Here is a 144,179-nt window from a genome sequence, read left to right as displayed (position 1 = left end):
GACAAGGTGCTAGAACGGTGACCTCGTACCGGAAATATTACCATACCCCGTACAGCACCGCGGTATCGGCGCATCGCACCGACACCACGCCTCGCCAGCTCGCAGGACGGTCCTGAACTGCGCGGTGGGATGTCAGATGTGACAAGGTGCTAGAACGGTGACCTCGTACCGGAAATATTACCATACCCCGTACAGCACCGCGGTATCGGCGCATCGCACCGACACCACGCCTCGCCAGCTCGCAGGACGGTCCTGAACTGCGCGGTGGGATGTCAGATGTGACAAGGTGCTAGAACGGTGACCTCGTACCGGAAATATTACCATACCCCGTACAGCACCGCGGTATCGGCGCATCGCACCGACACCACGCCTCGCCAGCTCGCAGGACGGTCCTGAACTGCGCGGTGGGATGTCAGATGTGACAAGGTGCTAGAACGGTGACCTCGTACCGGAAATATTACCATACCCCGTACAGCACCGCGGTATCGGCGCATCGCACCGACACCACGCCTCGCCAGCTCGCAGGACGGTCCTGAACTGCGCGGTGGGATGTCAGATGTGACAAGGTGCTAGAACGGTGACCTCGTACCGGAAAGAACAGCATTGTAGGACCTCCCACTAAATAGACGATGTTGCCGTCCAAGTTCCGCCCATGCAAGTTCGAGTCCATTCGTTTACATCTTTATTCATGCTGGGCCAAAAAAATCGTGCAGTGATCAATCTTCTTGTTCCTCTAACGCCTGGATGACTGAGCTCGTGCATTGCTTTATATGCTAGTTTACGAAACTCCTTGGTCAGGTATGGGCGTGCGCTTCCCGTGGACATCTCACAGATGATAGTTATTGGAGTGTCGGGTAGGGTTACAGATTGGAATTTCAAGTTGCTGCGGTCTTGTAGATTGACGAGCTCGACGTCGTGTTTCTGACTCTGGGCCAACTGTTCGTAGTCGATCGGAGAAGGGCAGAATAAGGTTTCGACTCTTGATAAGGCGTCTGCAACTTCATTCTCTTTGCCGGAGATATATTTAATTTCAGACGCGAACTGGCCAATGTAATCCAGGTAACGTGCTCTGCGTGGAGATTCTGTCTTGCTTTGCGCAGTCAGTGCATATGTTAATGGCTTGTGGTCGGTATATACCGTTAGTTCCTGGCCCTCGAAGATATGCCGGAAATGACGAATGGCCATGTAGATCGACAATAGTTCTCGGTCGTATGTGCTGTATTTCCTTTGTGCTTCATTAAACTTCTTGGAGTAAAAACCAATAGGTACCCATGATCCTTTTCTTTTTTGCTGTAGGACAGCGCCGGCGCATGAATCTGAGGCGTCGGTCATAAGAGAGTATGGCGTTACTGAGGATGGGTGGTATAGCAAAGCTGCGGACTTGATATCTTCTTTACATAACTCGAAAGCCTTTTTAGCCGCGTCTGTCCAATGTACTCTTGTTGTGTCGTTCTTCTTAGTGTTATGAAGGTATCTATGGAGGTCTTTTTGGTGCTCTGCTGCTTGTGGTATATTTTCCCGGTAGAAATTTAACATTCCCAAAAATCTTCGGAGTTGTTGTATTGTTTCAGGTAATGGATATGTAGATATGGCTTTGACTTTCTCTTCTGTAGGTCTGATGCCCTCTTTAGACACGGTGTAGCCCAAAAAATCTAGCTGTGGTACACCGAAGATACATTTTGAAACGTTCAGTGTCAACCCATTTTCTTCCAAGCGTTTAAAGACTTCTTCTAGATGTTCTCTGTGTTTCTCTTCGGTCTCCGAAGCTATTAATATGTCGTCGATGAAAGGAAATACTGGTAGGCCCCTTAGTACGTTATCGATGTGTCTCTGGAAGGTTTGACCTGCATTTCTCAGTCCAAAACACATCTTGGTGAATTCAAAAAGTCCGAATGGAGTGATGATCGCAGTCTTTTGAATGTCGCTTTCTCGGACTTTGATTTGGAAGTAAGCTTTCTCTAGGTCAAGTTTTGAGAAAATGTTCTTGTTTTCCAAACAATGAGTGAAGTCGTGAAGGCGCGGCACGGGATACCGATCAGGAACTGTCATCGCATTTAGTCTTCTGTAGTCACCGCAGGGGCGATATTGGCCATTTTTCTTTTCCACCATATGTAATGGACTAGCCCAAGAGCTGCTGGAGGGTCGACAGATCCCTTGGTCCATCATGTGTTGGAATTCTTCCTTGGCAATTTTGCTTTTCTGTGGTGATAGTGGTCGTGCCTTAGCGAATACTGGTGGGCCGGTGGTCTCAATGTGGTGTTCTACGTTACTTCGAGAAGATTTCATTGAATTGGGTCTTGTGATGTCGGGATACTTCGCCAATAAATCGTGATAAGGTTGCCTATCGTCGATGGTACGTATGCTTGGTTCTACAGACGAAGATACACATCCTCTTGCTATCGAAGTACCTCTTGAGTCGATTAATCTTCGGCCTCGAATGTCGACCATCAGGTTGTAATGCTGGAGGAAATCTGCGCCTATGATGGGTCGGCTCACTGAAGCTATGACGAACGTCCATTTGTATGATTGTCGTAGACCTAGGTCGAGCTCTATTGTTTGGCTGCCGTATGTAGGTATGGAAGTCCCGTTAGCTGCATACAGGTAATTTTGAGGGTCACGCCTTTTTCTTTTGCAGTTTTGCAGTGGTAGGACTGATATGTTGGCTCCAGTATCGACTAGGTAACGTAATCCGCTTGATTTGTCCTTGATGAATAGACGGTTCACTTGTACTTCTTCGACCCGGGCTCCCGTCGCAGCTTGAGTCGTCGTTAGTTTCCCGTACTTTGGTTGTTAACTTGCTTCTTGTAATCACAAGGTGATAGGCAGCGATAAGCTTGGTCTCCAAATCGACGATGGTAGAAACAAACTCTTGAGCGATTAAACTTCTGTTCTTGCGATACAGGCGAGCGATACAAATTGGCTCGGTGGGGCCGACGAGAGAAGTGTGATTGGTTCAATTTAATAGCGGCGATTTCCTTTGATAATTCTTCGATTTTGTTCAAAACTACATCACTGTTGCCCTGTGTTGATGTTGATGGTTGGCAGACGGAGTTCACTTCTGAATTCTGTTGTTCAATCATCTTGTCAGCCGTCGTGGCGAGTTTATCTAGGCTCGTTTCTGTGCTCATAGTAAGCGGGGTGCGAACTCCTTGAGGGAGATGACTAATCCATAGTAGCTTCAATGTGTCTTCTGGAAATAATTTCTGTGCCACATCTCGCATTCGCCTTAACAGTTGTGATGGCTTCTGACTCCCAAGCTCCATTTCATGTATTACCTTGTGTAATCTTTTCGTATTTGTTTCTTCGTAAAGGTCTATTAACCTCGATTTAAGAGTTTCGTACTTTGCGGTCGCGGGGGGGTCCAACACGATGTCGCCGATTTGCTCGATGTCGCATAATTCAAGCTGTCCGACGGCGAATTGAAATTTAGCTTCATCGCCGAGTTTCTGGCTTGCTACTATACATTCAAACTGGGCGAACCATAATCGTGGTTTATGCCGCCAAAATACCGGAATGCGGGACTTGAGTGATATTGCTGCGAGTTCTGTGAGATCTTCTTTTTTTACGTCGGAGTTACCAGTGTTGCCGTCCATAGTTGTTGTTAGGCAATTCAAATAAAATTGGCTTTTGGGATCATGAAAATCGTTTATTTGGGAGTTTGTTATATACAATTTTGGGACTTACGAAACTGACTACATACACGAGTAGATTATTTGCAATTGACCTATCATAAACCGCAATATCGGCGCAGGCGCAACGGACGGCTTTGTGCAACAAGTGTCGTTTATATAAGGCGAGAAACCGTGTCTTCGGAACTCAGTCTACAGCGGGCAGCGGTGCGGCGTGGAGCATCCATCCATCGGCGAACACATCTCTCCGGGCAGCCTCTATATATGGAATGTACGGCTACATGAAGCTCAGTCCGTCGCCGAACGGCGCAGCGTGCACACGCGCCAATAAGGATGTTCATAGCCGCTACAACGATATGAAACGAGTATTGTATGGTGGTGGTTCCAAGACTATGGCGTGTGGAAGAAAAGATACCTATGCAATGAAACTGTTAGCGTGTTATTAAAGTTTGAATCCACACATTATAATCTTTTTAGCGACGATAGTGACCCTCACGTCTCTTCCGATGATCAGGATTCGCATTCGATAGTCGGAAAATATGTGGTTAGATCGTCCTTGATATTACGACCATGTACTGGAAATGTATGAATGAACGGGCGGGGAATAAAATAAAATAGAAATATTTTTTATTCAAGTAAACTTTTACAAGTGCTTACCATTACTACCGAGAATAACAAGCAAGAAACTTGGCGGTTGCTCTTTCGCGGAATAGGAAGTGAACATCAGAATTAAAGATTCTTGCTTCAAAACCTACTTTTTGTTTGAGTTATGAAAAGGTACCATAGTATTTGAAATGTCCCACAAAACAATATAATAATATGGTAGCCCTACATACGATGGGCTAAATCGCGCAGGTCACGCATGAAAATGATATCCGTTGAGTTTTAAAATTAAAAAGGTTTTATCTGTTATCATCGCAAGTTTGTAGTTGTATGCTATGATGTACTTATATCTAAGTACATAGACGCTAGGTACTCAGTTGACTTCGTTGACTTATTCAAGAGACTCGCAATTTAGTGTGTTAAGAGCAGAATATTAATGAAATAAAATATGTATTGCGATAATATGAGTATCGCATTAAATCCCTGGTTAAACAAAACACGCGACGATAGCGTCGCGTGACTCCTACGTTACAAATATAATGCGACATCATATCCTAACGATTTTTGTAAAACAAAGAATATATTATAATAACTTGTGTCACGCACGTCACCCGATAGTAGCCAGTGATAGTAGCGCGAGTTTGGAGTGAGAACACCTTTTACACTTTTGCAATCTGCCTGGCACACCGATCTCTCACCATGGCTCAGGCTTGGCCGCAGAAGATGTAGGTAGTCACACAAAACTAGATTCAAAGACACGAAACTGACTATTATTGGATATAGTGGTGTCCAAAAGAGTAACATATTAAAAGGTTGTTAATATGTTGGAACGAGAAATGTATCTGGTCTTGTATGGTGAGAGGTTTTGGTTTTATCTAGTGAAACCACCACGGTTTTTGCCGTGACGGATGGTGACTAGCCACGGCCTAAACCTCCCACCAGGACATAGACACCACCAGGACAGAGACAGTTTAATTATCCAACCAAAGTGGGTGACGGGTGACCTCTTGCATATAGGAGCACAACTCTCGCCACTGTGCTAGAGAGGTTGTCACAAGGCAAGGTAGCGTCCGACACGCGTCGTGTGCGCCCAGGGCTGCGTGCTCCGGCGCAGGGTGCGTGGTTGTCGGACAATGAGCAATTAAGCGCGGCATCTACATAATGTGCTGCATCCGCCCAGCGCTGGACCATGCCACCGCAAAAACCCACATCCGCCATTCATATTCAGAGCGCGAGTTTGCATCGAATCTCGACGATGTATGCTGTACGTATGTATGTATGTAACGAGGATGGAAAAATGTTAAGTGGGTACCCCTGCCCTGCTACGAGGCAAAACCTTTCAAGTAGAATCTAGATGAAATATTTATGTAGGTTCAACTTAAACCTGAGTAGGTACTAGGCAGATAAAATAATTATTTACTCAGGCTGTAATAAGTCTAGGTAGTTTTGGGTTTTATGATTAGAACATCATTTAGTCAAAAAGGGACACGACTCAGTTTTCTTGTTATAGATAGGAGTTACATTATGTACTAACTTTTCAATTTTAATAAATCATTTGGTGTCAGAAGAACTGGCTCATTTTTTGCGCAACGGATCAACCTGGCTGGCCAGCGTAAAAATGTAGCCAGTATTCCTGGCACCATTCCACGCGGGCATGTTTTGTACAGCATTTAGTTAAGGCTAGCTTTAGGTTTTATTTAAAAGAAAAAAGGTTTATAAATCGTTAGATCTTATTTATTTGCCTAGCATATCTACCTAGGAATACACACTTCGTATACTCCAAGTTCCTTATTATGATCATGCATCTTAATCAATAGGTATCGGAGTAGGTATTTGCAAGGACAATGCGCAATCACTGCTGGATAGGCATGGCGAGTTGCTTGTGATGCCGCGCGCGCGTCGCGACACCTGCGCGCGGCGTGACGCGCATGCGCCGGAGCCATACTCACCAACTGCCATTGTATGATATGTTTCCTCCTTCATCCGAATGCGCAACAGATAAACTAAATAATATCTACAACTTACTTTTAATCAAAATAAAATCATATTATAATATTCTATGACTTTCATTTTTTATCTCATCCCATGTCGGAAGTCTTCCCTCAGTTCTTCCCTTCTCCGTGACTGAATAACTACGACAAAGAGCTTTTTCATTTCCTTACAGCTCTACTGCATGTCAAGAGAGTAGAATGGGGGTTGGAAGATTGTATGAAAGCCCCATATCTTCTAGTGACATAATTTACAGCATTCGGCAATAATACAGCTACAGGTTATCAGTGAACGAATTTACAGAATCGGATCAATTAGTTCCGGAGATTATTCCCTACAATATACAAACTAACATGGCTTCTTATAATATTAGTATAGACTACAAAAATAAAAAGTAGCGTTTGTGAATACGCGGCCACACCAACATCCCGACACCTGCGAGGTGGCTGGAGCACAGTCGCGCGTGTGACGCGACCCTAACGCCCAGCCTTCCGCCCGCCCTTGACCTCCGCACCAAACATGGCCTCGTCCACTGACCTCGTCCGCACATACGCCATTATTCTTATTGTTACACTTCTAAGAACACTCTTCCAGTCATTTGGAAATAGACAAAGTTTGATTAGGTTTTATTTGGAGACTACTATTTTCAAGAAATCTATACTAGGTAGTTAGTTAGATTTCAATTGAAATAAAGTTTCAAAAGAGCTTTAGTTCATAAATTAGGAGAAACAGAAAAAGATTTTTTTATTCAAGTAAGCTTTACAAGTGCTTTTGGATTGTCAATGGTTCGTAATGCTCGTCCTATCGAGAAGACCAGCTAAATAGAAAAAATGAAGTGTGCAAATAACAGACCTACGCATTGCTGGAGCGAGTCAAATCCCTGCTTTTATCATTTAAATAGTATTCGCTTGTATAATATGCTTTTTCAGGAACCCATTTCTTTAAACTCATGTTACAAAGGCTAATCTAAAACTATTCTGGAATTTCATAACATTAATTAGTAAACTTTTTCTCGATGATAAAAATCATGCAAAGGAATTCACTTCAAAATGTGGATGGGCAGACAGACATACATAATTATCTCTTTTAAAGTAAAGTAAGTACGCTACTAAAAAGATGATAGAAATGATATTTAGAGAGATAGTTGGTTTTAGAGCAAGATCCCACTGCCGCCAGACCTTCCTTATTTTTTGAGGAACAAAATGCGTGAGATAGAGTAGTGTTCGTGTGTACCGCGTATCTGCCAGCTTGTACCGCGGGCCAATTTAAAGGTATCAGCTACTGAAAGTTCCTATTTGAAAAATTTACTCATTTTTCTTAAAGTCTGACTGCTGATTTTCACGTATGTTTTAGAAAATATTGTTAACTAGCTGATACCCGCGACTTCGTTCGCGTGGATGTAGGTTTTTTAAAATTCCCGTGGGAACTCTTTGATTTTCCGGGATAAAAAGTAGCCTATGTGCTAATCCAGGGTATAATCTATCTCCATTCTAAATTTCAGCCCAATCCGTCCAGTAGTTTTTGCGTGAAGGAGTAACAAACATACACACACACACACACACACACACACACACATACTAACTTTCTCCTTTATAATATTAGTGTGATAGTGTGATAATAATTAATATTCAATACTACCAGACACTTCCTGTCGGCAGTATAATTTCCGACAGACGTTTTATAGCTCGCAAAAAATGACAAAAGTACATACATAGCTTATTTTACTTGTAATCTGAATTTTAGTAGATATAGAAAGCTTTTAAGCAAAGTGTGTTCGAATCGTCAAGAGAATCTGCCATTGATATTATAAATCTGGGCAAAATGATTGTTCCGAGCTTTTTGCATCTATCAATACACAGTCGCACGGCTGTCAGCGTGTCGGTCGCGGCATGTACATCCGACGATGGATCCGACGACGGCCGCCGGAGCATTCATCTCGCGATGATTGCTCGCCGCGCGCCGCGCGCCGCGACCTGCACAATAAATCATAACCTCCGCTAATACAGTTATTATTTTATTATTCAATGTATACGTTATTGATTGAACTCAAATCGTTACAGTTTACTTTGCTGGACGGGTATTGTAATAGCTATGACTGATCGCTCCGTTCGGGCTATCGCCAGAAACTGTTGCCTATATCCATGCTACCATAATGCGAAATTATATGTTTTCTGTCTGTCGGTATGTTTGTCTGTTTGCTAAGTTTTGACGGCCCATCCGTTTAGTAAGTAATGAAAGGCATAGAGTCAGCTTGTATCCCGGGGACGGACATATTTGCCTATGCTACTTTTTATTTCGGAAAATCAAAGAGTTCCCACAACTTTCAGCAATCCACCTGTGATATAGTTTAAACTAAGAACTTTCCTTTCCTTTCGATAAGTTAACTTTGTTATTTCTACGATGGACTTACGAGGGCCAAGAGTTTCTGAAATGCAATGAAGGAGTAGGTATGTTAGCCTACATTGCATTTTTAAATGATATTTTTGTAAGTTTTGCTTTGCAACCAATTATAAAGAAACTCGTAAGTGACGCGATTTAATCGGCGCTTTGTACCATCTGGAATTATGTTTTTCACTCGTATCATGACTTCATTGTCAGTTCGCGGTAACAATGTCGCACGGGCCGCGCATGGGTGCCTTATCCTAAGTAAACTAAGGAAACTTAGCGTTATTATTATACTACTTTAACACAATCTAATGCCAAGCCAATAACCATTTGCTTTTCTTGTAGTTTTGGCAATTTAGTATTTTTCAAACCCGCATTGTATAGCGTGCAAAACTCGGGTCAATGCCCCATCTACGACGCGGCATTGTCTTCGAGTTACCTATTTACGAAACGTTCGTTGACCTGTAGCGGAAGTCAGATGATATACATATGTGTAATATATTGTAAACTTTTAAAAATACAGGATTTTTTTTTCATAGTTTTTTTATGGTATCTTATCCGTAATCATCACCTGTTTTGTTATTTGCTTAGCGTTCTGGTACACCCTGTACAGTATCTACGACGGGTAGGTAGTTCCCAAGTACCTACCTGCCTAATGAATGAGTTAATATTTCATTACGGTTCATTATGTCACATTAGCGCGCGGATCGATTAATTTGAACAATGCGGCGTCATCCCGCCCTTTGATGCGCCGCGCGCGCATTTGTTTACTCCGACTTCAATCGACGGCCGACCGACACAAAAACTACTTAATTGTTGTAGTTCATACTTATGGTACTTAGCTATGCATTCCAACTGAAGGGAATCGTATGAATTGCCCTATTGTCAGGTATGTATTATTAATAAATGTAGAAATATTCAAATTAATTTAATTAGTGTAAATAGTTAGCGCGTTCGAGTTTAGATTTATATGACGTGTTGTGTCACCATATAAACTGCTTGTAATTTTTTATTTTCTCCCGTTGAACATTTGTGTAACAGCAATTTATAGGAATACATTGTATTGTATATCTAAGTACCTAAATCCATATCTATATTAAAAATGCGGAAGTGTATTTATCTGGCTGTGCGCTAGCTTTTCACGGCCTATCCTTTTACTGATTATAATGCAACTTGGATCTTGGTACAGGGTTATAGCTCATATATATCCTATCAGAGCATATATCTTATTCCAGAACGTCAAAGAGTTTGCACGCGATCTAAGGATCTAACGTTAAATAATTATAATATTATGGAGAACTCTCAGGCACGCATTCAATAGGAGGTCGACGTCTTAACCACGAAACTTAGGTATACCTACCGCTTATGTCAGTAGATTAACGAATCATAAATATGAAACGAACCAAACTGAGTAGTTCAATTCACTGTAATATATCACTAGTGCGTTACCGGAGCGATTAGGTATGAAAATGATCGGCTATTACCCGCGGCGAGGGCGAGGGCGAGGGCTGGCCGCGCATCGCAATGCGCGCGCGCAGGTGTCGCGCAGTTCCGAGAGCCGCTTCCTTCCCCGAACACCCGCCTCATTGTAACAGGGAATGAATATGTATTCAATCTGTTATGACTGCCATTGATTTATAGATCGATTCTTCGTTCCGGTGACTAATGCGACTAATTTCCATTGTTAACAACTTTGATTTTCGGTTCAGGAATTGATAAGTACGTATTAGGTACCCACATCGTTTTACCATCCGCACGTTAGTATTTAACTGTGACTTCATCTGAAGTCCCTTGGTAAGAAAATAGCCTAAAATTGTTACGTTATTGCTTATGACAACTTGGCCAACTATTGCTTCGTATGTGATAGGTAGTATAGTAGTAGTACCTCGTACCATTATGCATTTAATGGAAAAGGATACTCCAACGATGCGGAAAACGACACAGCGACAGTTTTCTACAAGGCGTAGGTACCTACCTACCTAAACTAACGCTAAAACCTTTTGCAAATATGGTTTTAAAGTTCAACGTCCCCTACCATACCATACTTGATCAAAATTAGTTTTTTTACAAATTAACCGAACCTAGAATCGAACGTCGAACATGCACACGCCACAGCAGCAAACATCCTGTGCATGGGACAATTTGAATTCATTATTATCCAAACTGGTATGTTCAGATCAACGTTTTTTCCCTTCCCATAACCTAATACAATAAATGCGTCATCGATCACTAAATAACTAAATACTACCTGTTCGGTGACCATTCCCGGAGCCTTGCGTGACGCCCATCCAAACTGCTCATTATCACATTCCGTGACAGCTTAGAAATTTCCCATTTAATAATTTTGGACGAAGAAAAATGATGCTTAGGATTTTTCGTAACCCTCGTGGGTTACGAAATCATGGGATTCATCATGTGATGTACTCGTGTACATCACATGATGAATCATAAACTGCATATTATATAGAAATCGGTACTTGATTTAAAGTAGTCGTTCATGTTTTTCATTATGTGGATATCATCACTAAAGGATTTTTAGGATTAATACCCGTCCCGTCTGTATAATTAATGAAATTTGTAATAATGCACTTGACTCCTAATTCTATTTGACATTAATTTAAATTTATTTTGTTATCTTAAATATTTGCACACTAATAATTTAGTAGAAAGTTAAGGACTCTAATCATAAATTTCCATCTTATTGTACCAACTTTCTCGCAAATAAATAAATTATCTTATATTATCTTATCCAGTCATGGTATTTAAGTTTAAAAAAACTATGTGTAGGCAGCAACCACACCGCGCCGCCGCGCCGCTGCGATCGGTCTAGTCCTTCAATGACTTACACACCTGAAGAAAAACAAGGCCTAGGCCCGGTGGCTCCGCTATTCTGGCTCTAGCACTAAAACTTAAATAAAAAAAAAAAAACAAATAGAGCCGAAACGTAGGAGAAAAATCACTGAAAATTTTGTTACTGGAAATTTCTAAATAACCAAAGTTTACACCCGATTGCCAGAATCAACCAAACTCATCGGTATGCACAAACCGATTTGTTATTAAATAATTCGGTGGCAATGTGCACTACATTGCAACGCGCTAGATTAATATTAATATTGGTGAAACAAAAAGATGTAGACACTCAAATAAAATTAAAAATCAAACGAACTTACCAAGTGAAGTTCGATTGTAATTATGCGAGCAGCTTCTTTCGACGCGATTTGGTTTACATATTGTAGAACGCGTCCCACGCATCAGCCTAGCACGGATTTTTAGATCTTTTTTGACTTTGAAATTGGCAACACTGCCTACCCGCATCCAATCCCCCACTAGCGCCCTCCCACCACAGCTCGGACCACTTCACGACCGGCTTGTCATTTTAGTTGATAGTTATAGATAGATACATTTTATATTTGTTTATATATGTATGTATATATATAAATTAGGGTAGGGTGTACTTTTGTGTACTTTATGAAAATAATAAAATTAGGGAGGGTGTGTATAAATCGCGTCGAAAGAAGCTGCTCGCATAATTACAATCGAACTTCACTTGGTAAGTTCGTTTGATTTTTAATTATGCTTCGCAGCTTCTTTCTTTGCGATTTGGTTTACATATTGTAGATGTTCAGAGCTAACAAATATAAAATGAGTAACCTATTTGGAAAATAAATAGATTACGTAAGTATTTGTGAATATTACAAATAAAAATTTACATTAAAAACATAATAGATTATGGCATATTATAGCTTGTTGAATCAACTTTTTTAATTGAGTAGGTATATACTTATACAATACATTTGTGATCTTATATATATACCTACTATCTACATAATAAATCGGCATGTTAAATATAATAAATAATAATAAATTTAATAAGTCAACAAAAGTTATCGTTAACTAAGTATCTTTATCTCTCTTTTATAAAATTTAGCGAAAGTAGCCGATAACTGGCTGTAATCAGCAGTGTTATCATTGTTGACACCTGCTCTGCTGGCTCCAGATGTGGATGCATGGCGTGTTATGTGAGCACTAAATTTTGTCACATCAATAACACTTTTATGAATTGTTATCCAATGACTCAATCATTGGGATGATAACTTTTTGTTAGGCCCTTTGTAACTAATATAAACAAATAATCATTATTAGTTTCACGAATAGAATTTGTTTTATTAATATACTACTTTAAACATGTATCTGAATATATACTACTTTAAATATGCATCTGAATATATATAAAATTTTCACTAAAGAAAGGTAATTTCAAAAAAGGGTTGAGAATTGAGATGAATTAGGTCAAGAAGTCGTTATCAAATCTGAAATTTTAATAGTAATCTAGTTCAGCCTATTGACGTTGCTTATTTTTATCAGTGAAAAAGTAAGCACTCTATGAGTAAACAGTCATTAAAGCCAACAAAGTAAGGGTCTTTTTTTGAAAGATTTCCCAAGTTGAAGTTCTCATTTGGCCATTGTTCAGATAAGTAACTAGGAACAGTGTCAGTATCCCATGTTATATTATACTTTGGTTGAGTTGGGCTTGACCTGCAACTCCCTTCATAAACTTCCTAATTTGATAGTCATCTAACATATTAGGAAAACCCAATAACAAGGCAGATAAGTACAAATTTACAGTTCCATTTTTTTTTTTTTTTTGTACTCTTATCAAATATTTTTGTAAGAAAATCTAAAATCACAATAACATTTTTATGACTATAATGATAATCATTTTGTTTACGATATTCTATCTAGGACCTAATACATGTATCGTATTGTCTGTACGTAATGGTCAGAATGTGCATTAATCACAAGATCAACAATTATTGCTGGTACCGACATTTTCAGATATTTTTGTCGCATAATTTCACGGTGACTAAGTGGATTGTTATGTGAAGATTATGAGGTTTTCTGAAAGGTTAAAAGATTAACGTTAGGATGAAAGTATACATAGGTACATGGTGAGCAGACCGATCTTGTAAACAAAGGAAACTAGGCTTGCGATGGCTAGTTATTATTTTTATCGGTTTTAAGTTATTATTTTTCTTATCATTTTTAAAATCAAAATCAATGGTGGAAACGCATAATAGTACAAATGTTTTTAGGAAACCGTAGAGGAATCAACAGTACATGCATCAGGATTGATTTTCTATGTGATGTAAGTCTCACATTTTGCATTGCAACGACTAGCGAACAAATCTATTTCAAAACTGTCAAGCACTTGAGTCAACGTTTTAAAAGCATAGTCAGTTAATTCCTGGTTAATTCCCATTCGGTGTCCTGGAAAGATTTTCTCGACAAAATATTAGCTTAGGTATTATCTTTAATTAATAATAAAGATGTAAATACATAAGAATTACGGGTACTGCGCGCTTCCCCCGTACAATTTACGTAGAAAATAACTGCTGTACTATCAATCCTTAAAAGGATTGTCTACGTTACAAAGATCATTTGCAAATACCTTCAAAGCTAGGAAAACTGCCTTTAATTCTAACTCGTTTATATGTAAACAGGAGTCTTTCTTGTTACGACCGGACGCTACACTGTAGCTACACTATACATTATTATAATAAAAAGTACTCCAGTTAAGCATGCGTCTGAATGTTTAATCATCAATTAATTAATGTACTGTTGATACTATTTAACTTTCTCAAATCCTCAAACTCAAATTTAACTATTTCAAATTGCTAAGGCGGTGAATGTTTTTGTTCGTAACTCGGGTTATTTAGTAAGCAATGATACTTGTGACGTTTGAACATTTTCGTATAATAACCCACGAATATTGGACTCCAGGATAAGCTGAAATTAACGGTTCAAACAATCTAGCAAAATCACGAAGTTTGCGTTTCGATTGTGTGAATATCTTTTCAAAAAATAATAATAATAATTAATTTTAATTTTCTTATCATCAAGAAGTTTTAAGTATCATGTCAGAATGCTCACGACATTTAAAACGTAAATATTTTCGCTGTGATATAGTTATATTAAAAAACATGCATCTTTTAGGCTGATTTAAGCCAAGTGACAATTTGTTGTAATTAATTTTGATGCAGTGCGATAATCCTCTATTTTAAAATTACTACTTTTAATAAACCTAAATAGGTTTATAAGGTTTAAATACTAAAATATACTATAATAGTTCTTATCTAGAACTGAGAGTTGTGATTCGTCATCTACGAATCGCTCCTATTTCGAGTAATTTGTTTAATGGTTTTTGAAAACCTAAAGACTTGTGAGGTGATTTTGGGCAACAATCACTGGGATTGCTATTTTGGATAGGCGTGCTTATAAAAGGAATAATGTAGCCTTCGATCCATTATAAAACAATTAGATCACTTGTAATAAATACATGATCATTCATGTGAGAAAGGACGTAAACGTCATGCGTACGATACCTCGTGTAGCACTAGCGGCGGCTGTGAGCGCATGCGGCGCGGCGGCGACGGCGGCGGCGAGCGCTCGGGTGCCGCGGCGCGGAGGGGCCGGCTGCTCTGCTGCTGGCGCGGAACTAGCCGACTCTTCCCTATATCTTGTTTGATTTTTCCGACACATTATCGCCGAATATATATTTGTTAGTATTTAAGTTTTCAAGGGTGTCTATAGAAGACACCACGAATTTTTTCCTGCTTCGTTGTGGTGCATATCACATAAGATTCGGCAGGCGTCGTTCGCTATTGCTCTTGGTTTAAACCTTCGTATATTATGATTTCTAGTGCTGGAGTTAAGGCAGTTAAGGTGTTACCGAGTTGTTTGTGCAATTACATAATTACATTTTACAAAGGGTTCCGTTAGGACTGCTTTTAACCTCTCAATTCAAAATTGGAGGTAAAATTTTATCAATTTTCGAGTGACATAATTTCAGTAACCGGGTTTGACTTCTACTTCACGTGCAACCAGCACGTGAAGTAGAGAAGCATCGTCGCTATATTCATCATGAATATTTGAATGAATGAAAACAAAATTGAAATAGCCCTCAATTTAGCTATTCGCTATTTTATTTTTGTTTTGACGGTAAGAGCCCAGAATTTGGCAATTACGCATCAATGTGGTAAGCTTGATGGTTAAAAACCAGGTATTCATCATGAATATTTGAAAGAATGAATATTCAAATTTAAATCAAATTCAAAACATTTTTATTCAATTAGACTTTTACAAGTTCTTTTGAATCGTCGAAAGCATCTACCACTGGTTAAAATAAAATTGAAATAGCCCACAATTTAGCTATTCGCTATTTATTTTTGTTTTGATGGTAAGAGCCCAGAATTTGGCAAATACGCATCACTGTGGTAAGCTTGATGGATAAAATCCCTGTATTCATCATGAATATTTGAAAGAATGAAAATAAAATTGAAATAGCCCACAATTTAGCTATTCGCTATTTATTTTTGTTTTGATGGTAAGAGCCCAGAATTTGGCAAATACGCATCACTGTGGTAAGCTTGATGGATAAAATCCCTGTATTCATCATGAATATTTGAAAGAATGAAAATAAAATTGAAATAGCCCACAATTTAGCTATTCGCTATTTATTTTTGTTTTGATGGTAAGAGCCCAGAATTTGGCAAATACGCATCACTGTGGTAAGCTTGATGGATAAAATCCCTGTATTCATCATGAATATTTGAAAGAATGAAAATAAAATTGAAATAGCCCACAATTTAGCTATTCGCTATTTATTTTTGTTTTGATGGTAAGAGCCCAGAATTTGGCAAATACGCATCACTGTGGTAAACTTGATGGATAAGATCCCTGTATTCATCATGAATATTTGAAAGAATAAAATTGAAATAGCCCACAATTTAGCTATTTGCTATTTATTTTTGTTTTGACGGTAAAAGCCTAGAATTTGGCAATTACGCATCAATGTGATAATTATCCATCAAATAAACTGCAGCTATATATCATGAATATTTGAAAGAATAAAAATTCTTTAAATTAAATCTCAAAATATTTCTAGTCAATTAGACTTTTAAAAGTTCTTTTAAATCGCCAAAAGCATCTACCACTGGTTAAAATAAAATTGAATAGCCCACAATTTAGCTATTCGCTATTTATTTTTGTTTTGACGGTAAGAGCCCAGAATTTGGCAATTACGCATCAATGTGGTAAGCTTGATGAATAAACTCCAGCTATTCATCATGAATATTTGAAAGAATGAAAATTCAAATTTAAATTAAAACTCAAATATTTCTATTCAATTAGACTTTAAAAAGATTCTTTTGAATCGTCAAAAGCATCTACCACTGGTTAAAATAAAATTGAAATAGCCCACAATATAGCTATTCGCTATTTATTTTTGTTTGACGGTAAGAGCCCAGAATTTGGCAAATACGCATCATTGTGGTAAGCTTGATGTATACAATCTAGGTATTTATTATGAATATTTGAAAGAACGAAGTCTTCTTTAAAGTTATATTTTTGTATTGGTTTAATTTTAATAAAATGGATTCTACTTACGATTTGTGTTCTCGTTTTCTCTGGCGTTTTTCATTTAGCCTCCTTATTTTTCTCCTAATTCTTTCCTCTGGGTCCTCATTTTTCCTCTTCTTCCCCATGTTCAGAACGATGATTTTAATAATATTTCGCGCGGGTTTCTGTGACGTGCGTAGGCTTCGGCACGGAAACACGTAATGACAAGCCGGTCGTGAAGTGGTCCGAGCTGTGGTGGGAGGGCGCTAGTGGGGGATTGGATGCGGGTAGGCAGTGTTGCCAATTTCAAAGTCAAAAAAGATCTAAAAATCCGTGCTAGGCTGATGCGTGGGACGCGTTCTACAATATGTAAACCAAATCGCAAAGAAAGAAGCTGCGAAGCATAATAATTATTCTTCGCATGAACTTATGAAGCGCGACCGTGAGACGAACTAGGTATAATATTTACCTATAGCATCATCATTCTTCACATCTTTTTTTTTTAAATTATATACCTAGACTAGCGCTTGGCAGCAATCAGACCTGAGCAAGTGATGATGCAGCGTAAGATGGAGCACGCTTGCCTAGAAGATGCCTATTCACTCTTTGACTTGAAGGTACCTACCCATATCATAGGTGGAAGGGAAAACTGATGCCGGAAGGGTGTTCCATATCCTAGTGGTTCGGATAAGAAACGTGGAAGCAAATCGCTTCGTACGTGTTCGAGGAATTTCGACTACGTATGGATGCAGACCTTGACGATGCCTGGCGATACGATGGTAGAACGGTGGAGGAGGAACCGATGCAGGAAGGCGATGGGCTAAACACCGTCATGCTCAACCCATCGTTGGCTCATCACTGAGCACGGGCCTCCCTCAGCATGAGAACGGCGTAGGCCACAGTCCGCCACGCTGGCCAAATGTGTATCGGCAGACTTCACACACCTTTGAGAATACTATGGAGAACTCTCACACATGCAGGTTGCCTCATAATGTTTTCCTTCACCGTAAACAAGTGATATGTAATTGCCGACCGAACTTCCAACCTCTCAATACGAGGCCGACGTCTTGACCACCACAGGCTGACACCTTGGAGCGCAGTCATCAAGAATTATTTGACAGAAAACCATTAGCAGTAATTTAAGTATTGCATAACAAAAAGCTTATGTAAATGAAAATAATGCACTCCCCACATGATATGAAAATGATATCAGTCAATTATTCATGCGCCGCTGACTCGGACGTCCAAAGTTAATGTTACAATATCATCCCAGATAATATGAAGTGCATGGTCACTTGACGGAACTCGGGCCCTGGGCAGACAAAGCGCGAGGCGTCCGCGTCGCGTTGGATACGGTGCGATTTGTAATTCGAAGTGTCTACAGTACCTACATATCATCTCAATATTAACTAGTCGTAATTAAAGAAAAAAATACACGACTAATACGATGAAATAAAAACTTGACCTACAATTAACTAAATAATAAAAAAATAGGTACATTTGAAATCAGAAGCCGCGTTAGCTAAGTTACCGTCGCTCGCGCGTATTGTTTGGCTCAGGCTCAAGTCTGAATCACGGAGTCACCTCCGAAACTGGCCGTAAACCACGGTCGTTAATCTCGTCTGGTCGAGCTTTAATTTCCTTTTCATTTCAGTTTTAGTGTTTGGATGCAAATTATTCTGTAAAGTACTACTAATTGTTATATTTTATTGACCAATCTTGGCAAAAGATATGTATATCTTTCGACGCATTGTATGTCCTACCTAAGTGTCGATATTTTGACAGTAGGTACCTAGTTACACAGATTAGGCCGCAAGCATACCTACGTGTACTTTATGGCTAAAACACACTAAAATACTAAAAACTGAAACACTACGTCACGTTATGAGTGTATTTTTGATCGAAGGTCAAGAAAGATCAGGTTTAGGTTCAAGCCTATAAGGTTTTATAGAGAAGGAAGGTAACTGCTATTGTTTCGCTCATTGTTGTTTCCAAAATATATCGTTATTTTACTAGATAACGACTGGATAGTAACAACTCGGCGGAGGCTTCGCATAGTGTAAGCTCAATAAGTTAGGAACCTAATTTCTTGCTAAAGCTTGCATTTTCTATATGTACGTATACACACCTGGTAACAGGCTGTTAATGTCAGTGTATCAGCTTCCACCCCACTGTCTATTCATTATTATTGCACTTTTACAACTGAACTACGTGATCCACTCCACACTACTTTCACTGGCGAGGATCTTAAAAAACTGAATTAACGGGAAGGTTAACCCGGCGCCAAAACTGACCTGTGTACTACAACGCTCTGGAAATTAGCTTTGTGCCTCCTCCGCAGACATCAGGCGAGACAGTCGCCGCCGCATCGGCTATAAAAATATCTGTATTATTCAAATTCAAAATATTTTTATTCAATTAGACTTTTACAAGTACTTTCGAACCGTCAAGAGCATCTACCACTGGCTCGGAATGCCTTTCCTACCGAGAAGAACCAGCAAGAAACTCGGCGGTTAATCTTTTATTTTGTTTTATAATGTAAATTAAACCCATTAAAGAGAGCATGCACAAGGTATAGTTTACATACAACTGTTTCTGTTTTCAAATAACTAAATCGCAAACTAACACCTTTTGGTATTGGATAAAACTGTTAACTTTTTACAGATATATAATTTTATTATGAAATTGTACCTATATTTATTTACGGTTATTTTATTTTTTCTAATAATAAATAATTAATCATTCCTTGTCGTCTTAATCGACGCACGTGATTGTAATCGTGTGAGACGACGACGATTTCAATGTGTTAGATATACATTGAAATCGTTCTCTTTCACTTCGTCGAGATATATGTATATCTCGACGAAGTGAAAAAGGAGGGCTATGATTTTAGACAGCTGTCTATTCCGAGTTTGAAAGCAAGGAAATGAAAACAAAACGAAACATGCGACTGTCTTTATTTGTATCACGTCTGTCTCCCGTGTGCGCCGCCGAGGGTGGATGTGAACGCTCCCTGCAAGGCCGGAGCGCCGTTATGTGCCCTTTGCGCTGCCCTTCACCTTTCCCTGCCTTTCCTTCCAGCCTTGCTCCGACAGCGCTGTTGCAGTGTTGGTGACTAATCATACATCAAACTAATCTACAATTTTATAGTTTTTATACTACAATTAAATTAACCCACGAAACACGTCGTTAATATAAAAATGATGATCATGTTTTTCGCAATAACTTTAATGTTTTATTCGATTTATTAGCCTTCATGTGGGTATGTACTTAATTTATTTTCTATTGCTCATAATTCTTAAAGGTGCGTACTGACTAGCCGCTTATTTTACGTGTAATATAACAATTTGGAAATTAAATTGATAAAATATTTATTTATTTGTTGTAGGACAGCATGTGCCACTTATTATAATAATAGTAATATATCAGCACCACAGTTCACGACACTTAGGAAACTTATAACAAAACGTCGAGGCTTCATCTACACTGGCAGGTGTCAAATGTACCTGGGTAGGCTAGGAAACGACTAGGTCTTTGATTTACCGTCACACCTAGCCCAATATTTGACAGATGTCAAATTCAGGATACATACCGATACATACATACCGAGAGTTTCCTGAATCTAGTTCACTCTGTCAAAACTCTACCACCGCACCGGAAAGTAGATTCTACTGATAGCGCCCGGCTCGGCGTGCTCACCGACATATTCCGTGTAATCCAAGCCGTTACTTTACAAGCCAATGCAATGCCTCTAGTCAGCACGCACCCTTATGTGTATTCCATCATTTTTAAACAAATAAACTTTCATGTGGACTTCGTCTGTGTTGGTGTTAGCTGGCGGGCGTGCTCTGCCTTTTTGGAGTGTTTTTTTTTGTTAAAACTGACTGAAAAGCGCTCTAAAGGGGTACCGTGCGTATGTCGGCGAGTGCTGGCACAGACGGGGTCCATACTTGAATAGTTTAACAGCTAACTTGTTACAAATAACTACATACGTGACATTGGCTAATCTTTGTAAAGCCAGACGAGAGAAAAAAAAAAACTTTCATGTGAATATTTTTTTAGCGTACTAATATTATCGCGTTTGTTTTCATAGATAAAGTGAAGAAAAAATTCTAAAAACAGCGCATTTATGTATTACTGTCAGATGAATAAATAATAAAAAGCTGAGTGACTGATTGACTAGCTGGCTGATCTATCGACGCAATCTCAAACAACTGAACGGATAGGGCTGAGCACGCAGATAGCTGCCACTGTGCGCTCATTTGTTAAGAAAAGATTTTTGAAAATGAATTAAAAATTAGGTAGGAAGGTTTGAAAAGGGGGTAAAATAGGGGTTTGAAATTTGTTTAGTCCACGTGGATGAAGTCGCGGACAGACCTCAGGCAGTTTCTTAATAATATTAATTACAATAAATACACTTATTAAGATAAATTATCTTTAGCATTTTGCAAACAATAAGATTAGGTATAATTATGGGTAAAGTGAAAACTTTGTGGAAAATTGGTTCCCACTTCATCATACGCGTTCAGTTGCGTCATGGAAATTTCTACCTGAAGGAGGATTTTACAATGCTTCACTTAGTTTCACGACTGCCCAAAAACTGTAATGTTTTCAGGATTCAGGAGTGTATGCATGTACCTACGTGGGTTTCTTTATTCCATGTAATTTTTTGAAGTCAGGTGGATTAAGGAAACATAATATTATTATGATACAGGTGTATCTGAACAGATTGGGAATTGGGATGTATGGCTTATCGTTAGACTCCTTACATCATTCCGAATGACACTAGCTATTTTGTAGCGGCTGTATAGCATTTTTCCAATGTGGATTTTTTTTCATTTTAGTTTATTTCGTGAGAAGGCATTCGTGTTTTTTTAATACTTTTAATTACGATTTGTTTAGAGATCTTTTTGTTTTTTTCGGAAGTGCAGTTCTTTTACAGCAAGAACGAGTCTTCACTACAGTATTGTGTTTGGGCGGGGAAATGCTTTGGGAAAAGTTATCATTTTGGCAGGTTTATACAATAACAGGTCGAATGAGTAGGTACAGGTTATATTATCACGCTGTCACGTTTTTGTCTTCTATAGGTAACTGTCCAGTTGTTCACAGCTTGGACGCATTCAGCGACGGCACGGCCTGTAGTGTGGTGTGTGCAGCGAAATATCAATAGTGGAGCGAGCGGAAGAGCCTCCGCCCCCCGCGCCCCGCGAATTTACAATGTAGCCGCCCCCCGCGCCTCACCCCCGCCGCTTTCCCCCGCCCGGCGAGGCCTCACCACTCAACTGTAGCCACTTTTCCTGGACTGATAAGGCGCACATTGGCTCGTGGGCAGCGTCGCTTTGCGTCGGTGTGCGTGAAATTTTCTCGCCTGGAAATTCTAATGCGCCGCGCGACTGCGATAAAAAATGAGTAGCGCGGGAAACGTGCATACATTACCGACAGAGACGGCGAACGGCGCCGCCTCCCGCTCTATGTATTTTACACTCCACATTTACATTTCCACTGAAAAAGGGAGGCTCCGAATGCGATGTGGACTATTTAATAAGTGTCTGCCTCGCGCCCCCCGCGCCCCGCGCCCCGCCCGCCGGAAATAGCGTATTCAATGTGAACTTTATACAGAATTAGGCGCCACCCCGAGGCCTGAACGTATATTTCAGGATACGTTTGTAAGGATAGGAAGGAGATACATATCTATAAAAAATGATTGTATGATGACTATAAAGTTAAGTTTACTTATGTGGCGTAGCAGTAGGCTACACTAACAATAAGTCAGTCTAAGGTACCCAGTTAAAATTCCATAAGAACGAGGTGATAGCCTAAGCGGTTATAGTCTACACTCTAGAACCCTAACGGTTAAGACGTCGGAAAAAAATGTCTACTCTACTAATATTTATTACCCCTACGTTCACCTGTGTAATACAACTAAGTTTTTTATTAGAATTAAATTGTTGTGAAGTGTGCCGGCTCGTTGAAAAGTAAATAATATGTTAATAGTTCACTGCATAGTTGCCGGGCACCCACCGGGGCAGCACCTCATACATACGGAGTTAGATGACACGCGCTAATCAACGCCAGGAATCTAATGCCTCTAACGCGCCGAGAGCCGGCGGGAGACTGGCGGTAGTTGCGGAACCGAAAGCTTGTTATAGCTGCTCTACATTTGCTGACCGTCTCGACACGCCACTCGATCTATCATTTATTGGCGAGCTACCTTGTAAATGTTTTGAGGTTGCTATAGGTATAAAGAGTTGGGGTACCAGCACGGTAACCTGCCCGTGTGCCTGAGTGTTGCGGGTAACAGCAGCACTTGGGCCAGTGTACCCTGATAACATGGTTGACAATTTCTCTTCATGGGATGGAATGTCTTGAGCGGAGGGCAGTAGACGCTGCCATCGGACATAGGCTCAGGAGCGGAGGGTGTGGCTGTGTCGGGTGGTTGGTGATGAGTGTTTGATCACTCATCAATCACCAAATGGCTTAAAGTATCAAATATCTGCTCAGAAGTTCCCAGCAGCTCTCGAGGTACAATGGGCAGGTCGTTCCGGAGGGTTGATAGTTGATAGTGTGATAATGAGGGTAAAAAAGCGCAAACGTCGTCGCCGGGCGCGACAACCGGCGCGTGCGTTGTGGCGGCGCCTGCGACACCTGCGGCGACGCGCGGCTGATTGATGACCTCGGTCGAGGTACGTCTGTAAGCAACCCGATAATAAGTGGAGTAAAATGTTTTTATCTCACGTATTATATTATCGCCTATCTAGTACGAAACAGTTACTAATGTAACGTTGTGTTACCAAGTGTAATCCATACTAATATAATAAATGCGTGTGTGTTTGTCTGTCTGCTACATTACTCTAACTACCTAAGACACATTAACTTTTCAAAAAAAAAAAAATTCGGCTCTATTACATGCTTTATTTAAATTTCACTGAACCGATTTGCACACGGATACTTTTCACCTCGGAAAAATCATGAAGTATTTTCGAGATATACAAAGAAGTTTCATCTTTGATATTGTTGAAACTATTTTACGCTGAAGCAACAGCATGCGGCCATACGGCCATGCGACATGCTAAATTAATATTGAAACATTAATTTTGGGCGATATGCCCCAGTTAATGTCCCAGTTTATTTTGTCATCTTATTGGAAATCATAATTTGTGCCTGCTATAGAAGTTGTTGTTGTTGAAGACGTTGCACAGTGTTGTTCTGGCGTAATTGAAGCTTTGTGTTGCAAAGCTCCAAGTAAGACATAATATTTTGTGTGCAGCGGCGCGGCTCGGCGCGCTCGTGGCTGCAGTACCCGGCGTCGCGCCTGCAGCGACTCCTGCGCAGCGCGTGCCCGCCGCACCCACGCCTCTACGCACATGGTGAGTGACATCTACATAATATACAAAGTGCTAGACAATGCCTGTAACATCCTGACAAGCAGAGGATAGCACCGACTTGTAGATGTAGGTACCAAAAAAATTATGAGCCTCGTAGCTTTATATCCGTGAGAGATACGCACTTTAAACTTTAATTTAAAACTCCAATGTGATAACCCTGCAAACAGCTGATCGCGGAAACTAACTAAGGAAAGTATCTATGGCACTAACTATTTGATACATAATCCCATTTGTCTTGTTATAATAATATTTTTTATCAAACACGCTGTATAAAACGAATAGTCCTGATTCACTGACTGACTGACTCATCAACGTCAAGCCCAAACTCTTGGACTTTGAAAACTGCACACAAAGGTTATAAAGGCTACACTGAGGAATAAAGCCAGATTTTTTAAAACAAGTCTTATTTATAATTTAATACCTACTAATCTGTAGTCTAAATCATGTATTTTTCCGTCTGTCAATATCGATTTACAATCCGATCAATCGCTATCAGAATATTATTGCTAAATCATTGCATCGACACAGCAGGAATAAGTTAGTTCAACTTTACTCGTATATGCATTATAACGCGAAGAACTTTTTATATTACATAATGTAATAAAAATAAATAGAGGTGATTCAATTAATAAATTGTTATGAGTTCGACTAAGGTTTCGTGTAAATGTAACTTGTCACTACAGTGTTAGATATTATGTAGTAGTAGATGTATTTATTGATTGAGGATTGAACCTCATTTATTTCCAATTTTAGGAAATTAAATCAAAATGGAAGATAGATGGGTACTTAGTGATAGTTTTCATTGAAAGTTGCAAGTAATTTACGTTCATTTCACAGGTACATACCTACCATCCACTACTTATTTGAAATAGGTATATCAGCTTAGTTTTCTAAGAACACAGAAAGACTTGAAAAGGACAGGACATAAATCCATGCAGCCAAAGTCGCGTTCTACATGATTAATTTAACAAAGCGTCATCGCGGGTGGTGACGGAGCCCGGGTAGGCAAAGCGCTGATGGGGCTCCGATGAGCGCGATATAAATATTGATAGCCTCGCTGCCGCTGGGGCCCCGCCGCGATGTTTATTCACTAGCTATTTCTATCGCCCACTTCAAACATTTTACACGTTGTCGTATCTTACGCAAAAACTAATTGTATCACAATGTATCGAAATCGATTTGAGTTGTGAATTTTGTGAGACAAACTGAAATAACTCAATAACGTTTCATCATCATGATCAATTCATTACCGGCTCACTACTGAGTACGGGTCTCTTCTCAGAGTGAGAAGTAGTCCACCACGCTGGCCAATTGCAGATGGCAGACTTCACACACCGCCGAGAACACTATGGAGAACTCTCAGGCATACAAGGTTTGCACGTACAGGAGTGTTTCTTCACCTTTGAAGCAAGTAACTCTGAAAGATTAAAGAAGTGCGTGCTCGGGTTCGAACCGCTAACCTCCCAAATACCACCGTCTTAACCACTAGGCCATCACGGCTCTAGTCTTTAAAAACTTTAATTTTCGTGTTTAGTTAATTATACCATTGCGAAGACGTGACCATGTTTATTCGTACAAATTACTGTGATACCACGAGTTTGATCGATCGATTTTATTATTTAAATGAAGTTGCATGCAGTTGATCACAATAATATATCACAATATAATCATGTACATGTAATTTATACAATTATGTGAAGCAAATTAATTCAAATATCACTGGAAATATCAATAAATGAATACGTGTGAGTTATCATGGGAAACTGAAGTTAGCGGGATCTCGGTATGTGAACTGTTGTAACCAATCGAGCTACAAGAGCAGGACAGGATATACAATACAAATTATAATTATTACTTAATGCTATCAAATAATGGGTGACACACGGATATTGAGAAAAAAACCTTTATGCAGGCCCTCCTTGTCCTGTATGTCGGATCGAGCCGAGGATCGTTTAAGAATAGATGAAGGCGGGCGGAGATCCTTAGGGTCTGCTTCGATCACTAGGCGATCTTCAGACGTGTTAAGAACAATACTTCCGTTTACTGCATGTCACAACTACCAGCGTAACTAGGTAAACCTAACCTAACCTACCTAGACCGGCTCCTCCACCCCTTACACCGGTCCCAAACCAACCATCTAACCTAACCGCCACAATAACAACTCGTTTAACCAACAGTACCACTTTAGGTAACCACTACTCTAAAACCTACAGTACGACAGACTATTCCTACTGAGAAGTGTCCTCGGCAACAACCGGACGAATAATGCCTCGCTACGCACAGCGTGTCTGATTTTATAGTCCAACGACGACAGTGGGGAGATGACGTAATGCTCAGTGAGCAAAGTGTTGACAGCTAAAAGTCGGTACCGCCGACATGTACAGGAAGTGTACTGTCAAGTATATTATGATTGTACCCTATGCAGACTCTACAAATTACCCAAAATTTCATTCATTTAAATTTCATGCTCATGCATTTAAAAGACGAAGAAACCAGAAGCTGACATAAGATAATTTTGTTTTTTTAGGGGTCCGTACCTGAAAAGGAAAAACGGAACCCTTATAGGATCACTTTGTTGTCTGTCTATCCGTCTGTCTGTCTGTCAAGAAACCTATAGGGTACTTCCCGTTAACCTAGAATCATGAAATTTAGCAGGTAGGTAGGTCTTATAGCACAAGTACAGGAATAAATCTGAAAACCGCGAATTTGTGGTTACATCATTTAAAAAAAATTAAAATGTGTTTCAATTTTCAAAGTAAGATAACTATACCAAGTGGGGTATCATATTATAAAAGGGCTTTACGTATACATTCTAAAACAGATTTTAATTTATTTTTATGTATGATAGTTTTTTATTCATCGAGCAAAATGTTGGAAAAAATACCCGAGTAGAAAACCCTCAGTGCGCGAGTCTGACTCGCACTTGGCCGGTTTTTTGGAAGTATTGTAAAGCTTCTAAATTTATAAGTAGCTCAGAAGTGAAACAAATGAACAGATAAACGATCGCGTTGATGAAACACGCTATACTCAATGTGAGTGAGACTGTGTTCCTATAGTTTCGCTTATCGGATATGCAGAGGTGACTTTGACGGAACATAATCTATTTAGGTACATTATAATGTAAGACTCGTTGAAAGAACTACAGGACTCCCTCATCATGTCATGTTCCTGGGGAGCCTACCCGCGGCATCCCGGGCTGCCCCGAGGAGTTACTTTGGCCCTCTCGGTGTAAATGGCGCGCTCCTTTACCGGCGCACACCTGATAAATACGTCATTACGTTTTACCATACACCGCGCCGCCGACATCTTACACCCTCGCTTCATTGCAGAGCATGGGCACATGGGGCGACGCTCAAGGTACTGCTGCAGCTCCACTATTGAGGTTTGGCAAATATTATTCGTCATAGGTATTTCATTCGGTACATTCACCCTAATTCAAATGTGACAATTTAGAGCTTTTTGATGACCGTCGTGCATTTGAGAGCTGTGTTCTTGTAAATGAGTGGCCCCGGTTCGATTCCTGGCATGGGCAATATAGAATAATTTGTAAATTCTTCTGGTTTGGTGGAATGCACGGTATAAAGAAAATCTTGTAACTAAATCTCAAATTTCTAAACTTAGAGCGGTTTTATTTGTATGTTACTATTAATCAGTCAGTTATTTATGGATTATGAAAGTCAACTTGTGTGTCTGTCACTGAACCGATTTTCACGAAACGCGAAGAGAGTGGCACTCTGGAGTCTGGACCCAGACATAGCATACTTTGTAGGTATGCTCTTTATCAGTTTGAGAGCGGGAATAGCCCAGTGGTTCGGCCTTCTATTCGGAAGGCGGGGGGTTCGATCTCGGACACCTCTAACTTTTCGGAGTTATTACTTATTTCTTTATTTGAACCAAATAATAAGTGTACACAAAATTACTAATACTTATACAATGCGTTTTAAGCAATGAAATATCACTGACTTAGCGGTGAAAGAAAACATCGTGAGGAGACCTCTTTACCAGAGAGTTCTCAAAGATGTGGTCTGCCAATCCGCACTACGCATGCGTGGCGGACTATGCCCTAAATCCTTCTCATTCTGAGACCCGCGCTTGCCAGTGCGATCATAATGATGATGATCAGTTGAGGGCAAAGGTCAGGTAGGTGGCTATTTGCCTCCGCGAAGCGATGGGTTATGCGCGATTGCACCCCTATGCCTCTCCGTGTGATTAATGTCCTGACGCCTGATGGGAGTAGATAAGTATCCGCCTGCAGGCCAGCTCGTCACCAGGCGAGGCACAGCTCCGCGCGTGGCGCCTTTGTGCGGCGCGCCATTGTCCCGCACACCCGGGCAGACGGCCAGCACCGGACGTACACCGACACTTGTAGGTACACTGGAAGTGTCATGTACCTATGTATCTGCTCATGAATAGGTACCTACTTCACAACATTGTTGTAGATATTCCTACTACAAATTATCATAGAACGCCAGTTTAAAACGATAAGCAGAACTTTGTTCGATATGGGTGACATGCCAGGCTAACGTGCTGCTCTCTGTATACCTATTAGATGCTATCGAATATTGTGTCAACTTTTTGCTATTGCTATAAACTATACTAAAAGTTAAGCTGTGGTTAGGACGTCCGTCTCTTAATCGGGGGTTCGATCCCAGGCACGCACCTCTAACTTTTCGGAGCTAAGTAGGTATATGCATTTTAAGTAATTAAATATCATTGCTATAGTTGTGAAAGAAACCATCGTGAGGAAACCTGTATGTCTGAGAATTCTCCATAAGTTTCTGGACTAGAAAAGTGAGATTTTGGATATACGAATAGATTCTTTATATAACGTAGATTGGCCTTCTGCAGCCCGGGTCAGCATGTGAATATTCTAATGAATAAAATTTTAATGACGTTTAAGCCCAAATAGATTATTTCTAAGAATCGATGGTTGTCTGTACAAAGATAAGTAAATACCTACTATAACTTTGTCAGACGTTTTGTTTGGCTATACAACCTTTTGGTTATGGTATGTTGTGTTTGTGGCATGTTTTCGTCGTAGGTACCCGGTAGGTAGGTATATGTAAACTATACGCTGAACTCTTCCATCGTCTGTATATCCACGTGCCATAATTTCGGTTGTGCTATAAATCTGCATCTCTGCGGGAAGCCTGCGGGTGTCCGGGGGTGTGCGGGGGTGCGGGGGGGGCGGAGGTGTCCGCGGCCAGGTGCGGGGGCGGCAGATGTCGCGAGTGACGTCACTGACCCATATACCACGCGCCTCGCCGAAACGAGCCCTATTCCAAGGACAAAAGGTCGCCAAATAATATGTCTTGTGAATTGGCAAGGGTGCGTGCCGCGTGCCGGCGCGGGTCAACCGGCACTCGGCACACAATGCGACTGTGGAGCTGCAGCCAGCACAGCCGTTGGGACTAATGATCGATGCCTTTTAATTATCACAATGGTGAGGTTATTCCGTGCAAATGGGTACTCGTGCGTTCTATTTGCAAATATATTCGACAGTTCATGATCTTTTTTCTACGCGATAATAACAAGTTATTATTAAAACTAAGATATAAAACTAAGGATTCAAATTTTAGTTGCCAGTGAAAGGTGATGCCAACCTAACTTTAACTTAAGAAAATTTTATTTAATTTAATTTTTGTGTTCGTTGCGTTGCCCAAACGGCACCTAACCACTAAAAGCAAGCACTCGTTACCAAGCAATTACGAAATTGTGTTTGTTTCTAGTAGGCCACCGACTCTGTGGTTGAACCGTGAATACACAACTTCTTTCGCAAGGCGTTCTCGCATTCATAATTATATTTCTAGCTATAGGTACCCACGACTTCACGTCGAATTACGATTTTGAAAAATCTCAGTGCAACTTAGTTTTCGGGAATAAAACGTTACATTCGTCTCCAAATACAAACTATCGCTCTATAGCATGTCGTCGAGATCGGTTCAACCGTTAAAGCCGTTACCTTTCAATACAACACTTTCACATTTACAACATTCAAATGTGTCGATAAAGTAACCTCCTTTGTTTACCGATTATAAACTAACTTTGATGATATTTAAAGATATTCGCAATTTACGGTCGTGTCTGTTCATTACGCATAAATTTCGCGTGTAAATACAAAACGTGAAGTAATTTCCACGTGCCACGGGTCACTTGGCGCCGGCGGTGCAGCGGACGGGGCTCGGACATGCGCTGCGCAGGAAGTGGTGACATTTGCGCATAAACACCTTATTGTTTATGTAGTGGTGGCGCTACACTGGAATTTCTTTTTAACATCTAAATAGTCTTGTCAACAAAATATACCTACTCTAAATTTTCTATACATGCTCGTACAAAAAGTTCTTTCTATAAATACATATCAAATAAAAAGATATCTATCTAATAACCCGATGTGACAGACTAGAAATATCACAAACTCAAAACTTAAACACAAAGTAATTATTCAAAAGAGGTAGGTACCTACCATTGTACACTTTTTGATTATCAACTGTGTAATTGTTTGCCAAGCTTCATCTCATTACAAAGCACTGTTAAGAGAGCTCCTGGGTGCCGTTTGTTGTATTAGTTTTGCATAACTTCACGCTTAGATAGTTAATTCTATCGCACCGTTGTTTTTCTAACAATCATTCGCAGCAACTACCTAATGACTGACAATAATAATAATAAATAATAGGTACTTAATCAATAGTTGGATCGATGCATCTGATATAATGATTTATACGTAAGTTATTCTGTGTTAAGCTCGAATAAAATTAAATACTTCTTATGAATTGCAAAGATTAAATGGTTTTTTAATGAATAGTAAAAAATCGTTATTAAACCGACAGATATTATACCTAAATGCCAAAATGTGTCTGTATGATAATTATTATGTCTGTTATGTTGAATAGTGAACTTTTCTCGCCCAAATAAAACTTCGAAACAAGCTCATTACCTATAGGTAGTGGTATATTTAACTAAAGCAGGCTACTGGGGAGAATTTCGCAGAGGAAGTCGCGGGTCAATGGCTAGCAAAGTATATTCGAGCAGATGCTACGGTTCGGCCAGACGGTAGCGCCGCCGTCACAGCCAACACATCATAGAGCTGCTTCATATACATTCGTACCTATCTCTTGACCTTGACCTATTTAGATATTATAGTACCTACACATTGCCACGTGGCTAGACAGAAGTAAATAATCCTAGTGCGGATAACTTCATTGAACTTGATAGGTTAATATTCAAACGAGGACTAAACTACGTTTGTATGAGCCGTGAGGAGCGCACTAGGGTTGCTTCTCATATTAAGTTTTAAGTATATGTTATTAATTAGGTAGGTAAGACTAAAACCATTTGATTTTTAACCCTCGACCCAAAAAGAGGGGTGTTACAAGTTTGACGTGTTATCTGTGTATCTGTCTGTGGCATCGTAGCGCCTAAACGAATGAACCGATTTTAATTTAGTTTTTTTTTGATTGAAAGGTGGCTTGATCGAGAGTGTTCTTATAATCCAAAAAAATTGGTTCAGCCGTTTAAAAGTTATCAGTTCTTTTCTAGGTTCTTGTAACCCTCACTTGTCGGGGGTGTTGTAAATTTTTAATTCACGCTTGTCAACAAAATTGTCACACCTGCGAGTTGCGATGTTGCACTGTCAACCGTGTACAGTTCTGCGTTCAGCTCACTTCATTTATGCTATAGGTAGGCATAGCAGGTATCTAGGCGTAAGTAGATCCTGTGTGTTATGCAAAACAGATGCGGCAATTACTGAGACATAGAAAAGAAAAATACTTTGTACTTAATATACTTACCTACCTACAAGATGCAATCGATAGTTATTCGTTACAGATTTGAGTCTCTACTGACTCTGACCTGCTGTAAGCAGATTGCATTAACTAAGTACAATATAAAATAATGCACCTGTTTGTTTAGTTTGTACCTTAGAAATGGTATTTTAGGGTTCCGTTGCAAATCAAGGTTATTATTATCCAAAATAACGTGTTATTCTTGTAGTGAACGAAAAATACTATAAGTAGGTAGATAGGTAGAGTTTGTAAAACAGTAAATATGTATGCCTTGTTTCCTAGGTATAATTTCTTGCTTTAAATTCACAAGAACAAGTTATTTACTTGCATATCCTACAAAACCCTACCTTTTACGTATTTTAACCCGCACTTGACCATACATTTAGTTAATATATTAATAAGCATACAAAATAGTTTTATTATGTAAAATATTCAAGAATAGGTACCTAGTAACATCAAAAGAAGCCGCTTGGAGTAGGTAGGTAGTTAGGTAGATAATAACTAAGTGTCAGCAGCTAGGGGCATACAAATGAACTGAAATAATATCAATGTTGAATGACACCAGCTGGCTACTATTTTCAATGTATTTATTATTGACGATTGTGCCAATATGCAATGTATTAGTCTAAGTAGTTAGCTCGTAACAAGTACTTAATGATTGAATTTTATGATACTTACATGGGGGTGTGGATAAAAAATGTTCATATAAAATAATGTTAAACCTGCATAGTTTTTTCTTTACCTAAATATTGAAATAGCTACTGTTGAATACAAGCATATGGCCCAGTGATAAGTTTACCTAATAGTCAGGCGGTTTTTTTTAAATAAAGAAACAAAATTCTTTCAAAATTTCGTACCCAAATTATCTATAAGTAGTAGTAATATTATAAATGCGAAAGTGTACCTTATTACTTATGTCTGTCTGTCGGTCTGCAACTTTTCACGGCCCGTCCGTTTAGCCCCCTTTGATGAAACTCGGTAGCAGAGATAGCATGCATCTCGGAGAGGGGCATAGGCTCCTTTTTGTCCCGGAAAATTAAAGAGTTTTCACGGATTCTGAAAATTCCTTACTTACCAGAGGCCTTCGCTATAAAGCAGGATCTTCCACCCAAACAAATTGATATTTTGATTTCCTTTAATACACTAATAAATCCAAAATAGGTACTGAAACATTTTTTTGCTTTAGAATACAGCCCTAGAGAAAAGTGCTATAAATAAGTAATCAAAATAGTCTGTGGATGAATTCATCCACAATCAATCTTGTTGTAAGTTGTAACCACTTAATATAGTATTAAGTAGTGGACACAATGAACTACAATGATTTCTAAGAGCTTTTGTTCGTTTCCTGCGAGCCAAGGTCAGCGACCCGCGCCTCTCGCTCCGAGAGACGTCAGGTGCTCTAGGCGCTACACTTGGCTCTACCAATCTACCGATTTCAAGTAGTTCCAGCCATTTGACCTTTGTTTACATTTACGAAAATGTACTGTTACAATATTTGATCGGAATTAATTGGAATTCTTTCAGTAGAGGCTTATTATACTTAAATGATAAAAAAATGAAATAGATTTACAATTTTTAAGTTTTATTATGTTTTCCATGTTCTGAACTCTATGTTCAGGAGTGTAGAGTGAGAGCGCGGTCGGCGAGCGCGTGAGTGTAGCTGGAGTGTAGAGTGGGAGCGGGCCGTATGTAAAGCGGCTCGGAAAATCCATAACGGGCCGCGGAAAACCCTTTTAATATACGGCACGTAAATAAGCCCCGGCGGGCGGGCGGCGCGCGGGGGCGGGGGCGGGCCGCCATTGGCCGGCGCGGGCCCGCCCCCGCGCGCGCCTGAAAAAAACCTCGGAAAAAAGCGGCAAGCGCGCGGCAGTGCCTCACGGACGCGCTCGGTGGGCGGACGTCGCTCGCGATAGAGAGACGGCGCGACCCACGACCGGCGGCCGCGGCCGCGCCATGCCCGCGCTGGCCCTGCGCGACCAGCCGCTCGACTGCTCCATGCGCCTGCGCGAGCCGCCAGCCTGGCCGCCGCGCGCCCGCGACCACCACGGTCAGTGCCCGGCGCCCGGCGCGCGCCCAGCGCTAGGCCTATTGTGTGCCCGACTGTGCAGTGCTGTTTTGGTTTCTATTTCCATATCTGTTCATGTCTTTGCGTACCTAACGATGCGACGAGCGAGTGAGTAGAGTTTTCCTTATTTTCCACGTTCTCTTTGTCCGACGTCACCCCGCAGTTCGCACCGATGCAAACGTAAACGACTTAACTCCTTGACCCCTGTGAAATACGACGGTCTTAAACGTCGACGGGCAGTTTACCCTTCGATAATATTCCGTTCGCAACCCCTTACCTTCTGTTGACACACTGATATGTCAACAAGTCGCGAGTCGCGGCAGGTCGAAGGGTCGCGAGGTCTCCGCCGAGCGTCTCGTGCGCCGCTCCGCGCCGCTCCGCGCCGCGCCGGGCGGCACGCGCTGCGCTTCCGATAGGGTTAGCAGGTGACTGCACGCATGTGCTCATTTTTTTGGCATGTTGAGAAGGTTAAAAGTGAAATCAAGGGATTATTTTATTACATGCTATCTCAAAATCCATTGCTGGTTTTATGAGTTTAATTTCTGTAAATTCTTCCTTGAGATTTAATTATAAATTTGTTTTTGTACAATTAATAATAATTTATTTTACATCGGATTATACCTAAGCTGTTAAAATTTTAGTTCAGTCAAAAAAATTCTCTCTTTTGCTTTTGTCCCTAAATCTAATTTTGCTTACAAGTAGCCAATCGTTGACCCCAATGTAATTTCGCATAGCGGCGCGGCGCAGGTCATTCAATTTGTCTAATAAGATGAGGCGAGAGTGTGATGGACTCACATCTGATAACATCGTCCCCTGGCTCTCCCCGGCCGCGGCCCTCGCCCGCACTGTGAGCTTACTCTTACTTGCTAAATAGATACAATACTCCACGAGTGCTATTTACCTAGACGAATATATTTACATTAGATTACAAAACGTTTCTCATTTAACAATCATTTTCTCCACTTGCTTTCAATGTGCTGAAATTATTTGTTGCCAATATTATAAAGACGAAAGATTTGTTTGTTTGTAAACTCTGAAACTACCAAACCGATTTTAATAATTCTTCACCATTAGACAGCTTTTTTATTCAACTCTATAATATGGTCATAACAAATTTCGCCCGCGCGAAGCGAGGCGAGTCAGATGGTTAGGTAGGTAACTATAAAATATTACTTGCCAAGAAAATCTGTCATCATGTTTTGCGGTTACAGAAATCCATACCTACCTAAATAAGCACTTATATACCGGAGACACGAGTAGCTAGGTATGTGGGATATAAATTAAATTAATTTTAATATAGCTCAATCCTATAACTTTTTATAAATTCCTTTACTCACCTATACCTACCTCTTTTAAGTGGGTACAAATAGGTACGAAGGTTCTAATAGAAAATGATAATAATATAACTTTTTATTCAATAAATACCTAGGGTTAGTGGCTCGGATGATACGTAGGTAGGTATATATATATTCTCATTATTTTTAACCGAGATTTTTTTTGTTATGATTTTTTGTCTGAAAGTGTCAAAAAAACGCCAATGCTAAACCTTATCAACTTCATAGTTACTTATTAATGACTTAAGTATTATTTTAGATTCATTACCTACTTCTTTCTTTGATTTTAATTTTATTTTCCACTGAGAACACATAGTAATATATAATTTACGATATTAGTGACTCCATCGTTACTTCTAAACAATAGCGCGTAACGAGATTATCAAAACACCATCAAATTATGGTAAAATGGCGCGCTCCGACACCAGACACTAGCTTCTAATGACCTATGATTATTCCCACAGTTAACTTGGAGTATCGTCAATCATTATACAATTGCATTATAATAGTAATATAGCTATTCATTTTGTATTAATCTCTGTTTGACTTGCCATTATCTTTGTATGCTTTGAATTTGGCAATTTTGGGAAATAAACAAATTACATAGGTTATCTATTCTTTTTCCTCTAAGTATAAATTGTTTAATTTTTAAAGATTCTGCTTGAAAGAGGCTGATATAAGTAATAGTATCACCTATTTATTTCGACGACCTACCTGGCGCAATGGTCAGCGCTGTGGTCTTATTAGTGGGAGGTCACGGGTTTGATTCCCAGCAGGGGTTTGGAAATATAATTTCTAAATCACTGGTCCGGCCTGGCCGGAGGCTTCGGCCGAGGCTAGTTACCATCATACCAGCAAAGCCGTGCCGCCAAACGATTAAGCGTTTCGGTACGATACCGTGTAGAAAGAAACCAAACGGTTTAGGAAAAACTGCCATACCCCTTCCAGGTTAGCCCACTTCCATCTTAGACTGCATTATCACTTACCACCAGGTGAGATTGAACTCAAGTGCTAACGTGTCTCGGAATAAATTAAAAAAAAATTGTGATTTAAGACCAGTAAATGAATTAAGTTCAGTTGCTTAACAGGTTGTTAAAGCTACGTTATGGTTACCGTTTTAGACAATCAATAAAAATACATTGTACTACTCAGCATTGATACCTCCATAATTGATCTGGCTGACTGAGTTTTGTACTGACTTACGGATTTAGTAAACTTTTTGCCCAAAGTGAGCAAACTCTTGGACTTATGCGATCTATTTTGCTTTAATAACAATCACATTTTAATAACAGTAACCGTAACGTAAATTTAACCACCTGACATGTAACTGGAGTTTAGGCCGCGACCTGTAAATAACCTGTAAGTTTTACTCACGTAAGTAGCTTACGTAATTAATTGACAACAAATTAACTAAGGTAAATGACACTTATAAGAGTAGGTATAACATTCGTTGTCGTGAGGTATAATTGCAGCCTTAAACTATATCTAAAACAGCTAGAACTACTGAGATTTAAGCCTTGATAAAATGTACCTAGGTCTAAAAATAGCAACTTTGACAGCTGTCTAGTTAGCTATAGGTAGATCCAAGTATCTATGCTATGATTTAGTGACCCTCGCTAAACTATTTCGATTATGTAACGTTAGATAGTAGGTAACAATGTATTGTTTCAATGTGATACTTTTGTCAGAAATACTCTTTAATAATTATTAGGAAAAAAAAGTAAAAACAAGAATTTCATTTGTTTGAAAGCAGTTCAATGGTTGTATAAGAATAAAGGCACATTTTGATTTTCCCTAAGTAAATTGTATCCAAATTTTATATTTTTAATACAGCTGTAAAAATGCGAATGCGTTATTTTGGTGAAAATTACTTAAGTATATGAAACAGACAATTTTCAACGCTTTTAGTACCTACTTACCTACTTAGTAATATTTTTTGCTTGTTCTGAGCATTAATGTGCCTAATTAGTGCAAAAATTTATGGAAGTTAGATTTATTTTGAATTGCGATGTACACCGGCGTACATATTTCTTGGTTATTTTTAAGTTATTCAACAGTTTGAGTGCACCCAGTAATGTTGATAGAGGCCGACTAATTAGTAGTGAGTTGTCTTCGCGGGAAACTCATCCATATCAACAATGGCATCGATTCTGATGTCTTCCTCTAAACTGTAAGAGTACCTATTTGCAACATTTTCTTTCTACCTAATGCTAAAAAATGTCGGAAAATATTTTTTTAATTAAAGACTAACTTTTAGTGCTAAGTACTTTAACTTCAAATACTAAGTATGTTCAACATTGGCACCTATGATGTCACGAGATATTTTGACGGTTTTAAATTAAATTAAGTTTTTTCTGTCTTTTCTTATTAAGTAGGTATATTTGTAGGAAAAATGCAAATATGTACTCCCAAAAGTTGCCATCAGAATCAGTATGTATAATGTTAATTTTGAAACACTATTATCGCCGTAATCGGCCGGGTACTTCTGATAACGCAATTAACGTCCGATGCCTAAACTGATCGTGTTTATTTTGACATTATAGATTTTACACGCGATTAGTTTGTTCGTATGGTTTCGTCCGCGTCGGCCCAATTCCTAATTTCACTAAGCCGCTTAATTGAGCGTGTAACAAATCGCATCAAAATGTGCTTACACCAATGCTATCGCCTTACACCTACTGGATTATGATCATCTTGTACTCGGTAATTAAACTAACACCCACTTTCAGACACGCTATTCATGTCCATTGCAGAATTGACCAAAATATGGTTTATCAACATTATTTAATTAATAAATGTTGTTTGCAATAATAAATACCTATGACTCGGTGATAACGAATTTTCAAGAGCTTTTTATTGATTAATTCGTACCTATGTTACGTTGTAATTCCCTCGAAATTGGTAACTCATGTTTTGGCTACTTCCAACTGTCCAAAGTTGAAGTTGTGTAGACATGTCGTGTTGTTCGGACTTCGGATGGCAGTATATACCTACTGCGTTTTTCACTCTCATTCATTTATTTTCCCATTAAACTAATAATTATGGTACTTGGATGAAATAACCGAATTCATCCAAGTTATGGTACCATTGAGAGTCTCTGATGATGCAGATGGGAGGCGGGCGATGCAACTCACTAATGGCATACGTTTTATGATAGAATACTTAGTCGTGTTTGGACTTATAATTATAATATTTTGTTTGACGATTAAGTTTCAATCCTTTAAAACTAATAGACAGGTAGGTACACTAAAAGAAAGTTTAGTTAAAAAGGTTTTTTTTTTAACTTAGTACTTAATGACATTTTATTTGATAGGTTTGATTTAATACTTTTAAATGGGTTAAGGAAGGGGTTAAGGAATTTACAATTCTTGTTTTTAACAAAAATTGTAAATTCTTTTATAATAAAATGAAATATAGTATTATATTTTAATGAATAAATGATAACTTCAATATAACCGTAGTAGGTATTCAGTTTAGCTAAATGACACAATATTAAATAAAAATCACGGTAATTAATTAATCACTGGCGTTAAAATAACTGTAATCTTGATAAAACATAATTTTGTTCTATATTATATTGAGTGGTATTTTGTACAACAGATAATTTAAGATAAATGGACTCATTCACGATAGTTGAAAGACTTGTTTCAATATGTAGATTTTTCGGCTATCGGTTTTAATTTATTTTTATTAAGATTTCATTTTCTTGCTCTACTGTAGAATGATTCTGCGATTTCTTTCATCTGTTAGCTTTATTATTTGAGTAGGTACATAATTTGTATTTTAATTAAAAGTATAGTTTTTACCGCACAATTCAAGTATTTGCATGCAAGAAAACTTCTTGAAAACGGTTACGCTACGGTATGAAAAAATAAGATTACCTATCTACTAGTTTTGCGAAAAGAAAGTAGACCTATTATTATAATTCCGATCATGCGTTGTTAATGCAAATAATAATTACATACGCTTAAAATATGCACATTTTGAGTAGCTGCTAGTGCAAGTGCGAAACTGCAAATGTGTATTAGGTGTTTAGGTTTAGCAGTTATAAGCTAGTGACTAGTGGTTAAGGTGCCGGCGCTGCTCCGGAGGTCGGGGGTTCGATCCCGGACACGTACCTCTACGTTTTCGGAGTTATGTGGCTTTTAAGCAAATAAAAGAAAACATGCATATCTGAGAGTTCTTCATAAAGTTCTCAAGGTGTGTGAAGTCTGCCAATTCGCACTTGGCTAGTTTGGTGGACTACGGCTAATAAATACTATGCTTCTTCATCTGAGAAGAGTCCCTTATTCGGTAGGAGCTGACGATGGGTGGATTATATTATTTAAGTAAATATTTAGTCCTTAATTTAATACCCGTGTATTTCTAAATACATATTATTATAAGTATGTATCTAGGTATTTGTAAAAAAATCTATTCCCATACTTAACTTTTAATAAAATATCATTAAAATAGTGTGCAGTTAGGTATACGGATGGGAAATTCCTAATTTATAGAACAATTGCAATAATCATAGCATATTATGTAGACTTGTAGCGTCATCATCATCACCATCACCACCTGTCTTACGTCAGTAGCTGGGTACTTACTTACAGGTAGCCGTTTTACTATTTCAGTTAAGAGCTTAGCATTAGAATGCTATTTTGGTTCATTAATTTTAATTGCGTAAACTTTTTTAAACTGAACTGCTCTGGGAGTGTTAATTTGGCAGTTTAAATCACTTAAATATTCTTTTATTGGCGCTTGGGAAACACTTCACTCGGAAGAAAGCGCTTAATAATTTTACTTACGATATAAGCTGTAACTAAGTGTAAAACATGTTGCTTTTATGTAGAGACGCTTCCAAACTGTTTGAATTGATTTTATTTTTATTTTTAATTAGATACAAGTGAGGTCTTGGCTGCGATGTTACTTTAGGAATTATCAAGGAGATTTGAAAAATATTTTCAGTGGTCCAACTTTAGAATTTTTTAGGTCCGGCTTTTACTGTGTGTTGTTCAACAAAATTATCAAGTAGATACATTATTAAGTTCACCAAATCATCAGATTGTCATATTCCAATAGCCTGACTACTGCTAAAATCTAAGCGTTAACCGTTAAAATGTAACAGTTAACCGTAGCCAAAACTGCAAGCAGGTACTCATGTAGAGCGTAAAGTCACCCCGCTGTGTGTTTGTCGCGCACACGTGGCAAGTGACAACAGCTCGTGAGATGATCTTGTGAACAATGGCGCGCTGCGTGCAGCTAAAACGTGGCTAACTGCGAAACGCACTAATCTACGCCGTTCCCTCAAACATACGGTGTTCCCGTTCTACGGTGCGAGCCCGACACGGACTAGACCGCTTCGTCGTTTACAAAAGTGTCGATGTCACATCACTGTCACTTGTCACAGTCTTCGAAAGTTCGTTAAACTGAGATCGTAGCCCCATCTGCTACTCGTATACTCATGTTGCTTATGTTGTGTTGTGTTGTGTTGTGTTCACTACAACGATGAATAATAAGTATGTAATAACTAACTGACTGATTCCGTGACTTAGATTAGATTTTTGAAAGATCCTGTTAGAATTCCTCAAAATCTAATCTTATCTAAGATAGGGTGATAGAGCATGGTCTTCTCTACAAAGTGTTGTCAAAGACTGAAAATCAAGCTTGCGTGGCTTAGCAGCATTCGAATAGGCGCCCGCGATTTGCGCGGCTCCTAATTCACACTCCCACACCAATTACCGCTTTCCTTCGCTTTTGGAATAACTCCCGACTGATTACATTACCATACTCATTGTAGCTACTTGCTTCATTAAAATACCGGCCTCGATTCACATTACATCGGTATTCGTAATCTTTATTGCGCCCGTAAAGCGTTTTATGCGCTGTTCCGCACATATCGTTACACTCGTATCGTGGCGGAACTCAAATTAGTTATTTATTATAAACAAACGCAATTTATGCAACGAGCGGTCTTAACTTCAGTGACCGGCGATATAATTAAATGTTTTGTCTAAAAGTTCGACGGTTAATGTTTGTTACTCCATATTACCTGCTTAATATACCTACGAGTGGCAACATAACTACTTACTTGATTTGAACGTCTTAGTTCAAAGTGCAAAACAATATCTAACTAAAATATACTTATGTACTGTCTTCTTTGCAAAAGACTTCAACGCGTTTCAACAAATATTTTATCACTAGCTGATGCCCACGACTTCGTTCGCGTGAATATAGGTTTCTCAAAAATCCCGTGGGAACTCATTGATTTTCCGGGACAAGAAGTAGCCTATGTGTTAATCCTAGGTCTACTTCCATTTTAAACAGCCAAATCTGTTCAGTAGTTTTTGCGTGAAAGAGTAACAAACATCCATACATACAAACTTTCACATTTATAATATGTATTAGTAGGATTTGTCTAATTATGCCTCAGATTTGTTTACTAATCAGATTTTGATATGTAGTTTTATCTAATCTAACACTTTATTTATCTAATCAAAAATTAATGAAGTAAAATTCGAGCTACTAAAACTTACTAGCAGTAGGTATATCCTAAGTTAGCTAGAGGTAGGTAGGTATGTTTAATCTTGTAAATGGCACACTACCACAATGACAAAAGCATTTCATGTTTGAAAACAGAATTTTGTCGTCAGTTTCGATATTTTATATTTTTGTAATGAAATAATTACTTCTTAACTGTCTACCTTCAGACCGGTTTACATGAGTCACGCACTTTTTGTTCAGTTGACATTTACATGTGTTTTTATTGAAGCAATAACGGTACCATGGTACTACTACATACTGTACAGGTGATAATTTTAGATGAGGCAGTCTTGTGAATTGTAATAGACACAATATCTATTAGACATATATTTTTACCTGATAGTATGGAATGCCCTTCCGGCTTCCGATTTCTCCTCCACTCATAGCACCAAGAGTGTCAGGTCAAGAGTACCTAAATAGACAATCTGGCTCCATCTTAGACACACCATCACTAAAACTAAAAAAAAATGATGATAGTCTGGTGAAGCAATTTGCATAGAAGATGCCTATATTTTGCTATTCACTATAAATATTTCGGATAGAGTGATTAGAAAACGTATCTCTTATGTTCTAGAAATCTTGTCTCTGTTTAAATAAAATTGTCTTGAGCATGTTTAATAAATTTAGAGTTGTGAATGATGAAATCGGCGCAGTTGTGTATTTGTGAGCCCCCCACAGGATGCATCACTTGCCGCCACCTACACCCGAGCTTTATCTCATACGTTAACTACGTAGATGATCCACACATAACTCTCGTTCGACGGCAGTTTATTAATCCAGTTAAACATTTAAATGGCTATCATTTTGAACCCTGTCTGTGGCATCGTAGCTCCTAAACTAATGAACCGATTTTAATTTGGTTTTTTTTGTTTGAAAGGTGGCTCGATCGAGAGTGTTCTTAGCTATAATCCAAGAAAATCGGTTCAGCCGTTTGAAAGTTATCAGCTCTTTTCTAGTTACTGTAACTTGTCGGGGGTGTTATAAATTTTTTTAATTTACACTTGTCTGTTTAGTTGTCATTTTACGTATTTTACAGTTTACCTACTTACTATATGGTCACGGTACCTATTTCTATAACACTGAATTGTCAGATAATTGTGATTTTTACCACAGTCTAAATAAACCAGTAAAGTAACCAATAAAGAACAGTCTCGACAGAGCAATCAAACGAAATAGGGGAGGACAATGCAAACTGCAAACATCGATTTTATTAATCGTTGGGGCAAGTATGGTGACAACTCTATCAAAACTAGGAAAATACAAAATTTTATCGGTCTATTTCGGTTTGACCCAGATCGGATCCTTGTAGACTAGTTTTATTCTAAATTGGAATAATTTCGCTACTGGATCAAGTATAAGAGGATCACTAAGTAGCTATCTATACCTAGTTAATATCATAGAATCGTATGAACCGAGTTCGTCGCTGGTTCATCACAACAATTTTCATCTATAAAAACTGAAGTCTGTCTAGACTAAGTTTAGGTAAGTAGGTATATAAGTACTTCTTCTATCTGTGAAAGTTTCACCTCAAACGACCCAGTATTTATAGTGTGATGTGGGCACAAAAATGAACTTACAAACTATTACAATTTAATAATTAATACATTTGCTTTTGCAATTCATGTACAATCCTTCTTACCTCTTCATATTCTTGCAAACATATAAAGAAGTATTGAATTAAAAATATACAGTAAAAGGTATTTAGTCTAAGTAATGCTCGTGTTAACTGTTTACATAGTTGCAACCTGTCAGTCAGTCAGTGCGTGCGGCCACGCAACTCACTCATACCTAACGCCGTCCGTACACGATCCAGTATACCGGCCAAGTTCACAGCGGACTTGAAGCGGTGTCCAGTAGGTAGGCTTGACGGTGTATCGGTGGTGTGGCTGTCAATTCAAACCCACTTCAAAACCCACCTGTTCAGTTTGTGGTTCAAACCCCACTCACTCCTGGCACAAGCTTTACGCTTAATTGTTGGGGAAAAGGGGAGTATTAGTCATGATTAGCAGGTTAGTATTAGACGTGGCTTCAAGCCCGCTGCAACTTGACGGCGAACTTGATCGTGTGAGGCCAGCGTAACGTTTACGCAGTTCATGTTAATTCATATTCGATTGAAATCTTTCCTTTCATACTTCATACATGTTCACTTGATCCAAATTTGATAATTAACTAATTGTTGATTGATTAATTACTCAAGATTGCATAGATTTCTTTATTGCTAGCTGATGCTCGCGACTTTGTCCGCAGCGATTTAGATTTATTAACGATCCCAAAACTAAAATTTGTATTTTTGGAAGTGATCGAATAAAAACGTCTACTTCATCGGCCCAGAAATCTTGGAAAAATGTGCAATGAAACGCTACGCATTTTTATTTCATTTGAATTCTCTTCCTTTTTCGGAGGCGTCTAAAAACTGTCGGCATAGTTCCGACTAACTATCGGTAAGTACCGGGCATGACGTCTCCAATGTTGCCGCGCAATTAGTCGCTTCGTGAAGTATCAAAGGCGCACGCTCGCCGACGTTTTTGTCGCCGCCCGCTGCGCAGGAGTCTGCTGCCGCGGTCGCGCACTCCCGATAAGGTAAAATCTCAAGCGACGCCGGTCCCTCCAATCACTTAGTTTTCCTTATACTGGTACGAATTAGAATACCAGAGACACGGGTCCGAGCTCCACGCATCTGCATGCCTTATTTACACCGCCTTTCGACCGGCGCAGGTCAACGACTCCACCTCGTCAGTTCCTAGCTCCACGTTAACACAAGTACGTTTTACCTACTTCACTCTCGTCTTACTTACGACCTCTTCAAGTTTTCTAAGTTTGAAAAACATAGATTTTAAATTTTTTTTCATGGTTTATACTTAAGTGGTTGTCTACTAGAAAAATTTCACAAACCAGGTATCCAAACAAGTGTAAATTAAAAATTTATAACACCCCCGACGATCCAAAGTATTTGAGTTTTCCAAATAAATAATTATGTATTTAGGCAATGTCCATCTTGACAGCTTGACATTTCTCTATTGACATAATATTATGAACCTAACGGTTATCTAACCTTCTTTTCTACAAGAAAACTAGAAAAGAGCTGATAACTCTTAAACGGCTGAACCAATTTTTTTAGATTATAGCTAAGAACACTCTCGATCAAGCCACCTTTCAAACAAAAAAAAGTAAATTAAAATCGGTTCATTCGTTTAGGCGCTACGATGCCACAGACAGATACACAGATACACAGATACACAGACACACAGATACACAGATACACACGCCAAACTTATAACACCCCTCTTTTTGGGTCGGGGGTTAAAAATAATATTAGCCTCACAAATCGGTTTCAGATGTAGCCAAATTTTCTTCAAAGTACCTAATTCACAAGTCATCATCGTCATTAACAACCCGTCCCAGCCCACTATTGAGCACATGCCACCTTCCAGAATGAGACGGGTTTTTCCATAATCACGCCACCACTTGGCCAGCCAAGTCGGAAGATCTCACATACCTGTATTTTGTTGTATTTAAGAACATCATGGAAAAGTTTCAGGCATGTAGGTTTCCTCATGATGTTTGTAAGTGATACTTAATTGCAACGCACATAGCTATGAAAAGTGAGAGGTGCGTGCTCGAGATCGAACCCCGGACTTGCCGAGTAGGAGGCCAACGCCTCAACCACTAGGCCATCAGGTCGCTGCAAGGAGGGACGCGAGGTGCGCGCGGAGGACAGCGTCCGGGAATATTGAACTTGTTCCCTTTACGAGCCATCGATTTTCGTATATAGGGCGAATGTTGCGAGGTTGTGAGCTTGTTACGTGTGAAGGTCTGCCCCGGGGGCGGGGGGTGCCGGGGGTGGCGGCGCGGGGAGGGGGTGAGACGCAATTAACCACCCGCGGTCAATCACCCCGCTCGCGCCTCTCAGACGATAACAGTAGTTTTTGCAGCTGTACGTACCTACCACAGCTCTTTCACGATCTTGCTGATTCAAGAAATTAGCTATCGAGTCATCGCGCAGCCGAACATTCAACTTGTAATATTCACTAACATCATCATTATCATAAACCGACAGGATTGTTTCCGCGGTTTTTGCAATCCTACCTTTCTAGCGAATATAGATTAGGTAATTTACATGGATAAATAGAAACCTATCGCTGAGTTGGAACGTTTATGGTGGTGTTATAATTATAAGAATCTATAGTTACTAGGTACTTCAATAATAATAACAATCATTACAGATACTAGGTATATCATTATAATAGTTATAATATCCACTTTCTGCATACATAATATATCGCTGTATTTAAATATAAACAATTCTCTCTTTTTGCAAAAAAACACCTTAAGGGGACTCGTCACAATAAACAATTTATATTATCCGACGTTTTGAATAAAACGCCTCGGTTTTCATTATTTTCAATGTAAAGTGATAACATTTTATAGTTTCGCGTCGAGCTATCTCTGGCAGGAATCGTGCAACAGTGTATGTGGCCTGCTTCACGTTAACACTATAAATATAATTTCAGGGAAATAAATAATCCCACTGTGAACAATCGCCTTAAGTAGACAGTCGATTTACTGCGATTAGTTACGACGGATTTGCAGCTATATGCATGTATAGCGAAAGAGCTGGCGGGGCGTTGGCCAGAGACGCTTGATCGACTTGAAACTTTGTAGAGTTCTCAGGACTACGTAACTAGCTAATTATATAAATAGCCCTAATAGCTATATGATACATAATTTATCTATACTAATAAATAAAATTGGAGTGTCTGTCTGTAATTTCGAAATAACTACCTCATATTAAGCTCATATGGTTATTTGAACGATACCATAACTGAATCACACGTTTTTAAAATTTTTGTCTGTCTGTCTGTCTGTCTATCTGTCTGTCTGTCTGTCTGTCTGTCTGTCTGTCTGTTTGAAAAGGCTAATCTTTGGAACGGCTGAACCGATTTTGACGGGACTTTCACAGGCAAGTAGAGGATTGACCAGGGCGTAAAATAGGCTACTTTTTTAACCGACTTTTAAAAAGGGAGTTGTGTTTTTCTACCTATGTACACCGAAACCTCCGAGATTTCTGAACCGATTTGCGTCATTTCTTTTTTAATCGATAGAGGAACTTTGCGACATTGTTTCATAAAAAATTTGGAGTCCAACTCCTCAATCCTGATGCTGCAGGGAATCTGACCAATCCACGCGGGCGAAGCTGCGGGCATCAGCTAGTATTAAATATAGGGCAACCAAAAGGTTTTTCTTGTTAGATACACAGACTTGAGTTATTAAGTAACTATACCTATCAATAGCACATAATAAACTAGGTGCTGTGCAGTTTCAACTTTGTGTTAGTCTTTTCCATTTAAAATTTTAAAATGTAATAACTTGCGACTTCGCCGCGGTTAGCAGGTAACGCCCAGTTTCCCAGGCTCAGAGCATTCTGGATTCTGAGCATGGTTTCATGCTTCAAACTGCTAGCTTTCGTGAAGCACATGTTCAAGGTTTCGTACGAGCTCTCGAGCCGATACTTTCAAATGGAGCATTAAGTAAGTTTTTATGCAGCAGAAAGCCGTTATATTATGCAAGTGCTAATATTATTAATACATGAGCGACAACAATGCGCGCGGCGATGGCCCGCGCTTAGCCGCTTCTCACAGCTATTTGTAATTCGTAATGTTTTTGACGGACGGATTAGCATTTATGGTAATCCCGCGCATGCGCCGACGACGCTCGCATCAACAACGCCCGTGAGAGCGCACTCCAAACCACCTCCTAATGGGAATATTATTCAGGTATAAGTGCAGTGCAGTGTCAACTGTCAGGCGAACAGTTTTAAACCAACTCATATTTGGCAGTCGAGGCTTCTGGATTAAATACGGATGGGAAATTCACATGAACGCGTGATATAATTTGTTAGTTATAAAAGTTGTCAAAAGCAGCCAATTTGTAAACGTGTAAGTACCTACTTAAAACCTTTTTTACACCTTTACGGTGAATTGGTATCACACATGTATCGCGTACCTATCTACCTAAGTACGTATGCGCAGTTGTTTTCTACTATGCATCCTCAACAAAGTCAAGCGGTACTTTACGCCGGAACAGCTTCTTAGCCTGTACCAAGCTCAAGTTTGATCGTGCTTGGAGTACTGCAGCCATTTATGGGATGGCTCTGCCAATTACCGGCTTGAAGCATTGGATTCGGTGGATCGCTGGGCTAGAAAACTCGTTGGTGACGAAGCACTGATGAATGCTAAAGTCCAAAGTTTGGAACTTCGGTGCAAAGTTGCCAGTCTATCGGTATTCTACAGGATATATTTCGGAGAGTATGCACAAGATCTCTTTGCCCTGGTTCCTCATCGTACTGCCAGACATCATCAAGGTCTGCATCCGTACGTAGTCGAAATTGCTCGAACACGTACGAAGCGATTTGCTTCCTCGTTTCTAATCCGAACCACTAGGATATGGAACGCCCTCCCGGCATCAGTTTTCCCTTCCACCTATAATATGGGTACCTTGAAGTCAAGAATGAATAGGCAACTTCTAGACAAGCCCGCTCCATCTCCACTTGCTAGCGGGTCTGATTGCAGCCAAGCGCTAGTCTATACATATAATTAAAAAAAAATGCATACCTAAGTACTTTTGTATGTCTGTGGAAAGTCTTTTAATCCAACTTTTCGGAGTTTGAGCATTTTAAGCAATTAATTAATAGACTTGCTTTAAGGGTCAAGGAAAATATCCCGAGGAAATCTGCATACCTGAGAGTTCTTGTGAATATATTCTCAAAGGTGAACCGGCAATGGGTTAGTGATGGTAATTTACACAGGCCCTTAAAAGATCGGTGCAAAGCTCGGTATAACAAAATCAGTGAAACGGTTAAAGTGTCTGATTGATTTCACCGCTCGTGACAGAGCAGCGTTACGCATATTATTCACATTTGGTAGCTGCGTAGGATCGTGCGGATTATCCAGCATTAGCATATCGTGGAGCTAATGAGACGCGGGCATGCGTGCGCTCTCTAGCTCTCTACGCGCTCACGCGGCGCGCCGGTGCCCGGTGCCGCCGCCCTCACCCACACATTACATGACAACTCACTGACACTGCAGTTCAGCGAATCCATTACACTCTAATAATGTTGTTCAAAGAAGCAAAATACTGTGCTAATCCAGGATATTGTCTATCTCCATTCTAAATTACAGTCAAATCCGTCTAGTAGTTTAGTAGTATTAGTACATAATGCATGTTTATTATATTACTAGCTGTTGCCCGCGACTTCGTTCGCATGGATGTAGGTTTTTTAAAATACCCGTGGGAACTCTTTGATTTTCCGGGATAAAAAGTAGCCTATGTGCTAATCCAGGGTATAATCTATCTCCATTCTAAATTTCAGCCCAATCCGTCCAGTAGTTTTCGCGTGAAGGAGTAACAAACACACACACACACACACACACACACACTTACAAACTTTCTCCTTATAATATTAGTGTGACAATATGTTATTACTATAACCCACCACCCTCTGTCCATCAAGTCTCCTCAGTTGTAGGTAATCTTATTTGGAATAAAACGCTCTTTATCGATAAGACAGCCTTATTGTAACTATACTTACTGGTTTTCTTTTTGTAATTTGTGCTTTATCTTTTTTTGCTATGCAATAGGTAATGTATCCATATATATACGTAAATACATACCTATTGTATATTTTTACTCTTCTCTGCTCTTTGCACCGGACCTTGCACTGTCGAGTGTGGACAAAGTTATAGTATACGAGTACTTAGCTAAAATGTATCAAACTATATACATATTTGACAGATCCCGGCCCTGCACTCCCCTGGCATCACTGACTGCTGTGTAAATACTTCTTAACCGACTAGAAAATGATTTATGCAAAACTGTATTGTTCAGGTACATTAACTTCGTGGTGTTCAGTCTGCGCAGATAATCGCGGATCACAGTAGATACTTGAGATTTTGTTATAACGTTTCTTTATGACGTTATGGTTAAAATGTACCTATGAGTATGCCTAATTGCCGACTAAATACGAAGAACTACTAAGACGAAAGAATTTTTAACACTCAAACAGCCTAGTATTGAAAACATCAAAAGTAGCTGCCTTAAAACTTAGGTTGAATATGTATAAGTAATACCAATCAGGATAGATCGTTGCCCATCAGAGCTTATGTAATCCCGCCTCGCCGACATAGTAGTGCTCGGCAATCGGTTAACTCGTCTGTTTGCACAGGTCGGGGGCCCGCGCGGAATACCAAGTCAATCAGGCACTCGTGCGAGGCCTCCGCTCTCTGCTAACGACGGCTTGTCGTGTTTAACCATTTTACATTCGAGTGGCGATCGTCGATGACCGCTGTTAGCTTTGCGCCACACGAGGGCGAGGATTGCCGGCGAGTCCCCCGGGGCCCGGGGGCAGGGAGGCCATATCTCAGCGGCTCCTGCGGCCTGAGCGATGTCTCGAGCCTTTGAGGTCCGTTTACACCGAACCGAACGGTGGCAAAGTCGTAAACAGCCCTAATAACACAAAACTTTAATGAAAATTATATTGCGATAAAATCCAATGATAATCGACTATCTCGCAGAGAGCGTAGCGTGGGAAGGCTTGCCACTGGTACACAGGTGGACACTGGACAGACTCAATTAAAAGATTCGCAGGAAGCCGTTGGACAAAAGACCTGCAGTGGTGGTCTATCGGTTGACAATGATGATAATATATTGATCATTGCATACTGTACAGAATACAGATCATTATGATTGTAGAACTTGACTAGATTTGATGATAAATCCGTGCTTTTTAAAAGCCTTATTATTATTATGTTCGTAATATAGCCTATCAAAAATATTATACCTAATTTGGAATATTTCATTTGACTTCGTACTCACACATCAGTGCTTGATCTTTTATAAACTACTAGCTAGTTTAATTTCTTAAAAATCCCGTGGGAACTCTTTGATTTTCCGGGATAAAAAGTAGCCTAAGTTTCTCTCTAAGTTTTTAGTTATACCTAACTCTGCAAAAAATCATGCATCCACTCATGCAAAAAATCACATGGAACCGTTTCTCCGTTGTGACGTGATTGAAGGACAAATAAACAAACACCCATTTATAATCATGGGTTGTGTTAATCAGATAGTTTCAACGCCAGCCAAGTCCCCCGCACTGCTCGCCTCTGTGTAAACCGTTTATTTCCCTATCGTTTGAAGCGATGCTATCTTTGGGCGCGATTCCGCCGGAATGAGTTTCTTCTCGAGCTGCGATTACTTATTCCTTTGAAGTCGCAACAATTCTATTAGGTATATTGTCGGGCGGCCGCCCCTCGGGTTTTTAGTTTACTTTAAACGGAATGCGCGCGGAACGCAGGAATGTCCCCGTTCCATCGAGGCTCAAACGCGACAATCCGATCCGGGCTTTCTTTTCAAATGGGGTGAGATTTGAAGACTTAGTAAATAGGGCTTTATAAACATTTAATTTCGTTTGTTATTAACTAAATACTCACATAAATGATGATAAACTGATGTCGACTCGTTGCGTCAGTTTCTTTGCGCTACTGTTCAACTTTTTGCCTATTTATTGAATATGGGGTGTTAGTACCCGTATTGAATGTCCTAGCTAGCCGTGCTAACGCAGTGGTTGCAGATGTCCGCCTCCCGTTTGGATTGTTTGAGATTGACACGAACCTATGACTTTTCGGAACAGAATAAACATATCACAACAGTATAGATAATATACATTATTAGTACCTAGTTGCGTCAATTACTTTTACAAAAGTGGGTACAAATTGGCATTTACCTACAGGACTTTGTACGCGTATGTTTCATATCTCTATGTAATTGTATTGCTACGCTATTCGTTTAAATTAATTTACACAAGACAGAAGCGTTACTGGAACGCTTGAAGGGTATGCTATGAACGTTATAACGATGTCCCGTTATCGCGGGGGTAAGGGTCGACGGTATCGCTGACACTTGTCCTGCAGCCACCTGTGTCTCGCCGCAGTCTAATTGTTCATTCATAACTACCTACACGACAAACACCGACCAAGCGTGGAGCTTGCTTTAACATAGAAACGTTCCGCACATAATAATATTATCATTCTCAATTAGCCAACTGTCCTACCCTTAAAATGTAAAATAGTCTAATTTTTAAGGCATTTATTTTTGAATGAAAAGTAAATACTATTCAAATGTGAACACCTATGTAGTAGGTACATACTTACCTATAATATCAACTCACAATTAATAGAGTAGGTAGGCATAATAGAGAAAATAGAGAAAAGAGAAGGAAAGGAAAACCACATTGTGTATCTTTTTTTTTATAAAAGAATATTAGCCATGCTAATCATGACTAATACTCCCCTTTCCCCCCCAATTACGTTTACGCTTGTGCCAGGAGCACAAGCGTAAACGCTTACAACAATAGTGCAACGGGAGGGATTTGAACTGCCGACCTTTCGGAATTCAGTCCGCTCCTCAAGGCTTGAGCTATCGAGGCTTATTTATTAGGCTTTTTCTGACTTATGTACATATTATAAATACTTATGTATCAAACCTGTTAGGAAACGTTACATCAAGCGTCCCGACTACTATACAATAATGTAGACCGTACGTCCAGTTCGGTTCTTCATATACCTAAGTAGGTACCTACCTACTTAGTTACCATTCTAAACATTTTATTAGAATATCTCTAGGTAATTAAGTTTTATATTAGTTTGAGCAACGATAAAATAAAATAAGCAATTAAATCTTTGGAATTTGTTTCGGATAATTTTAATACCATCGATAGGTATCCTACATACTTACATTTTAGATATAAAAAAGCCTTTGTTTTCTCTATCTAAAAAACTCTATCTCTAAGGTTGACATTACTTTGACTTGCTCAGACTGAGACAGAGACTGAGAAATAACCACAGAATAATATAATAGTAGTATAACGTGGCCACGACATACAGTTAAATGAATGATATGTAGGTATTTGCCTAAGCATTAAAACCTCGTTAATTGGGCCCGGCTGATGAGTCCGCACATTACTACACTAATTATTTTAATTATATTTAAATTACCATATTATTATATTCATCATAATGCGTGTCACAAACTCTGTTAAATATTTTTTCGAAATGAGTTTTCAAAAATAGTTTCAAATAATATTTTGACAGATTCGACATTTTGACAGTTTTATACTGGAAATTTGACAAAACACCAACATTATTCCTCAGAAAAATACCTAGAAAATACCTACCTGTTCGGCTATTGAAAAATAGGCCCTGAGTAAAATAAAAAAATAAGTTTCATAGAATTAATTAAGTACCTACTAAGTAATACCTACGTGAATAGTTTCAAATTAATCTCCTATATCTACTAGTAGTCTACAGTGTCTGTCTGTCTGCTACCTTTCTATAGCCAAATTCGGTACTGAGATAAGTAGCTTGTAACTCGGGAAGGAATAGGTACCTATACCTATGCTGTTTTTTTGTTACGGAAAATCAAAGAGTTCCCACGCGATTCTTAAAACCCTAAATCCACGTGGACGAAGTTGTAGATATCAACTATTTGATACAGGGATAGCTTGCAGCCTGGAGACGGACACAGGTTACCTGCATGCTACCGGAAAACCGCATGGGATTTGTCAAAGTAGGCAGGTACCTACACTTTTTGACAATCAATTGTGAATTTGTAACATAATGATGAATGGCGTATACGCAAAATTAAAACCGAAGCAGCGGAGTTCCAAACGCGCCCAGGTCTGAGAAGAGCCAAACAATACCTACATGCCAACTACAAACTCTACCTATAAAACCTAAACTCACGATGACAAAGTCGCGGGCATCTTTTTGTTAATTCATTTACATGAAGATAATTAGGAGGCATGTAATTAAACTAATATTATTTCTGTAAAAAAAACATTAGCGCGTGTAACCTTTAACGCGGTCCAAGTCACACTCGACGTTGTGGCAGATCATGTTATGTTAAATTATATGTTAAACTTCAAAAATAAAAATAAGACACGTCAAAATTTTGTATCAGTTTTGAAAATGAGTCGTACTAAGTACATAATGGTACTAGACGAGTTTCTGACCCATCTGAAATGGTCAAAACAAGATTCGAGATTTTTTTTAATTCGATATGTATAGACAAGCGCTTGACCGCAATCACACCTGATGGAATGTGATGAGGTGGCTTACGATGGGACGCGTTTACCTAGAAGATGCCTATTCCCTTTGTTTTAAAGATACTCGGATTGTAATTGGTAGGAAACACAGATAGCGGAAGAGTATTCCAAACCTTAACTATGCGTAATGCGTATGGGGAATGCTGCAAAACGTTTCGTGCGTGTAGATGGAATTTCGACGACATAAGGATGGAAACTATGTCGCTCCTGAAGCAGTTTTCCTTCGATATATCGTTGTGTTACATTATACCGACCATTTCAGTGTAGCCATACAACCCGAACGGCCCTCTATTGTTCCTAATCTGCTCGCCAAATATAAATCTCGAGCTTGTATACAGTTGCTACTCCTTATCAATGAGTTCTGAGCGTCAGCAACGCGGTCACGTGGAACAAACATTTTCCAAAATCACGTACTTAGGCTTCGCTGTAATTTCCCGCGTCGCGTTATAATTAAACGTTTCGCTAAACGTGTGAAAGTGACATTTCCAACCGACTTTGAAGCAAAAAGTAAAAGTCAAATGACAGCCTATAGAATATAAACGTAGCATTGCAATATTTTTTATTGAACCAATTAAAAGTAGTGCTACTTCAAAGTATTCTTAGAAAAATATTGTACGGCTTTGTAACTTCTAAATTTGTATTTGCGCTAGGTGGCTAGGTGCTGGCGCAGGCGCAGTGATCAATGACGGTGTAACTGCTTGCGATTCATCCGGCAGTTTGAGGCGCATGTTGTTACAAGTAGCCTAATTTGTTGATGAGCCCAAACATTTAAATAACGGTTGAGTTCGAATGGGCTTCTTCTCAGACCAGAGCGTGTTTGGACCCCCATCGTTGCAGTTTTAAGTCGAAAATATGTAACAAGCGCTTTTGATTCGTCAAAAGAACCTACCACTGCTGGTTCAGAATGCCATCTTTACCAAGAAGAATCAGCTAGGAACTAAGTATGTATATGTATTTTTATTGCCGCTATAACAACAAATAATAAAAATTTCGAAAGGGCCGTTATGAAAATTAAAAAAGTGCTATTTGTTGTACGATGGTCCGGAACCCTTCGCGTGCGAGTCCAACTCGCTCTTGGCCTTCTTCTATATTATAATATAATGTATGGAGATGTGGCAACTATATTCGGGCCTATCTGTCCAAATTAGCGCATAGAGATTGTAACATTTTTGAGATTGTAACGTCTGTAACGAGTTACAGTTCTGCGGAAATGGTTCGTAAAATCTCTTAGCAAACTGATTTAGTGTTATTTTCACCTTTCAACTAAAACAAATTCAATAATCACAATCGAACATCCACATTGAACCCATGCAAATAGCAGCGATGCCAATAAAAAGTAGGCAGGCAGTATAACAATGTCGGTTGAGCAACCACTTCCCATCCGCGGTGTAATGTGGATATCTCTAAATCTCCGACATCACAAGCGCACGCGAGCGATGTCGCCCGCAAAAAATAGTCGACGCGGAGGCGACCACGCCGCCACCCTGTCGGGACGAGGTCTCTAATGTCGTCGCAGTCCATGTATGCATGTATGTATGTATATATGTTTGTATCCAGATTCCGTGTGTTCCTACTGCAACTGGGCTGATTTTGATAAACGAGGTGTCAATGATGCGATGTAAAGGTCCGGGTGACATAAGCTATACTTTATACGAAAAAAATTCACCTAACTGATGTTACCTCAAAAATGCATGCAGTTCGTTTTATACATGAACGAATTTGTGCTGAGGCCTCCACTTGCCACCTTACATTTTTTATCAACGAGAGAGATAGGTATATTCTTACAAAATCAACTATTGATAATCAAAAAATTGTACAATCCATTTATTTTAGGTAATTAGGTAGGTTTGAATACATGCTTTGACTTTGAGTTTAATGAGGCGCCTAATGGTGAATACTATTATTATTATTATTATTGCCTGGCAATTGACATTACCATGTTCATTGAAGTTGTACTAGCCAGGAAGAGAAGCGAAAGGCGTGCTAACGAAGAACTGAAGAAAAGATGTGATGTGACGATGCTTTTCTTGCCGCAGGTTACATTTTAATTAATTCATGCTCATAATGTGAGAGTGACAGCGAATTGGACATGATAATACTCATCATATTGTAATTTACTAACTTTGATCTACCGCTACTGGACTTTTACTATCTAATATCATAAAAACTGGCGCGGCATCTGTTGTCTGCCAGTCTAATCTAAGTGTTCCATTTGTACGTAAAGTTTATTACGTATATTACACATTTAATCAATAGTAAATTATAAATACCGAGCGATGTTCTTGATACAGAAAGTACGATACTGAGGCCCGCGTGGCCACCCTACCGGCGAGTGACTTGCGCGTCGTCGCTTACCGTTTCGACATCGCTGTTGTAACTCTTTTAATGAATTTGCATCATCGGGGCCGCTCTGCGCTTTACTATATTAATTAATTATTATTCGCCATTAAGCCTTCGTCGGCCGCTATTCACTTTATCATCTTAATACCCGTTTAATTGATTCGGACGTGTCTTACGGCCGTGCCATACCCTTTGTGTAGATTTTGGTTTGATTCGATAGCGAGATCGATAAATTACGAGTGTGTTCAAGCGTGAGCTATATTCGGAGAAGTTATATTGAAATGAAATAACTAGAAGAAACACAATCGATAAATTCATAAATCTTAATCATTAATTAGGTGATGCGGGCGATCTAGGGTCGTCTTTTTATCTCTAACAAAAGAGTTAAAAAAAACTTATTTCTTTTTATAGAAAAGATATACATATAGTTTATACCTCAAACCTACCAATTCCATTGATAAGTATTAAATGTGCATAACAGTCATGTTAACGAGGCATGTCTTTACAGATTTTATTGTAGCGGATGGGACCTTATTCGGAAAACATGGACAAAGTCGTGGAAAATTTTAAGCTATTTTTCGGGGTATACACTCACTAAAGGCGGGCCGGGATCCGCCAAAAATACTATCGTTTGGTATACCTAATTATATTTTATATTCCAGCGGATGCGCTACTCAGTGATCAACACCGAATGATAGCCACCGAGCTCATTTATTTTGACATTGGTCGACTCTACATTGCTGCTATTAAAATATTTTTGTCGAAAACCTTCAATGGATTAAAAGTACCTAAATGTCAAATGAGCTCGGCGGCTGTTATTCAGTGTTAGATACTCGTTTAGCAAATCAGTAGGCTGGTCACTTTTATATATTTATATTTCGGAAATTAAAACCAACGCAGCACACGGCACGGGAGGACGAAGTGTGGCACACGGCACACGGCACGCGGCCGGCGGCGGCACGGCGCTGTGTGCCGCGTCTAATGACAGTGTGTTGTTGCAGTGTCGGCGCGCGGTGACGTCAGCGGCTACTTCAACACTCAGATGGTGCTCGACCTGAACGGTAAGTGGCCAGGGACCATCTCCCGCCTCCCGCCTCCCGCACACCAATCAATCGATTACAATTCATTTTAGTATCCCCACATTTGCCATGCAATGGCGTGCAAATATTTTACGTAGGCACCTAATATTAAACACAAACTGTACTACATAGTCGAGAATAATTTGAATATCGCGGCGGACCCTAATTACCTAATTAGGTTTTTGTGGGAGCCTGCGAGCCGCTCGCCGCTTCCTGCTCGCGTCGTCTACGACACACAGACGTGCGCGACCACCAAATCTCTCATAATAAACTATGTAATTCTACACTATACCTACCTGCTATCTTGCTATCTTCCCAAATCATCAATTTTCTAATTTGATATCTACTATCTACCTTTTTTTTTAGTTTAGTTATGTGCTTTATTTAAAATTGTAACTTGTACGATACCTTACCAGCCTTTGTAGAGTTCAAAATGTTGACCTCAATTTGTGTTTTTTATCACATTCAATGACCTTAATATATCTATCATTGTTATCTGCTTGGGGCTTCTATATTTTTAACCGACTTCTGTGAATATATTTTGTGTACCTATAGGTATGTATATGAACAAAAACTTTGACTTTGAGTAGTCTTGCTTGAATCGGTCAAAAATAACATTTCCTTAAATAGGTGGGTAGCCACGTTTAGCGCAGTCGTTTCCGCGTTCGGCTGTACGTTGTGAGGTAAAAACTGTAGCGCCTAATCGAATTATTGTGCTCCGTTAGAGCGGTGGCCGCAAAAAAGGCCTAGTTTAAAGTTTCCTGCGTTATTGTGAGATCACTCCGCCAGCCTCCGCCGCGAGCTGCGTGCTACTACCCGCTGCCCCTCGCCCCTCGCACCGCGCCCCGCGCCACACAAAACGACGACATAATCAAATTAATACAAATTTCCAGCGGATCTTTTTGTCGCGCCGCGCGGCGACACCGAGACATTTCTAATTTTCGTCTAAGCGTGTTTTTTGCTCACGTTAATTACGGGATGAATGGAGCGGCGGGGCGAGCTGGGCGCGCGGGGCGCGCGGGGGGCGCGCGTGCTTCACGGAACAGCGGCGGCGTGCGACCGACTCCTCGACGAAACACGGTACACTCCTCACTCAACACCTATTCCAAGTCTCGTCTCGACCGACATACGTCCTCTCGTGGACGAAGGCCTCTCGCAAGGCTCTACGGATCATAGTCCCATGCCGTTTGTGTCCTGCATGTCGACGGTACGCTAGCACTACTGGCTAGTTCCAATTCGATATTCAATGATCTTACAATAATATAACATCATTGTCGATATTGGAATCCGCCAACAGTATTAAAATCAACCGTTAAAGTTTGAAAATGCAAAATTTACGATAAACCGTTATTTGTAGAAATAATGTGTTAGGTGGTCTCCGAGGCACGCGCACGTACCTAAACATCACCAACTTCTCAACTCTGGGCTACTACGAGTAGAAATTTCTTTACAGAAAACCTCTTTTTTGGACCCACCTGGACCTAGAGACCGGGACCTGCGGTCCGCCATTAGCTCGCCACCAGACAACCAGAGACTTATCAATCATACTCATATGTCAATAGACATTGCCAATATACTTACCAGTTACCACCTACTTATTTCAAAAGACAATCTATGACTACAGTGCAGTCTCTAATTATATTATTTATCACACTTCACACTAATATTATAAAGGCGAAAGTTTGTATGTGTGTGAATGTTTGTTACTCCTTCACGCGAAAACTACTGGACGGATTGGGCTGAAATTTAGAATGGAGATAGATTATACCCTGGATTAGCACATAGGCTACTTTTATCCCGGAAAATCAAAGAGTTCCCACGGGAATTTTAAAAAACCTACATCCACATGAACGACGTCGCGGGCATCAGCTAGTCCAAAATATTGTTAAACCACACCCCGGTCATGCAGCGTGGTTCGGCAACATAATTATTATTTGCAAAGCCGCGCCATTCGGAGCGCTGCGCGCCGCAAAAACGCCGCGGCCGCTCCCACGCCGCGCCACGCACAGCCATGCATGCATGCATCGCGACGCATCTCCGCCCGCATTGCGCCGCTCAAAAACACCAGCTCGTCACCCGCGCATCGCGCACATCCCACCGCCGCACATACATGCACGGAACAATTATAATTTTATCACATAACTAATAATAATTTGTCATTATCATTCCTCGATTTAGATAAACGCTATGTTGTGCCATGAGAAAGAAATCGGACATAATTTTCATGTGCCGAGAGTTCAATCCGGTGATACTGTACTGTTGTATATAATATTGTACTGTTGAAGATTTTCCATGATTTTCTCAAGTGTGAAATCTACCGATCCGCACTCGGTCAGCGAGGTAAACTATGGCCGTTTTTCACTGTCGATTCTTTGACCCGTGTAAGGGGCCGGTGATGCCGATCTGATGACTAGAAAATAATAATATAAACTGTACCGGAGGTGTGAAGGAGAACAAGATGGTTGATTGTGTCTCGTCTCCTAGAATGTGTAGTATGCTAAAGTGGCCAGTGCCCAGTCACATCCAGCCCCACGACGTCCAGTGGCAGGATGACTAGTGACATTGCGAGCGGGTTTAGTTCCGCACGGAGGGCGACGTCACGCGCCGCCGCATCACTGATCCCGCTGGACGGCTTGCACCCGCCACACGCCAGCCGACGCGAGGGACACGACGCAGCAACCCTGACACTCAACCTTGATGATCTTGACAGAAAGCACAGCTAGATAGCTTGCGGCTTGGGTTGGCCTACATTGGCTAATTTTTATCCCGAAAATGTCCCGGGAAACCTGTAACTTAAAAAATCTAGTGGGATAAAGTCGTGGGAATCACGTATTCTGAATAAATAAATATTATTTTTAAAAAGTGAAATTAGTAGGTAGGCCTGCTCTACGGTCAATATATTTTCATTACAATATTTTTTGCGATAAGGAGAGAAGATAATAAAATTATGCAAAGCTTGGGCAAAATGTGGTCGATGTTGAAGTCTTTATGGGTATTACTCGTATGTAGGTCCCCCGTCCTGCGTGTACCGTGTAGTGTGTACCGTGAAATATTTGTGTGTAATCCGATTAGATCAATTAATTTTATTCATTCGAGATTGTAAAAAACCCCGATGGTACATCGAACGTCAGCCAGCCGTCCGCGGCTAGACCGTATCGGTCGAAAATGGAAAATTTAAATCAGAGTCGTGCATAAAATTAATGAGTAAGTGAAGATTTGCATCGAAACTACTATAAAGAAGGAATTTACATTCCTGCGCATTAGCGTGGGTTGTGTTTTTGCGGCTGCACTGGCCATCGCTCGGGTAAACATTTTAGATTTCTTCGCAAATTCTCGCCGAATGCTGCTGCATTTTTTGCTGAAAGCGGTAAATGGGTCGCGGCGCTCGGCGCAGGCGCAGGTACCTCCCCGCCCGCCGCCGCCGCCCGCCGCCGCGTTACGACGTACGTGGAGACATCGCTTCGAGTTAGGGTCAGTGTTATGTACCTACGTAGTGTTTAGCTATGAACGATCGGTTCACCGTTTTTCCGCTACTAGGCAAAGAAAAGGAAAACTGTAGTTAGTTTTAGCGCTGATTCCAGCGAACGTCTCGTGGGCCCGCGCGTATGCAAAGCGCGGCGCGGCGCGGCGCGGCTAGGGCGCGGCCACACCAGCATGCGCGGGCGCTACCTGCGCGCGCGCATCTGTCCGTGTTTTTTCTGCGCACCTCGGATCCACGCCGAACAATCGGCACGGCTCGCATATTTCTTTCTATTTCCATTAGTTTTTGTAGCCGGCTCGTAAACGTGAATAAGGATTTTTTGGAGATTTATTGCGAAACGTGCGTCAGTAGTGGCGGCCTAATGGCGGCAATCATGCGTGCTTTGTGACGACGACTGGAAATCGTCGAGTGTGTGTAGAGCGGCGTCGCGTCGGCCGGAACGGCTCCCGATCTACCGAGAATCCTCGGCCCCTGTTCGCCGCTTGGTGTCAATATAACCCTCGAGCGGGTCACGGCTGCAGTGCGCAGGCGCGCAGTCGGGCGGCGAGCGAGGTATTATTAGCGCCGCAATTAACGCCAATACGTACATAATTTCTCTCATTAACCTTTGAAAGGCCAGCAGCCCCTCTCCACGCGCAGCGACCTGCGCTTGCGCACGAACTGGTGCACGTAGCTTTATTCTTTAGTTTCATTCCAATTTCCGTGGTTCTTTATGATGTATGTAGGTAGTTGTTTTTCGTTTTGTCGTCTATTATCCGCTCGTGTTAGTGTTATCTGGATGCTTCGCTGGACGAGATCTATTATGTTAATGAGCTGCGATGCGGTAACGAGCCCGGCTTGCGAGCGTGCTTTCAAATTAAATGCTTAAAATAGCTATTCTTTAATCGGATACAATATGAATAGATAATTATTATTCTACATACGATAATGTTAAATTAGCAGCATGTTTTATTTATTTGAAGTTGAAGTGTAGAACCACCGTTACAGACGTACCTATCACTATTTAATAATGTTGAAACGTTTTCCATTTCTTTTGTGTCTAATCCACGGATAACAATATAATATGAATAATATGTACTTATTCGACAAAAGGGAAATTTTTTAATATTTCAGATGTAAATTAATTATTTTCTCGAACATACTTTATTTGTAAAGATTATCGACAGCTAAAAGCTAATAAAGTGATGGTACTTTAAGATGAGGGTATTTTTTTCACGACCCACGTATTATAGCGATATGAAACGGTTCCTTTTATTAGTTTCTCAGAATTTGAGTAATCGCGGGGCCTCGTGTATTGTAATTTACGAACGTACTTAGAGCGTGTGCGCCGCGGCCGTGTCGCTCGCACGTCGTGCGATAATCGTCGCTACGCGCTAGGACATAAGGAGCTAAGTCGCACGCGCAGGAACTCGTCTAGTTCAACAAAAGATTTGCATACGTAGTCGGCGCAATTTTTTGCACCGCTTTTTTGTGCGCATTTGTGAATCCGGAGATCAATCATGAGAACATTTGCAACGCTCCCCGCACCGCACCGCACCGCACCGCTCCGCGCCGATATATCGACCCGGCCATTGTCACAGCAATCTTCCTTCGAAAGATCCTTCAATAATTTATTCACAGGTATAATAGCCTTTCTATTTTTAACGACTAAAGGTAACGTAATGTGTCCGTTCTAAAAAAAATTGCCTATTTCTTTGTAACCGAACGTGTCCGCAGGAACGCATTGTAAATTTTATTCGACTAGTTGATTCACAGAGAACCTTGATATATTATGAAGATGACTCGATTTAAATATCACCTACCTTGTTTCGGTAGAGACGTATCGACGCGTGTCTGTAACTGAACACTAGATGCAACGGTTTAGCGCTACCTAAGCATAAAGCAGGCAAACTGAAACTGAGGCGATCGTAAGTTTATTCGGTGGGCTCAGGAGATACGTAGATATGGTTATCCGTAACTACAGACAAACATTTATATCGCTGTCCGTAACGATATAATATTAGCAATTAAACTGTCAGTGACGGAAGCGATGTGGAGCAATTTACTGGAAGTGCAATATTTGCATAGCGAATAGGTGAGTGCGTGCCGCAGTGCGCGCGCAAGCGAGCAGAACAAACAAACAAGCGACGCACCTACACTACAGCTACTGCACGAGAGAGAGTGCGTCGGCTTAGCTGTGGGCTGTGGCTAGTGCGTAGCCGGACGTCTTGTCTATTCACAGTGTAGGAAATCGTGATAGTTGATAAAAATAGGTAAATAAACAGTGCATTGAAACGTTTGAGACTCTTGCGGGTAAAGCATTTCAGACGGAAAAATTGTTGTGTCAAACATGACTAGGCAATTTGTTTATTTGAAAACTATGTAGGTAAATACATAGTATGATTTATAGTGTCTACCTAAGCAGGTACTTGGGGTTAGTGAAATACTCTATTAACGATTCCTAAGGTAGTAGAGCTGAATGAACGTTGTTTAAAACAATCCACCGTTCGTACAGTGTGAATTCCAAAAATTGCTGGTTTCTCCTTATTTAGCGGCTGTTCATTCATAAGTCGTTACGGGCCGGAGCGGTCGGTGCGCGTGACCTGCGCCAGTGGGTACCTGCCGTCGGCGGGTGACCTTTGCATCCCTCTGCGCTCGCGCAGGTCCCGTTACTCGCGCCCTCGCTGACATTTCAGCTCGGGGGGTGAATAATGGTGTAACGGCAGTCGCCCGGCGGCTGTCGCAGTGAGAGTCCGGCGCGCGGACATGCCCGCCCGCCGCCGCGCGAGCGCCCCATGGACCCCGGTGAGTCCCAAATATTGCATTCACTCTCACCTCTCAACTTAGGCCGAGCGTCCGCCGGCAACTTCTCTTGCACAACTTGACTGTCACTGTCATGTGAATCGCGAGTGTTCACTCAGTGCCAGTGACTTCTGCAAGTTATAATACTGCCTATAGTTAACTAGTAGGATGGTACTATTTTGTGAATTCAGGTACAGATTAGCGTTTGTTACTATCGAATTATCATCCCTCGTTGAATACAGTAAGTAGGTGTCCGTTTATTATTGTTTACCCTGACCATTTTCAATTCTCTTCTCATCATCATCTCATGTGATTCGTGTGAGTTATAATAATTCAATGCTTTTTAGTTTTTAATGCTGTAACCGCTTTCTTATTTGAATACATCGACTTTATAAATGTCAAACTTGAACTTAGGAATATTGAAATGAAAACAAATTCTGCAAACATATTTCACTAGTGTGCAATTTTGATGGTGAATCCCACCCATTGGTATGAAATAAATACATTTTGACCTCTGAACTTTGGGCCAAGTGAGCAGTGTCCGGTGTCCGCATATTTCGGGCAGTGACGTGCGCGTGTGCAACTTGCCAGAGCTAACTTCTGCAAGTTTTGCCGCTAGTGGACCCTTGGCTTTATACTGGGCTAAATTAATAGCACCCACTTACCTACTGCCTATTTACCTGATCACATTGTGTGAATTCTGAATTATTACATGTTAGTGTTCTGTTTTTATCGATACTTTATACTTAAACCTCACTGAATATAAGTGTGGTGTTCCGGTGTATTGTTACACATACTGATCATTTTGAGTTGACCTTTCTCGTGATGCGCCAAGCTCCTAATTTTATGGATACGTACCATAATAATCAAAAAAGCTTTTCAATGTTTTAAAAACTTTCTTTTATCGATTTGAATTCCAACTCCAATACTACAGCTTCGGGATCGCATCCCTAATACCGTCGCATCTAAATGCGACGGTATTAGGGTAATGTGTCAATATCGCAAATACATTTCACTAGTGTGATAATTTGCTGAGCAAACTGTTGTAATAGCAGGTGTGAGTGGCGCAGAGTAGTAGTACATCATAACAGTCGTTCTCGATTCCATTAGCGGCGGCGCAACATCGCATGTTGTCGGTATGTCGGTGTAAATAAATCAGTGAAGCAGTCATTATTTCGAAGCTGGCTTAGCGTGCATCACCGACACCCTCCCCGCGCACCCACGCACACCCACCCGCACCCGCCGCACACCCTCACCGCTGAATTTTTATGATCTTATTCGCAGGAACTTCATTACAATCTTTTTAACATTTTATTACTTAGTCGGATTTGACTCGCGGCTCGGAGTGAAACGAGTCAGTATTATAAAATAATTACATGTGTTCCGAGCCTAACGGAACATTTCACGGTTGCGCCGGTTTACGGATACATGCATGAGCTTACAGTTTGCACGTTTTAACTAAGGGATGTAAAGCAATTACGCCGAGCTTTGTGCCGGAGAGAGCGGCGCGGGCAAAAAATTATTTCAATTGAGACGTGAGGCGAGCGACGCGGGACTTTCTAATTTATTGCTGCACCGCTCCAAACGTTTTTTAAGAAAACAAAACGAAAACAGCGCTGAAATCGCCAACCCCGCCCCTCGCCCGTCGCCCGTCGCCTGTCGCTCGCACAATGCAACAGGCGCTCGTTATGACGCCCATAAAAGAAAGCATATTTGAATATCTTTCAATGTTGCAACTTTTTATTGCATGACTGTCCCTAATCATTGTTTTACCAAAAAATGGTTCCGGGAGAGAGATCGTAAAACGAGGTAAAACGGTCGTTCCCGGGGAAAGGGCCCGCGCCTCTCGGGCCCCGGCCGAGCCGCCGCCGCGTCTCGGAGCGTGAGGCGACGCGCGGAGGGAAGGCGGCTGTTGGAAAGGCCGAGCCGAGGGGCGCAGTAGTTTATCGGGTAAGCGTGCTAGCCGGCGACCTTTGCGAGTCCCGTTGGACACCTGCGGACGTTGGGGTCCCGCTACACGCGAGCATTCGTTACCTCGCCCACAGTACACGCTACGCCTTGAACGAACTGACCTTAGCTCGGCTCCCGTGTGCTGGCGGTCCCCGCTTTGAGCTACGTCAATGAAACAACTACCAGAACAAAAACTACCAGACCTTTTATCAATCTGACGCTTTCCTACATTTTGGTCCTTTATTTTTACTATAAGATCTACCTATCCGCCCAATATCCGCCACATGATTCTACTAGGCCAGACAGACAGATAACCAAGTGATCCTATAAGTATAGGGGTTCCTTTTTCTTTTCGAGGTACGGTACCTACATCTGACCAAAACAGCGAGTTATTGGTTATTTTGCTTGAAAACTAAATCACAGCTCTACTAGTATTGTTAAATTTATTCTGAATACTAAGCTTATAAATAACAAAGCATGTGGGCACGTAGTGTTCAATCAGAAGTTCAGTAATCTCGGCCGGGCATGGGTAACTCTTGGTGTGAGTGGTCGCGTTTCGGTCATTATCCAGCTCATAAAGTTTGCCGTAACGACGCGCGGCCGACGCGCGGCGAGCGAGCGGCAAATCTTTGCTTATTGAATACCGATTAGGCCGCGGCGTGGCGGTCGGCGGAGGCTCCACAGTACCGGTACACTATAATGTGCTCGTAAATGGAATAATTCGGACACATCACAATGTGGCGTAACTCCGCCTGCGTGCATCTCATATCGCGTTATTACAGGCCGCGCGCGCCGCGTCTCCCCGAGAGCCGGCGCGCGCTGTGCGAGCCTAGCGAGTAGCGACGCACGATGCTACTAGCTGACTCATCTTCATTTCTGCTTCGGGGAGACAATTTGTTGAAAACTTAGGCAAACAAAACCGTTTGACCGAAAATCCTTTCAGTATTTAGTAAACTTACATTTAAAACCCAAGCTACTAGTTAATATTTCAGCCACTTAGATTCTCTATTTATATTCATGTTTGATCAGATTTATTGACGCAGTCAGTGATCATAGTGTACATGTAGGTCGATGTCCTCGGATGCAGTACTTACAGTGTGTCTACTTTACAATGGTCAAAACGAGCTGTCGTCTGCCTCTTGGGTGTTCCAGCTAGGAAGTGTCACGTGTGATGGTGTGACAGTTCCCCGCCGGCTCCCGGTGTAGCGGTGTAGAGTGGGTGCGGTGCGCCGAGTGCGGGAGCGGCGGGCGCGCAATCGCGGTAATGTGGCATTAGAATACGTGCGGCACGTCGCGCGCCGCCCGCGCGCCGTGCGTGCAGCGTGGCTGACTACCGCTGTGAACACGAGTAATAGATCTTATTATTTTGTTATCGGATGTATTTTTATTAGAAATTTCAATCTTTATCTATGAAAGGATGAACTGCCTGACATTTTGTCTACGTACCTACTGCCTGCTTAAACTTTTGTCGGCTCCAGAAACTTACATTTTTCTAGTAGGTAAGCTTTTTCTATAGTGTAAGCCCTCACTGTTAGAAAGGATTTTCAGTTCAACCGAATCCAACTAGGACGGGTTGTCTAAATCTCTATGTATACGATTGTAGGTGTAGGTTTTTACGAATTTAACTTTTCGTTTAAAATGTTGTGTGGTTGACTTGTGGAACCTTCACAAGGTTGTTAGCCAGGTAAACATCGGCAATGGAATGAGCGGCAACAAACTTTGTTAATGCGGCAATAAGCAGCGCAATAAGCTGCAATAGCTTGCGCCTGCGATGCGCCGATACAGCTCCCGCCCTTATAGCGTCAATTACTGCAATTAGTTTGCAGATGCTATCTTGACTTAATAATTAACATGAGCCGAGCGGCGAGCCGGCCCGTCGCGACCCACCAGTCGTGACATCTTCTAAAAATACGTATATAGCTCATTGTCCTCGGACTAAATCCACTTCCAAATAAAAGCTTTCTGAATCCAAGCTTTCGCATGAGCGGTGATGTCCCGGCCACATAAACGACCAACAACGCGATGTTCAAAGGTGTTTCCCGTTAAACGCAGATGTAGAGATGTAGCCGCGATCAACGTACAACGGCATTCACATACGCCGTTTGGCGTTAGATGATTTTGACCCCAATTCAATTGGCATTAGATGTCAAGTGTGGCCATTCAGTTTAACGCGATAATTGTGGCGTTGTTGGGCATTGACGTAAACCTTGATTTAGCCGCAACATAAGAATTGCATGAAATAACTTTTCGTGCGACTTGGTCCCCATGGATTTAGGTTTTAAAGATTTAAATTTTTATAAGACAGACCCCTCTTTGTGGTCTGCACAGTAAAAGTAACCTACCTACCTGAAATATGCATGTAGGTACATTCTCATTATAAGGTTCTCTTTTATTCTCTTAATAAGTGCAAATTAGTACAAGACGTAGGTATGTAGCTTCAGCGGTTTGAGTTGTAGTACGTGTGATGTTATATATCTATACTAATATTATAAAGAGGAAACCTTTGTATTTTTGTATTTTTGTATGTTTGTATTGAATAGGCTCAAAAGCTACTGGACCGATTTCAAAATTTCTTTTACCATTACTTAGAGGGATTCTTCCGAATCCGTATAGGCTATATTTTATCCCGGAAAATAGAAAAAATAAATGTCCAACCGTGCGAAGCCGGGGCGGGTCGCTAGTCTATAATATATCAAGCAGTCAGCTCAGCACGTTAGATACTGCGCAGGCTTGCACAGTTAATTCCATACGACCTCGATTTTTCGCATCGATGCTCGAGAAAAGCGGTTTTCGTTAGGCTCGTTGTTTTATCCTAAAATTCAAATCAATGGCAGATCTGTACAAACGTTATCTGATCTAATTCTGCTATATTTTTGTTTGTTTCTCTGAATTAATTCCGATGGCTGACACTTTTGGTATAAGTATAGGTAGGTATTTCAAATTCAAATTCAAAATATTTTTATTCAATTAGACTTTTACAAGCACTATTGAATCGTCAAAAGCATCTACCACTGGTTCCGAGTGCCTTTCCTACCGAGAAGAACCAGCAAGAAACTCGTCGGTTGCTCTTTTCAAATTAAATGCTTTTCTCAGGAGCATAGTTTTAATAGATTTTTAATTTTTTTTAAAGTTATTAGGTAGATCGAATGCATTTCTGAGCGTCATGAATCCTTTCCATTTATTTACTGTTGAAACATTGAACTGCTATGTACTATGTGTTGAAAGGGGATTTCCCGTAATAATACCGCGTCGGGCTCGCAGATCGTAGAGACTAGTGAGGTAACGGGATAAGTTTAGTGCGACACCCGTGCGAGCGACGCGTGCGCAGCACCTGCGCCGCGCGCGCTCACACACACACACGCACACACACGCAGGCGGCGCGGGTCAAGGTCGCGGCCGGTGCTACACGAGTATACACGGACACGTGACACCTCGTTTCTTATCCTGCAGCGGCTCTCCGTATCTCGTCTTTGTCTTCTCCGCTTGTCTAAGTATAATAAAACAAGAACTGAACCATTTCTGTGCCTACACCTAAATAAAGATAAGATGACCGACTGACTGACTGACTGATCTATCAACGCACAGCTCGAAGCACTGGACAGATCGGGCTGAACTGAACTTTGAGATGTAAATAGCTATTAATATAACACAACCATCCGCTAAGAAAGGATTCTTAAAAATTCATGCTCTAAGGCTGTAATATACGGGTTTGAAATTGTATATTTTATGTGAAAGTCTGTCTGTTTTGAATTTACATATCCATGGTATTGCCACTAGCCTTCAGTTGGAAATGAAGAAATACGTGTTTTTTTCGGGATAAAAAGTAGCCTATGTGTTAATCCAGAATATCATCTATCTCCATTCTGAATTTCAGCTGAATCCGTCCATTGGTTTTTGCGTGAAAGAGTAACAAACATACACACACACATACAAATTTCGCCTTTATAATATTAGTGTGATATTATGTATTTTTATAAAAAGAATAGCTAATCATTAGGTTATCAGAGATGAATTAAATTATATACAGTTGGACTTTAATTGGGTTTCTATAATGAAATAAAAATCTTCGTGATGTAATATTATGCGTGTAAATTCAAATTTGGGAACTTGTAATTCATGCCTGTCTCCCACTGACGGGCAGCGAGCGCCGGCTCCTCGCTCGCCGTTCCCGCGTGAACACGCCAACTCATTTCTACAAAATATAAATTAGTAAGTAGCCAAATGAAAGATTAATTGAAAGAGATTACATGAATGATGTCAGTAGTTGTTGTCAAATGTTCCGCTCCGGCCGCTGTACGTGCTCCTGTCTACTTTACATTCACTTTACATACACACTGCGTAACAATGATTCATTAACTACGGAAGTTTACGCATTCAAAATGGGGCCAAATGGGAAAAGAGCAGCAATTTTTAACCCCCGACCCAAAAAGAGGGGTGTTATAAGTTTGACGTGTGTATCTGTGTATCTGTGTATCTGTGTATCTGTCTGTGGCATCGTAGCGCCTAAACAAATGAACCGATTTTAATTTAGTTTTTTTGTTTGAAAGGTGGCTTGATCGAGAGTGTTCTTAGCTATAATCTAAAAAAATTGGTTCAGCCGTTTAAGAGTTATCAGCTCTTTTCTAGTTTTCTTGTAGAAAAGAAGGTTAGATAACCGTTAGGTTCATAATATTATGTCAATAGACAAATGTCAAGCTGTCAAGATGGACGTTGCCTAAATACATAATTATTTATTTGAAAATGATGTTTTGGAAAACTCAAATACTTTGGATCGTCGGGGGTGTTATAAATTTTTAATTTACACTTGTATTAAGTTAAGTTTTAGTAGTAATGAAGTCGCGCCGTGATTGTCTCGGGACTAAGCGCTGAGGCGAGGAAGAACTTGCGTCCAACTATATTTTTGACCTGATCCGGCTTTTATACACCCAGCTTTGTTTGGATTTTGCGATGTTCATGATACGCGAGCCTATCAAACATTTTAAAAATCTTTGGGGTCTACATTAGATAAGAAAACCTACATGTAAAGTCACAAGATACTAAACTCAGCGAAAACGTTACTAAGGTTTTCGTTTATAATAATATGTCTGTCAGTTTCTGTATACGATTGTATATGTACAATAAATAATACCATCGTTACATTTGTTATGCGACAGCTTGAACAACATTTTTATTACATTGTAATATCTAGTGTAAGTACATAACTTCGTAAGTCGTCTGGATGAATGGACGATATCTTCATTGGCTGTTGTAAGATAGCGTGAGTTTCGACTGTGGCCGGTGCAACCGGGCGAGCAGTTCAGTACTGGGAGGTGTGACGAAGGCCGCCGCACATGTTTACGAGCCCATTAGAATAGCTAATCGTTGCCTCCGTATGATTCACGACCCTCATTTGCATACATTTAATTATAAATATTGTTACACATCTAATCTTGTACTTGTTCTTCCGCGATGCCTTAATTAACTCGGACGCGAAGCAGATGTACGTATCTAGATAATATTCTTTTTGTAGGGGGTATTAGTTGATGTGTATCGTTCGGCCGGCGATGGTTAGCATAACTAGACAAATTTGCATAAGGCTATCAAACTAATGTACACATCATAATTAAAATAACTTCAGAATTTCGTCGTCGCAACTCGCAGCTACTTATTCGTCCAGATTTAAATACTTTAAGGGAACTAGCTGAGCTGGCTTCACTCTGGTGGATTATGTAAAATCCTTCAGATCCGACTGCGCCTGAAAGAGCGCAATGAGTTAGTGGAGACCTACGTTGCAGTCAAAACCTACATGCTCATGTGTTCATATTGAAGCATGTAGTAGCATGTTAAGCGCCCACCTAGACCCCGCAGCCAAACTGCATTGAAGGTATAATAGGTAAATTATGTAAAGACAATAATTTATTATTAACTAAACGGCATGATGAGTATTCTGAAAGAGATCGTGATGAGTTGTTGTGGCATTGTACTTTCTCCTGTATGACGAACTGCCAGTGCCCCACGTTAAACACGGATCAACATTTATTGAAACACCACTCCATCGGGAATATGTATGAAGTGGGCAGAGCTCTCGCCCGCGTGTACACAATTCATACGCTATTCATAGTAAGTAGCATTTTATTTCATCCCCTTATCTCGAGAGGGACGCTAAAGTGTTTTAAGACCTTCCAAATTGATTCTCTCTCCTTTTTTACGCTCCACTTGTACTACCTACATTTTTTCTTCACATTTTTTATTCGGCAAGAAATGCACTCGCCTGTAGATACTTACTACTTACTTCCCCTCAGATTCATTACAAGAAGCCCTTCATTCACACTTGCAAAAGTCTACTTGACGTTCTTAAGTTTTTCTGAAAATAATCTAAGCAAAACATAATTGTACTAAGTAAGTATATGGGTATAAGATTCGTATAATATACATGCGAATGTCAATCGCGGGATAGGAATCATCAGTGTAGCTTATTAAGTTATTACTAAGCATAATCAGATGAATCTTTAGGAATCCCGTGAGAACCTTTTTTCGGGAATCTTCAGGATAAAAGTATCCTAGGTGTCTATCCCTGAGACATACCTAAGCTAACTATGTACCTTTCATGGACATCAGATGGGCCTTCAAAAGCTAGTAAACATACATACAGACGCATCGCTTTGGTATTTATTATAATAAGTGTGGATTTTCTGTGTCTGCTCTTTCTTGCTTATTCCCGTTATTTTAAAATGACACAATTAAATAATACCTAATAGGTGGACTCTAAAGATAGGATAACAAAAGAGTTAGACGAGTCTCATTTTATATTCAGCACTTTTTAGTCATTTCCTAAAATAAATATAATTAGCAGTAAACTTAAAAAGTTAACAAACTTACCTAATAAACGGCTGTCGTTACTATGTTATCACCACAGGTTATCACTTATCACCAGCTCCGCCGCCAAGGGTAACCGGCTCACGGCTATCAATCATACTCATTATACACCGGTATCAGCTCATTAGATATACGACAATATACAACCAACCGCGCCAACACGAAGTAGTTAGGTGAGGTCAGTGTTACATTGTCCAACGCTTGTAACTTCATTAGTTATTAACTGGTAACCCGTGCATCATTTTTATGAAAAAATGCATTACGTTGCTTATTGTGCTGTCTTGAATAGAAATCTCGAACTTGTGACAGAATTATTACTGACAGAGAGGTACCTACCACCTACTATGTACACGCGAAGTCATGCATATTATTGCGATAAAACATTACATTGTTACAGCCCTAGGGCTCACCCTCAGGCGAAGCTTCGCGCTCGCGCGCCCCCCCCCCCCCCCCCCCCCCCCCCTGGTGACGCTGTAGCGGCCAGTAGGGCCTACACAGCAGACTCAATCCGAAAAAAAAGAAAAATCAACATACAGAAGCACTACTAATGTCGTAGAGGGTTTTTGTTGGTCTCCCCCTGAAGCACTGAAGCACACCGTAAGTCGCAACGAAGCAACCGATCACCATACAGTTCCCAGTTAGGGTTTTTGAAAACCTAAATCCACGCGGACGAAGTCGCGAGCATTATCTAGTTTTAAATAATTTTCTGAATTTTGTGGTAGACTTGTGTATTATTCCCCTTTTCTTTCCAGTGTAACTCTGTTTTTCGATTAATTATAAAGCAAGGACAGTCCCTCGGCGTCCCTTTTCGAAAATCTAAATGCCCAGTCCGAATACAATCACTGCAGCTGCGGCGTCCTCCGCACGCCGCACGCTGCTGTGCGCCCTCACACAGCTTCGTTCATTTATAAAAGCTCAAAGTTTCCCTGCGCATAGTCCTCAACACGGGGAGGAACGATCAGCGACTGTGAAGTTTGGATCATGGTGGCTTTGGGAGATAACAGGTACCTAACAAAGGTGTAAATACGTCAAAGTATAAAGTAGGTAGGCATAGAATATATATTTGCTTCAAAATGATGATGCGTGAATTATGCGCAGAAACCGCTCACAACCACATTACAAACACTGAGCAAATACCTACAAAAGTGATCAAAATGAAACCTAAGCTAATATTAACTCATGCCAGTAGGTACTTATGTAAAACACGTTCAGAATTTAAATTCAATTCAAGATTACCATGATCAAGAAGGATCAGTGTGATGTACCTCCAGTATGTGTGTGGGTGGGTTTGCGGCACATTGTCATTCACGGTGCGCGGGGAGCCTGCGCGCCGTGATTGGCTCCCGGCTATCAGCTCGTATCTACATGCGGCGAGCGAGCGATTTGCATCCTAATGCAGTACCGCGGGCACAGCGGCGCGTCGCCACCCGACGCGTCGCGAACGGGTTGACATCGCGTGAAAAATTGCCTAAACTTGTCCAGGTTTATATGACCTACTGTTTTGATCCATACCAATAAAATATTATAAATGCAAAAGTGTGTCTGTCCATCTGTTCACTTATCTTTTCACGGCTCAGCCACTGAATTGATCGTGACAATTATACCAGTTACAATAGATGTCGGTGGTGACAACATAATATTATGGCACTGAGAGTAGTGATCTCGTAGAGGGCGCTTACGACGTAGAGACGGACAGACTTTTTATTCAGGAAAATCAAAGGGTTCACCAATTTTTAAGTAAGTAGATATTAGGTACATACTAATGTGTGTGTAATTATTATATAATTGAAATGTATAAAGTGTATAATATTGAGTCATTTGATTGATAGAGACAATGCTGTACGACTTAGCAACATGTGCTGAAAATTACAATAAATTAGATTAGCAACTAGCTTATGCCCGCGACTTCGTTCGCGTGGATGTAGGTTTTTTAAAATTCCCGTGGGAACTCTTTGATTTTCCGGGATAAAAAGTAGCCTATGTGCTAATCCAGGGTGTAATCTATCTCCATTCTAAATTTCAGCCCAACACACACACACACACACACATACATACAAACATTCTCCTTTATAATATTAGTGTGATTTAAAGTACTTAGGTACCTACTTATACCTACCTGACGCATTGACTTAAGAATATTACAAATGCGATTTGCGACGTAAAATGCAAGTGAAATTTACATATTACAGGGACACGGTTGCATTGTAAATCCATTTCAACCATTCAATCATTTCAACAAGCCCCAGCAGCTAAAAAAACCGGCCAAGTGCGAGTCGGACTCGCGCACCGAGGCGAGGGTTCAGTATTTGGTCATTTTGCACGGTAAATCAAAAACTACTATGCATAAAAATAAATAAAAATCTGTTTTAGAATGTACAGGCTTTCTTTCATATGAGATACCCCACTTGGTATAGTTATCTTACTTTGAAAATTGAAACACATTTTAATTTTTTTAAATGATGTAACCACAAATTCACAGTTTTCAGATTTATTCTTTTACTTGTGCTATAAGACCTACTACTTGCCTTTCATGGTTCAACGGGATCAACGGGAAGTACGCTAGGTTAGGTTAGGTTAATAGGTTTTCTTGCCAGACACGACGGACGGACGGACAGACAGACATACATACAGACAACAAAGTGATTCTATAAGGGTTCCGTTTTTTCTTTTGAAGTTGTAAAGGTAAACCCAAAAGCACTTGTAAAGGTTTATTTGAATAAAGATCTATTCTATTCTATTCTATTCTAAAAAATGAAAAAACTAGCGTCAGGAACAACTTCGCTCAGTATCTAAACAATAAGCTGAAAATTATGCTTAGACTTGAAATAAAACATCTTAAATATTTTTCTCATAGAAAGACACTTTCCTATAAAATATTGATAAACTTCCTATAAGATTGTTGTTCAATAAAATGATGTGATCGCCCGTACAAAGGTACCACCGTCAAACTGTGCCGTACCACCCAAGTCTTATGTCAAAATACGGTAGAGAAGTGACGTGTAAAATTGGTTTTTCCTTTTTCTCCACCTAAATAATGTGTCGACAATAATCGCTAATACTAATTGGACTGTACACTGTGCAGTGTGGTCGGAACATCTGATCGGAGCGATTACCTATGTCTACATTCTAATTGGATCGCTGAAACAATTTAGTATATTGCAGTAAAAAAGTGCCGACTTTGTAGGGTCGGGCGCCGCAATCGAGTAATAATTATGGCCATTAAGTAATCTGCATAGAGATCTGTATCGTAAACAACGCCGCTGAGCTTGCCATGTTTTCCTGCAGGAAGTGAGGCAAGGCGCACACTGCACACCGCTCGCGCTGGCATCGGCGTTCTGCAACGAACTGGCGCCGCCCCTCATTATTGAATCAGTTCGCGAGGTTATGAGAATTTTAATATTCGTATTAGATACGTATTTGGAATTTTTCTATCGCAATCGGATTTACTAACCTTCCCGTTAAGTTCCAACGTTAGCTTTCGCTAGCAACTTCGTCCATTCAATCTCGGATTTAGGTTTTTTTAAATCTCAGGGGAATTCTATGTTCCGTTGAGATTACCATTCTCTATTCCTATGTCTATTCGTTGAAAATAGCAACAAGTAATTCTTGTTTGGTTAAAATAATGTTTTTGTTGTATTTCGAAGCGACTTACGAGAATTCCAAGTTAGTTTAGGCGAGGCTGGAGTGGTAGCCGGGGAGCGAGGCGGCGAGGCGGCGAGGCAGCGAGGCGTGTGAACTAGTGCTTGGCGCAGTGCGGGCGAGGCCTCGTCTCTGCACATTCCGAGGGCGAGCGTTTATTCCGCTTATCTGAATTTTAAATTGGGGTCCCTGTAGCCCCCGTGCGCTCGCATTCCTAGCGGCCGCCATCCACCCGTAAGAACCCAATCAAGTAGCTATTTTTGAACCGCATGCCGCGTTTGACACACGAGTTCACTCCCAGCTCCCGGAATACTAAACTGCTCTGCGCGAATCTGCGCTCAATTTCAGAACTTCGTCGGTGCTTTATCAGAGACCTCCTTATCCCAGTGGTGAGCGCTGTTATGGACCGGGTTCTACCTTATGGCACTACCTTACCACCATGTAATTGAACACACTCTAAGTACCATGTACAGAAATCGATTCGGGGTAGGTATGTAAAAGTTTATTTGAATAAAAATCTATTCTATTCTATTCTATGGATCCAACAGAAGTGCCCTAAGTACGTATTCCAGGTTAGCCCGCTTCTTAGTTCGGCGGCAGCGTCACTTATCATCAGATGAGATTGCGGTCAAGGCTAATTTGTATCGGATAAAACACCTAAATAAAGATTTATATTCGAATAAAAATTGGCAACGATTCCGTCTCTACTGTTGAGTCTGAGTTTCCACACACAAACATTACATACTAGTAATATAGTTATGGTTCGCGTTCCTAATGCTCGCTTGAAGTAACCCAACAAAAAGTGTAATTAATATTTACAATTTATCACATCCTGTAAAAGCCACGGCGAGATTTGCACGTTGGCAGCGGAGCCGCGCCGAGCACCAGCAGCTTGTTACATAGTGTTACATTATTTCCTACTTTTTTTAGTTTGTACACTAGCCGAGTACTGCGTTGACAGACTAATTGGAAACTAATGTGTTTCGTCTGCAATGAACCTTATCTAATACCGAGTATTCATTGTGGGTGATAGATCTTTACTTACTCTTACTAACTACTTAAAAAAAGTGATTAAAACGTAAATCTGTGATTTCGAATCCCAGTAGGTAGGTATCTATATATAGGTATCTTCTAAATCTAGGCGGACGGTCCATCTTAGACCACAATTTCACTTTCATTATAATTGTGATCGAATTGTGCGTGCGTGTCAAAAAACAACTGGGTTTTAAGCTTATTTTAGCTTATAATAATATTATGGTCACGTTACCAAAATCTAAATACGTCTATCTTTTGCCCCAGGCTAATACTTGAACCGGCTGAACCGAGTTTGATGAAGGACTTTGCGAGGAGTTGTCGCGTAGTGGGAAAACATCTCAGTCTCACGACAAACATTCTTTTACAGCAACTACCTAAATAATTTAATAAAGAAGGCAATTTCGTTCAATCGAAATATAAATAAAAACCATTAAAGATCATTACTGTGTTACGGCAGTGAGTAATAAGAAGTTAATACAAAAATAACTTGCATCGCCGTGGAATCTTCAAGTTTCATATAGGTAAAGCGGTTACAATTAGGTTAGTTACAAACAAGGATATAATAATGTTTAAGCCTCAATAGCTCAACCGGTAAAGGAGTGGACTGAAACCCGAAAGGTCGACGGTTCAAACCCCGCCCGTTGCACTATTGTCGTACCTACTCCTAGCACAAGCCTGACGCTTAGTTGGAGAGGAAAGGGGAATATTAGTCATTTAACATGGCTAATATTCTTACTATAATAAAAAAAAAAAAAAAAAAAAAAAAAAAAAAAATTATCCGGGAGAAAATAAGCGAGCGGCGCCGCGTCAACCGCGCCGCTCGCCGCTCGCCGCTCGCCGCTCGCCGCTCGCCGCTCGCCGCTCGCCGCTCGCCCACCGCTGCACTGTGGAGTGTGGACAGTGGGACTCCGCTGCTGCCACAGCCTATACACGGCGCACACAGAGGGACGAGACGGGGGAGGCGTTATGCCGACCGGCAGAAGTCAAAGCCAAAATAGGTACCACTGTATTTAAATAAGCTTTTTTATTGACTGAAAAATAATTAATAGATGCTATAATTTTTATTCTAATAGCTACCTCGAGAGTTACTAGCACGCTCTGATCTGAGAAGAGAGTCCACAACAAACTCAGCCGGCTATTAGGCATCACTATTTCGTAATATTACTTATTGAAAATTTATTGAAACTATCAAAACTGTTAAAGCAACTCATATCCAAGCTTTCTTCTCATTCAAATAATTCGAGTTTCTCGCTAAATTTTCACGATAAGGAAGGTAGTTCGACCCAAAGTGGGTAGATATGCATTTGACAATTCAAAAGTAGCCCACTTGTAAAAGTTCATTTTAGTAACAAATATTTCTATTCTTTCTATCCTTTACGATTTCGACTTTTCAATAAGCTCAAAATAAACTTTAATTATTTTGTTTGCTGGTGGATCAGTGGTTCGGTTATGTGGGTCCTACTTGCGTAAAGCCGGCTTGGCCACAAATACCCAGAGCGTCGTCTCGCTGTATGTGTTGGCACCGTGGTGCCGGCGCGGCGGCGCGGGCGAGGCGGGCAGGCAGGGTCGCCGGTCGCCGCTCGTGTGGCGGCGCTGCAATTTGTCCGTCATGTGATTTAATGTTGAGCCGTGGGAACCGACGCGGCTGCTGGACGCTCACGTTCACACTCTCATGCGATGTGCACTTTAAACTCCCGAACTTTCCAACACCCAACTTACGACAGGAATGGACGATGCAAATAGGCCTATTGCATACAAAATTGCACGAATATGCGTTTTTGCCAGAAGGTGACGAAAACATTTTTACTAGCCGAAAATACAACCAGGCAATATTGTTAGCACTTATTATTCTGAGCCTGGGTGCGCGTGCGCGGCGTGTCCAGCCGTCGATCAAATCAGTCTCATTTTGCAAATTCGATTGTTTCGATATGTAAATTGATTTCGTGAATGCGGTTTGGAATCATTGAGGGTCTCAATCTCAAACCAATCTATATTTGACCAATAGAGGATTTTATTAAAACACCTGCATGCAGCTATCACTGGTTAAGTAACTACCGCGATAGATAGGTACCTATATTATTTGAAAAATTTTTAGAATACGTTTGAATATACTTATATAATATTTTTTCGTGTTTGTTTAAAGTAAGTGCTGTAAGTTCAATGCGAAACGTACCGGTTCCGTTCACTCTTCTTTCTGTGGTTCTGTGTGTTTTATCTCTCTGATGCGGTGAAAAAAGTTTTTATTAAGCGCTCATTACACGCAACGCTCCCCGCGGCGTCGCGCTCGCTGCTGTGTGTGTGTGTGCGCCTAATTAATGAATCACGAGGATCTTCCTTTGAGCTTAATGACTACTTATTCAAATATTTGAACTGGATTTTTCAGCAAAAAAACTATTTCTACTGAGTACGGAGAGAGTTTCTTGTGAACACGACCGTTCGTCCAAGCCTGCTTTTAGTTTTTATTCAAATAAACTTATTTGCAAGTAGGCACTTCGGGTTAGGCGAAGAAACAATCTCGGGTTGTTTCCGATCGATGGAGTAGATAATACTTAGCGCAGTAGGTATACCTACTTAGCAAGTTAGGTATAGGTATATTTTTTCTAAGGGGAAGTCTACGACAAGAGAAAGTCTACATTAGTCAAATCCTGTCGGTTCCGCAATTTTTTATATGTATTTAAAACTAGCCGATACCCGCGACTTTGTCCGCATGGACAGTAAGTTTTTTAATCACGGAGCACTTTGATAGAAGTAGCCTATGTGTTAATCCAAGGTACTTATAATCAAATCTGTCCCGTACTTTTTGCGTGACAGAGTAACAAACATACACACATACACGCATACCTACACACAAACTTTCACCTTTATAATATTAGTGTAAGCATTTAGTCCTGAAGTGTAGGCAAATTACTATCACATTTTTTTAAAAAACATCAACAATTATCTTGTAGGAGTGAACTGATGAAGATTGATATTTCGTAGTTCGTACTCACCTATGTTATTCTCATTTCAATATAATTAGATTCGTAGGCATACTTATGTAGAATCATGGGCAGTTAGCGTGTTATGAGTGCATTATGTAGATGCGGTTTGATGTCAGCGGTGCAGTGCTGGCGGTGCGGCGGTGCTGGCGGTGCGCGGCGGCAAAGGTCGCGGTCGCACGGCGCCCGGATGTTGCGCGTCGCGTCACGCCAATACTCCCAAACTCCCAATGCATGTAACACTATGCGTGATTTTGTGCGCGCACGCGAACCGGACCCGCTTATTAATAAACAAATGTTCTCAAGAGAATGCGCACGAGCAGATTGACAAATCCGTTTGAACACAATCTCCGAACTAAATCCAATTTTCAGGCTTAGCTTTATACTTTTCATTTTTATCTATAGCTGCATACTCGTATAAAAAGATTATGTTTGATTCTGACTGACTGACTGACTGATCTACCAATGCTAGCCTAATTGGATCTCTAGCCTAAGCCACTACAGTTAGACACTTGAATTTTTCCAAGAGATCTTTTTTAAGACGTTTTTAGGTTTAAAGGTGGTTAAATAGGGGGTGAAAGTTCATCAGCTTTCAACTTATATCCCTGAAAATTAATAAGGCTTTCATTTTAAATAAAGCAATATCTAAGTGTTTCACGATTTTAGGAAATTCTACTCCGTTGCAAAATTTTAAAAATTCAACTCGAGTGAAGCCAGGCGGGTTGGCTAGTTAATTCTAGACGCTACCCTGCCACAAAAGTTCCTTGTGTGTTGATACCGAGCGAAACAAGCTTACAATTGATACGTAGTCTATATTGTATATTTCTCGTTAATTAGCGGCGGCCGAAGTCGAGCGGCGCGCCTACACACTAATTAAACGTAGTGACTGGATAAACAAACAGACGGACAGACACGCGTTGATTAATGCACGTATTACCATGCGAGTAGCCGCCGCTGCCCACTGCGTCGGATAATGCCGGCTAATTGGCCGACGGCTCTGTGCGAGACGGTTCAATCCCACCGCCAGCCACGCCGCACTACACAATAAGCCTGCGCCGCTTCACTGTGTAGCTTCTAGGACCGATAGTAGCCCGTGGCCTTCGCGGGAATGCGAGCTATCCCTGTACCAAGTTTCGGCAAAATCAATCAAACGGGACGGGTGAGCAGCTAGCAGGCAGATGAACGGACAGACATTCGCATTTATAATATTAGTATGGAAGTATGGATAAATCATATAAGATTGTAACAATACCACCCTACTCATGAGTTGCAACTCGATCCTATACTACGCGTCGCGATCGGAGTACGATGTTGACACTATAGAAACAGATCTCATTTGATTTGTAATGAGAAATACTGGGCTCCTTGTAATTCAACTAAGCGGTCAGATGCAGTGTATTGCTAATTTACGTTGCTTTTATCTTATTAGAATAAGTAAAACATAATAAGTTAACAAAAACCTATTGCATCTCCAGTTAGGTTTTATTAGAAAATCAGATTTTCCTGTAAAGTACCTAGTGCTGCATGCCGATCACACTGATTCACTTGGATTTGGACAATCCAATAAGATATTTGGCTTTATTTATTTTATTTGTATTACGATGTTAGAACTTCACAGTTAAGAGCTTCTATGAAAAGCTTACCTACTCATTTGTAATTGTTCAGAATTAAACTCTTCTTCCAATTTCAAACAATAATGAAATCAGTTACGTAAAAAAAAAGATTCCGACGAATTGCAAACCTCCTTTTTTAATAAACATTGCATTTTTTATGAAAACCTAACAACTGGTACTAATAATAATAATTCATGTTGAGCTCATCGAAGTAACTGCGATGCGTTTTCATACCTACCTGGATATTATTTGCGCGGAGGAGTCACAAACGACACTCGCGCACGCACGCGCACTTTTTGTTTGCCATTTTGTATCGTGTGCTTTGCAGTAATACTGAATACGATGACATCTGTGTCCATACTAGCCGTATCTGTTATACAAGCGTGTCTGTCTGCCTGTGTGTTGTGTTGTGTTGTGTTGTGTTTTCACGCTCAGCCGCTGAACCGATCTGACGACACGTAGAGATCGGTTGCATCCTCGCAACTGATAGGAAAACTTTTATCTCGGCGAAATAACAGATTCTGATGGACTGTTAAAATCGTTTCGTACATCGGCTCAAATATTATGAATATGGAAGCGGCTCTTTGTGAGTAATTACTTCTGTATTTAACTACTTCTTTACGTTTTAAGCATAAGTTGGAAAATAATATAAAATATTGTTAACCGGAAAAGAGAGGAGTAAGCAAGTTAACGCGGATGAAGTCACACGCTGAAGTGTAGTATTGTGCACAAACACGCACCCGCACCCGACTCCGCCCGACGACGTGCGCGTCATGTGACACGCAACAGATGCTAATCTCTTTTTATTATTGTTTAAAAATGTTCCAAATTCCAATAAGAAAGGATAGAAAGAAAAGATACGAGTACTCACCACACACTGAATACAGTAGACCTTCCACATGAAAAGTATTTTTACAAATCACTGTATGATAATAAGTATAAAGAACCTGCCACGAAATGAGGCGAGGCTACTTCTGTCTACTAACAGTGACATAAACAAATGATTCTTAGATAGCACCCTTCCCATACGATCACACACACTTACCTAGTTCATATTCGGGAGCTTTTGAGCTATAAGTGCCTAAGTATGGGATGTTTGTAATTTGCACCGGCAGTGCAAACATTACAGGAGGCATAGCGAGCAGTATCAGCAGCGCACGCGCCGGACAGCGGTCACCACATCAGCTATCGCGCGATGGATATCTACAGTACACTGGTATCTCTCATCTGCGCTTCACGTCGCTGTGCGGAGGAATGCTCATAAAGCAGTTTTTGTGTGTGCGGGGTGCGGGGTGCGGGGCGCGGGGTGCGGGGGGGGGAGGTGGTCGACCCGCGATCTGTCCGCAGATAGCGAGTGAGCCGAGCGACGGAGAGCTTCGTCTCCGGCGGCGCGGGCGGCGCTGCGCGGGCGCTGCGCGGGCGCGGCTGCCGGCGGCGGGCGGAGATGTACGAATCATTCCCAATTTCATCGATTACTCCGCTCCGCGATCGTTATTAGGAGATTACGCCTAAACAAAGTACTGTCACTCTACGGACTTGGTTGCGTTCCGTGGCAGTTTGAACTGCTAACCTGTGATAGGATCTCCCGCTGAGCTTTTATTGTCTCGAACTGTTCGATATTACATTACCGAGACTGCCGAGAGTGCGCGGAGGGGAGAGTAGACGTCGCGTGTCGCGTGCTGTCACCGACAATATTTGTGGCGATGCCAGAACACACCCGTGACTTCCTCCGCGTGGATTTAGGGTTTCAAAAATCCCTTAGATTCAATTAAATTGTCCTGGATTACGTGTGACCTGTATCCGTCCCCATCCGTCTTCTATCTCTGAACCCATAATATCCAAATTTTGTCAAAACCCATCGATTCAAAACCCGTTAAATGGGTGGCCCGTGAAAAAGTAAGAGACAGACAGACACACCATTTCGCATTAATAATGTTAGTATGGAGTAAAAAAAAATTGCTTCACCCATTCTACCTGTTACTTATTTCCCTATCAATGTAAAAAACCAAAAAAGTAAAAAACGTTGTAGACGCAAGAGCAGAGCCTCTGTGTGACTGTACGCCATCACTCACACGGATGACGCGGACGTTGCAGCTGATAACGAATGGCATATCGCTGCACGCTGCACGCTGCACGCTGCACGCTGCACACTGCACGCTGCACGCTGCACACTGCACGCTGCACACTGCACGCTGCACACTGCACACTGCACGCTGCACGCTGCACACTGCACGCTGCACACTGCACACTGGCTGCTTCGACCTCCGCGCTGCACGCGACCGCACCACTCGACGTCGCGCGTCGTTAACTTAACAACACTGACCACTGTCCGAAGAGCACAGTGTCTGTTATTTTGAAAATCTATAATAAATAGGAAATCGAATGACTCACATAACGACGTAGGTACAGAACAAGAAAAGATTGAATAATTTACATAATTCGGTGAGGTCCTACGATAACGATATAGTATAGCGGAGTTAAAGTGAAATTAATGAAAATCCTCAAATGGTGTAATTGAATCAGACAACCAAAAAGTTCACAATAACTAATTCGTCATAAGATAGCCATTAAGAGATAATCATATCTCCACGTAACATCTGAGGTGCCTACTCGAAGGGTAGACGCTTGTAACGGCGCCTGCGCACGTCGCGCGCGCGTGTGTGAGTGTGTGTGTCGCTAAACACATACACACATGCGTGTCGTCGGTTGCACACTATTAGATTGTAACGAATAGGGTTTGCTGTACCTGGGTTGGTACATATGCAGTATTTGGTTTATTTGTGCAACTTCTTTTAAGTAATTTTTTGTGATTTGTAATGTTTTGCCAAAATCTTGTAACCACGCATTCTCACGGAGGCCGAAAGATCTAGGAACTCGCTGAGTAATGGAATTCTCAGAAAACGTATAATGTAATGAATGGAAGGGATCAGGAGCCTCAGCGATGAGGGATACGTCGCAAAAAATAGAAAAGGTTTTACACAGAGTTATACACTGATTCTGATGACTGGTCTGTCGCAGAACCGACGGCCGATGGGGCAGACGTGTTCTGGAGTGGAGACCGCGTACCGGTAAGCGCAGTGTGAGACGACCTCCAGCCCGTTGGACCGATGACCTGAAGAAGGTAGCGGGGAGCGGGTGGATGAGGAAGGCGGAGGACCGTGTTTGGTGGCGCGCTCTTGGAAAGGCCTATATCCAGCAGTGGACGCATACAGGCTGATGGATGGATGGATACACTGATTGCTTTAACATTGTTTAGTCAGAGACAAATCTGACGGAAAATCTCTACGGCATTTTATCACGCGCATAATAATATTATGACGCTCTCCTAATATCTCCATACAAACGTCCTACCGGACTTGTAACGGGTCTGCCCTTGGGAAAATTAATGCCAATTTTCCTATGAATAAGTAACAAGTAAAGATACTGGACTAAAGTGAAAGAGTAGAAGAACATGAAACAATACACAGAGGCCACGCTGCAGCCATCGAAATGCAGATCATACCTACCTCGGGGGCGGCGTGCTCAAAGCGGACCGTATCTTCATAAATCGATATTTCCTCCGCTAATAAAGCGATATTAATTATCTAGTATTCAAATCTCGGCGCTCGTGACCGGCTGCGCGTGCGCCGCTCGCCGCGAGCACGCGGCGGGGCCTTCATACTACCACCACTGCCGACCGCGCTCGCTGCCACACAGGTGCCTACATACCTATAATATAAAGGAAAAGTTGACCGTTGGGCATATACCAGCTAGTGGGTGCATATTATAAGCAAAGCACAAAATGTTAACAACTCAGGGTTAATAACATCCATTCTGTCTGCACGTAGCTTTGCTGAACGGTTGATGTTAGGTAACGCGACAAAGCGAGTTGAGACATTACCGATTATAATGATAATAATTATTATATAACAATCGCTGCAACTTTGCTTTCCTAAGAGTTTTTCTACCTGGTGGTAACATCACATGTGACATGTTGCTACAGTAATGTACCTACCTACTATTTATTCTACAGTTTACTTACAACTTTTAAGATGAAAATCGAATAGAGGCGTGGTACCGACCACGACCACCACGACTCTATGGAATGAGTTTTCTTTATCTGGTTCACATTTGAACAGCTTTTCTTTGAAGGCGTTTTTCTATAACTACATCCACAGAATCGTTTGCATTATTAGTATGTGATCAGTCAGTCAGGGCGGCGGGGGTGCGGCGCGCGGGGGGGGGGGCGGAGTGTTCGGCTAGATCTCATTTCGGATCCGTGGTTGCATTAATCGATTCGCTCGTGATGCCACAAGCCCCCATTGTGCTGTTGAAATACAAAATTACTTGTCATATTAACGATATTATCTGCGGCGCGCTATTGACTGTACTTATTTGATAAAGAGTAGGTATTGTGCGCCCGCGCCGGCCGCCGGAGATTTATTCAGATTCCTTTGTTTGCATCTAATAACTAGATCATCGCGATAGACACCTCGCGCCGATCGCCGCATAGGTACCTACTTATCGCAACAATGACCATCACTGTAGTTTTAATCGTACAATAATAAACACTATCGCTTCAGTCGTAACACTTCGTCTGTTCTCGTATGTACCAATAACCATACTACCTATAATAGTTATATTTCAATACAAAATAGATTTTGTTTTCGAGTTTAATTCGAGCTGTAGGTAGGCATAGGTACCTATCTAAGATTCTGACAGATGAATTTTATAATTTTGCTTTGCCTATCATGGTGGAGTAGACAGACTTATGAACTCTGAAGCAAGCGTAGGTATAGGTATTTAAAATCACGTATAAGTAGATAAGCGTTTAGATAGCAAAAGCAGTCTATGAAATAACGCGAGCACCAACAAATAAACGGACAATTTACGATATTGTAACAGCTCTTACGCTCTGCGGGGAGCATTTACATGTCAGCGTCCAGTGCAGCGACAGCTATGCGCCAACATACTAAGTACATTACTAGTTACTACGTACGTACTGCGTGCGCGCCGCCCGCGCCGGCGCCGACCACTGCACTCATACGAACGGATTATTCATCACGAGAAAGCGCACCGCACTACCGGGAGACGCTCGCTAAGTTGTCACTAAACTATTTGGTACTAGCCCTGCATTTTTTATATATTTTAGGCATAAGTAACACGAAATACTCAATCTAGTGGAGAAACTATAATCCATTACTTTTGAGATTAACACGTCGGGCGGCCGCGGCGGGCTGACTTGCACTTAGGTACATACCTAATCATACCGTACTCGGGTATTTTTTCCAAGATTTTGCACGATAAATCAAAAACTATCATACATAAAAATAAATAAAAATCTGTTTTAGAGCCCTTTCATATGATACCCCGCTTGGTATAGTTATCTTACTTTAAAAATTGAAACACGTTTTTTTTTTAAATGATGTAACCACAAATACACAGTTTTCAGATTTATTCCTGTACTTGTGCTATAAGACCTACCTACCTGCCAAATTTCATGGTTCTAGGTCAACGGAAAGTTCCCTATAGGTTTCTTGACAGACACGACGGACAGACAGACAGACAACCAGTGATCCTATAAGGGTTCCGTTTTCCTTTTGAGGTACGGAATCCTAAAAATTACGAAATGAAGCAAAAAGGAAAGGGAAGGAATTACTAATGAAATTATTAAGACTACAGTCAACCAAAGAGAAAGAAAGGACAGAAAATTGTTTGTTGCATGGCTTGCAATTATTATGTACTTACTAGCTGATACCCGCGACTTCGTCCGCGTGGATTTAGGTTTTTCGAAATCCCGTGGGAACTCTTAGATTTTCTGGGATAAAAAGTAGCCTATGTGCTAATCCAGGGTATAATCTATCTGCATTCTAAATTTCAGCCCAATCCGTCCAGTAGTTTTTGCGTGAAGGAGTAACAAACATACACACACACACACACACACACACATACAAACTTTCGCCTTTATAATATTAGTGTGAAGTGTGATAGTGATTATAAAATGATAAGTGTAGGTTGACTCTCAACCTGTTATAATAAAGTGATATCACCGGTTGCGTCGCGGGCGAGGAGCAGCGAGCGATGCAAATGTGCGTCTGTCCGTCCGTGTGTGCGGTCTAGCTCCTCAAGCCGGCTGCACGGAGCGCACGGTGCGGTGCGCGCCGCAATTAGCGCGATAGCATCGGGCGACAATCGCAGTAATTGCGGCGTTGTTGTCACCGCGCCGTCACAGAGCTGCGCGCGCGCACCACACTCGAGCGACTCACGCACTGCTCCCGACCAGTCCGCTGTCCGCTGTCCGGCCAACGTGCGGGAGCCAACTGAATAGGTACTCCTTTGACTTACGAACCTATTATGTAAATAAAGAACTGAGACCTCGCGGCATCCCTAGTTTTAACTTATTGTAACTTATGCGTTCAGTACTTAATTCTGACAGACTGACGGACGGACGGACAAGTGCAAATTCACTCAAGTACACTCAGAGACTAACTAAATCGTTCTATTTAAACTATTTTTTTTTTTAAACAAGTGTAAATAAAAAATTTATACCTAACACCCCCGACAAGTGAAGGTTACAGTAACTAGAAAAGAGCTGATAACTTTCAAACGGCTGAACCGATTTTCTTGGATTATAGCTAAGAACACTCTCAATCAAGCCACCTTTCATACAAAAAAAACTAAATTAAAATCGGTCCATTCGTTTAGGAGCTACGATGCCACAGACAGATACACAGATACATACGTCAAATTTATAACACCCCTCTTTTTGGGTCGGCGGGGGTTAAAGAGACGAGAATGACGCCAATGTCAACTGGTCGAGCATGCAGTCATCGTCAACTACTCGAGCATTCGTTTCTAGCCCCCGACCCAAAACAAGGGGTGTTATAAGTTTGACGTGTGTATCTGTCTGTCTGTGGCATCGTAGCTCCTAAACGAATGGACCGATTTTTTTTTTTTTTTTTTTTTGTTTGAAAGGTGGCTTGATCGAGAGTGTTCTTAGCTATAATCGAAGAAAATCGGTTCAGTCGTTTGAAAGTTATCAGCTCTTTTCTAGTTTTCTTATACCTATAGGTTTTTGTGTCGGGGTTTTTTAAATTTTAAAGCAGTTGACAATTCAATTGCTAAAATTTTTCACCGTCTAATACAAAGATTGATGTCGGCGTGACATCAGGTTTATTCGCTACTGACGAGTGAGGACTGACGGAGCGCTGATGCAGGAGCTGGCGTGTAACGGACGGACGCCTTACTTCTAACGACTACCTCATTACGTGCCACTTTGCGTTACGTTACGTTACCTCCGTGATTTAACGCAATAATATGTAACACCTTATGATTACTGTAGAGTGTAGATGTATTTAAATTAAAGCAATGGGAGCTCTACTAATAGTCATAATTTAGTAGAGTATACCTAGTACATATTATCTGGCGAGCGACGCGACGCCATGCACCGACGTTACTTCGGCCAGGCTTACCGTTACCGCACTGCGCTGCGCTCGCGCCACGTCGCGCGGGAAACACGATACTTCAATAGGTACGTTTTGTTCCTATGATTGAATATAATAAAGCGTCGAGCGATTCAACGAGCACAGGTGTGTGCGGGCAGGATGTACGCCGCAGACCGGCTCCCGCGTACCCACAGCATCCTGACTTGATCGTCTTTGCCTCCTTCATAGCAGCTGTACCTCTACCTACTAACAAGTAACAAGTAGGGGTAGTGCCCTAGACTAGGACGCGTTCGGGAACCTGGGTATCTTACTTCTATTGATTCTACTAATGACATGAATTCGTAAAGTGTACTTAAGTAGGTAAATAGGTAAATAGGTAAATATCCTATCTACCCAGCGATATATAATTCAATGTATCTATTCAATTAAAAAATACTAATATTTTGATTTTAATTGAAGTATTAATTGTTTTTGTGCTTATATATCCGCGTTTCATTGCATTGGTTAGATGGAGGAGATCTACCCAAGTATTGATAGCTAGCGTTCACACTAATACTATAAGGCGAAAGTTTGTATGTGTGTATGTGTGTGTGTGTGTGTATGTTTGTTACTCCTTCACGCAAAAACTACTTAACGGATTTGGCTGAAATTTGGAATGGAGATAGATACCTAATATCCTGGATTAGCACGTAGGCTACTTTCTATGCCGGAAAATCAAAGAGTTCCCACGGGATTTCGAGAAATCTAAATCCACGCGGGTTAAGTCGCGGGCATCGGCTAGTTTCAAATAAGCTATAAGCTACTTTGTAAGCCACCTATATTTAGCAAATAAATAAATTTCAATTTCAATTTCAATACCAAATTATTTTAATTATGAAGGCATAAAGCGCCGTTTCATGTTCAAAGCTTTGTAAAAAAATCCGCAGTCTAAGTAGGTATAAGAGATGGACTGAAATCGAATATGTCGTACTTAGTTTCATATCCCACCCGACACTTGTATACTAGGTACTTAGTAGGTAAGTGTGTTTAGGTAGGTAGGTATCTAGGAACATAAAGTAGATACTTATGTAACGACGACGCTATAAATAAATAAATCCTACATGGCTTGCAAAAACCATGGATGTCGTTTATTGGCTTACTTTAAAGACGTTTTAAGGTAGAGTGGAGATCCATTGACGTCGGAGCGAAGTGGCCCGGACCAGAGTCCGCGTCCGGCGCAGGTCCGATGCGGGTCCGGCGCGGCTCCGGCGAGCTGCGGACACTCACAAACCTCGTTAGCTGAATATGCACTCCAATCTACAGCGGAATCGAATTTGCGCCCTCCGCCGCCCTCCGCCGCCCTCCGCCGCCCCCGCCACGGGACGAGATGTTGATGGATTATTTGTGAAGCGGAGTGAAGTGGCCGGCCGCCTTTGAAATCTTTCACGCGTTAAAACGGAGGTAATCTCGCCCCGACCTCGCCCTCCGCTTTGTTTACCGAATCGTTTTATCCCCCCTCCCCCCGCACCCCCGCGCAGCGCTCACCCCTTCGCGCGGAACCCTTCCCGAAGTATTAATTTATCTGCAATCCGGTAATCACAGCCGCTACAGATGTCGCCGGCTCCCGCGTACACGCCGCGACAAGCAGCGCCTGAGAACCGGCGCCGCAAGCTGCGACGCAGTTTTATGTTTTTTGTGTTTTTACCCCAAAACTGTGTCAGGGGTGCGACAGGTCCGCGTCTCCGCAGAAATCTCTTTTTAGCGCAAAAACGAAGGAGCGGAACAATGGCTGACCCACTTCCCGGCCGTGGGAAGCGGTAACGGCCGACTCCGCGCTCCGAGCTCGCGAATCCGACGATAAAAAATGCATTACCCCATATTTTTAAAAAATCGTCGAGACGCGTAAAAAACGTGATGCGAATGAACGCATTGTTCGAACGAAGGGATATTGAAATTTGAAAAGTTTGGAAGGGTGAGATTTATGTGTAAAATAACGGTTTTTCGGCAAAAAAGCTTCGAAATCAGCTGTGCCGCGTGGAACACTCGAACGACGTCGCGTCGTTGGGGAGCCATGGAACCCGGGCCCGCGCGCCGCGCCACTGACCCACTGCGCTCACGGTGCGCCGACCGCACCAGCCGGAGACCTCCGCCCGGACACACCGCCGGACATTGTTGCTATTATGTTGCATTCCGGTTCATTCTGCTCCAACCATATAATTACATATTACGAACAACTTATTATTACGTTAATTGAAAGTAATTGTACTTACCTAACAGTAGGTAGATATTTGGTATTAATCAATATCAAAACTATCAAAATTAACTTACTGCGACTAATTTCCTTTCGCATTAATTTTCGCTGAAATGCCAAGTTACGCATTTCCCGAACTAACATACGGACGGTGAATAGCTCCACGTTCACATAACCACATACTTACATACCTGCCTACTTATCTACATAGTGTAGCTGATCGTCATTCGTCAGTTATCACCAGTTTTCATAGAAGTATTTAATGTCTTTATGCTTGAGTTAAAACAAAGTTATGATCATTCGTACATTGAAGTAAGCATGTAGAATTGTAAATAGTAGATACCTGCTGCATATGTCTCATGCGCCGCGCTCATACGAGGGCGGCACTGAAAATTTCGGGAATCAAGGAAGTGACACAACATTACTATTTAAAAATGTATTTATTGCTTTTCGAAGTATTCTCCGCGAAATTTGACACATTTTTCCATACCATGGAACCAATCATTGAAGCAACCATTCCATTCGGAAGTTGGGGTCTCCAAAATGGCCGTTTTGTAGGCGTCCACAGCTTCTTCAGGTGATGAAAATCTCTGACCACGCAATGTATTCTTTATTTTAGGGATAGTACAGAAATCATTAGGGCTTAGGTCGGGGCTGTACGGCGGATGGTCTAATAATTCTATGTTTTCTTGCTCTAAAAACTCTTTTGTTTTGTGCGCGGTGTGAGAACTCGCATTGTCGTGATGGAGGATGATGCGGCGGTTGCAGTTCTCTTTACGGAGTTCAGAAACGACCTGTGGCAAACAAATGCTAGCATACCATTCTGCATTAACCGTTTTTTGTCCCTCAAGAGGAATAGTCGCAACATGGCCGGTTTTGGAGACAAACGTGGCCACCATTTTTTTTGCAACACTTCGTGAACGAACAATTTTTGTTGGCTTTAACTCATTTTCGAACACCCAAACTCGTGACTGGTTTTTTGTTTCGGGTTCGTACGTGTATATCCAGGATTCGTCACCTGATACGATGTTGTATACAGCATTTGAGGATCCTGCGTGGAATCTTTCAAGAGTTCTGACGCACCAAGTAACGCGGTGCGTGCTCTTCACAGAGCAAATGCGGTATCCATCGGGAAAACAACTTTTTTACACCTAATTGTTCATGCAAGAATATTTGTATTTGACTCATGCCAATGTCTAAAGTTGCCTGAATTTCGCGGTATGTCACATGTCGATCTTCCTCAATCAGCTTACGCACAGCATCAACGTTTTCTTGGGTGACTGCAGTTTTTGGACGACCTTGACGGGGATCATCACTGAGCTTGACATGTCCACGTTGAAATTCAGCAAACCAGCGATAAATTGTGGTTTTGGATGGGGCTTCATCACCAAATGCAGAAATCATCCGGTCAACACACTATTTTTGTGTTAAACCACTTCGAAAGTCATAATAAATCATCGCTCTAGAATTTTCTCGAGTCAATTCCATTTTCTCAACGACTAAACAAGTTTGACAAGACCTTGTGACAAGACCGAGAATCTTTTTTTAAATAAATAAATGGTATTCGATTTTTAAAACCAAGGAGTTTTCAATTAAAGATTTTATTATAACAGGGACAGTGGAAATATTCCATTCCCGATACTTTTAGTGCAGCCTATGTACAACGACGGAATTATCGTTATGTTCATTAGGTAGGTATACTTGTATGTGTAGTAAGTAGACCAACCTATTCTGAATATTAAAAAAAAATGTTTTTATTTTTGGCACAAATTAGACCAAAATAATATAAAGACAGTTACACACCACCGTGCCACAGTAAAGATAACATTGTTAACGTATGCATTCGAAGTGTGTGTATGTGTGTGTTTGTGTCACACGTCCCTCGGTAGCTATTGGAAGTAATACCTATGTGTGAGCACTAAACACAACGCCTAAAATTAATACTCTCAAGCAAATCGCCTCGACACGACTAAGTAATTGGTGACGGTGAATCTTTATAATTGCCATGAGCCAGCGATGTACGGAATAAAGGAATAAATAGGCCTATTCCATATTGCAACCGCGAAATACGCTTGAATCTCTTGTGAAACATACTAACTAAGTAGATATAACATGACTGTTAGGCATCATCACATCTCCAAACATGACTGCGCCATGCGTTTCGATACACACTTCATTTTAGTGACAGATTTAATGTTAACAGTGCTCTCTCCGTCACTCGTTTCATACAATCGTAGTTCCAATTTCATTTGAATATTAAGCAACCAAAGTACATGAAATTTTGCAGACATATTCTAGAAACTAATATGTAAGTTGGTATATATACTTACCTAAAACGGTATACTTACCTACAAACTGAACTCTGCCTTTCAACATCAGCTGCCTCAAACAAAAAGCTCGGTGATTGCATTAAGTAGGTAATTATTATTATTATTATTATCTATATAACTTACTCTTATAATAATTATTATTATTGTAAAATAATACCTATCTAAGTACCCGGACCCATGACGTTCTGTAAACGTGGCGGCGTCGTAATCTGTCTAAATCATTAATTTCAGAGTCTGCGCCGTCACTGACGTGAGGCAAGAATTCAACGAGAGTGTATCGAAGGATACACGCTTACGTCCGCGCCACGTCCCGCTTCTGTGTAAATTCTCCTATAGCGGTGCGCGAGTATCGTGGCATGTTATTGTCGTTTTAAATGCAAAGAGCTAAAGATAGCTACCTACTTGTTTTCACGCGTCAGCGCGCGCACTTCATTACAATGTGCATATGCATGCGCCGCGATCTGCATGCTCGCATGTCATGCACACTTTGACGGGCGGAATCACATGATGCCCGTGATTATCTCCATCTACTTCACACACGTAGCTGACATACATGGGCTAATTCGTACTGTCTCAGCTACTTCACAGGGTTTATTCAACTCGTGCAGTGCATTACGATTTCATTCATTAACGAGAACTTATCGAGGTAAAGATGAACTCTGCGCAAATTCTTACCTAACCTGTGATTTAGGTAACCAAGGTATCTAAGTACCTATAGTTACACAGATATAATTGATATTTTATATCGAGTAACAATACTTTAGTTTACAATACTGTATTTTATACAATACTAGATGATGCCCGCGACTTCGTCCGCATGGACTTAGGTTTTTCAAAATCCCGTGGGAACTATTATCTATCTTCATTCTAAATTTCAGCCAAATCCGTCCAGTAGTTTTTGCGTGAAGGAGTAACAAACATACACAGACACACACACACATACAAACTTTCGCCTTTATAATATTAGTGTGACTCTCATGTGCAGGAAGTGTCTCAAAAGTTGCATCTGCAGAAAATAATCACTAGGACTTCTACCTACCTTGTCAAGTGTACCTACATGCAGTGAATCAGTTCCATATCTGATAAGTAGTTCCCATATTTCACTTATGTAAATGACGCGTATTACCATTATAAAATGGCCGCGCCGCTCCCAGCATCCCGCTCCTGCGTCACATGTCGCGGACGCGAACCGGCTCCGCGCGAGGCGCTGTGTGAGTGCGCGTATGCAAAGCAGCTCAGGCCCCGCCCCCGGCGCCGCCCGCCCCGCCCCGATACTAGCGCTAAACCTCCCGCGAGCGACGACACCGCGAGCCGCCAGCCCGCGATCCGCGCCCGGCGGCGCCCGGGGTGCTGCCGACAACCCTTCGTGCACGTGCACGCGCACACACGCCCTGTCCGTGCCTACGCACACGCACACTCGCACACTAAACAAAAAACACAAAAAATCGCATTGTTCACATTTATAACCGACACCGAACTTACCTACCAGCGATATTGTACACGAAACCGATTCGCTTTTTATTACTCCTAAGTTCTATGTACCTAGCCCCGTACCTACTCGTATGTGTCGAATTGTTATTAATTGAAATGCGTCCTCAGTAGTTTATTAAATTATAAGATAGATTGTCGCAGAATATAAATTGCATCATTACGTATGTTCGTACGTAGGTATGTGTAAAAGTTATAAATTAGCTATCAGGAGACGGAGGGAAACCCCGAGGAAGCGGGAAGTCTGCTCCGAACGCCGCGCTGTGGAAACCCCCTTTAACCACTCTTTCAAAGAAGTAGGTCATGTTTCCGAACGCAAGTATTAATTAGACAAAATGTAATCGCAGTACGCGGGATCACAACCGGCTCCACTAGCTCACGAGTAGGTAATACTTATCTGTGCTCACGAGCGAGGCAATCATACAAAACTAGAAACAAGAACTTGAATCCCTCGGAGTAGGTACGTATTTAGGTACCTAATCTCGTCACATATTCATTTGATGGGTATACTTAACAAAATTACCTATCTAGATGACCTTTGATCTCGCCAAAACAAAGGTATTTACGGGAAAAGCTTTGTCATTCACTCGGATGCAAGAGCTTGTGCGAAGTGAACTTACATAGGTGTAATGTAGGCACCAGTCCATTATCTAGTAACATACCTAGACCTACCTACATAGATGTACCTAATTGAGTACCTATTATAAGTGTAACAAAATTATGCGGAGAGATCCTACCTAGGTAAGTAGGTATAGTGTAGAGTTCAGCGCGGACGCGGACGGGCGGACGGGCCGCGTCGTCGTCAGCGCCGCAGATTGTGATGCGTTTTTAATGTTTGTATCAGAGAGATGTGACTCGCGCCACTCGCAGCCATCCATTACCAATTACTGCGCAAGATGTGATTTAATGCTATTACTTTGTACCAGCTCGTTTCCTTACCCAGCTATCTGAATGCCGCCGAGTGCTTCGATTGTACTTAGCTGACAACTCTCCTCTTTTAACGGCAACTTTATATTATTAGGTACTAAGTACTTTTGGGGTTCCGGACCTCAAAAGGAAAAACAAACTATTATAAGAAGTTGTCGTTTGTGTATCAGCTATCTGTCTGTCGAGACAACGGAACCAAAACCTATAGGCTACTTCCCGTTGACTAAGAATAATGAAATTTGGCATGTCTAACAAAAACTAAATAGGGTTCATGAACAAATATATTTTCAATATTCAAAGTAAGATAACTATACCAAGTGGGGTATCATATGTAAGGGCTTTAAGTACCTGTACATTCTAAAACAGGTTTTTATTTATTTTACGCATAATAGTGTATGACTTATCGTGCAAAATGTCGGAAAAAATACTCGAGGACGGAACCCTCGGTGCGCGAGTCTGACTTGCACTTGGTTGGCCGGTTTCTTATTTTTTAGATTTTTCCATAGTTGCCTACCTATTCTGCTCCAAAGAACAATTTTAAAATCTTTTATTGTTTTGCTAAATTATTCGCGGAGAAGAGAGTAGGTAAGTATTATCATCATCGCGTGTCTTCTTCAGGCGAAGTTTGGCGATCATCATCCGAAAAGCTTCTCTATTTAAAGCCACCTCTTTCAACTTCGGGTAACGAAGCCCTGTCCACTCCCTTGTATCGTCCAACCTTTTGCGTCTCTGGCGACCTTGAGCTCTTTTGCCTGCAATTCTCCCTTCCAACACTAATCTTGGGAATGAGAATTGTCTTCCTCTCAGTGAATGTCCGAAGAAAGCGAGCTACCTTCGCTATAGAGCAAGTATGTATATTAATAGTTTAATCCCATGTAAAGCGGTCGGCTGTTGGGCCGCTTTGATGTTGGAGCCGCGGGCGCTGCTGTCGCGCGCAGCCTCGGCCCTCACTCGCGCTCAGCCTGCGCCCCTCACTCGCGTCGCCGGGAGGGCTACTGTTTACCTTGCTTGTATTCCGATATTGCTACACCGGAGCGTAACGGATTTCCGAACCTTTGTACTTGCCAGGGACTCTTCTTTAAAGTGAAATCTAAATACTTATGTAATTCCAAATCACAATACAGTTTTTTTTTTATAAATCTCATAATCATTCATATATTTCGTTTACTTGAATATACAGGGTGTACAAACACTTAGCGTTATTATTATACATACTAACACAATCCAATGCCAATAAGCATTTGGCTTATCTTACAGTTTTAGTGATTTAGTATTTTTCGAACCCGCATTGTATAACGTGCAAAACTTGGGTCAATGCCCCAGCTACGACATGACATTGACTTCAAGTGATCTATTTACGAATCGTTCGTTGACTACTAGCGTCAGTCAGATGTTTTATTTGCAATATATGGTGAACTTATAAAAAAAAAAATTTTTTTTAAATTTTCTTTATCGTAGTTTTTTTTGTGGTTTTTACCGGTAATCATCAGTACTATCAACTGTCTTCGTTTTTGCTAGCATTCTGGGTACATCATGTATGTAGAATGGGTAAATAAGTAGTCATCGCATCACAGACTCACATCGGCAGTTGATTGTTGAGTGCGATGTACTCCATGTGATTACGATTGATAGCATCGATGCAGGAGCCGCCATTAGAGGCGATTAGAGCTATTTGTGGTGTTCGCCGCACGAGACGAGCCCGCATCGCTCCTGCGGCGCCGTGCATGCCGACCCGCCGCGGACGACCGGCGGGCAATGTTGCGCCGATACCTAACTACCACAACCGTAAGGAAAACTTCCGAGAGGAGAAATAGGTATCCTCTCGAAATGAGAAGAGAAGGTCGCCGCTGACCGAGTGCAAATTCACATACCTACTTACTTGAGAACATTACAGAGAACTGTCAGGCGTGCAGGTGTTTTCGCGATATTTTCCTTCACCATTAGGCTCCAAATACACGTCAGGTTTTGTCATCAGGTGGCGTCCGGTCCGGCAACCTGGAGGCGCAGGAGCCATACATTTGTTTGGACGTACAATACAAGTCCGGTCAGGTAACCTGATTGCTCATTAGAGCCGTAAGCTGCCGTCAGGCGTTTCAGGTTTTATTGCCTATCCGGTTGCCTGAAGGCGCGGTCTGCATACTTCACGTTAGAGACGAAATAGACGTCCGGTTTTTCTCTCCGGCTTGCCAGCAATGTTGCCAACTTAGGGGGTTTCCCCCAAATTTAGGGGGGTGGAATTTTTCAGGAGTGATATTTTGTTTTTGTTTTTTTAATAAGAAAAATGAAGGTATAACAATTGAGCTTGGAGTAATATTGAATTCAGCCAATCGTATTGATTTGTTGAGCTAGCAAGCAGCTTAGCGACATCTAATAAGATTCCTTATTACCTAATAAGATGCGGAGTTGAATGAAAAACAAATGTCACCATAGTGTGGCATATCTCGTTTTGTTTTATTAACCCTCGACCCAAAAAGAGAGGTGTTATAAGTTTGACGTGTGTATCTGTGTATCTGTGTGTCTGTGTATCTGTGTATCTGTCTGTGGCATCGTAGCGCCTAAACGAATGAACCGATTTTAATTTACTATTTTTTGTTTGAAAGATGGCTTGATCGAGAGTGTTCTTAGCTATAATCCAAAAAAAATAGTTCAGCAGTTTAAAAGTTATCAGCACTTTTCTAGTTTTCTTGTAGAAAAGAAGGTTAGATAACCGTTAGGTTATGTCAATTGACAAATGTCAAGCTATCAAGATGAACGTTGCCTAGGTACATAATTATTTATTTGAAAATGATGTTTTGGAAAACTCAGATACTTTGGATCGTAGGCGCGGAATAGTTCAAGAAAATCGGTTCAGCCGTTTGAAAGTTATCAGCTCTTTTCTAGTTACCTACTGTAACCTTCACTTGTCGGGAGTGTTATAAATTTTTAATTTACACTTGTTAAGTTTAAAAGTTCACTGTAAGAACTTTTACTCATTCTATAACAATAAAAAAATATTTCCGGGAGTCTCAGTAATTTTGGATGTTTTGTATAGTATTGACTCAGTAAGCCTCGTCAAATTGATCGGGGAATCCAATAGCGACGTTTTTTACGGTTCAATACTTCAAAAGGAAAAATGAAACCCTTATAGGATCACTTTGTAGTCTGTCTGTCCGTCTGTCGTGTCTGTCAAGAAAATCTATAGGGTACTTCCCGTGGACCTAGAATGATGTTTGGCAGGTAGGTAGCTCTTATAGCAAAAGTTAGGGAATAAATCCAAAAACCGTAAAAAAAATATAAATTATAAAATGTGTTTCAATATTCAAAGTAATATAACATTACCAAGTGGGGTATCATATGAAAGAGATTTATTGGTACATTTTAAAACGGATTTTTATTTATTTTTAGTAGTTTTTAATATATCGTGCAAAATGTCGATAAATTAAAAACTATTATGCTTAAAAATAAATAAATAAACTATTTTAAATTGTACCTAAGCCCTTTCATATTATGATACCTACCCCATTTGATTTAGTTATCTTACCTTGACGGACAGACGGACAGACAGACAGACAGACTGACAAAGTGATCCTACAAGGGTTTCGTTTTTTCCTTTTGAGGTATGGAACCCTAATTATGTAAGCATTCGCTTTCTAGCGATAGCGATAGCGGTAGGGTTGCAGCGTGCGAGGGCGCGGGGCGCGGGACGCAGCTGCGCACGCGCCGCTTCCGACTTCCATTTCGATCGCAGCCCACACCACTCCCGCTACACATGATCGCAAAGGGTTTAGGATTCGGACGCACTGCCGATGCCGTTTGAGCATTTGCCTCGTTCTGCACCACAGTTCTGTACACACAGCTGTCGCGAAGCTGGCGAACTCATTTGTTCAGTTTTGACGCATCGTATTACTAATATTCTTTTGCATGCAAAAACTTACTAAACTTTTCAACAAATACACTTTTTAAAGTTCCGTAGTGAATTAAGAAACCCTTATACCATACCCTTATATCGTCCACTCCAACGTCGTCGTCGAATGAAATGGCTCCATCTGTATGTACAGCCGGACGGATAGCGTCATTTCACTCAGAGCTATGAGGTAAAGCTGTACCTAAAGTTAGCTTTACGAGGCATAGAAAGTTATCGCTACATCTATACATCACGAAAAATAGTGTTATTTCTTTCGCGATATTACGGAACCCTTCGTGTGCGTATCCGACTCGCACTTGACCGGTATTTACATCACTCAACCTTTAGTAATTGAATTATTGAAAGGTTTGCCTTTATGAGATATGTCGACTATCTCCTGAAAAGCAATAACGCAGCGCATTTACTATGCCAGTGAGTCCGGCGCACGCGCACATTTGCGGCGGAGAGAATCAATTCCGCCGCACCGGCCGTGACGCGCGCCGCCATCTGCGCCAGCGCGCGTCAGGAGACTAGGGAGTTCCAATCCAAATGCATGCTCAAACGTTTATTTATGTACTGTAACTTTTAAAAAAAGTTAGGAAATTCCTCAATTCGAGGCGCATGTAATGTGTCGGTTACCTACCGACCGCTAGCGATATTTTGTATTTTAGTTTGTTAGTTGTTATGGAGTATGACCTGCTTCCGACAATTTTATTGCGACGGTTGTTTTTTAAAAGGATTTACCATCAGATTGATTCCATATAAAAATAAATATTGATAACCTTAGAGGGACGGATATCTTTAAAGAACGATTGAAAACCACACTCTTGATTAATGCACTAATAGTTACGTAAGAGTACCTATCTACTCATTGACATGACTTACATAAAATGAAAGCCGATTTAGGGTATTTTAAAGATTTCATTATGTGTATACCCCGGTGAATGTAGTCATATTTATTGTAACCACTCAAGAAGGTACATTATTTGATTGTCGTTTAAAGTGTGGAAGGGATCGGCAATAGAGGCAACGTGGCGGCGCGAGGAGCGACGAGGCCACTCGGCGCTGAGAGGGTTTACAGGAATTTGATTAGCGCGAGTCCCCGGGCGGAGGGCGGCGGAGGGCGGCGGAGGGCGGCGTGTTTGGTCGCGGCAAACAATCGCGCTGTTTGCCGCTGCTCTGTTTGACGACTACTACCTAATATTGGTGTTTGCCGTGCGCTGTTGACACTCATAAATTCATAACGAGCCCGCATTGCGCCGCCGCCTCGCTGCCTCCCGCTCGCCGCCTCGCCGCTGCCTCCTGCCCGCCGCCTCGCCGCCGCCTCGCCGCCGCCTCGCTGCAGCGAGGCACAGCCCGCTGCGTGAGAGACGGAAACGAGTATTGTAATAGGTATAACTGTGTCGCTATTTTTCAACTCGACGATCTTTACGATGTTTGTAAATAAGTAATTCGTTCTAAATAGGTAAGTTAAGTTCTCAGATAATACGCACGTCACGTGTTCCGTGTCCGACGATAACTAACTTTCCTTGTTCTCGAGTAGCTACTACTTAAGTACCTACTACAAATCGATAATTTGTCAAAAGGTAAAAATCAGAGACTAGAAATTAAGGAATACAAAAGTTTATTATCAAATAAACTTTTCGAATCGTCAAGTGAATTTGCCAGCTATACCTACTTATAATTAGACTTAGACCTACGTACAGCACTGTACTATTATGTGTTCTGAGCTTGTAGTTAGAACTAACTTTTGATACGGGCTACATATTTTTTCCTTTGATCCTCTTTAACGACCATTAGTGGAAGATTGCGAAATACTCGCACATTATAATATAATCCGGATGAGCACGTGGCGACCGACTCGTGCGAACTATAGCGGTGTGTGTGTGTGTGTGTGTGTGAGGAGTTTGCATGGAGATACGCGGTCGCGGCGGCGTCGATTAAAGTTTAAATTACGTTTATTGCGCGATATATTGGAGTTAACGATCACTCCGCCGGCGGACGCGCGGTGCGGCGCGGTGCGGTGCGGCGCGGCGCGGCGCGGCACGTGCGGCTCATACATCATCGCGACGCGTTTCGCTAACGACGTCGCGCTCTATAAATCTGTGAACCCTTTCACGGGCCCTCTGCCCCGTCACCCCCGCGCACCCGCGCGCACCCCCGCACCCCGCACCCTGCGCCAATCGCGCCGCGCCGCGTATGTAGATCGGGCATTTACATAAATTTACATGCACCGTCCCGCCTCGCGCAGCGCGACGAACCTATTCGTTTCAAAGGGTTAACTATATGCTCGCCATAAAAAACCTCGCCGGGTTCTTTTTATGTGCGACCTTGTACCTTTATATTTCCATTTGAATATGTAAAGTGCCCCCATTGACTGTCGCCGGGGCGCTGCGGTGTGCGTATGTAACGACGAGTGATTTGTTATGTACCAAGCAAATATGAATAATAAACTAATAACAAATAGGAAATACAAATATGATAATATGTTATCTGATTATATTGTACCTAATATTTATGAATATCTATGAATGTATCTGAGCGTAAAACTTAGAAATAGGTAAGTATTTTACGTTAATATTTCAAGGGACAATTATACAACTATTCAGGATAATTTATGCTAGACCGAGCCGGGACCGAGTCGTGCCACGTCCGAGACACACACACGGACAGCTCACATCAAACCGCGCCGTGCCCGAATCTTCCGAGCCTCGTCGTCCGGTTACAAAATTGCAATTCGCGGATCATCTGCGCGTCGCGATGTGCCTCGAACGTGGCAACTCGAATCGGAATGAAAGCCAATATAATTTTAAAAAACTCGAAAAAAAGAAAACTTCCCATAGGAACTTAGGTACTAGATACTCCTACTCAGAGCTCGGGTTGTTTATCCTTTCATATCTCATGTTTTTTAGTTGACGCTCATATCAACATTCCGTCGTTATGTGTCATATTCATCATAGTCGTACCGGGTTAACGAGGACGTCATTGTGCGCACTAAAGTACATAAATCTATTTACATTGTAACAATGCAGTGGCGCGGCAAACTCCGCCGTACAATAATAATATTTTAAAAAGTAAACCCGGGAGTTTGAAGCGTTGCTTCGGAACGAGGGGTGACGGGCGCTGCGCCGCGGCAGTCGGCACGCGCTGTCGCTAACGAGATTACAGCGCGCAACCCTTGCCTTGCCGGCTCCGAATGCAAATACGCGCCGCTAATCCGACATGGCCGCCCCGCCCCCCGCAGCCTCCCGCGCAATCGATAGCCGCCGCCGCCGGGCCTACTTACCCGATAGCATTGATTACGATTGCACTTCCGCGATAACGCGCCGTTGTCCTGCACCCGATACATTCTGATGAGCTCTCACAAAAGAAACTAGTTAGTTTCTATTCGTTTGTTGGAGAAATGTTTGAGACGTCGTCGTCCAAATAGTAATCCAACAAGTCCACGCAAATGAAACACCTACCTATCCATTCTATTTTTTTAAATAATATTGTGTTAACGTGAATGTTAATAAATTATTGTGACCAACATTCCCTTTTTCCTCCAACTAAGCGTTAAGCTTGTGCTAGGAGTATCTAGATACGACGATAGAGTGCAACGGGGGGAGTTCGACCTTTCTAAGTTCAGTCTGCTCCTTCAACCGTTAAGCCATTGAGGCTTTTATATTATTGTCGAATCACTTGTGATACTCGTGCATGTCAGCATATTTGATCGTAATTCGTACCTACGAACAATATTCGCGCGAAATTGCACTGATCTCGTAATAACAACGCCTCAATGCGTTCTCGAGGTTGCGAACGGTTCGTGTGCAGCCAAGCATAAAAACGGCTGACCGAGCTATCGCGAGCCTTCGACTAACTGCTTTCACTAACGATCTAGTTATGACATTTAGTTTCCCTCCCAACGCTCGGCCCGCGCCGCGCGCCGCACGTCGAGCGCCGCAGCACGCATCTGTTGTCCGTTGCACGTCGAGGAGCTTGTTCTGTCAACACGAGAATCTCATCATTCTAAAGCTTCTTTCTCAACTTAAAAGGAAGTTTGATAAACAACGACATTTTACTTCGTGATTGAATCCGTTCATTTTAATTGACCGAGCGCGAGCGAAGCGAAGTCTCTGAGTCTACTTGTCCGTCCGTCCGTCTGTCACTGCCTTATAACTTCTGTATTACTGAACGTAATTACTTCAAAACATAAACTGACGGCTTTCAGCCGAAGATTGCATAAACAATATAAAAAGCTTTAATTCAAGAGGGCTCCCATACGAAATGGGGGGGGGGGGGGGGAGAGAGCTTTGAAGTGGAAATTGAATTCGTGGCTGTGTGTCAAAAACCCGGCCAAGTGCGAGTCAGACTCGCGCACTGAGGGTTCCGTACTCGGGTATTTTTCCAACATTTTGCACGATAAATCAAAAACTATTATACATAAAAATAAATAAAAATCTGTTTTAGAATGTACAGGTAAAGCCCTTTTATATGATACCCCACTTGGTATAGTTGTCTTACTTTGAAAATTGAACCATGTTTTAATTTTTTTTTAAATGATGTAACCACAAATTCGCGGTTTTCAGATTTATCCTGTACTTGTGCTATAAGACCTACTACCTATCTGCCTTTCATGATTCTAGGTCAACGGGAAGTACCCTATAGGTTTCAGGTAGACACGACGGACAGACGGACAGACAGACAGACAACGAAGTGATCCTATAAGGGTTCCGTTTTTCCTTTTGAGGTACGGAACCCTAAAATCCGGCCTTGTGGGGGTCAAACTCGTGCGCTGAAGGTTTCGCACTACCTACAGAAGAAGAAAGAGTCGGAAGAGTCACTTTTTAACGAACTGCAAAACTAACTTTTTTTTTGTAGGGGTTAGTGCTAATATTTAAAAAAACTATGATAGAGTTTTATTTTCACTATAAAATATAATATTTTATATACTTCTTGACCATAATTTTTATTTTAGATTTTTCGACACGTAACCTCGGGAGATAAGGGGAGGGGAATGGTATTTGGAACCACTAGTTTTACTTAGAAGTTTTTCTTGTATAATATTTTCTGTCCAATTAATTAAAAAAACAAATTTCAGTTGATACCAAGAAAAGCTGAGTCTTCTAATTCATTAGGTAATTCTGCTAAAGCTAAAGTGCGATCATCATGATTTATGTATGAGAACATGACTTTTGAAGATCGACTAGAAAACACTTAAAACCCTGAAGGGTATAATATATACTATAATATATAATATATATTATATATAAAATAAATAAATAAAATCTTTATTCACCACATTGCATAGGTATAGAACAAAGAGGCAAAAGTTTAAACAATAACAAACTTAAGTACTCACTACTCATACTTACATATTTATAGTTATTTAGAGTAATTAATATACCTATTTAGTTAGATATTATTAACTTCTCCTTTTATTTTTGATATTAAATTAACAATAGATAACGTAATGCTAGGGCTGATCAATGTGACTGCATGAGAGAGTGCCGCCGCTCCCTGGAGGCCGCGCCGCGCGGGTTGTGCGCTGATACTGCGCAGAGCCCCAGCAGCTTATTAGTTTGCCATTGTTGCCATATTTATGACTGTTTGACATCGCGCAAACTTTCTCGTTTTGTTTAGTAATATATTTTCACTAGATGTGGAAAACGATTCAATCGAATTACACTACAGCTCTACGTTATTAAACTGTAGAGCAAGTATAATGTGCGCACCGGCCACTGGGTCTGGGTGAAGCGGTACCTTCTGGGTGAAGTGTTAACAATAACATGATTGATAAAAGAATCAAAGTGCATAATCCTAGATAAATACATAAGAATATAAGTAAACATAGTAGACACATGCGGGCACATTTTATTCTAAAAATTCCATGACACCAAAATCCTTAGATGTCCGTAAAATTTTAGAATGATGCACCAGGTAACTCGACTTCTTGAATCATAAACGTTTCCATCACAACCGTAAGTCGTAAATGATGTGTCGGCCGGGCTCTGGCCGGCGGCTCCGACGTATTGCATATTAAAGACATCAAAGTAGAGTTTAAGGAGTCCCCGCGCGAGGGCCGGTGTGGGCCGGCGACAGATATTTACGAGCCACGGTCCGGCGCCGCGCTGAGGCTCTCAGCCTCGCGTCACTGTGAACGTACGAGTATTTATCTGTACTCTACAACATACACCTAAAGCTTGCATGTTTTTGCCAAGTTAAAGTAGTTTTGCCCCCAGAATGTAAGGTTTGCAACATCGGTTCGATCGAAGGTATTATCTACAATACTGAAAATATATCAGACGGAATCATATTAATTATACGATAAATGCGAAAGCTCTATTATAATATTTTGAAAACCCATCCGCTTCATTGATTTTGACGGAAACAGAGCTAGCTCGTATTTCGTACCCGGACATGGCTACTTTTTATCCCAAATTCAATTCAGCATTGAAGTTTATCATGTGTTTGGGTAAATTGAAAATCAATTTACTTAAATTTGATAAATGTTGAGAGGGCTGTGATTTGTGAGGGCCGCGAGGTCGTCGCGCGCGGCGGTAGGGGTCAGCACTTGTAGCGACATTATTGCCTCTCATCACATTCGCATGTGGCATGGCAAGGGATTTCGATTGTTGAGTCCGAGGTGTCGTTAACCGGTTCTAACTGTTTATACATCAGTTAGGTACACTCAAATGAATAATTCCCAATCAGTCATTGTGTATCTCACTTCAGTCATGACATGACATAGGCGATTATTAGATTTCTCATGCCGTTCACTGAACTGAAATCTTAAGATGCAGCGCTGGATCGAATTTGTAATGAAATAATAATAAATTACTGTGATTTTATTTTTCGTACCACAATTCAGTACTAAATTCAGTAAAAATAAATAATAAGAAGTGGCCAGGGAATTTATCCCTATAGGAATCTCAACCGGTGACCCGCGGCGTAGGAGAAGCTGGGATTCTTCCCAGCTTCTCCTACGCCGCGGGTAGAATTGGTGCAACAAAAATAGATGGGACTTAATAAAAACTTAAATAAATAGTGTAATGTATGCACCTAGCCCTGCATACATGTATTATAATAAACTGACGTAAACATGCATATATCTATGCTTCTATACGCTTTCACAAGTACAATAATACATAACATACATACAAGTCAGTAAATTAGGTACACATAAACACGACACCGCTAATAATAATTTATTAATATTTCCGAATTAATAGTGAGCCGCGGCTCGATCGACAGAAATGAAACGTCCACCCTCCGATGTTATTGTAATACGAAACAGTTTCGATTACGCGTGAATTATGTGCGTAGGGGTCGCTCCAACCCTTGCCCGAGCTCTAATTAAACCCCGGCGTAGCGAGCTGCGTAGCCGCCGCCGCTACGCGCGTAGCACTGCGTAGGCTTCCGAGTCAAATCAGTATAATATTCTAAGCTGGTACCATTCTACACTTTTTGACTGTTAATTACTATTTATTGTTGAATTTGTAAATTAGTTGAATAAAATTAATGGTGATCCTGAATTTCGTGAACTTCAAAGTAAAGCTACGAGGGTTCCAAACGCCTCCAGGTCTAAGAATAGGGTATTCTTTTTTTATCCGCATTCCAACCCATTGTCGGCCCACTACTGAGCATGCATCTCTTCTCAGAGTGAGAAGGATTTAGGCCATAGTCTGCCACGCCGGTTCAATGCGGATTGGCAGACTTCACACCAGTGAGAACATTATGGAGAAACTCTCATGCATGCAGGTTTCCTCACGATGTTTTCCTTCACTGTTGAAGCAAGTGATACTTATTACTTAAAACGCACATAACTGAAAAGTTAGAGATGCGTGCCCGGGATCGAACCCTCGACTTCCGATTAGAAGCCGGATGTTCTAACTTCTAACCACTAGACTATCGCAGCTTTTTATTATCACCACTTGTTGTTACTACAACACCGTCATCGCCGCCGTCTCAGCCGATACACGTCCACAGCTGGACGTCAATCTCACGCGACGATTGCGACGGAACCCAATCACATGCCGCGCGCGTCCACCATCCCGGCCCATCCGCCCACCGAAAGGGCTCGTTATTATAACATATTTAATATTTTGTGTGATCGTAGTAGCGTGGCAGAGGTCCCCGCGGGCGGCGGCGGCCCACTGACCTACCCGCGGCGGCGCATACATCTCCATCTCATCGCGAGCCCCTCGCCGCCAGAATTACATTCATCGTATTCAGTGTATTCAGTAGCGCTTACGTAAACATAGTTCGTTCAGCTTTTGAGGAGCCGTTATTGCGGCTCCCGAGCTCCAATTTCTTATTCAAAGTAGCAATACGGCGCCTAAACAAACACTTTACGTAAACGCGTCCCGATCGCCACGAGTGGAGCGGCTCCAAGCAGGCGTTTGATCGCGAGCGTGCGGAGCGCATTACCATCACAAAGTAGCGCATTTACAAACCGACCGACGCTGACGACCGCTGCGGACCCTATTTTCCACGTTTAAAGTGGAATAATATATTATGTATGTTGCAACCTGCCATTAAAATTGAGAAATATAAAAAGTATTAAGTTTTTACATTCTAATTTTAATTTGATCGAAACCCATTCACGTCGTACCTACCTATAACGATTTTGAAAATAAATTACGGCTCGATCAAAACAAAAAATAACTTGGATAATCGGCTGTGGGATAATGAACTGCTTGAAAGCATTTATCGTCAGGTAGGTGTATCGCGGGCGTACGCCGCGCCAGCGTGCTACCGGCCGGCCGGCGCGGCGCCGCGGCGGACAATCCTTCCGTTGCCTAATCGTTGCATAATATGACAAAAGCGTGGCGACAATGCATGGTCGTCGCTCGCGTCACTCGACGCGCACGCGGTCTAACCGACTCCAACGAGCTTCAGCTTTTTTCGATTAAACCCGATATCGGAATTCGCGCATCGGTTAGCCCGACCCGTCTCTCCCCTTTCCTAAAAAATTTAAACAGCTTTTAACGCGCGTCACGATTGAAAAAAAATCATCTCAGGTAATCGAAATAATGGCGAGGCGCCCGAAAAAAATTCACTAAGGGCGGAAAAAGAAACGGATTCGAAGAAAAAAGTTGAAATATTTAATTCGGCGGAGCTCGGCGCTCGGCGGCCGCGCTCAGTCGCGCGCAGGCCTCCGCCCCGAGCGCAGCTCCGCATCCGCCGCATCCGCCGCCCGCAGCAGCGCGCAGCATGGTGCTGTCCGCGTGCGTGCGCGCCTCCGCGCAGACCTACTGCGCTTCCTACCGTGAGTTTCCTCCTCCTATACTCCATTTTAAATAAAATGAATTTAAATTGAATTCCTTTTAATTAAATAAAAAAGTACGCTAAATAAATAAATAAAAATGTAAGTAGGTATATTTAGGTTTGCATGAAATGTTAACCTTTGATTTTTTGAGTCTTAAAATAAATTAATCTTGTAAGGCTGATGGTTTTTGTCAGCCCTAGCACAGACTGCGGTCTATTTGGGCGCAAATTGCAAACGCCAGTCTCAGCTTTTGTCTAGTGCTTTAGTCTACAAAGTTTGGCGTAAACTGTAAAATGTTTAGGTACAATTAAATAAATTAATAAATTTACACTTTTTTTCTTATTCTTTAACTTTTTCATTTATTTAAATAGACTTTAATCAAAATCGCCCCAGAGGGGTTGTATCGTTGCATTAGTGCAGATGGTTTTTCTGCGAAAATTTATTTTTGGTAATAGTTTTATTCTTCCGATTTAAAAACTGATTTGAAAACTCAATATTATTTAACTTTTGCAGGCTAAAGAGAGCTTTATACGTACCTACATAGATAGTTTTTTTTATACCATACTTATTATATATTACCATAAACAAGCTATAGAATAAATTAAAAATAAACACCGATTTATATATTCTATTGATTTATTTTTAACTAGCTGATGCCCGCGTCTTCGTCCGCGTGGAATTAGGTTTTTAAAAATCCCGTGGGAACTCTTTGATTTTCCGGGCTAAAAAGTAGCTTATGTGCTAATCAAGGATATTATCTATCTGCATTCCAAATTTCAGCCAAATCCGTCCAGCAGTTTTTGCGTGAAGGAGTAACAAACATACACACACACATGCACACAAACTTTCGCCTTTATAATATTAGTGTGACACTGATACAACTTTATACCTATTTAATTAGCTGTACTTTTTGAGTCCCAATATTTTACTTTGTAAACTTACTGAAAATACATTAGAATTATGCATAAAGTTTGATGTAACGTACTCTACCGATACACGACGGACTGCACGACGCTGCTGGCGGCAGCAAAGGTGGCACTCTGCTGTCTGCCTGTCCGTCCGTCTGTCCGTCTGTCTGTCCATCCGAAACATGTCATGGGTCTCTGGGTCGTAGATTAAATGACTTACAAACCTGAAATTTTGGTATTTGATGTAGAACGTTGACCCAAACGTTGAAAAAATATTGAATTAAAAATTCAATCAAATAATTTTTGAGGGAGGCTCCCATACATGAAAAAAGAGCTGAAAAAAATTATTTTTTCTTACCCCTAACATGTGGATTGTGGGGTATCATTGTTTAGAGCTCATTGAGTAGAGTGCGCATATATGTATTTAATTTTTTTTTATCCAATAAAATAAGGAAGTGGAGGGCCGTCAAAGTTGTGAGTTTTATACTATTTTTGTGACAGGGGCTATCTAAAAAACTAAACTATTTAGGAATTCGAAATTTCGGTATATTTCATACACATTCGGTACACCATATACTGTATTTAAACAACAAATACTGAAAATATAATACATAATATGTGTCTAATATTAAAACTTAAGTAGCCTATTTGTTTGTGTGTGCGTAAATAATAATTATCGCAATGTTCTAGCTCTCAAAAGAAATAATGTTTCAGACACCCAAAATATGATGTTCATAATTTTTTACGGAACCCTAAAAGAGCGAGGCCCGACTCGCACTTGACGGGGTTCTTAGATTATTTGTACTGATTCCGTCTAGTTATCCATAGCGCAATGAGTAGTCTCAGCTAAAATACTTTAGTGCGAAGGTTTTGTACTAAATGAGCTGCTCGCCAGCTGCACTGTGCGAACCGTGAGTATACCAGCACAGCTACCAGTTTAGACGATGCCATATCTACTTATGCCTCTTCACAAACTCACGCAATATTGTTTTGTCGGTGTTTTCAGCCGGGAACTCGTCTGTGTAGCACATTAACCCTCTATCAATAATGCTAAATGCTGATTTCACAATGTGATGGATTATTTTTTGCTAACGAGTAATTTTAGAAGGTTTCGTAAAAGCAGAAGGATTTTTCAATCCGCCGTCGCAAAAAAACGGACAACTGCTAGTTTTTTAGCGATTAAAAAATATATCTCTTTTGCCTTTCGCTCCGAGCCCGCACCCCCCGCACCCCCGCACCCCCGCGCCCCGCGTCTCCGCAACCCTCGCAGAAAAACCTGATGACGTTTCAATAAGCGAGAGCGTCAACACAATAGCGAGTCTTTTAAAGGCTTTTTGGAGTTTATTTCGATGTATTTTTTGCTCGTCCCCCCTCCCCCTCCGCCGCCGGCCGCGGGTCGCGGATATTTGACTGAGCTGCGCCGATTGTGCGTCGATGCAAATCCTTTTGATCCGCGACAGTGTCGTATCTGTGAGACGCGTGGGATCGCCCGCAGGTACCCGCGTTCCCACGTGCGGGACCCCGTACTTGTTTATTTGATGATAATAAAACCATTTCCTTTTCTTACTTTTTGCCTACTTTACGTACACTATACAACCGCCGACAAAAGTTAAACTTTAGAATGTAGCATGTACCTACTCGAAAGCTCGTAGAAGTCGCCGCGTAGCTGTCGCCGCGTAGCCGCCCGGCGCCTACGAGCCTTCCTCGTGTGATCAGTTCTCTGAAGTATTCTAAGATACTAACATTTTGAATCTGCTTTAAAAAAAATTCGTATGAGGCTCAAACGAGTTGACATAGATGTAATAGAGATTCAGCAGAAACGGCGACGTGGCAGAATCTTCTTAACCTGATGCTGTAGCGAGGAATTCAGTTCTCTTAGACGCAGGTCCACCGAATTAGGTAAGAGTTTAACTAGGTCCCGTACGATCGTTCTCCGCGAGTACCCGTCTCGTTTGTACACTGCATAAGGCTGAAGTGCAGGAAGCCAGCTGGAAACGGTGCCAAGTTTACGGCACGTAGACCCGTACGTCGTCGTGGTGATTTCAATTTAAATCTAAATTCTGTTCGAATGCTAATTAGATGTATGTTCGATTAGGCGCCCAGCGCTGCGAGCGTGGTAGTCCGCGACCTCGGGATTACCGGCGCCGAGCTGCGGTCGGCGCGTGCCGGATTCCTGAGCCGATTAATTAGCTTAATGAGCTAAGCTCGTTAGCGACGCGACCCGCGCGCCGCCGCCGCGCCCGCGGGCCGCCGGTTCGAATCTAGGTTTCATTCACACATCATCTCATTAAACGGTATCGTCCTACTATACCAAGATTACGATGGAAACATATTGTTTGCGCTTGGTATTTGAAGAAAAAGAAAGAACTTTTGATATTTTGGTTTAATCAAAACTAATTAGCGATTACAAGTGCGAATTTCGAAAACAACGATGTTATTCTATAAACGAAAAGCGAAAGTCGAATGTCCATTTGAATTGACGTTTTGAAAAAGTCGACGACACAGCTACGTGGACCAATCAGGTTGGCCCACGCCCGCGGTCAGCGTTCCGATCTACGACGCCGCAACATGCCCCCGGCCTTGGAGCTCTTGGCTTCCAAGACTGTCCTCATCAGGGTCGACTAATGGGCAGATCTTTGCGTAAGCTCGCCTCACAAGCCCGGATGCAGTTTGTATTTCCGCGACTCTTGAGATTCCATCCTTCCCAGGTATGTTTCTGATGACTCGTCCGAGATGCCATTTCAACGGCGGGAAGTTGTCCTCTTTGATGATGACCATAGTGTTGGGTTTGAGGTCTTGCGTGTTTAGTCTCCACTTCGTCCGTGTTTGCAGCTCGGATATGTATTCTTTCGACCAGCGTCTCCAAAAGTGTTGTCGAATTTGCTCCACCCTCTGGTACCGATCGAGTCTATGCGTGGGCGTATCCACCAGGTTGTCGTAGGCAGGTGCGGTGAGCGTACGGCCAACCAGGAAATGAGCAGGACTAAGAGGAAGGAAGTCGTTAGGATCGGAAGACATTGGGGAGAGGGGACGAGAATTCAGGACAGCTTCAACTTGTGCTAATACTGTGCTGAACTCTTCGTATGTGAGATGCGCGTTACCGACCACGCGGCGAAGGTGGCACTTGCACGACTGTACTCCACGTTCCCACAGTCCACCAAAGTGGCTGGCATACGGCACTATGAATTTAAATTTAATTTTTTGTTGATTTGCGTATTCAATAATGTCAGAACTACAGCGTTCTAAAAATTGCGCGAATTCGTTTTTAAGTCCGACCATGGTGCGGCCATTATCAGACCACATTTCAGCGGGTTTTGACCTGCGTGAGACAAAGCGGTTGAGTGTGAGACAGTACGCTTTAGTAGTAAGATCACTCACCAGCTCTAAATGCACAGCGCGCGTAACGAGGCATATAAAAATGCAAATGTATGCCTTTGTAGTTTTAGCTCCCCTACCTTTTCTGGTCAAAACGAACACTGGGCCGGCATAGTCAACGCCGCATCGAAAGAACGGAAAAGTGGGTGTAATCCTCTCGCTGGGAAGATTTCCCATCAGAGGGGTAAGTGTTTGACCTCGCAGGCGCTTACACACCACGCAGTCGTGAACTACCTTTCTAGCGAGATTTCTGCCTGCGATCGGCCACCAAGATTCACGAAGGTGAAAAAGAAGCGCCTGCGGGGCTGCGTGTAGCAAGGATTTGTGTTCGTGGCGAAAAAGAAGAAGCGTAAAATGATGTTTGCCTGACAGTAAAATTGGGTGTTTTTTATTATAATCGAACTCTGAATAGTCCAACCTGCCGCCAACTCGCAACAGTTTATTGTCATCAATAAACAGATTTAATTTACTTAAATTATGTTTATTTTTTAGCGCGCGATTGTTGGCTATTGACTTGTACTCAACTGGAGAAGATTCCAGTTGAGACAGCCTAACCAACAAGTTGTCGGCTTCTCTCAGTTCATCGACGGTAAGAACGCCCGACCGCTTGTTAAGTTTATTGCGCGTATTATGTAAAAACCGTAAAACATAAGCAGTTGAGCGTCTCAGCCGGCTGAACTGAGAGAATCGTTGGAAATCGATAATAGATCCATCTTCAGAGCTCGACCTATCCTGGGCTACTAACGCGGTGACGTCACTACCCTTTATTTCAGGTAAGTCATTTGACTGATCTTCGTGCGTGTAAAAGGGAGGTACGTTTTCACAGTCAAATTTACTGTCACGAAGGAAGGCTGGCCCTTCCCACCACAAATTAGACGAAGAGAGCTCCTCGAGATTCACAACCCCACGCGAAACGAGATCAGCTGGGTTCTCCTTCCCGCTTACATGACGCCACGGGAGATCCTTCGTCAAATCATGAATTTCTATCGTCCTATTTTGAACGAACGTATTTAACAATCGTGGCGGCATGCGCAGCCAACCTAAGACAATTGTCGAGTCCGTCCAAAATATTACGTGATCGAAGTTGCAGTGAAGTGAATCGCGAACCTTGTTATAAAGGCGAGCGCCCACTAGAGCACCGAGAAGCTCTAACCGTGGGATGCTGACGGTTTTTAGCGGTCCAACCTTCCCTTTAGAACAGAGCAATTGCACTTTGACCGTATTAGCGCTTACGGTCCTTATATAAACGCACGCGCCGTACGCGGTTTGAGAAGCGTCGCTAAAAATATGCATCTCGGTATATATAGGATCAATATCCATGACATATCGCGGAACGCGTATCGTTTTTAGGATCGACAGCGAAGCGAGAAACCGGTTCCACTGACGCGCGATGTCAGTAGGTACGATGTCGTCCCAGTCCAATTTTAATAACCACAACTGTTGTAATAACAATTTTGCAGTCAAGATAAACGGACTTAAAATCCCCAGTGGATCGAAAATTTGAGATGCGTATGATAGAATTATGCGTTTTGTTATAGGTTCATTACTAGACTCAAATTCCGTATTGAAATAAAATTCGTCGCTGTCATTAAGCCAACCAATACCTAATGTTTTGTGATTTGTATTCTCCGCGAGTATTTGCTTAGAAGCGCACGACGATGACGTCATCTCGGGTTCACACGTAAAATTGAAAATCCACTTGCGTAGTGGGAAACAACCAGCTTGCAACGTCTTGGTTGTTTCTTCGCACAATTTTAATAATGTTTCTTTGTCGTGAGAACCCGTGATCATGTCGTCGACGTAAAAATCTTCATTGATGATTCGCGACACTTCGGGATTGGTTGCTTCGCATGCAAGTTGTTTTAGGCAGCGACAACTTAAAAACGGCGCGGACGCGGTTCCGTAGGTGACCGTGTTGAGGCGATAGACACCGAGTGGCTGCGTGGGTTCGTCGCGCCAGAGAATCAGCTGAAGATCTCGCTGCTTTTCATCAACAAGGCACTGTCGGTACATCTTTTCGATGTCTGCGCATGCGACGTACCGATGTTGCCTGAAGCGCAATATAATTGAAATTAGATCGCCTTGGATAGGCGGGCCTACCAACTGTAGGTCATTATAGCTGATTCCCGTGCTAGAAACGGCCCCAGCATCGTAAACAACTCTAAGTTTAGTAGTCGAATGATTTTCGCGAAATACACCGTGATGCGGCATAAAATAATGAGGGGTTCCGTAGGTCGAAACGCGAGTCATATGACCTAGGCTCTCATATTCATGAAGAAAATCTGCGTATAGTTTTTTGTAAGCGGGCGCGCGTTCTAACCGCTTTTCTAACGCTAGGAAGCGTCGTTCCGCCTGTGGAAGTGATTCGCCCAAAAGATCGGGTGATGACTTAAGAGGTATGCTAACAATAAACCGTCCCTCGTCATTGCGCGTCGTAGTACGAGTGAACAGTTCTTCGCAAGCACGCTCAGCATCCGTGCGCGTATCCCGATCCCGAGGCAGCTCCTCGATCTCCCAGAATTGGCGTAATTGCGTGTCTATCGATTGCGTGAAATTACACTGAATAAGCCTATCGTTGCGCGTATTAAATACGATAGGTCCCGATATTATCCAGCCTAAATGCGTATTTTGTAAATAAGGTCCGTTAGGTAACCTTATATTACCTTCGTGTATTAATTCCCAAAATATATCTGCGCCGATTAAAATATCAATTTTTCGAGAATCAAGAAAATGCGGGTCTGCCAGCTGTAAACTATTAGGTATACGAAACTTCGCGCGTTCATAATGTACAGCGGGCAACGTACTTGAAATTAGCGGCAATATAAAACAATGTAGTTTAGTAGTGTAGGTAGATATGCGCGATTTAATCTCAATGTCGCATGATTTCGTGCATTGCGTCGCTGAATTACCTACACCTCTTATTTCGTGAGTGGACTGTAAGAATTCTACCCCTAGTTTTTTACTAAAGGCTTCGGTTATGAAACTGCGTTCGCTTCCGTTATCTAATAATGCATTTGCGAGTAAATAAACATTATTTCGAGTTCGTACTTCGATTAGCGCGGTGGACAACAAAACCGGTTGCAAAGAACGATGTGTGCGTTTATCGTTACTGTGTGCATTATTTGCATAGCACACTGCATCCGCGGGGTTGAGGAGCGGCGCGGCGCCGCTCGGGAGCGACACCGCGCGAGCGCCGGTCATCAGTTGCCGATTATTATCGAATGACGAGTGCATTGTTAGGGAACCGCTAGCGTTACCTATCGTTTTCGTATCATCCGGGGGATGATTTAAATCATCCGAAGGATGAATTAGGGAATTATGCTTTTTAAAACAACGACGGCAACCGCCAAATTTGCAAAATTCAGCAGTATGGCTACTACTTTTCATGCAATTTTCGCATAATTTCCTATCGCGAAGAAACTTCAATTTCGATTCCAAATTAGAGTCAATGAATTGTGAACATGCGTAAAGTTGATGAGATCCATTGCACATAACACAGTTTTTAGGCGCGGAGTGACGTTCGTGCGGCTTAGTGCTAGAAACATTGCATTTTGTGGATGATTTCATTCGATCGTTTTTCGTGTACATTGACTGTTTATTAATTTGTGATGAATGTAATGTTTCTAGCATGTCCGCCCGATTTTTTAGGAAGTTAATTAAATCATCAACCTTTAATTTTAACTTGGAATCGTTATTGTTAGTTATCAAAGTGCCTTTATGCTGTTCCCACTCGCGTTCCGTTGTTTTGTCTAGCTTAGACACAATTATAAAAATAATAAGTGTATCCCAGGAGTCCACCGGCTCCCCTAGGATCTTTAATGCGCGTATGTTTTTTAAAATTGTGTCACTAAGTGTTCTTATTGCCACTGGGGACTCTTTACTCAATGGTTGGATATTAAATAATGTTTTTATGTGATTTTGAATTAATAGTATGTTGTTATTATACCGGTCGAGTAAGAGTTCCCAGGCAACAGAATAATTACTAGACGTGAACTCCAATGCGTCAATAACCAGCTCGGCACTACCCTTCAGGGAGGACTTTAGGTAGTGGAATTTCTGGATGGTGTTAATTTCATCTGAATCGTGTATGAGTGATTGAAATGTATCCCGAAATTCCAGCCAGTGTTCGTATGACCCATCAAAGGATGGCAAAGTTATGGTAGGTAATTTTACAGATCGTAACTGACTATTTTCGCATGTTTTCGAACAAGCTGTGACCTTACTACTGCTACTGCTGCCACACCTATTTGATAATAACTCAGCCTGCGACAATGTACTATAGTAGCAGTCCTCGAACTGCTCTCTCTGAGTTAATTGATCATCTAGATCAGTTTCGCTGACACATTCCTCTATCCTAGACTGAATGCTATTGAACTCACGATAAAGATTCGTGGCACCTTCAATGCGTAACTTTAAATCTATTTTGTTCTGAGGCGTTACAACATTTGCATCAAAATTATTAATATAAGTACCAAATTTTGTTAATCTACCTTTGAGAGTGCCACGTTTCTTAATTAGATCGCGTACGAGTAGTTCTAACTTATCATCGTTGAGCCCTAATTGCGGAGATTTGTCGCGATTTGCCATTTTGGGAAAGTGGAAGTACTTACGTGGGAGTACTTACCTTATAGCAGCTAGCAGGTTGCACATGCACGTTTACGAAGGAACAGCACTATATTAACCAAGTGAAGCAACGGGTTGGGTGGTTCCTGGATAGGTTGACCGTATCCTGCGCGTCTCGAAGTCAGCGTTTTCGTATATATCCGGTGCAGAAGGTCCACAAATTTATGTTTGCGCTTGGTATTTGAAGAAAAAGAAAGAACTTTTGATATTTTGGTTTAATCAAAACTAATTAGCGATTACAAGTGCGAATTTCGAAAACAACGATGTTATTCTATAAACGAAAAGCGAAAGTCGAATGTCCATTTGAATTGACGTTTTGAAAAAGTCGACGACACAGCTACGTGGACCAATCAGGTTGGCCCACGCCCGCGGTCAGCGTTCCGATCTACGACGCCGCAACACATATGTAGCCGAGGAACGCGCACGAACACAGGAAACTGCTCGCATTGTGTGTTCGCAGCGTGTCTCCGCGTCCTGTGTCTCGCAAATCACAAGATCTGAAAATAATTGCTTATCCATACTTACTCCCGAACAATGTACTTTCAAATACGCAGCCCTATCCCGCTGAGTCGCCAGCTGTTGGCGCTGAAAGTGTCCGTGTCACACTAACTGTGTCGTGTCGTTGTTTCAGAAGAGTCGGGTGACCTAATCAAGTCTCCTTCGCCGCCGCCCAGCCACGGTGAGCATCCACCCATCGTTATATGTTCGTATTTGTAGCTGCCCGAGGGATGGCAAACGTCGCTAGCTGCGCCGCTCCTACACCATTGTTAACGTTTAGCGGCCTTGCCATATAAATCTTGTGCATAAAACTTTAAGCAATTAGCAGACAAGTCATTACTTCGGGTCGTTACACTGTCTAGATGGTATTGTTGTTAGGCAGGTGTAGATGTTACCGACACCTACCTACCTAACAAGAATACCAGCTTACGCTTATACTGCTTACGCTTGGTTTAAAAGAAAAGAAGCAAGATTCGGCTTATCATTAATATACTTACAATTTTTTTTTTAAAAGGTACAAAGCGAAGGTCCTAAGAAAATCGAAGGGGTCCGTAGGTTGAAATAGAGGGTATCATTATTTATTAAATACTAACATTACAATAAATCAAAGTAAGAAATACAAAAGACTGCCTTCGATTACTCGCTAAGTTTCACTCTATATTGTTACTATGGTATGCCTTCACGTGAGTAGCGCGCGCGTGTCGGTGTGTGGCGAGGCAGGGAGTGAACGGGTTGTGTCGCGCGTCGCGCGGCGTGTGCGGCGCGCGACGCACGCGCTGCGGCAAAAAATAACGCACCTTCACCCTTTGACGACGCACGAGAAAGTGATTTAACATCTTGATATTGTTTGGGGCCGAGTGCTGTGGGTTTTGAATCGCGACCCGAAAAACTACAAATATTTAGTTGTTATTGCCACATCACGAAGGGATGATAATACGCTTTCTAATCGCAGTCAAACTAAAAACGTGTGTGTTTATATTGTTTTTAATATGTCTGTCGTGATATTACCTAAGTATCTGTTTCCTACAACTTGGCCTGAGTGGAATTAGTTTTGTTTTATGTTCTGTCGGAATTTCTCAAACCCCTTTCTCAGAGAAGTTAGATACTATGATCACTAGCTAGATAATATGCTAAATATTGGATAGAATCAGGCGTTAACTGTTTCTTGCTAATATGCTAAATCTCAAGTTTTAGAGCAGTACTTAGGTATGTCATCCTGGATAATGACCACAGAATAATATTCCTGATGGAACTGTTCTCCTGTAGAATCTGGTCACGCTTATACGTATAATTTATATGTATATACACTGGTATATAATAGTACTTTTTATATTTATCTAAAAAAAATAAGTCAAAGAAAGAAAATTCAAATTAAGATGCGAAAATCAAACAAATTTCACGCGGATGTAGAAAGAGGCGCACAACAGCGAGTATAGTATAATAGGTTGCGCAGTTTTCAGCAAATGACTTGTGTGGATAAGTAAACGACAAGATCCCCGAAGGCCGCGTCGCGCGTCGCCGGGGTGATGTATGACGCGAGCGCATTTGCATGCAATATCCGGCGGAGCGCACGCTGGAGTGACCGGCGAGAGCGACTGAGGGAATTGGGGAACACATTTTCACATTACATTATTCAGATTCATGAAAACGTTTAGGCGTTTAACCGTTATGCGCGTCGATATATAAAAAAATAAGAATGATTTATTTTTTTATTCTTTTGTTTGTAAAAAATGGAAATATAGGCTTAACTCTTTTTCTTAACTCTTTTTTTTTTTCGTAAAATCATAAAATAAATTAATCTTTTTTTCTTTTTTGTCAGCCCTAGCACAGACTACGGTCTATTTGTGCTGCAAAATTCCAAACACCAGTCTGTTTTTTATCTAGTTCTTTGGTCTATAAAAAATGGTGAAAAATGTTTCTAGAATAGAATAGAATAAAATTTATTCGTTGAAACCGACACATAAACATAGTATTACAAATAATGACGCTTATACAAAACTAAAAATAAAAAAAATAAAAAAAAAATATAAACCCTAAAATATAAAATTTAAAATATAAAACTTAAAAACTAACTTAACTTAAACAGTGTATTATGTATGTATTATGTGTCGTGCCAACGAAAGCGTGCTTTTCTCTTTAAATTAAGTCTATTACTAAATAAATAAATAGAATAAATAAATAAAGATATCTGACGACTCACTGCGATCGTCTGAAATACTACAGTAAAATTGTTTGTCTGTCACTTGGTAGGTATATTTTGATGTTGTTTTAAGTATATTTACATTCATGAGCTCAGAATTTTCTCCTCTTTCACTCGACATCCCACTCGATACAGTACCAAAAAAAATTTTTAGGAGACCTCCACTTTTTTTGATGTAACACCCGTTACGTCAATTTTTTCGTATAAAATATAGCCTACTATCTGATGCCCGCACCTTCGTCCGCGTGGATTTACGTTTTTCAAATCCCGCGGGAACTCTTCGATTTTCCGGGATAAAAAGAAGCCTATGTCTTAATACAGCGTATAATCTATCCCATTTTAATTTTCAGCCAAATCCGTTCAGTAGTTTTTGCGTCATTGAGTAACAAACATCCAAAAATCCAAATATCCACACTTTCACATTTATAATATAATCCAGTAATTTAATAATATGAGATGGAAAGTTTTCAGAAGGTTATGCAAATTGGTGGTTTTATAGATTTCGATGTGCTCTTCCCGAATTTTTATTTTGCCACCTCGTACCTTTGCCGCTCGCGCCGCCATCTTGGAAAAATGGCGCCCAAAAACAGTTTTTTCACGATAACTTCTTTCCCACTCATTTTACGATAAAAATGGCTATGTAACAATTAAACTAGAGACAATTTCCTACAATTTGTGTAGTCACCTTTTTTTGTAGACTCAATAGTTTCAGCGTACGAGCGCCACAAAGCCCACTCCAACACTCATTTGGCTAAATAACTCATTTCCACACCACCATGTGGTAGAGTGAGTGGCGTGTTTTTTTTTATGGTATCTCCAGGAGACGGTAGTCACCTTCAATTTAAGCCATCAGTTTGTCCAGAGAATACTAACACTCTTCAGAATTCTGCTCGAGATAAGAGTAAATATACTGCATCGCAGTTTCGATCTCACGTGCATATGAGCCTTTTTTTTGGGTTTTAAACCCAAAAGATGCCCATGGGACCTTATTACTAAGCCTCCGCTGTCATCCGTTTGCTTCTCCGTCCGTCCGTCTGTCTGTCAGCGCGCTGTATCTCATGAACCGTAATAGGTAGAAAGTTGAAATTTTCACAGAATGTGTATTTTTATTGCCGTTATAATAACAAATAATAAAAAATTCAAAATGGCCGTCATGAAAAAAATAATAAAAAAGAGCATTACTTCTTGTATTATGGTACGGAACCCTTCCTATGTGAGTTGGACTCGCACTTGACCGATTTTTCGGCGTCTCGAGCATGTTTATAATGTGGTCGCAGTCAATACACAATATCACAATTCGTGCATGAAAAATTTTACCACGCACTACAAACTAAAAAAATAAAAAAATGGGTCAAGTGCAAGCCCAACTCGCACACGAAGGGTTCCGTACCATCAAACAAGAAATAACATTACCTTTTGTTTTTTTTTTTCATGTCAGCCATTTTGAAATTTTTATTATTTGTTGTTATAACTGCAATAGAAATACACATTTTGTGAAAATTTCAACTCTCTATCTATTACGGTTCACGAGATACAGCCCGCTGACAGACAAACAGACGGACGGACGGATGACAGCGGAGACTTAGTAATAAGGTCCCGTTGGCATCCTTTGGGTTCGAAACCCAAAAAAAAGGTTCATATTCACATGAGATCTAAACTGCGATGCAGTATATTTACTCTTATCTCGAGCAGAATTCTGAAGAGTGTTAGTATTCTCTGGACGAACTGATGGCTTAAATTGAAGGTGACTCACCGTCTCCTGGAGATACCATAAAAAAATCACGCCACTCACTCTACCACATGGTGGTGTGGAAATGAGTTATTTAGCCAAAACGAGTGTTGGAGTGGGCTTTGTGGCGCTCGTACGCTGAAACTATTGAGTCTACAAAAAAGGTGACTACACAAATTGTAGAAAATTGTCTCTAGTTTAATTGTTACATAGCCATTTTTATCGTAAAATGAGTTGGAAAGAAGTTATCGTGAAAAAACTGTTTTTGGGCGCCATTTTTCCAAGATGGCGGCGCGAGCGGCAAAGGTACGAGGTGGCAAAATAAAAATTCGGAAAGAGCACATCGAAATCTATAAAACCACCAATTTGCATAACCTTCTGTAAACTTTCCAGATAAGCCCCTTTTTGACGACCAAATTACTGGGCTAATATTATTAGTAGGATGTCACCCGGACCTTTACAACGAATCAATTGACACCCTCAATCATCAAAATCGGTCCAGTAGTTTAAGAGGGCTCTCTCTGTCACTCGTTTCCACTCGTTTCATACAAACGTAGTTCCAATTTCATTTGAATATTAAGCAACCAAAGTCCATGAAATTTTGCAGACATATTCTAGAAACTAATATCTATGTCTGTGGTTTGCCAGATTTCTGTTAAAATATTCGGTTTCAAAGTTACGCGGTCTTAAAAAATTTCATACAAATCTTGGAGCCCCTGTAATTTTAAAACTACATATTTTTAGAAAAATCTAAAACACCACAGACACAGATATTAGTTTCTAAAATATGTCTGCAAAATTTCATGGACTTTGGTTGCTTAATATTCAAATGAAATTGGAACTAGGATTGTATGAAACGAGTGGAAACGAGTGACGGAGAGAGCCCTGTTAAGCACTACGATGAAACACGCAGGATTTGGATACAAATATACATACACACATAGTACATACATTTAGGCCTGCTAAAATCATAACCCTTCCTTTTGGCTTAGCCACAGTCGGCTAAAACTGCCACTGTGTGATTAACGGATGGGGCTCACGACGCTCGGCAGTGTGGCACCTGATGCACAGAAAGAGAAGAGTGCACTCGGTCACCGGTGATACAACACCCGGGCTCGTCCGCCGGCGGCCGGAGCGCGGCGCAGCTGTCCGGCGACGCGACGCGACGCGACGCGGGGCGCGCAGTCTCCGCGGACCGCGCTAAGCTATAAATCCTCGACTTCTCGCTTCACTATCCAAGCGTTTAATGCGGAAATAAGGCTGTCCAAACTTTTAAATGGATCGCTTTAGATCAGATGTTTTTATTTATAATTGATTACACGCTAAACATTGATCTATCGCCGAAAATTCCCCTTTTGCTTTCTATCGCTTCCTGCACACGATACGATGAAAGCGACAGAGAAATAGCACCAACTCGGAAAGGTGCAACAATTGCGGAGCGATCCCTCACTGACGACGGTCTATCGTGCACACTTCGTTAGTTCGAAAGTTGTTACTACAATAATATGCAGTCATCCGTAAAACTGTGTACACAGTGTTCATTGTAATTTTGTATCTGTGTAATTTTACTAGCTAGGTATATTTACTCACATAGGTATATTAAAGTACTCGTATTACAATAAAACGAACATATGTACCGGTCGTGTTCCAGACGGCTCGGCGAGCGGCGAGGGCGAGGGCGAGGGCGAGGCGAGCGGCGACGAGCGCGCGTCGCCGGGCGCCGAGCGCGCGCGCGCCCGCCCGCCGCCCTGCGCCGCCAGCGCCGCGTCCGCCGCCGCCTCCGCCGTGCTGGTGAGTGCGCGCCTCGCAGTCGCGTGACGAACCAGCGTCACACCGACTCTACTCGACTGGCTATTTCTTAACTTTCCTATTGGACTGATTCTGAATCCTTGGGCCTCCTGCGCCGCGAAACCACCCTCGAATGTTTCGGCGCCGTGCCCACGAGGCGGGTTCCCCACGAGGCAGGTTCCCCACGAGGTTTTATTGGCTTATTAAAAAAGTGAGTGTTTCATTACGTAGCCTGTACGTATAGTAAAAATCTCTTCCGAATCCCAACTAAGGTTAAAATGGATTTTCCTACCACCTTTCGTCGCGCATCCTTAGCTATTTTGAACATACCGCGTAACGGATCGAAAGATAGACAGATTAACAGTTGCATATAATGGGGAAGGAAGAAAGTTTCAAAGCGGATCACCGACGCGCCGACCTGGCGCTACTATAACCGAAGAATTCAGTGTAGTACACTGTACTAAATCACACTAATATTATAAAGGCGAAAGTTTGTATGTGTGTGTGTGTGTGTGTGTGTGTGTGTGTGTGTATGTTTGTTACTCCTTCACGCAAAAACTTCTGAACGGATTTGGCTGAAATTTAGAATGGAGATAGATAATATCCTGGATTAGCACATAGGCTAATTTTTATCCCGAAAAATCAAAGAGTTCCCACGGGATTTCAGAAAACCTAAATCCACGCGGGCGAAGTCGCGGGCATCGGCTAGTACGTAATATATTTGTTTATATGCGTCGCTCTCCGGACGGCCCCAGCTAGTCTCGCTGAAGGCAAGCTATACAGCTCCAGACAACTCCCCGTCCATCGTGGCGGGTAGGATTCTGTCGCGAGGCGCCGCCTACAGAGGGAAACAAGTACACTGCGCATAATATTAATCCCACGTTATTGTCGTTCCAGAGCGCGGCGGGCGCGGGCAACGCGCTGGCGCAGCTGCAGCACCTGCTGCTGACGCAGCACGGCGCGCACTCGCTGCTGCTGCACACGCAGGTGACGACACGCCATCGCGCCACTCCGCGCTGCACACACAATACTCATCATCATCATCGTCATCACCTCAGCCTATCGCCGACCCGTCACTGAGCGTGGCTTTCTTATCAGAATTAGAAACATTTAGTCCGTAGTCCACCACGCCGCGGGTTAGCAGAGTTCACACATTTTCGTGAAGGTGAAGAACTATCAGGCGTGCAGGTTTCTTCTCGATGTTACCTTACATATTTTCGCCTTCGAGAAATTGTAGATTAGTATAATTGTAGATAGACGAGCGCGGCACGAGAGACTCGTGCCCGGCTCGGTCGGTTGACGACCACGCGCTCGTCATCCCTGCTACCTGCGAGGGTCTGACTGACGGACAACATCTGCTGTCGTGGAGCACGTGGGCGCTAGCAGCTGAGCGTGTGGTGTGTTGCAGGTGCAGCAGGCCGTGGCGCAGGCGGCCGCGCAGCAGCTGCAGCAGCTGCAGGCGCGCGCGCACGCCACGCCCACCTGCGGTAATGCTGCATTCTACCTCTATTCGCACCACTAACGCATGTCATACTCAGCGTCTCTTAATATCTTAGTAATGAAACTAGTTCTATACGTTCTAAACTTTATTTTACTCAAAAACCTTATCAGAAATCAGAACACAATGTAAAATGTAGAAGGTGCCATATCGTGAGCTCAGCGGCCATCCCTGCCGGCGAGCGATCTCTGCGTCAGCTCAATGATGCGCGTGTAAATGTAACGCGATCTTCGTTGTACCTATTTTGCTTCCTTTTTGTCCCCCTACCGAGAGTCACCGGTAGAGATCGCTCATAGGGATAAGTGCATCCCCTCTTTAAAAAAGTAATAAGCATTTCTGTGTGGTGTGTTCGGTGCAGAGGCACGCTCGCCGTCGCCGCGCCGCAGCCCGCCCGGCGCCGCCGCCTTCCTCACGCCGCACACGCCGGGCCCGGGCCGCGCGCGCTCGCCCCCGGCGCACGCGCACGCGCTGCACGCGCACTCGCCGCTGGGCGCCGCGCACTCGCCGCTGCACGCGCACGCGCACAAGCCGCGCGCGCTGGACCCCGCCGACGACACGGCCGACCTGGAGGAGCTCGAGCACTTCGCCAAGACCTTCAAGCAGCGCCGCATCAAGCTCGGTGAGTGCGCGCCCTCCGCGCGTGTCGCGCGGCCGAGCGGCGACTGACGGGCGCTTGTGTGTGCAGGGTTCACGCAGGGCGACGTCGGGCTGGCGATGGGCAAGCTGTACGGCAACGACTTCTCGCAGACCACCATCTCGCGCTTCGAGGCGCTCAACCTCAGCTTCAAGAACATGTGCAAGCTGAAGCCGCTGCTGCAGAAGTGGCTCGAGGACGCAGACTCGTCGCTGAGCGGCGGCGGCGGCGGCGCGGCGGGCGGCGCGGCGCTGGCCGAGGCCGTCGGGCGGCGTCGCAAGAAGCGCACCAGCATCGAGAGCGGCGTGCGCGTGGCGCTCGAGAAGGCCTTCCTGCACAACCCCAAGCCCACCAGCGAGGAGATCGCCGCGCTCGCCGACTCGCTCTGCATGGAGAAGGAAGTCGTGCGCGTGTGGTTCTGCAACCGCCGCCAGAAGGTGAGTGCCGCCCCTCGGCCCTCGCCGCCCCGCACTCACCCCCACTCACCCTCCTCTCCCTCCGCAGGAGAAGCGCATCAACCCGCCGGCGGGCGAGGCGGGCGGCGCGGCGTCGCCCGGCGCCGGCGCGCTGCTGCACCCGCTGGCGCACGCGCTGCCGCCGCACGTGCACGCGCACGGGCACCCGCACCCGCACGCGCACCCGCACGCGCACGCCGCGCTGCAGGCCGCCGCGCTGCAGCCGCTGGCGCTGCTGGCGCGCGCGCCGCGCGACTGACCGCTACATATCGTGTAAATAGCCCCGCGCCGGGCGAGGACTCACAGTGTACATAGCGCAGGCTCCGAGCGCGCCCGCGCCCCCCGGCCCCCGGCCCCCGGCCCCCGGCCACGCCCGCAGAGAACTATTGTGTAATATAGATAGAAGTGATATTAAAGGCGATTCGCTGTCGACTCTACATCGACTATTGTGTCGCGTTTCGGGTGGCCTGGGTCGCGCGCGATTCTCGCCGCTGACGAGCTCGGTCGCACGTCCACCTCGCTCGGCGAGCCCGGCGAGCCCGGCGACCTGCGACCGACCCCGCAGCGGGCGCGCGCGCGAGCGCGACGTAGTGTAAGTTTATATGATAATGTGAAGTTTATTTATGTGAGGCGGTCCGCGGGCCGCCCTGTACAGAACCCATATCACTTAGCGCATAACGCGTAGTTAAGGTGGATGTGTAGAAAACTATCTATATGTTACAATAAAACATGATAGATGACTCTGAGGGATTTTTATTTTACCTTCTACCCACAACATGTTTATATATCGCCTTTTCGTTTGTTTTGGTCACAGCTTAGAAACTAGTATATGTATGAATTTTCAGTATTTATCGATGAAATGCAGTATAATGTTATGTTACATAACTATTGAATTTCATATTCCTAACTAGTTTAGTTTATGAGATAGATAGATAAAAACGATCTAAATCTGACAACCTTGACGGCCCTCCATTTCTTTATTTTAATAAAGCAAATTCAAAAAGCATATTCGTACTCGTACATGGATTCTAGACATTGCTACCACATGCTAAGTAAAGAAAAAAAATATTTTTTTCCGGCTCCTTTTTCATGTATGGGTGCCCCCCTGAAAAATATTTGTTTTACACCAAATACCAAAATTTCAGGATCGTAAGTAATTTCGTTGACGTACTGGAGTCGTGTGACATGCGGACAGACAGACAAACAGTAGAGTGACAAGGCTTCCGGTTTTATCGTTTGGATACGGAAACCTAAAGAACACATTGATTGTATATTAGGACGAGTTAATATTACAAGTATTTACTTTATTAATTTATTGAACATTTTACACCAAATTTTGTAGACCAAAGCACTAGATAAAAACTAAGACTGGTGTTTGCAATTTGTAGCCCAAATTGACCGAATTGTAGTCAAAGTGATGATCGCGGTTTACATCTAGCTTCATGCACAGATCTGTGTACAGTTGTGCGAGTGACTCCTGGATGTAGCCTGGTCTCTGTCACGCCTCGGCTGCAAGCGCCTGGTACTTTTGAGTTGCAAAATCAGACTTAGTTCATTCTATATTCAGCCTTAAATAAATATAAATGATAAATAGAACTAAAAATGATATTAAGTAATTATTCACTAATACTACAATTACCAAAGGAAGAGAGATATAAAAGTGCACCGCTGACTGGTGAGTTTACGTTTGCATTTAGATTCAGCTGTAATGTACACCCGCCCTGTACTGGGAAGGACTCGCACACTCTAACGATATCTATAAAAAGCTTAATAATTTACACGGACTAAACTAATTATTTTATGAATAAAATCCAAAGTTGAGGTACGTCCGTCCGTCTTCCAATAAGAGTAATATTCCGTAAGTTTAGATTTGCTATTATATTCGTGAAGGCGTACTGCCGAGGAAAATAATAATACTAATGAACTAAACAAAGTGAGCTTGACCCGAGTTTACTTGCGCGAATTGAGGTACCCTTCTCCGTTCATCTGTGTGTCCGTCAGAGCCTTCGTTCATCGTTCATTTATTCATGGTCTAGTCTGGAACATGATACGTACTTACCTAGTACCCATCTAAGTATAAAGATATGATTCGAAAGTATGTAGTTTATCTGAATGAATGACTTTTCTCTAACGTTACACTACTAACTTTGACAATGATCCTAAAGAATGTTTATAAAATTACTAGCTGATGCCCGCGACTTCGTTCGCGTCGATATTGGTTTTTTAAAAATCCCGTGGGAACTCTTTGATTTTCCGGGATAAAAAGTAGCCTATGTGCTAATCCAGGGTATAATCTATCTCCATTTTTAATTTCAGCCCAATCCGTCCAGTAGTTTTTGCGTGAAGGAGTAACAAACATACACACACACACACACATACAAACTTTCGCCTTTATAATATTAAAGTGTGATTGTACTAGGAATCTAGAAAGAAGAAATTAGAGAATAATATTGCTGGCAGAGGAAAATAGGTGGCATTTTTTTAATATTTTATAACTAAGTTGGTAAGTAGGTACTTTTATTTTATACTTATCTAGTCTGCCGACTCGGGGACGATTAAAATTAACTTTTTTAGAAGTGTTTCCACAAGTCTTATCCAAAAATAGTTTTTTTGTACTAAAGCACCCTGGAGACTAAGTACATACAGAATTCAAATCTATGACCCCCCACTCCCCAGGCACGGTAATATTATCTATACAGTATTCTAACTCGGCCGTATCTTTGAAATAAATACCTACAGCTGCGCGGTACGTAAACATGCGGTAGGGCTGCCCGCCTCCAGCAGTTTAATTACATTTGCCTACTTTGTGTTTCCATCTAGTTTTGTGATTGTAAATATACTTTTTTTATATAAACAAATAAAATACTTTGTGAATTGCATAGGAAATGTTCAAAAAAATGCGTGTTGTTTTTTGATTGGTAGATTTAATTAAAAAACCATGTTTATGATTGAATAACAAATCGGTCTTATAATTTGAGACCGAAAAATATTTGCACGTAGGAAATTAAACGAACGTTACGAATTATTAAATTTTAAAGTTTAAAAAATCCGCATCCCTATAAAGCTTTTAATCAAAAATTGTTTTGGGGAACATGGGAAAGATAGAGAAAAAGGAATAAATGTCGTTTACTTGGTTGCAGCTACTTTACAATTTATATATTTGGTTTTAAACGAAGTTCGGAACATTTTCTCCATTTTTTGTATATATTCCACAAAATCATCGCTGGGTACAATCAAAAAAGTTTGCGAATTAATCTTATTGTAGTCCCGGTACCTTAAATACCGACATTCTGAGCTGAAATTGTGGCTTCTTTGATCGGGTTTCACATACAACGAAAAAATCGCGCGGTTATTGTTAGAAAAACAAAACACCGCCCGTTCGTCACTGCGGCACAGTCGCGACTGTCTGCGTGTCGAGCGCCTGCCGACATCGTGGTGCGTAGGTATAGCTCGCGTTTCGTCCGTTTGTATGAAGTTGGAATACTGTACATACCATTACCGTGCCCCAGGCGAGATTCTGCGCCAAACAACCACTAAGCTATAAAATTAAAATGTCTCCTACCACACCACGTCGGGTAAGGTGAGCTCGATTAATTAACAATATAATCATTAGACTAATACGATTCTAAAATCGGGGCCCCGGGAGACCTTAAACCCGACCTCACATTATGTATAGCCGACTCAGTGCTGCACTACCGCTCGACATGCGCACAGTTCAAGTCAGTCCAAAAGTCTTCACATGCATATACCTACATATTAATTCTCAGTAAAGTAGTAGGTATTTTATTTATTTATTTATTTATTTAGTAATAGACTTAATTTAAAGAGAAACATTTTTCACCATTTTTTATAGACCAAAGCACTAGATAAAAAACAGACTGGTGTTTGGAATTTTGCAGCCCAAATAGACCGTAGTCTGTGCTAGGGCTGACAAAAAAGAAAAAAAGATTAATTTATTTTATGATTTTACTCCTATATTTCCATTTTTTACAAACAAAAGAATATAAAACAAAGAATAAAAAAAAAAAAAAAAAAAAATTAAAAAAAAAATTTTTGTGCAACAGTGTTTATATAATAATATTTCCAAAAAATATATAAAGATAGGATAGGATAAAGTTTAGATTATAGCATTGAGTTTCAACAGATCTTGTCATAAAGGCATTTAAAACTTTCAAAACCGGATTCTAGCAAAAATTTCTTTATATAGATTTTTAGTTTTCTCTTTAAGGAATTACGCTGGGCATATAAAAGCAGTTTGGATATCTCCAAAGGAAGATTATTAAACAGTTTTGGCGCCGCAGCTGTAAAATGTCTACTCGTAAATCCAGATGTTCGTCGAGGAACTGAACATCTTTGTTGCCTTTGCCTGAGGTGACTGGGAGTTTGCTCAAACGTAAAGTCGTCTATATATTTTGCCATATACATTGTTAGTTGCCATATGTATATTTTTCTTGGTGTTAGTACTTTACTCAGCTTAAATAGTTCTTCTGTAGGGAATCGTCGATTTTTTCTTAAAATAATTTTGAGATTGAGTTTTTGAGCCTTATTGAGTTTGTCTAATAAAGTTGATCCACATGAACCCCATGCTATGATGCCATACAATATTAACGACTGAGTTAAAGAGCAATACACTGTTAAGAGTAGTTTGACACTCATAATATTTCTTAGATCTTGTATGTACAACACATTGTAACTACACCGCTTCCAATGACCTGGCGCGACCCACGTGCCGCGTCATACGACACGCGCACACCTCCGCGCGCTGCGGTGCGGTGCGGCGCGCGGCGTGAAGGTGGAGGCTTGACCTTAATGCGCGCGTGATATCACGAGCGTTATCATTCGAGATTAGACACCGCCGCGCGCGCACCGACCGTGCAGCGCCGCGCAGTGAGCAGTGAGCAGCGTGCAGCGTGCAGCGTGCAGTGTGCGGGCGGACCGCGCCATGAGGAGCAGGGACCGCCTCGACGAGCTGCGCCACGTGAGTACAGCGCCGCTCACGTTGCGGCGGCGAGCTGACAATATACTGAGCCGCAGTCTAAACTAACATAAAGCCTCTTTCTAATGAATATAACAGTGTACAAAGAATTGTGCAGTTCTGGGAACATTGCGGTCATGATCTTGCAGAGCTTGTCCTACACTTGCCTGTTGTTTGCATCACTGACTTGTGAACGATGACATGCAAGATCAAACTTTACCTATTTCAAGAGTTAGCGACGCGACCCGCTGTGCCTACTCGGCCGCATAACTCTCCGTAAATTATACTCTACAATGAAATCAATAAAATTTTAAAAGAATTGAAAATATTAAATAATATGAATAACTTAATAATCTAACTGAAACCTCTGAGACTCTGCTGCAATGATGGACGTGTCACAAGCGAATTACCTAATTGTTATACAGTAAATACCTACTACCTAGAGTACCTAGTGTACATAATAGGTGCAATTTGGAAATCTGAACACTCGGTAGCTCTGCCTACGCCGAGTTGAAAAGAAGTTTTATTTATGTGTCAGAAAACAGTTACCTATTACCTATTTGTTAATGAGACTATTATTAAGTAGGTACGCAGAAGCGAGCATTATCAACTACTTATAAACAATTTATTAATTGCACTTTAAAAAGCAATGACATAACTAAAAGCAATTTGTGGGCAAACGAACGTAGTTAATATATAACCTAGTGTTGTCATCATTTATTTAGAATGTATTTGTACTAAGTACTGCGAGGCCGGACCGCGGCCCTCCGCGTAGCATCCCAGCTGATAAGATATCATAGAGATTTGCACGATTTCCACATTACTGGCGGCGATAACCGATAGCGAGTGATATCTGTAGAGTATCAACACAGGTATCAAGCACCAAACAAGCCATAGACACTACTTTCCATTGGTCTAACCTATTCAACAAAACACTATTTTAAGATTAGAAAATATGAAAATTCACAAACCCAAAAACTTCAGTACAAACTATGACTTGTGAGTAAGTTCAAGCTACAGTTGCACAGTTTCCGAAACGCCGTTCCATGTTCAGTTTAGCGGAGCGGCCGAATTGTCGAAGACTGTGTTGTGAAAACGTAAGGTGGTGCGACAAAACTGATCTCAAATCAAATTCGTACGTGTAGGTCGACTTATCATAGATTCCGTATTTCAAAATAAACATTACGATGAAACCATCGTTAAGTTCGCGTCTTTGCAACGTTCGTTATCTCCAGATAATATGAATTTCGTTTTGGAAACTGGGCATTACATTATATTTCCCGAGATTCGGGACCGGGGACTCCCCGAAGCCGCTACTGGCCGGCCGCGGCTGGGCACTAGCTCCGGAGCAGACTGTGCTGAGCGAGGTGGTGTGACGTGTTGCAGCTGGCGCAGCAGGCGGGCGTGTACCCGGACAGCGAGCCGCCCGTCGCGCCGCGCGCGCCGCTCAGCAAGGACATCGACGAGCTGCTGCGAGAGGTACTGCCCTCCTCCGCACGAGTGCGCGCCCGTCTCCCGTGCGGAGGCTGCTCGCCTAAACACCTCCGGACGATACGGACGTAAACATGCGTCTGTTCTCTCAGACAGCGCGAGTAACGACAGCTTGACTGACTGACTGACATGCTTACGCTTCACTTGGTGTATGTAACACCGAATGGATTGATAAATCACGCGTCGTCGGTCGAAGCGCTACTCTCCCGTCCGCGTGCTGCGCGGAGAAGGCGTCAGTGACTGCGGCACCTCGATTGCATTGAACCTTAAGAGACCTTCATTTTCGGAAGTAAATGTTCGCTATCTCAGTGCATGCGACCCGCGTCACAGTCAGCTGCTAGTGCGCTGCGTGCTAGGCGCGTGCAACGTACCTAACGGCGCGCGCCTCGTTGTGCTAATTAAGCTTATTAATTGTTTACGCAGCGCGCCCGGATCCGGTGAATTTATTCGCGGACTCCACAATTCATTGACTCTAGTTTATGTTGATTTTATTGTTTCTAATGACGAGTACAAAACGTGAATAATGAGCCGGGAATGTGGCGCGGACGTGGTTATGGACTTTTATAGTAAAAACGTGCCTTCGCTTATAACGAATACCATCACTGCCAGCTGATGTCGATAATATTGAAGGATTATTTACATACATTCAAGCAGTGACTGTGACGTTAATGTTTACACGAGCGATTAGTGTGATGTAGTGTTAGTTGTCTGTTTATCGCGTAGGCAGATGGCCCGCTCGGCCTCCACGCGACGCGTGACGTCACGCGGTGAGCGTCGCGCGCGCTCCGGCGCTGCACATTCGCATTGTAAATGGCAAACACTGCTATACTTTTCTGATTTACGATTTCATCTCAATGTTAATGATGCACGGAGGGGAGACGAGGGGTTCGAGGCCCCCGACTATTATTCTAAATTGTTATTGTCAAGCTACGAGTTCTTCCGAGGACCCGACCTCAGCTCCGCACGGACGAAAGGAATACATAGGTCAACCGATAACCAAAATCGGCCACCCATCCAATTACCGCCCAAGATTGAATCAAATTACCAGCGCACAACTATAGTTTGAGTGGTGTGCCGCCCTTGTAGATAACGTAACTCGAAAATTATTTCCCGGCCAGCGGCCGCAATGTTGCTAGAGCGTCGTTCGTCCACAACGGCCTGCGTCGGTGTGGTTGACGTGTCGTGGTTGAGTGTCGTGGTTGAGTGTTGTCGCGGGGTGTTGCAGGTGGAGCCGGTGCGGATGTGGATCCTCGACGTGGAGCGCAACACGCAGCTCATCCGCCGCCTGCACGCCGACCCCACCTACACCTCCAACAGACGTGAGTACCCCGCTCCGCTCCGCTCCTCTCCGCCGGAGCCGGTCCTCCAGCTGCGAGCACGCCGCGCGGGTCACCGAGGACGTGTCAGAGTGAGGCTGGGGATCCCGGATACCCCTCACGGCGGTCCGCCGCATCCGTGCGTCTCGACGCAGTCTGCGTCCCACCCTCGGCCTCGTAGTCCACGCGTACTCACATTCTACCGACGTGGTACTCCCAAAGTGCTAGGTGATAACTCATCGTTACCGTGTGTAAAACGTCCTACAAAGAATACCTAACTTAGACTATATTATTATCTCATTTGAAAACATAGAACAGAAACAATATGTCATTAGTTATTACAATATGTAAGCCTGCGATGTAAGTTGTACACACGCGGCACCGCTCGTGTCGCAGCGCGACGGCGGGCGCTGAGTCTGTTGTCACATTGTCCTACACGATATCGTAGCACAAGTGCAAGAGATTCCGAGCTTTTGTTTCTAGAGCCTTCATTCCAAATGAAGTCAACATTTGCTTTAGGTGGAACGTCTGACGTCAGAGGTGCCCGGGCGCCTCTGTAGCTAACTCGCCCACACGTAGTACAGCGGCGCGGCTCAGAGTTGCAGGAGCAGCTGGACGCGCTGGCCACGGCGTCGCACGCGCTGGGGCTGAAGGCGTGCGGCGCGCTGCGGCAGCTGGCGGCGCGCGCGCGCTCCGGCGCGCCGAGCGGCGCGGCGAGCCGCATGGCGCGCCTGCAGTTCGCCGCCACGCGCCGCCTGTGCGACGCCGCGCTCGCGCGCCACGAGCGCGCGCTGCAGGCGCTGCGCGACCAGCAGCACCGCCTGCTGCACGAGCAGATCAGACTCAGTACGTCACCTCACCACATGCTTACCGTTCTTGTTTCGGACGTCGGTTAAAATATCTCACAATAATGTGTTGTTTCAGCGAATGTCGCGATATCTGAGGAGGAGTGCGAGCACCTGCTGGAGTCCAACAACATCGCTCTGTTCGTCGACAACGTAAGTGTAACGCGAGCCCACGCGCTACGAGCTTCTCCACTCCGCTTCCTCGGCAGACTTATCAAACGTACTAAGACTCGATTTCACCATCCACCACTCCAACACTCCATTTGTTAATTTGACATCCTCCATCAACCCTGTATATTCCGTCCTGTATCAATGATTGTAGCTAGCTTCCAGATTTATTGACATCTGAGATACATCGATTCCAACTTTTAGAATCGCGATATCTCAGGAATGGTGACTTCGTGGATATATAATTTTAATGATCTACAATTTTTGTCTGACCTATTTTATCCGTTTAGCTGGAAAATGTAAAAAATCCATTTTTGTAAACTTTGACCTTGAATAATTTACGGCCTTGGATGATTAGTCCGAGCTTGCGATGCGTGAGCGAAATTTCATGTGACTTTTGAGACAACTTTTAGAACGCTAAAATGAAGGCATATTCCCTCTCATTTCTGACTGACCCCTTTTAAACAGACTTCAAAAAAGGAGGAGGTATTCAATCAGTCAGAATCTTTTTTATTATTTAGGCTAAAGTGACTGAGAATAGTTACACACACACAGACGCAACCAATCTTTACGACTATAATAATCTAAAATTTTCAGTTTCCACATTAAATTTACCAGAAAAAAAAATCCGGTAGACTGTGTCTATAAAATAAACAAGGTTAGTCTTAAGGAAGTTTATAGTATGAGAGACCTTGGTGTTATTGTAGACTCGGCTTTAAGTTTTCGTCCACATATCGAGCAAATAACATCTAAAGCTTCAAAAATATCCGGACTAGTATTCAGACAAATGAAAATATTCAAGGACCCCAGTTTATCTATACTGGTCTTCAACAGTGTTGTCCGTAGCATCCTTGAATATTGTAGCACTGTATGGAGTCCAGGGTATCAAGTTCATTCTGATAGAATAGAACGAATTCAAAAAAGGTTTCTATACCATCTAACTTACAATGACTTCAAATGTGACAAATTGTTTTCATACGAATCTCGTCTCTCTTACTATAAAATGAAATCCCTTAGAGACCGTAGAAAGATTACGGATGTCATTTTTCTGGCAAAATTAATAAAGGGTCTCATTGATGCGCCTGAGTTACTTGAACGCTTGAAGTTCGTTGTGCCCCGTGACTGTAGCCGCTTACACAATCGCAAGACGTTCTGTTTGCCTCAAACCAAAACCAAGCTTGGGCATCATAGTCCGCTATATAGAATGCAGTCTCTTGCAAATAGTTACAGAGATGTTATAGATATCTTCTGTGACAATATACCAAGAATAAAAAGTAAGTTAAGTACACAGATAAGTAATTGTTAGAAAGTAGTTTGTATAAGGTTTTTCCTATTTTGTTAGTAGCTGTTCTGGTTTAAGTTTTTGTTCCTTGTTTGTTAAGTTTATTTTGTGTTGCGCTGTAGTTTTGTACCTACATACTTTAATAGTGCATGCCGAGTCCACATCGAGAAGACGCAATTGCGCGCATGTTTCTTTGTCCATTTATCTTCTTGTATTTTTTCTTACCAATTGTAGTCGGTTTTGTGGACTGAATAAAAAAAAAAAAAAATGAGCCTCCTGCTAACTTCTTTGCTCCTGGTACTTGACTCCTGGAACAACATTTGACGTCAGGTTCAGACGTGAGGTGATGTGCCTGCGTATGCGCGCTGACTGCCCGCAGTGTTGGAAGAAGTCAACTTTGACTGAAGAAGCAATAGCGCGGCCGAGCAAATGCCACTTCGCAACTGGGAGATAAAAGAGTCCATCTAGCACATAGTACAGACGAGTATAATATACAATGTATTAGTGTATGTGAACTATCATCGTGTATCAATGTGTGAGGCAGGTGTCGCGACACCGGTGACACCATGACACCATGGGACACATTTAAGTTTCACTCCTACTAAAAAGTTGCTCAACGCGGCTAAAGGGACGTAGCTCGGCCCGGATTTCTGGTAGGGCGTCTCCGTTGAGCGAGTGTCTTGTCGGTTGCAGCTGCACGCGGAGACGGCGGAGGCGCGGCTGGCGCTGCGCGAGGCGGAGGCGCGGCGCGACGAGCTGGCGCGCGTCGAGCGCTCGCTGCACAGCGTGCGCGACCTGTTCCTGCAGCTGGCGCACCTCGTCGCCGCGCAGGTGCGTCGCCCAGCAGTCGTCGCTCGAGCCGGCGCGCGTCGAGCGCCCAGTTGGCGGTACTGACTCAGCAAATGATTGGTTGCAGCAAGAGCAGATCGACAGCGTGGAGTTCTTCGCGCTGCAGGCCTCCGAGCACGTGGAGAGCGGCGGCCACGAGCTGCTGCAGGGCACCGTCAGCCGCCGCAGGACGAGGAAGGTACGACGCTAGTGGCTCACCGGTTGCTCGGCATTACCGTGCCACCGGTGACACCGACCCGTAAAAAAGTCCGAGATAGCTTGGTAGTTAATATAATCTGTCTTTCTAGATTGACACACAATGGTCATTTTTACGACTTTATTTGACGAAGTAACTGTGGTGCTCCCCGGGCGACGCCGGGCTGAGATACTTGACATTTCGTTTTTTTTATAGAAAAAGATGGGCCTCATCGTTTGCCTCGCGGCCGGCTGCCTCGTCGTGCTGCTCGTGCTGGTGCTGAGCTGAGACTCATGACTTCATACCAGGTGTACTGCGCGAACCAGCTCGCGACTCCCGCGTCGCCTCCAACCTACTTACATCGACGGTTCCCGAGACAAGAAGAAGCTTATTTATTGATAGTCCGCTCCGTAGACCTCATAGTCATTAATATTATAGTTTTGTAAACCCCTTAATTTATTTTAATATTTAAGATCCTAGTCATAATATTATTACTTTTAATAAATAATAGTTTAGTTTAATATCCCAGGTCCATTTTAAAAGGTTTTATTAATGTGTGAACGGTCAATGAAACTAAGGCGAAACAGTAATAAAAAATGAGCAATGTTCTAAACATAATGCCCCGTACACTGTATCCTACGCTTACATAGAATGCTTGTAAATTGTAATTATAATTGTTAAAATTCATGTGAAGGAAATAAAAATATGAAGTATGAAGAGCGATGACTGCACGTATTTCAGTTACCAAAACATTAATAAATTGTTTTAAAATATCTTATTCTATTTTTATTGAAAAACTTTCACGTATAACCACAAATAAATATTCATACAAAATTTTATCTGAAAAAATCTGTTTTTCTGTCTGTCTATCTGCTAACTTCTCACAGCTCATCCGTTTCAATAATTTTAACGGGTACAGTAGACCTATACTCGGAGCTGCATCCCTGAAAAGACCAAAGGCTACTTTTTTATCCGGGAAAAACGATGACTGACTCACTGACTGACTGAAGAAGAAGCACTGGATATTAAAAAATGTGATTCCACGTAGAGCAAGTCATGGGCATCAACTAGTATAACATAAAAATACGTAGCTTAGCAGTGATAAAATTAATATCCCACCAAAAACATTTCATGTAAAAAGGTTGCCAAGACTCACAAGTTCATAATGCTTTCACTGTTAAAAAGTTATGAGATCTCTAGTAGAGCCAAGCCCCTAGCTGAGCTTAGATTTGTGCTGGCCATGGGACCTATCCCAAGTCCAAAGTATATAGCTCTTAAATGCTCTTGAGTGTATCACATTTATGACAATAAATAACAAATAACTCTACTTACAAGCTCTGATTTTACAAACTCTACATCTTGGTTAAAAAAGGACGTCTTGGCCGTTTAATGTCTCGGTAACGTCTCGGTGTCTCGGTGTAACGGTCTCTCCATCACTCACTTCATACAAACGTAGTTCCAATTTCATTTGAATATTAAGCAACCAAAGTCCATGAAATTTTACAGGAAAGAGCCTGTTAAAACCAAAATAGTCATGGGTTAAAGTATCAAACTGATCGCACATAAATGGCATTATATACATCTAAATATAAATAAAAACATACACACACATGGATGCCCCTTATAAAAGAAGACGTCCAATACGAAAGAAAAACGAAAAACCGGCCAAGTGCGAGTCAAACTCGCGCACTGAAGGTTCCGTATTCGGGTATTTTAACCAACATTTTGCACGATAAATCAAAAACTATTATGCATAAAAATAAATAAAAATCTGTTTTAGAATGCACAGGTAAATCCCTTTCATATTATATATACCCAACTTTGTTTCTTACTTTGAAAATTGAAACATATTTTAATTTTATTCTAATGATGTGACCACAAATTCGGGGTTTTCAGATTTATTCCAGTACTTCCGCTATAAGACCTACCTACCTGCCATGATCCTAGGTCAACGGGAAGCACCCCACACGACGGACAGACAGATAGACAGACAGACAGACAGACAACAAAGTGATCCTATAAGGGTTCCGTTTTTCCTTTTGAGGTACGAAACCTTAAAAACTATTCCAAGATGGAAAAATTACACTGAAATGTAACTACACTTAAAAAACCCCTGTACCTCTACTTTCATTCCTGCATAAATCCTGTAACATTCAACGATATGAAAATTCATAGTGAATTAGCACGAAGAACAATACAGATAACAAAGAAATCGGAACTAACGCAAAATGAAAACTTGATGACATATGAGCGACCAACATAACGTGTAGTTAGCGGGGTATCTTCTACGAACAAACTGCAAACAAGAAAGCAGCATTTGTAACTTGGTAAAGGTAGGGATCAATTGCTAACCGTTAGGTTATGTTAGGTTATGTTAGGTTATGTTAGGTTATGTTAGGTTATGTTAGGTTATGTTAGGTTATGTTAGGTTATGTTAGGTTATGTTAGGTTATGTTAGGTTATGTTAGGTTATGTTAGGTTATGTTAGGTTATGTTAGGTTATGTTAGGTTATGTTAGGTTATGTTAGGTTATGTTAGGTTATGTTAGGTTATGTTAGGTTATGTTAGGTTATGTTAGGTTATGTTAGGTTATGTTAGGTTATGTTAGGTTATGTTAGGTTATGTTAGGTTATGTTAGGTTATGTTAGGTTATGTTAGGTTATGTTAGGTTATGTTAGGTTATGTTAGGTTATGTTAGGTTATGTTAGGTTATGTTAGGTTATGTTAGGTTATGTTAGGTTATGTTAGGTTATGTTAGGTTATGTTAGGTTATGTTAGGTTATGTTAGGTTATGTTAGGTTATGTTAGGTTATGTTAGGTTATGTTAGGTTATGTTAGGTTATGTTAGGTTATGTTAGGTTATGTTAGGTTATGTTAGGTTATGTTAGGTTATGTTAGGTTATGTTAGGTTATGTTAGGTTATGTTAGGTTATGTTAGGTTATGTTAGGTTATGTTAGGTTATGTTAGGTTATGTTAGGTTATGTTAGGTTATGTTAGGTTATGTTAGGTTATGTTAGGTTATGTTAGGTTATGTTAGGTTATGTTAGGTTATGTTAGGTTATGTTAGGTTATGTTAGGTTATGTTAGGTTATGCTAGGTTATGTTAGGTTAGGTTAGGTTAGGTTAGGTTAGGTTAGGTTAGGTTAGGTTAGGTTAGGTTAGGTTAGGTTAGGTTAGGTTAGGTTAGGTTAGGTTAGGTTAGGTTAGGTTAGGTTAGGTTAGGTTAGGTTAGGTTAGGTTAGGTTAGGTTAGGTTAGGTTAGGTTAGGTTAGGTTAGGTTAGGTTAGGTTAGGTTAGGTTAGGTTAGGTTAGGTTAGGTTAGGTTAGGTTTTTTTTTTTTTTTTTTTTTTTTTTTTTTTTTTTTTTTTTTAATACATTGACCTCTGACGTTATCAGAGACTGTGACTGCTTTTCTGTTTTTGGCTACTCTTTCATTCCAGTTCTCGCTAACATTCTGCTCGTACTTTCATTCTTCATACTAGATCTTTCTTTCATGCATCTTCTTTCACTCGATGGGTGGGTTCCCTTCCTATCCATCTTTCTACTTTCGGGGGTGTTTTCTTTTCTTTTATTTTTATTTTATTTCTTTATTACACAAATCTAATTACATTCTTATATCTATTTACATCTATTTATATATACTATTATTTATATATACTATTTTATGATGAATAATTAACAATACGATATTGGGGACAGAGCGGATCTAATTTTTACACATGTTGGTTACTATATTCAATAATATACAAGGAACATTGTGTCTACATTAGTCCGCTCTGTTCCCAATCAGGTTACTGTTTCGCTTATTTACTTCTGTGCATATATCTTTACAATATTTAAAGAAAACATCCCTTTTTTTATTATCGTGTATGATATCCGCAATATTACCTATCGACAGTTGAATTTCGATCTCTTGTTCCAGCTTCATTCGTTTATACGCATGAACTGGACAGTCAAACAGGAGATGGGGAACAGACTCGGACACCCCGGGGTCGCAGATGCAGGACGGACTCTCCTTGCACTTGAAGCGATGCAAGTACTCGGAGAATCCGCCGTGCCCCGTCAACACCTGGGTGACGAGTCCGTCCACCTCCATTTTACTTACAACTCTGTAGGCCGCCACCGCATCAGGAAGAAATATTTTGGTGACGCCGGCCGTTTCACTGGCTCGGTACCGGTCGTTCCATTCATCAAGCGATCGCATACGAATGCTTCGCTTGATGAATGAGACGGGGCAGCTGTCGTAGTCAAATTTGCGTTTAGACTTCAGAGCAGCCTCCTTGGCCAGATTGTCGGCACGCTCATTCCCCTCCAGTCCTGCATGGGCTTTGATCCAGAACAAGCTTATACGTTTGTTCTGGAGCAAAGCGTCTCGCAGGAACCCTCTCGCTTCTACCGCCAGGGGGTGGAGAGCCTTTGGATTTTGCAGCGTCTGCAATGCTGACAATGAATCGGAGTAAATTCCGACAGATCCGGCCAAGTTTGCTGCGGCCATCCGTGCCGCCCGGCATATCGCCAGGAGCTCCGCCTGGTAGACCGTGCAGTAAGACGGTAACGCAAGCTTGAGGGCTTTGGTTTCGGCGGCGTCACTCCATATGGATAGCGCCGCCCCCACTTTGCCCTCAATCTTGCTACCGTCCGTATAGATATTGAAGTCATTGTCATTATTGGCCATAAGTTGCTCCTGGTCCATCAGGCACTTGAACTCGAGGTCGAGATGACTGGCGGGATGCGGTGACCGAAGGGCCGAGGACATTCGCTCTACCTCCCGATCCCCTATCTCTCGCTGGGGCACCCCCTTCCTCGCCTCATACAGCGCCGCGGCTTCGCGGACGCGAAGGTCGAGTGGGAGTATCCCAGCGAGCAACAGGGCCGCGTTCAGGGAGACAGTGCGATATGCCCTACAGAGCTTCTGTGCGAAGCCCCGCTGGACCACGTTCAGCTGCTTCCGGATTCCGAGCCTGTCCACAGCAGGCGCCCATACGCTGGCGGCATACAGAACTACAGGTTCGACCACCGCTACATAGATAGTACGGATTACTTCGGGGTGGAGACCCCAGCTGACCTTAGCTGCTCGTGCCAACTGATGGTAGAAGGCTACCGCGCGCTTGCAGACACTCGCGACGTGGGCGTTGAATGTGAGTTTTCGGTCAATGACAACACCCAACAGTTTGATTTCGTTCGACAAGGCAACGTCGACCCCGCCCATGCGTAGACGCGGGTCGTCGTACTTTAATTTGCGCGTCATAACCATTGCATTGGTCTTATGAGGCGCAAATCGAAGTTTATTTGCCGCTCCCCACATTCTCACACGTTCAAGGGCGGCGTTGGCCTGCCGTTCGATTTCGAGGGCCGTGTCGCCCTCGAACACCAACACCACATCGTCAGCGAATGCCTGCACGTACGCGCCACTAGTTTCCAAGTCCCGGAGCAGTGGGTCTAAAAGTAAGTTCCATAATATTGGTCCGCCAATAGATCCCTGCACGCAACCCTTCTCGGTAGCTATTGCGTACTCCTCCCCACAGTACCTGACTTTGACGCTCCTGTCATTTAGATAGCTGCTCAAAAGCCGTCGGATGTTTATGGGGCATTTTTCCTCCGCCAGCCTGACCTTTACTTTGGGCCACCAAGCGTTATCAAATGCGCCCTCTATATCCAGTGATATCAGAACGACAATCTTCTTGCTGTCTAGTTTATGTCTGATATGTTTCACTAAGGTGTAGAGGGCGTCTTCGGTGCTCCGTTGGGGCATAAAGCCAAATTGGCGTGTGCTAAGCCTAGGCGCTATATGAAATTGTAGTCTAGTGACAAGCATCTTTTCCAAGACCTTTCCAAG

General features: G+C 41.9%; 4 protein-coding genes across 6 annotated transcripts; 2 read left to right on the top strand and 2 right to left on the bottom strand.

The window, feature by feature from the left end:
- Positions 1-34,052: 34,052 nt before the first annotated feature.
- LOC123869410 (POU domain, class 2, transcription factor 3-like) lies at positions 34,053-127,500 on the top strand. The gene is made up of 9 exons (XM_045912313.1): positions 34,053-34,216; positions 57,592-57,651; positions 119,071-119,118; positions 124,518-124,680; positions 125,554-125,641; positions 126,063-126,141; positions 126,511-126,771; positions 126,838-127,223; positions 127,291-127,500. Exons 1-9 carry the CDS (start codon positions 34,123-34,125, stop codon positions 127,498-127,500), a joined length of 1,389 nt encoding a protein of 462 aa, XP_045768269.1. The 5' UTR covers positions 34,053-34,122.
- Positions 112,783-118,834, bottom strand: LOC123869409. The gene has a single exon (XM_045912312.1). It carries the CDS (start codon positions 118,401-118,403, stop codon positions 112,995-112,997), a length of 5,409 nt encoding a protein of 1,802 aa, XP_045768268.1. The 5' UTR covers positions 118,404-118,834; the 3' UTR covers positions 112,783-112,994.
- Positions 127,501-130,750: 3,250 nt separating the features above from the next.
- Positions 130,751-133,595, bottom strand: LOC123869474. The gene is made up of 3 exons (XM_045912398.1): positions 132,962-133,595; positions 131,941-132,253; positions 130,751-130,889 (listed from the first exon to the last, which is right to left on the bottom strand). The coding sequence occupies exons 1-3, from the start codon at positions 133,012-133,014 to the stop codon at positions 130,851-130,853; spliced, it is 405 nt and encodes a 134-aa protein (XP_045768354.1). The 5' UTR covers positions 133,015-133,595; the 3' UTR covers positions 130,751-130,850.
- Positions 132,053-139,106, top strand: LOC123869472. 3 transcript variants are annotated; one of them, XM_045912396.1, is made up of 9 exons: positions 132,053-132,142; positions 132,178-132,219; positions 133,603-133,695; positions 134,933-135,026; positions 135,621-135,869; positions 135,948-136,020; positions 137,998-138,149; positions 138,235-138,345; positions 138,559-139,106. In XM_045912396.1, exons 2-9 carry the CDS (start codon positions 132,184-132,186, stop codon positions 138,786-138,788), a joined length of 1,038 nt encoding a protein of 345 aa, XP_045768352.1. In that variant the 5' UTR covers positions 132,053-132,142; positions 132,178-132,183; the 3' UTR covers positions 138,789-139,106. The 3 variants fall into 3 exon arrangements, with proteins under 3 accessions (XP_045768352.1, XP_045768351.1, XP_045768353.1); XM_045912395.1 differs by having other exon boundaries at positions 132,113-132,219; XM_045912397.1 differs by having other exon boundaries at positions 132,113-132,219; positions 135,948-136,021; positions 138,012-138,149; positions 138,559-138,773.
- The last annotated feature ends 5,073 nt before the right edge of the window (positions 139,107-144,179 follow it).

This window comes from Maniola jurtina, chromosome 11, assembly GCF_905333055.1.
Source record: "Maniola jurtina chromosome 11, ilManJurt1.1, whole genome shotgun sequence".
In the NCBI taxonomy this organism is placed as follows: Eukaryota; Metazoa; Arthropoda; class Insecta; order Lepidoptera; family Nymphalidae; genus Maniola; species Maniola jurtina.
Note: the sequence above shows the minus strand (reverse complement) of the source record. Positions and strands in the feature narration are given on the sequence as shown.

What these genes read in the sequence shown, in the direction of transcription:
- LOC123869410 (XM_045912313.1), top strand. Translation starts at nt 34,123, where the DNA reads ATGCCCGCGCTGGCCCTGCGCGACCAGCCGCTCGACTGCTCCATGCGC. An exon ending in CGCTGCTGCTGCACACGCAG is followed by an intron (nt 125,642 to 126,062) that starts GTGACGACACGC and finishes GGTGTGTTGCAG; the next exon opens with GTGCAGCAGGCCGTGGCGCA. An exon ending in TCTGCAACCGCCGCCAGAAG is followed by an intron (nt 127,224 to 127,290) that starts GTGAGTGCCGCC and finishes CTCCCTCCGCAG; the next exon opens with GAGAAGCGCATCAACCCGCC.
- LOC123869409 (XM_045912312.1), bottom strand. Translation starts at nt 118,403, where the DNA reads ATGGCAAATCGCGACAAATCTCCGCAATTAGGGCTCAACGATGATAAG.
- LOC123869472 (XM_045912396.1), top strand. Translation starts at nt 132,184, where the DNA reads ATGAGGAGCAGGGACCGCCTCGACGAGCTGCGCCAC. An exon ending in GCCTCGACGAGCTGCGCCAC is followed by an intron (nt 132,220 to 133,602) that starts GTGAGTACAGCG and finishes GACGTGTTGCAG; the next exon opens with CTGGCGCAGCAGGCGGGCGT. An exon ending in GCACGAGCAGATCAGACTCA is followed by an intron (nt 135,870 to 135,947) that starts GTACGTCACCTC and finishes GTGTTGTTTCAG; the next exon opens with CGAATGTCGCGATATCTGAG.
- LOC123869474 (XM_045912398.1), bottom strand. Translation starts at nt 133,014, where the DNA reads ATGATATCTTATCAGCTGGGATGCTACGCGGAGGGCCGCGGTCCGGCC. An exon ending in GGCCGCGGTCCGGCCTCGCA is followed by an intron (nt 132,254 to 132,961) that starts GTACTTAGTACA and finishes GTATATTGTCAG; the next exon opens with CTCGCCGCCGCAACGTGAGC. An exon ending in GCGCCAGGTCATTGGAAGCG is followed by an intron (nt 130,890 to 131,940) that starts GTGTAGTTACAA and finishes GTCGGGTTTAAG; the next exon opens with GTCTCCCGGGGCCCCGATTT.